Below are 144,179 nucleotides of genomic sequence, written 5' to 3' on the forward strand. Positions count from 1 at the left end.
AGTCCCAGCCTTCAGTAGAATGTTTGAATGAGCATCAACCTAGGAGGGGCGTTGCAGTCATCACAGAGTCATCTCCTACGTCTTCTTCCTTTGTCAGAAATAAAGTTAACTTCAGCTAGGAAAAGTGCCTTTAGTTATGCAGCTGCAAAAATATGGCTAAAGAGTTGGCGTTCCAGAAATACAGAAAAACTCAAGAAAAGGAACACATGGAGGAATACCGGATGAAAATGAAAGAAGCCAAGAGAGAGATACGACTGGCAAAAGCACAAGTGGAAGAACAAATGGCTAGAAATGTAAGGAGGGGTGACAAAAATTTCTTCAGGTATATTAGTGAAAGGAGAATGACTAAAAAGGGAATTGTGAGACTAAAAATATACTGCGAACCGCTATGTGGAAAATGATGAAGAAAAAGCAAATTTGCTAAATAGATACTTTTGTTCTGTTTTCACAGAGGAAAATCCTGGAGAAGGACCGCGATGGACTGGAAATAATACAATTGAGAATGAAGTGGACAGAGCACCGTTTACGGAAGAAAGTGTGTGTCAACAACTTGAAAAGCTAAAGGTGGACAAAGCCATGGGACCGGACGGGATCCACCCCAGGATATTGAGGGAGCTCAGAGAGGTTTTGGCGGGTCCTCTTAAAGATTTGTTTAATATATCCTTGCAGACGGGAAAGGTTCCAATGGATTGGAGAACGGCAGAGGTGGTCCCTCTTCACAAAAGTGGTGATAGGGAAGAAGCTGGAAACTACAGGCCGGTAAGCCTCACTTCGGTTATTGGAAAAGTAATGGAAGCGATGCTGAAGGAAAGGATAGTGAATTTCCTGGAAGCCAATAAGTTGCAAGATCCGAGACAACATGGTTTTACGAAAGGGAAATCGTGCCAAATGAATCTCATTGAGTTCTTTGATTGGGTGACAGGAGAATTGAATCAGGGACGAGCTATGGATGTAATCTACTTAGATTTCAGCAAAGCTTTTGACACGGTTCCCCACAGGAGGCTCTTAAATAAACTGAAGGGGCTGAAGATAGGACCTGAAGTGGTGAACTGGATTAGGAACTGGTTGACGGACAGATGCCAGAGGGTGGTAGTGAATGGAATTCGCTCGGAGGAGGGAAAGGTGAGTAGTGGAGTGCCTCAGGGATCGGTGCTGGGGCCGATTCTGTTCAATATATTTGTGAGTGACATTGCTGAAGGGTTAGAAGGTAAAGTTTGCCTATTTGCGGATGATACTAAGATCTGTAACAGAGTGGACTCCCGGGAGGGAGTGGAAAACATGAAAAAGGATCTGAGAAAGCTAGAAGAATGGTCTAAGGTTTGGCAATTAAAATTCAATGCGAAGAAATGCAAAGTGATGCACTTAGGGAGTAGAAATCCACGGGAGACGTATGTGTTAGGCAGTGAAAGTCTGATAGGTACGGACGGGGAGAGGGATCTTGGGGTGATAGTATCTGAGGATTTGAAGGCGACGAAACAGTGTGTCAAGGCGGTGGCCGTAGCTAGAAGGTTGTTAGGCTGTATAGAGAGAGGTGTGACCAGCAGAAGAAAGGGGGTGTTGATGCCCCTGTATAAGTCGTTGGTGAGGCCCCACCTGGAGTATTGTGTTCAGTTTTGGAGGCCATATCTTGTTAAGGATGTAAAAAGAATTGAAGCGGTGCAAAGAAAAGCTATGAGAATGGTATGGGATTTGCGTTACAACACGTATGAGGAGAGACTTGCTGAACTAAACATGTATACTCTGGAGGAAAGGAGAAACAGGGGTGATATGATACAGACGTTCAAATATTTGAAAGGTATTAATCCGGAAATAAACCTTTTCCGGAGATGGGAAGATGGTAGAACAAGAGGACATGAAATGAGATTGAAGGGGGGCAGACTCAAGAAAAATGTCAGGAAGTATTTTTTAACGGAGAGAGTAGTGGATGCTTGGAATGCCCTCCCGCGGGAGGTGGTGGAAATGAAAACGGTAACGGAATTTAAACATGCGTGGGATAAGCATAAAGAAATCCTGTGCCGAAGGAATGGATCCTCAGGAGCTTAGTCAAGTTCGGGAGGCGGGGCTGGTGGTTGGGAGGCAGGGATAGTGCTGGGCAGACTTATACGGTCTGTGCCAGAGCCGGTGGTTGGGAGGCAGGGCTGGTGGTTGGGAGGTGAGGATAGTGCTGGGCAGACTTATACGGTCTGTGCCCTGAAGAGCACAGGTACAAATCAAAGTAGGGTATACACAAAAAGCAGCAAATATGAGTTATCTTGTTGGGCAGACTGGATGGACCGTGCAGGTCTTTTTCTGCCGTCATCTACTATGTTACTATGTCTTTGGATATCTGTTTGTTATCTGAGAATTGGCTACAGTGATCTTCGTCCACATTCTTTGTAGAGTGTTCTGTAATAGTTCTTCATAAAAACTACTTAACAATTAAAGAAGTTGGTTTTATTTATTGCTTTTTCCTTAGGAATTCTGGGAAACTGTTTAACCATCATTTTAAGGAGATTATAAAAATGACAAGTCACAGATTTTTATTGATCAGCATTTATGAATTTGCTGTAGAGCTCCTTGAATCTTGTACGCTGTCCAGCTCTGGAAAACTTACTTAACCTACTTCAATCAGGAGCATGAATAATGCAGTCTCTCCTTTGCTTTATGTTTACCTTTTGTTCTGTAATCTTTAGTGAATATTACCCACATAATCCACTCTGCATAGACATTTCAAGAAATATGGTAACTTAATATCACACACTTTGGCAAGCAATGCTATTAACACTACAGCTTTAGGTCGTAACATCCTGTACTTTGCAATTAATTAGTCAGTTCTGACCATTTTTTGGATATGATCATGTTATGGCTGATTCACACTGACAAATCTGGCATGACGAATCACTGCAATCATAAGAACATGAGCATTGCCATACTGGGACAGACTGAAGGTCCATCAAGCCTAGTATCTTGTTTCCAACAGTGGCCAATCCAGGTCACAAGTACCTGGCAAGATTACAAAACAGTAAAACAGATTTTATGCTGCATATCTTAGAATATGCAGTAGATTTACCCGTCCATCTTTATAATTGCTAATGGACTTTTCTTTTAGGAAATTATCCAAACTTTTTTTAAACCCTGCTAAACTAACTACTTTTACCACTTTCTCTGGCAAATGAGTTCCAGAGTTTAATTACTCGTTGAGTGAAGAAATATTTTCTCTGATTCATTTAAAATTTACTAATTTGTAGCTTTTTTGCATGTTCCCTAGTCCTAGTATTTTTGGAAAGAGTAAAGAAGTGATTCCCCTCTACCCATTCCACTTCATTCAGTATTTTATAAACCTCTATGATATCTCCCCTCAGCTATGTCTTCTCCAAGCTGAAGAGCCCTAGCTACTTCAGCCTTTCCTCATAGGGAAGTCATCACATTCCCTTTATCATTTTTGTCGCCCATCTTTGAACCTTTTCTAATTCCATTATATCTTTTTTTAGATGCAGTGGCCAGAACTGCACACATTATTTGAGGTGTGGTTACACCATGGAATGATACAAAACCATTATAACATTCTCAGTTTTATTTTCCATTCCTTTCCTAATAATTCCTAACATTCTATTTGCTTTTCTTAGCTGCCTCTGCACATTGAGCAGAGGGTTTCAATGTATCATCAACGATGATCCTTTCCCTGGGTGGTGACTCCTAATATGGAATCTTGCATCACATAACTATGGTTTGGGTACCTCTTTCCCACATTACATCACTTTGCACTTACTCACATCTGCCATTTTGATGCCCAGGTCTTGAAAGGTCCTCTTGCAATTTTTCACAATCCTCTTATGCTTTAACAACTTTGAATTAACTTTGTCATCATCATCAGCATATTTAATTACCTCACTAGTTACTCCCATCTCTAAATCATTTATAAATATGCTAAAAAGCAGCAGTCCCAGCACAGACCCCTGGGGAACCCCACTATCTATCCTTCTCAAGTGAGAATACTGACCATTTAACTCTACTTTGTGTTTTCTATCTTTAAACCACTTTTTAATCCACAATAGGACATTGACTCCTATCCCATGACTTTCTAATTTCCTCAGGAGTCTTTCATGAGGTACTTTGTCAAATGCCTTTTGACAATTGAGATGCACAATATCGTCCAGCTCACCTTTATCCACGTGCTTATTCACCTCTTCAAAGAAATGTAGTAGATCGGTGAGGCATGATTTCCCTTAAATAAATCCATGTTGGCTTTGTCTCATTAATCTATGCTTATGTATATGCTGAGTAATTTTGTTCTTTATAATAGTCTGTACCATTTTGCCCAGGACCAACATCAGGCTCACTGGTCTATAATTTCCCGTATTACTTGTGGAACCCTTTTAAAAAATTGGCGTTATATTGGCCACCCTCCAATATTCCGGTACCATCAGAAACTGGAAAACATGTATGCGGGACTATTCCACTACTAAACAATGGCTTTAGATGGCACATCATGCTCATTGGGTTTTTGCTGTTAGAATCAGACGGGTTATATGATAACATACATTAAAAAAAAGTTGAATTGACAAGAGTTTTGAAATATGTAAAGCACTAGCAATCTTCAGCCAGAAGTCAAACCTTTAGGTGAGCTGCGGCTCACAAGTTTTACATGTTTGTGTATATAAACCATTTTGTTTATGTATGTGTTAAAAGAAACAGAAATGGTCACTCATTCTTGCTACTGTATTTGGCTGAATCAAATACAGCCTACTGTGCAGCTCTAAGTTGATCAATGACCCACAGAAGACAATGCATACTTTCCAAAACTCTGCCTTATGTCTAACATCATATCTGGATGTGGAATAAACTCACCTAATGCCTACAAATTTGGTGGTTGTTTTGATACTCTGGAAACAAGACTCCCCAGCGACTGATACATACTGCTCACACCGGCCCCAAAGCCTTCCCCTCTGATGCATTCCCGCCTATGCAGAAACAGGAAGCTGCATCAGTGGGAAGGATGTGGGTCCAACATGAATACTGTGTATTAGCTACTGCTTACTGCCAGTGAAAATCTGCTATTTAAAAGATGTGCAGGAGAGGGGGGATATTTGAGAGACCATATGGCATGCAGGCGAGAGAAGGAGAGACCAAATCACCTGTGGGATGGGGTGGGGTTCTTCTGCCCACCCATCTTGGGCCCAGGCCCATCCAAAATTGGGTGTCTGGTTACGCCCCTGCTCCCATTACAGTAACTGAGTAATCTCTTCCTTCCCTCAAAGCTCCCCTTGCATCACTTTCCCCCACCTCCAAAGAGGCCCCCCCAAAGCCCCCTGAACACACTCTATTGAAGGGTGCCCCTTCACCCTCACCAGACCTATCTTGCTCTGGCCTCTGCAGGCACTGGGTTCAAAACTGGTTCAAAAGACTGTTATATGTCTGGCAGCTTGACCTCTAGTGGAAGTACAATGAGATTATTACTAGGAGTCACTGGTGCTGGCAAGGGCAGGAATGACTGGGGATAATTCCTACACCAAATCTGCTAGACTCTAGGGACTTGAAAAGCCCAGGGGATGGGTGGGGAGGAGGCTTTGGATGAAGAGGCACCTTGAAGGATTATGATGCGGGGGGGGGGGGGGGGGGGACTCAAAATGTTTGTTCTATAGCTTACAAAGGATATAAAAAAACTAAAACATACATAAGATCAAATCCATACAGTTATCACAGTTCAGCATAATACAAACTTCTGGAATAGCCAAGTTTTTAACCATTTTTGAAAAATCATATAATCAAACTCATAATAGTATGTTGTTTGGCAAAACCTTAGCATAAGTTAGTAAATAGGCTCCTTAATATGTGTGCTAAAATGGCACTTAACAGGTATTCTAATATTTAGGATGAGTACACAAAAATAATTTTTACAGCATGAAACTGGTACTGTAAAAAGTAATACCAAAGTCTATACCAACTCAGAACTGAGGAGGTAATTCTATAAGGAATCACCTAGATTTGGGCAGCAAAAATGCATGCAAATGCCTCTATTCTAGTCATTTGCACATGTATGAGGACACACACATGCAAATCATGATTTACCAGATGTGAACGCAAATGAGCACCCAATTATTGATTTTTCTGATCTCGTTATTCAAATCATTTGTGCATGCATCTTGGGAATGAGACCAAATTTGGGCACTATATATAGAATCCAGAAGAATGGTACTTTTAGTGGCGAACCCCCAAATTCTATATAACGTGGCTTAATTTCCACATTACAACTGGAGCATATTCTATAACAATGCAAGTAACGTAATTAACTAGCTAATCAGTGCGGTTCATTGGATGTTAATAACCAATTATCAGCACTAATTGGCATTAATATTTATGCGCACATCTCGCTGAGCCTAAATACTAAGTTGCAAAGTTGAAAAAGGGGCATGGCCATGGGCGGGACATGGGCATTTCTAAAATCTATGTGCTTTATTGTAGATTACACCCACTCTGTGCCTAATTTAAGCATCAGAATTTACACCAAGTAAAGCGTGGCCTAAATGGACATGCCCAAATTTGGTTGAGTGGTGAGGCACTCGGCATATTCTATATACCATGCAGACATTTAAGTCTATTCTATAAAATTTAGGCATACTTTAGAGAATATGCCTAGGTGTGTTTTATTTCTGCGAGGATTTTTCAGGCGCCATAGATAGAATCTAGCCCATAGCACTTTTCACTGCATGCATGCGTGTAAGTGGTACGTAAACACAGATGCATAATTATAGAAGCACCCTTTAAACATTCTTCACTTAATATGTTGAATTTTTTGAAATATAACAAGAAACCCAGTAGTATTAAATAATGTCTTTCCTCCTGCACAGGTGGCATAAAACCCATCGCAATGCTAGAAGAACAGATGAATTTTTCTTTTTTTATAAGAATTCTGTGGTTTCAACGAATAGTTGTACCAAGAAACAGAATAGACGTTAGAAGAAATGTCTTCCTGGAGATAACTGCTGTGCACCTGTCAGAATGGGAAGCTATATGCTGCCTTTATTTCAAGCAACATCTTCGGTTTACAATTATTGTATGTTAAAGTTACAACAGAAGTATTAAAGATTTATACTGTTCATCTTGTAATTAAAGAGAGACAATGAAAAGCAATAATTTATATGACTCTCAATATGTGGTATCCATAAAGCTGATAAGCTATGTTTCTCAAATCTGATCTTAAATTCCTTGATAAATTATATCACAAAAAATATGCTTCAGCTCAGATGGAATATTCTCCACCATGCCAGTTCTAGGGGGTTGTTTACTAAAGCTTAGCTTGAGTTATCTGCAGCAGGGCCCATAAGAATAAAATGGCCCCTGCTGCAGATAACCCGAGCTAAGCTTTAGTAAACAGGGGGGCTAGTATCTTATACCATGATATAGTTATATAGGACTAAATTAAGTAAATGGCCCCCAAATTTGGGTGCAAAAAAATGTGCGCAGAGCAGTAGTCTATAAACAGTGCTTCAAGTTGGGTACCATTTATAAATTAGCGCATGGGTTCCACACCCAGCTTTTGGATATGAGGCTTTACACCAACTGAAACCTAGTGTAAATCCTCACACCTAAATTAGGAGTGGATCCCTCAAATTCTATAATACTGCATGCATCTTTAATGAACGCCCCTGACCCACCCATGCTTCTCCCATAGCCATGCCCCATTTTCAGTTGCACACTTAAAAATTTGCACACGGATCTTTATAGAACATAGCAAGATGCATGTGTAAATTCAAATTGTTAGCATCCAATTATTGGTGCTAATTGGCTTGATACTCAATTAAATTGCACATGCAATTTTGAGCACCATTTATAGAATTTGAGGGCTAATGTACACTCTTATTATGACTTAGATGGTAATATATTTCTAATAAAGAAAAACATCTCTCCAACTGGACTTGAGCTAGACAATTGTCTATTTGTACATGAATTATATGAAGTTTCACATTTCATTTTATTTCATATACCACTCAGGTTCAGCTAGCTAGGTGGTGTACAATTTAGAAGAATTAAAAAGGTAAAAAGAGGAATTATGAAATAGAAGTACAAATGTCATAGGATAGAAAAAAAGATAAAGTCATTCTGCTGTTGTGCCCACAGCATACCACACCCCTATTCCAACAAAGCATGAGGGTTCTAGAGTGTGGGGAAAAAACAGTTAACATCCATAGGCCTTGTGAAAAAAGTGTCTTCAATAAAACATTAAATTTCTAGATTGTGAGTCCACTAGAAACAGAGAAAGCATCTGCATATACCCCTGGATTCTATATATCATGCCGAGATTTCCACACAAAAATCGAAGCGTATTTCATAGCAATCCACATAACCTAATTGGTTAACAAGCCAATCAGTGCTGATAATTGCCAAACAAGCAATTATTGACACTAATTAATTAGAATTTACACACACAACTGTCTAAGTGTATTCTATAACATGCTGTGCGTGAATTCTAAGTTGCATAGTTGAAAAGGGGGCATGACCATGGGCATGGAAAGGGCAGGCTGTGGGTGTTTCTAAAATGTATGCATGTTACACCCAGCTTGCATCTAATTTAGGCATTGGCATTTACACCAGGTTTTACTTGGCATAACTGCTCACAACTAAATTTAGTCATATGGACTGGCGCTCGGTGCATATTCTACAAACCGCGTGAAAATTTAGGCTTATTCTATAAAGTGAGCCTAAATTAAGGCATACTTTATAGAATGCACTTAGGTGAATAGCTTAAGCTAACGTGTCTTCATGGTAGCCCACATTGATAACTGCACCCCTAAATTATATTCTAATAAAGACAACCAAGTGGTTATATTAAAAGCATCATTTGCCACTGTTGGTTTTATAACTTAATCCTTCACTCTTTTCAAAATTCACATTACTTATTCTCGAAATTATGAAGGCAACTGTTAGTTGAATAAGTTTTGTTAGCTGGTCCATTCCAATAAACTTAAGTTGCATAAAGGAGCACATGTTGATTAATTCAGAGATATCAAGGAAATGGCATAGAATGCAGTGTTAATCAAATGCATGTGTTCATTGTTGGTTTACAGAGGAGAGGAAGGGAAAAGGTTGACAAGGCTAAATTCTACTTTGTAACTTTCAGCAAGAATAATATTTTTTTACATCAAGTGTTTGAAATTTGATGCTGAATACTTGAACTCTATTCTGTTAAATATGCGATTTCTGTGGTTTTTGTTTATGTCTCCATGGGACATCCCTGACTCTGCTCCTGTGGACACTCCCAGTGTTTTCATTTCCAGTGCAAATGTTCTTCATCTTTGCTCTGATGGAATTATTAGGTGCTCTGGTGAAATCACAAGGTTTTGTCATCCAATCTTAGCTACCATGAGGCCCCTTTTACAAAGGTGCACTAGTGTTTTTAGCATTTTAACATTAGAGATGCCCCTATATTCCTATGGGTGTCTCTAGTGTTTAGCGTGTGCTAAAAATGCTAGTGTGCCTTTGTAAAAGATGTCCATAGAGAGGAATAGCTTACCTCCATTGCATTCAGTATACAGAAGATGGGTCACATGGATGAAACCAGAAGGTCACAGGTCAACATGCTCAGAAGGAGTATGAATAGTCACCCATAGGTTAGATCTCCCACTATAGAGCTTAACTGATGATACCACTGTAGGGTATCAATATGTTAAAGGGAATAAGCTCAAGATACTGCTCCATGATAGTAGCATTTTTAATTTTTGTAATTTATTTATTTTTATTGAGTTTCAAAGTAGAAATGCCAAAACAGCAGATTAATATATGTGAAGTCCAATATTGTATAGGTAATCTCTGTCAGAAAAAAAGATATCAAAGGTGAGATGTTCACAACTGCAGTGTATTTTACAAAAGGCTTATTGAATCAGGAGCCTTTTATAAAAAAAAATATATATACAAGCAACAAAACGCGTTTTGTGAAAAATGAAATGGGCCCTAGGAAGGCTCTCGTCTAAATTATTTCTCCTCTCTCCTCTCCCCTGCCCTCCCATCCATGTCCAGTGATTCTCCTCTCCCCTGCCCTCCCATCCCATCCAATCCATGTCCAGCAATTCTCCCCTCTCCTCTGTGTCCCGCAATCCTGGCCTCCCCTCCATGTCCAGCGATTCTCCTCTGCCCTGCCCTCCCATGCGTGTCCCACAATTCTCCCCTCGCCTCACATCCCATTGATGTCCAGCAATTCTCCTTTGCCGTGCCCTGCCCTCCCATCCCATCCATGTTCAGCGATTCTCCCCTCCCCTCCATAGCCAGTGACTCTGTCCTTCCTGCTGCCCTGCCTTTAAGCCGTTCATCTTACCTCAGGTCACAGCGGCGGCAGGCTCAGCTCGTGTTGCCTCCAGCCTTCCTTTGCCTTCCCTCTCAGTGTTCCGCCCTCCTCTGATGTAATTTCATCTTTCCGTGAGGGTGGGACACTGAGAGGGAAGGGAACGCTGGAGGTGAGCTGACATCAGCATGCTGTTACGAACCCAGCCAGCCAGCCATCCAGGGAAGCAGAGTGGCCAATTATTATATAGACAAAAGTTGATGGGAAAAACACATGTATTTTGTGGTATATACAGTAGGATCAAGTCAATTTACAAAACAGCATATGCAAAAAAGAAGGGCTTCACTCCGGGCTGTGCATATGTAAAGAAATAGACACAATTTTAAGATCCGTCCAAACTATGCCCAGAATATTCTCCTTTCAAAACTGTTTATGCTGGGTGTATACGAGTATAAAAGGTGCTTCTTCTAAAACTGCTACTTTATGTGCCAATTTACAACAGAAATAGGATTTTTTACATTTGTAAACCACTTAAAATTGCCTCCTCTGTTATTAATTATGACTCATTCTTGTTTATAAGACAAATATTAATACAAAACGTGGCTGTAAATCGCCTGGCTGTTAGTCTCTTTTTTTCTAATGGAGGAAAAGCCTCTGTATCCCCAATCCAGGAACTTTTACTTCTGGTTTTTTTTAATGGGGAGAAAATCATCATCGGCTCAAAAACCTCCTTAAGTGCAACTACACTCTGAATTTATCTATTGCATACTTTTATATAAGCTGTTTTGCACTAAAACACCTTATATAAAAGTATGCAATAGATAAATTCAGAGTGTAGTTGCACTTAAGGAGGTTTTTGAGCCGATGATGATTTTCTCCCCGTAAAAAAAACCCAGAAGTAAAAGTTCCTGGATTGGGGATACAGAGGCTTTTCCTCCATTAGAAAAAAAGAAAAAAAAAAAAGATAACAGCCACGCGATTCACAGCCATGTTTTGTATTGAAGTTATACTTATTTCTAATTCAGTGGTTGAGTCCTACTCATTATTATAAGACAAATATTATCCTTTGTAAATATATGAGTATCCAAATTAAGGGAGGGAGTTATCAACATGAAAGATGGATTATTTTACCACAACTTGTACTGTTTTACTACAGGTCCCATTTTATGTAGTGAGATCTAGTTACTAATAACTGGGGTTAATAATAAAATAACTCATCTTAATGGTAGCCCATGTTGATAACTTCTCCCCTTATGCCAAAGGAATTAACTAACCACCTTTTAACAAACAGACAAATAAATTTGACACACCAAATGCAAAATGAAAAGAAAAAATAACCATTTAATCAAGCAATAATATGAATGCCCTACTTCCTTGATAATGAATCCTTCTTGGAACTGAAGCTTTGCAAAAAGTGAAAGGCGCCAATATTCAAAGGCAGGTGACCAAGGCCATCCATGGATTTATGCTGCTGCTGCAAATGATTGAAGATGGTCTCTGCACTATTTGGATAGTGCAAGAATAGACCATGGTGGAGCCAGGAATTATCTGGAGTCTGGCGATACACAGTGTAGAGTCAAAACAGGGATACAAGCAGGTTGGATAAAATACAGGAGGTTAAACTGAAATAAATAAAACATAAGAACATAAGAATAGCCATACTGGATCAGACCAATGGTCCATCTAGCACAGTATCCTGCTTCCAACATTGGCCAATCCAGGACATAAGTACCTGGCAGAATCCCAATTGTAACAACATTCTATGGTACCAATCTCAGGGCAAGCAGTAGCTTCCCCATGTCCATCTCAATAACCTTTTAAAACCTAGATACACTAACTGCTGTTACCACATGTGATTTCATTGAGAGACCTTTGGTCTTTTTACTTGTTGAAAGAGTGAAAAATCAATTCACTTTTACCCGTTCTTCACCACTCAGGATTTTATAGATCTCAATCATATCCCCCCCCCCCCCTCAGCTATCTCTTTTACAAGCTGAAGAGCCCTAACCTCTTTAGCCTTTCCTCATATGGGAGGAATTCCATTCCTCTTATCATTTTTGGTCGCTCTTCTTTGAACCTTTATAAAGCATCTTCATCTGAGTGTTCCAAATAAGTTGTGATCTTTTTAAAGAGGTGTTTTTAAGCCAGCGTATAAAGAGTCACAATAACGAATATGATTCATAATTACAAATGGATAAGTAAAGATCCTTCATGGCAAGCAGGTGCCTGAGATCATGAATTTTACAAAGATAGGAAAGTGATACTAAACCACAGCAGAGATTTGAAGTTCAAGGACAAATTACAAGTAAAGATTAACTCCAAAGATGGTCACATTATCCTTTATAAAAACTGGGGTACTCAGGATGGATGGTGACAATGATGGATGGACCTTCTTCTGCTTTTGTTAGATTGAATTTTAGCAGGTGTGTATTGAATTACTGGAACACCATCAAAGCTCTCTACAGCCGATCCTAAACTGGATTGCTATATGTGGGACTCAGACTGTACAAGGCCAGTGCTGGGTTGGCTTTTACGGTCGAGTCCTGCATATAGCAATCCAGTTTAGGATGGGCTATAGAGATTTTTGACGGAAACTCCAGTAATTTGGAACATGAGGACAGTGCCAGGCAAACTTTTATTGTCTGTGTTGTGCAAATGACAAGATGGATGCGGATAGGCTGGAGTAGGCTTTGATGGCAACTTTAGTAGTTGGAACATAAGGACAGAACCAGGCGAACTTCTACGGTCTATGTCCCAGAAACAACAAAGAAAGACCATGATCAAGTATATAATATCATGTTCATTATTGAGTTAATCTTGAATTGAGAATGAATGTGACTGTTGAGCAGACTGGATGGACCATTCAGGTGTTTATCTCCCGTCACTTACTATGTTACTATCTAGGCATGAGTTCAATGTGCTAAGTTATAGAGGGTTTGGATGCAAACAATCCGCATAGAAAAAAGCAACTCAAACTATGCTCATGTTCAGTACCACAAGGGGAGAAAATATAAACTAAAATATTAGGACAAGTATTGAATCCTGAGGAATAGCACAAATTAGCTCAGCAGCTGACTTACGTTGCAATGATATGAATCCCCTTAGGACAATGCTACTTGCTCACATTAAACGTCATCTACCATTTGGATGCCCAGTCTCCCAGTCTTATAAAGTCGTCTTGCAGTTTTTTCACAATTCTCTTGTGATTTAACAGCATTGAATAACTTTATGTCATCAGCAAATTTAATTACCTCACTAGTTACTCCCATCTCTAGATCATTTATAAATATGTTAAAAAGTAGAAGTCCCAGCACAGACCCCTGGGGAACCCCACTATCTACCCTTCTCCATTGAGAATTCTGACCATTTAACTCTACTCTCTGTTTTCTATCTTTTAACCAGCTGTTAATCCACAATAGGACATTACCTCCTATGCTATGACTTTCTAACTGTCTTTGTATTTGCATATGAAAGAAATTAGACACACTGTTTATAGAATAGGGCATAAATCTCTTATGCATGCCACATCAAGGGGTCCTTTTACTAAGCTGCGGAAAAAAGGGTCCTGCACTAGCGGTGGTGGCCATTTTTGCTGTGCGCTGAGGCCCTTTTTACTGCAGTGGATAAAAAGACTGAAAAAAGACATGGCCATGTGATAGGATTGACCTTACCACGTGAGCAGGTTGGGGGGGGGGGGGGGGGAAGCCCTTACCATCACCCACTGAGGTGGTGGTAAGGGCGCCTGGATTAACCCAGCAGTAACCAGGCAATGCGAACACTGTCCGATTATGGCCAGGTAACCCCTGCAGAAATATTTTTCAAATTTTTCTGCTAGCACCAGAAATGCTGTGAACTGGGGGAGGAACTACCATTGGCGTCCATGTTGGGCCAGAAGTAGTTCTGGAATGGCGAGTGGTAAGCCTACGTTGGGCTTACCACCGCTTAGTAAAAGAGCCTCTGAATTAGCATCAATTAGTGCTTGTTAATGCCAGTTATTGATATTTATCACCAACTAAGTGCCAATTAATTATGTTACATGCTCAACTGGACCTATTTTATAACTGTGTACCCAACTGCGTGTCTAATTTTGGGCCCCATTTCTAGAATTAGGGGGAACATGTGTTAAAGTGTGTTAATGTGTGCTAATATAGTGACACCTTATATTAACTTGAGTCTCAGTGCCAGTGGTACATTTTGTGGATGCAGATTACTTCATTCCCTGGCAGGGAATTTGTAGAATCATTCTCCAGCAATTAACTTTACCCATAAAAAATGTTTTCCAAAAGAAGCTATGCAAAAATATTCAAAGAATGCTCACAGAAAGCTAAATATTCAGATAAGGAAATGGGCATTGTTTTAGTCTCCAAGAACACATTTCTGCCTGCCCATTAAATTTAGAGTAACTTACTATGACTAATAGCAATAAAATATTGATGCAGATTAATCTCCGACCATGAACAGCTGCAGTGAATCACAAGTGTCAAAGGTCCCTAACTCTAGAAACGGTTATTACCAGATGCAAAACATTACTCTTACAGCTCAAAATCCTGACAGTAGGTTTGAACAACAACAAAAAACAAATTGGCAGATGAATGGCCAATGTTTACTTGTTCTGGTGCATTTTAATTATTTTATCTTTATGACATTAAAGTTTGTCAGCTGTCTCTATGCTCAATAAGTTTCATGGTAAAATGAAGGACTTCTCCTAACGGTGACAAATCAGCACAAAGAGAACCATTTGCGAAGAGTTTGTGACGTGACTGGCCAATGATGGCTTAGCTGAGCGCTCTCCCAGATTACTGTGTTACTGGTTACAGCAGGAGATGGTTTTCTCATTACACAGACCTCAGTTCCTCTATGGCTTGGTAATGTTGCATTTTGGAATTTTCATTCTTCCAGCTTCCACAGTCTTACAATGACAGTATGTCATGACATTGGAGCCGACTCTGTGGGTGCTGTGGGTGCTTGAGCACCCCCAATATTGAGAAAATTCCTTTTATGTGTCCAGGGAGGGGTTATTTCCATTGGGCTTAGCACCCCCAATAATTTTGAAAAGTTGGCTCCTATGTGTCATGAAGTACTGAGTTGTGGAGCTTTTGCTGATCTGACATTTCAGGAGAGGTATCCTACTCAAAGCCTGAATTATGCTGCCCAGGCAGAAACTTAAAATGCATCAAGGGAGACTGACAAAGTTTGGCAAAGGGGACCTCACCGGGTGTTACTGATGGACAAGGATGGCGAGAAAAGAGTTATGAGCCAAGGTCTGAACAATTTGCAGGGACAGGAGAAAAGTGGGTAAGTTCATGCTTTTTAACTACACCCTCTCTCTGTCCTGCTCTTAACCATCTCTTTACAATTCTTTATCACTGCTGACTCACAGAGAGACCGTAAAATATTACAACTTACAGAAAAGGGAACTAACCACAGAAATAAAAGTGGATTTTGTTAAACTGATTCCAGTTGCTAGGCAGTGACTAACAGAACACTGGCAGTTACTCAGTTTTGTTTTTAGAAATTAAGGTTTACTTCTCGTGTTCAATGCTTTTTCTTAATGCAGTGCTAAGAAACATTTTGTCTGATAAAAATACAATTTCAAAATTAATCCTAAATAGAAAGGATGCTTTGTTTTCAGGGCAGGATTAACTCTTTAGTGGGACCCATTCCAACAAGGACATTGGTTCCACATTGTAAGACTGACACATTTTTAAACCTCTACAGATATGGCCCTGCAGAAGAAACCTGGTAGAGGAGGAAGATAATGAACAAGGGCTGGGGAGGATAGACCTCTGCTGACAGCTGTGACTATCCTCCTCCTCCACTCTATGCTCTGCCAAGAGCTGACCTATAAGGGACAAGAAGGGAAGGGGAAGTGACTTTGATATACAGCCTTTCTGTGGTTACAATCAAAGTGGTTTTACATATTACATACAGGTACTTATTTTGTATCTGGGACAATAGAGGGTTAAGGATAAAATAAATCTGCCTAGGGATAGGGTTACCCGGACATGTCCTTTTTTTTTAGGACATGGCCGGGCAACTGGGCAGGTTTTGCCAGCCTGCCCGTTTGTCCAGATTTACAGAGAAACGGGCAGGCTGGCGGGCGGGCCTAATGGTTTCCTATCCCCTCCCCTTACCTTACTCTACTGCCCTGGTGCTCTAGTGACCTCTTCGGGGCAGGAAAGAGCCCCCTCTTTCCTGCCTGGAGTGCTGCCCTGCATTCTCTTCCCCTTGCAATGCTGACAGTCCCGGCACTGATTCAAAATGGCCGCCGAGAGTTGAAGCAGCCTCGCGAGACTTCTGTGTCCTCTTTTTGGGAGGACCAAATATGGTAACCCTACCTAGGGAACCACTGAATTAGCACGTTGGAGAGGACCCCTCCTAAATGATTGGGCTGTAAGGACATACCTAGTTTTCCTATGCCTTAATCTGCCCTGTTTGTTATTCTTTTTAGGTATACCTCAGTTTGAAAAGGTGACACAAGTTTAGAGCTTAAAAGTAGACTCTGGCAGAAGGTTAGGAAAACACATCAGTACTGATTCTCACAGAGGTGGAAAATAACCTCTGCAAAACTGACAAAGAAATAAAGCATATTACAGAAAACATACCCTGTTCAGACAACGAACAACTTTGAACAGTCTAGAAAGTTCAAACAGTTCAACTTTCTCAGAGCTAAAAAATTAATTTGTCCAATGTAGTATATCATAAGTGTGCACAATGGTTAATTGAATATAGGAGCAATATAAATCAGCTTTTGGTTATATAAACCAGAATAACTCATAAAATTGGACAGTATGTAAAGGGGTTCATTTTCAAAACAGAAAAATGTCCAAAAAAAGGGCACAAAGCAGCAGATCTACTTTTTCTTTTTCTTTTTTTGCAAAAAGGTCCAAATTGCTTTTTTAAAACTCATTTTAAAGATGTTTTTCTATGCAGTTTGTTGAAATCTCAAGGGAGCAAGTGAGACTGGGTGTGAGTCTGTCTGTGAGAGAGAAACTGTGTGTGAGAATGAGAGTGTGTGCCAGGGGCCCTCCTCCTCCTCCTTCCCCTCTCCCTCCCAGTTTCAGGGTCCATCCCCCGTCCCTCCCTCCCAGTTTCAGGGTCCAGGTGCCCCCCTTTTGTCCGATGTGCACAGAGAGATAGAGTGTGATAGACAGACAGTGTGTCAGAAAGAGTGTATGTGAGAGACAGAGAGTGAGTGTGTGCCCCAACCCCCCTCTCTCAGTGCCCCCCTTCCCCCTCTCTCAGGGCCCTCCTTCCCCCCCCCCCCCCCCAGGGCCCCAACTTCTTTTTAATTGAGCACCTGACACGCTCCTCACCTGCTGCACGTCTTGCCCGCTCCTCACGTCCTGCCCACTCCTCAGCCCTACCTCCGTGAAGGGGAGCTTCGGCCATGCTAGCTGGGCCGACGCTCCAACACCACACTCCTCACCCTGATTGCTACACCGGCCATCATGGCGGCGCTGGTGTGGCACTCTTGCCACTGCTGCAGTTTGGAGCGCCAGCCATTTTGGCAGCGCCGGCGCTCCAAGGATAGCGCTTCTCTTCCGGGCGCGGGGCCCAGGAACTCTTGCCACACCTCCGATGCTCCGGTTTGGCCACTTGCATCCTGGCTCCACCTCCTCCGGCTGGCTGGCATATCTGTATCTCCCTTGCCTGCTGATTCCAGCCTGCCTTGGATTGTGTTGTCGTTGAAGCTCCGCCTCCGTCCCCGCCCCTGTGTTCTGCCCCTATTGCCCCTCCTCCTCCGGCTCTGACGTCAGTCTGATCTACGGAGCCTAGCAGACCAAGGAGCCACGGTCTCAGTCAGCAAGACGAATAGAACGTCGGAGGTGAGAATTATTATATAGGATGGAAGTAGATGTTCTGTTTCTTTTTACAGTGAGTATTAGTTTGCCGGATTGTTTCCGGCCTGGAGATGACATCAGACGTTGCCATCACGCATGCTTAGTCACTTCCGGCCACGAAAGCACATAAATAGGAACTTCTGATGATTCAGTTAAGTGTTTCATTTTCAAAATATTTTGGCGCAGTGCATATTTGTTTATAGAGAGCGGCAGTTTTGTTCCGGGTCCCTGACGAAGGTCGTCTCGAAACCCTGTAGCGTCGGACACAGACGGACTCCGCCAGCTACAGCTACAGCGTCAGAAACAGTGGCGAAGAAAACATTACAACGCCTGAGAAGTAGCAGCTGCCGAGTGTAGTGCACACACTCGGCAGCACTAAGATAAGTGCGCCTTTCTTTAAGAACATTTTCTTAATGAGCTCTTCTTCATACAATTTATATACTTCTACTACTATTTATCATTATATATGCTCCCTATTGAATCAGTAATGGATACACACAGAGATTAGCCCTGCATAGTTGTTAGTACTTAAGGTTTTAGGAGGTTATTGGCCTCTGGGCACAGGTATGACTGTATTGGAATGACCCTTTGGGGTGGCTAGAAACTTGGCCATCCACTTGTTAAGCTTCCTCCTAGTCTGGTCAACGGCCGCATGTGACCGCTCCCCTCGCCACACCGTGCGCGGTATAATATCAGACCAGACCAACCGCAATTGTGGGTATGAGGATGCCAATTGTAACATATCGTGTTGCATTTTTTTTTTAAAGTGCTAGATCATTGCCCCCTAGATGCACAATCAGGACTTGAGGGGGGGGGGGGGGGGGGGGGGTGAGAGTTCAATCTCCATACCAAGGTTGGCAGCAACTGTGCCTAAATAAGTAGATCAGTATATGAATGCCAGTAGATGAGTCAACAAACATTGTCAATGCAGGAACTATTGTTTTTTGAGACACATATGAGTTTAGCCTAACATCCTAAAATTACATTTTTCTTATGATCTTGTGTAAAATAAATGTGATTATACTATGATCTATGTACCACTGCCGTGACTATAAGAAGAAAAAATGAAAAAAATTGTTTAATGAGGGGCGAATGTTTATGTAAGTGTATAAGTGTAGGGGAGAGTTAATATCTCTTAATACTTTTAAAGATTAGGATAGGGATAGAGAGCGTTTGTTATCTTTATAGGTAATATATAATTGCCACGTCTTTGTTGTGGCCATCACTTTATTGGATCGGGAGCATGTGTTTGCTCACTGTTGTTCGTTTGAACACATGGGAGATTTTCAATGATAGAGAAACCCATCCACCCTCTAGGAATAGCCTTAAACTTTGAGTGGGCATTCTGCTTAGGTAAGCCTTATCTCTGAGAATTTCTCCTTTTGACACAAATATTTATATACACATACAGATATTTTTTGTTTATTAGAGATTGTACGAAGCTCTCTACCTATACCCTTTTGGTGTTTTTTAAGAAAGTTCTAAAAAAAACAAACCTGGTTTGTAACATGATTGATTGATTGTTTGTTACCAGTGGTATATTGGGGGATTATATATTTTAGTTATCAGTTGGGCACAAGCATTTACACCAACGTTTCGCAGGCATAAGTGCTTGCCCCCAAAGTTAGGGGGAAGAAGCATGCTATGATAGTATTCTGTAAAGGGCACTCTGAGGGGTGCCATTTACTGAACCTGGCCCTATGCCAGTTACAGGCACCCTTACAGAATCGTGCTTAGGTGCCTGTGAGGGAGTCTATAGGACATGGCCACTTCCCCTTAAGAATACTCCCTCACAGTGTCAGAACTACCTTAAGGTCCATAGCCCTGCTCAAGGGGGAAGTGACACAGGGAGGGTGGAGCCAGAAGAGCGGGAACTAAGAAGCATAAAAGCTAGGGGCACGGCCAGGTTAAGGAGGCCCAGAGGGAAGCAGTGACACCCAATCGCATTTGCCTCCACTACCTATGTGTGAATTGCAACCCTGACAGTCAGGTAGGCCCAGTTCCACTGAGGACCTTGAAGAACTATATGCTTGATCCAGCCAGGGGTTGGCTGGTGACTGTTGTTGACTAGAAACTCAAGTATTACGTAGAATGCAGGGACAGGACCACGGGAGGACCTTTTGCTTACACCTAAGGACTATTTTGTGTTATTTTCCCCTTGCCTGTGAAGTTAACAGGACTCCCATACCTAGCACCCTTAATAAAGTACTATCATTTTGATGACCTTTACTGCTGTGTGGCTCCAGTCTATCTTGGTTCCAGGGCCTGCCCGTGTTCATGTTACCACAGTGCCCTGCTGGCACTTTCATGTGTAAAATGCTAGTGTTCTGTACTTTAACATGCAAGGTGCCCAGTCACAGAATTGCCCTTCACATGCACATAATTATACATGTGTTTGTGGTGGCCAATCTTCAGAAACTCAATTTCCATCTATAAAACCTCATTTTATGTGTGGAAATAACTTTGAAATTGCCCACAGAGTTTGCAGCAATACAGTACTAATACAAAATCTTTCCTGACTAGTGATCCATAAATATATTCCTTAAGAAAGAGGCATAATATCTCCCCCCAGCCTCAATAGGCCACATTCCAGTTTTCTGTATTTGATCATGCTCTTGTCAATGAACTGCAGTGACATGAGTTGCAGAATATCATTGGCTAATCCTGCTTTTAGGGTGGGATATTTTGTAAACAGTCTCAGATGTACTTAACTTTCCAAAAGTTCTGGATTTTGTGAAAATGTACAAACTGTCTCTGTGAAACTCTTTCATTCCCCCCTTCCTCTCCCAAATTTTCTTGCACCATAACTGAACACAGATCTAAATTTTATCAGGAATATGCTGAATTGTAGTGAATTCTGAAACACCTTATTCATTCTTAGGGGTCCTTTTACTAAGCTGCAGTAAACGCTAACACATGATTACTGCAGGCTAAAGTCCACATACTGCGGGGTGTGCTCAGTTTTTGGATTGGCACACACTAAAAAATAGAATTTATTTTTTAGCGCTGGGGGCATTCCTGGGGGCAGAGAGTAGGCATGTTCTTTGTTAATTGGTTAGCATAGCTACATTGCCGCACGCTAACCGATTAGCACTTGGTTGGCGCGTAAGCCATTAATGCCTAGAAAATAGGTGTCAGTAAGGGCTGTCATGGTAATAGCCACATGCTAACGGTGAAATTTGTGTATTTTATTTATTTATTGCATTTTTATCCCACATTTTCCCACCTCTTTGCAGGCTCAATGTGGCTTACAATACTTCATGAATGGTGGAATTACATTAGAAGATAGCCATGAATATGAATATTGGAAAATGGGGCTGTTTTACCACTGCGCTAAAAGTGGCCTCAGTACAGCAAAAAGACTCATGCTGGGGATAATGTGGACCACTTTTTAATGCAGTTTAGTAAAAGGGCCTCTTACCCCCGTTTACTAAGATGCACTAGAGGCTGCCGTGTGCGAATGCTGACACAGCCCGATGCTGACACAGCCCGTTTACTTTGAATGGGCTGTGTCAGCATTGCTGTGCAGCTTAGTAAACAAAGGGGGGGGGGGGGTTAGTTTGTGCAATAATATTTTATTGCTTATGCTATCAATTATTCTTCACTCCTCACCAAAAATTCGTACTAATTCATAACATGGAAAAGAGAAACTCATTATAAAGAGGCCTTCCAAATGGTTTTGAATATCACTGTTTGTATTGATCTTGTGATGTCCAGGTGTTGTTTTATTGTTAATAAAATATTGTTAACATCTTTTCTTCTCATGTGCAACTTTCTTTAAATTTAGTCACCTTACTTTCTAACTCCTCTTACTCTCTTACCTATCTATATGTTCCATCTTTGCTTATAACCTTCACTGTCAATTAAAATGTACTATTGTCTATTGTGTTGGCATTGTGAGTAGTATACTACTACTTTCAGGCTTATTTTCGAAAAAGAAGGGCGCCCATCTTCCGACACAAATCGGGAGATGGGCGTCCTTCTCTCAGGGTCGCCCAAATCGGTACAATTGAAAGCCGATTTTGGGAGTCCTCAACTGCTTTCCGTCGCGGGGATGACCAAAGTTCACAGGGACGTGTCGGCACCGTAGCGAACGCGGGACTGGGGCGTGATTAAGAGATGGGCGACCTCGGCCGATAATGGAAAAAAGAAGAGCATCCCTGACGAGCACTTGGCCGACTTGGTCCCTTTTTGTTCATGACCAAGCCTCAAAAAGGTGCCCCAACTGACCAGATGACCACCGGAGGGAATCGGGGATCACCTCCTCTTACTACCCCAGTGGTCAGCAACCCCCTCCCACTCTAAAAAAAAACTTAAAATTTTTTTTGCCAGCCTCAACTGTCATACCCAGCTCCATGACAGCAGTATGCAGGTCCGTTGAGCAGTTTTAGTGGGTGCAGTGCACTTCAGGCAGGTGGACCCAGGCCCATCCCCCCTACCTGTTACACTTGTGGTGGTAAATGTGAGCCTTCCAAAACCCACCTGAAACCCACTGTACCCACATGTAGGTGCCCCCCCTTCACCCCTTAGGGCTATGGTAGTGGTGTATAGTTGTGTGGAGTGGGATTTGGAGGGGTTTGGGGGGGGGGCTCAGCACCCAAGGTAAGGGAGCTATGCACCTGGGAGCAATTTGTGAAGTCCACTGCAGTGCCTCCTAGGGTGCTCGGTTGGTGTCCTTGCATGTCAGGGGGACCAGTGCACTATGAATTCTGTCCTTGGTTTCCATTATGGCTGAAAACCGGGGACCACCATCTCTAAGGTCAATCATCTCAACATTTAGGTCGACCATCTCTAAGGTTGAGATTTGGGCGTCCCCGACCGTATTATCGAAACGAAAGATGGACGCTCATCTTGTTTCGATAATACGGGTTTCCCCTCCCCTTCGTGGGGCCGTCCTGCGAGGACGCCCTCATGAAGACTTGGGCGCCCCGTTCGATTATGCCCCTCCACGTATTGTTATTTGAATATTTTTACTGTTGTAATTGCCTATTGCTCATGTTTGATTTATTCTTACTGTACACCGCCTTGAATGAATACCTTCAAAAAGGTGGTAAATAAATCCTAATAAATAAATAAATACTAGGATTCAATGAGAGTCTATTTCAGGGTAGCTGCTGATATAGCAGAAATAGTAGCAGAAAGTTTCTATATGGATGTGGATTTTTTGACATAAATATTTGAAAACACATTCCTGCTGTTTGCTTGTTAAGCAATTCCTGAACATCTTTACAATGCTGTGACATTTTATAAGTCAGAGAGTACTGTGACCTGCTACTTGAGAATTGTTAGTACAGTGGCTGAATAAGAACATCTGGGTCAGAAGAGCCCTGACAGAGTTGATTTGGTTCAAAATTTGTGATCAGTGACTGTAAACTTTTATGTGGCAATCATGTGAAATTTTGCCAGTGCTAATTTGTTAGACAAAATTAATTCCTGGTAGAAAACGCACTGTCATAGGTAGACGGAAGTCAAAGATAATGCTACACACAGTCCCGTTTCCTGTGATACCACAGCTACAGAAATTGTGGTAAAATGTACTTTTACTACAATATCGCAAGACATTCTTTTTTCACCAATGCTTTCACTGATTCTGCAGCCACAGCTTTAACTTTCTGATCCATTCCCTGATTTTCTCCCCTCTTAATCCTTCCAACACTTCTCCTTCTCATCACTGGACCTCTTGACTCTCTCTCTGAATTTTTCTCGCACTGCTCTACTTGCTGTCCCAGTTCCATCTCTTTATTTTCTCTATTCCTGACCAACTGTCCTGTCACCCGTCACTAATGAGGTTCATTGTAAACAGAGACATATGTAGAAGAGTTGCATAATAAACTGGAATGGATAAAAGAAGGCATGAAAGGAAGGATAAGGGAAATTGGAAGGAGAAGAAAGGAGGAATAGGAAACTAGAAGGGAGGAATGAGAAAGGAGTGGAGTGAAAAGAATGCTGGAACGAAAATTATATATGTAAGAAAGGGAGGTGAGAAAAGTGAGGGCAAAAATGGAAAGAGGGCAGACTGGATGGAAAAGAAAAACCTGCAGAAGAGCCTAGGTAGATACAGGCCCGTGCCAAGGGTCTATGCCGCCCCCCCGCAGACGAACTGTTGGCGCCCCCCCCCCCCAGCAGAAGAACAGTTGGCGCGCGCGCGCCCCTCTCCCCCCCCCCATGAAGATGATCGCTGCGCGCCCTGGGGGCCTTTAAATCTTTTACTTGCAGTCACAGCAGCGTCTGTGAAAGCGGAGCGCTGCCGACGTCTCCCTTCCCTTTGCGCTCTTGGTTCCCTCAGTGTCCGCCTTCTTCTGACGTCAGAAGAAGGCGGGACACTGAGGGAACCAACGAGTGTAAGGGAAGGGAGACGTCGGCAGCGCTCCGTTTTCACCGACGCTGCTGCGACTGCAAGTAAAAGATTTAAAGGCCTCAGCGGCGCGGGGCGAGGGTAAGCACTGCGGCGGCGCCCTCCAGAGGTGGGCGCCCTCCTGCGGTGCTTACCCCGCTTACCGCATCGGCACGGCCCTGGTAGATAAGAGGAAATAGGGAATCTGTAGGAAAGGAAGAGACAGCAGGGGAAAGAAACAAAAATGAGAAAAAGAAAATGAAAAGTGAAGAATATAAGGTGAAAGACAATTAAATTAGACATGCAATAGATATATAAGAGCATTAGAACATAAGAATTGCCATACTGGGTCAGACCAATGGTCCATCTAGCCCAGTATCCTGCTTCCAACAGTAGCCAAACCAGGTCATAAGTACCTGGCAGAAACATAAATAGTAGCAGCATTCCATGCAACCAATCCCGGGGCAAGCAAGGAACCAAGGAACAACTTCTTTTGCTGCAATTTATATATGCTAAATTTAAATGCATAGGCCTTTAGACATGTTCTCATGTGTAAATAGCAGCTTTGACACTGTTGGTTGACATACATGTGTAAAAGCTATTTTAGAAAGGGGCTATTTACATGTTGTGATGCTCACTATGTACAAGTTGCTAGGAAATATGGTAAAGATGGGCAGATGGATTGGTTTTGGGGGGACTTAACACATCAATATGAATTCCCCATTTAAATAGGGGAATCCACGTTGACCCACAAACCAGTAGGTGTCGACATTTACACCTGCCCCCCAAGCATGAATAAATGCCTGCTCTAAAGATCAGGTGCTGATGCTGAGATCTGCCCCCCAATCACACCCCCTCCAGTGCCATCAGAACCCCACCAACCCCCTCATGCCCTTATTTGGCAGCCTCACCCCTTCCAGAAGTATCATAGGATTACCAAGTTTAAAGTTTAAGGGCCCTGTTTACTAAGGTGCGCTAGCGTTTTTAGTGTGCCCATTTCCCCACCTACAACCACTCCCCTGCTTGCCTGCATGCGTTAAAATTTAACTGCTGTGCAGTACAGAATGCACGTGGAGGGGCATAATCGAAAGTGGCGCCTAAGTTTTCCTAAGGATGTCATCGCAAGACGTCCCGGCAAAGGGGCGGGGAAACCCATATTATTGAAACAAGATGGGCGGCAATCTTTCGTTTCGATAATACGGTCAGGGACACCCAAATCACGAAATTTAGGTCGACCTTAGAGATGGTCGTCCTTAGACATGGTCGTCCCTGATTTTCGGCCACAATGGAAACCGAGGACGCCCATCTCAGAAACGACCAAATCCAAGCCCTTTGGTTGTGGGAGGAGCCAGCATTCATAGTGCACTGGTCCCCCTGACATGCCAGGACACCAACCGGGCACCCTAGGGGGCACTGCAGTGGACTTCAGAAATTGCTACAGGTGCATAGCTCCCTTACCTTGTGTGTTGAGCCCCCCAATCCCCACCAAAAACCCACTCCCCACAACTGTACACCAGTACCATAGCCCTTACGAGTGAAGGGGGGCACCTACATGTGGGTACAGTGGGTTTCTAGTGGGTTTTGAAGGGCTCACATTTACCACCACAAGTGTAACAGGTAGGGGGGATGGGCCTGGGTCCGCCTGCCTGAAGTGCACTGCACCCACTAAAACTGCTCCAGAGACCTGCGTACTGCTGTCATGGAGCTGGGTATGACATTTGAGGCTGGCAAAAAATATTAAAAAAGATGTTTTTTGAGGTTGGGAGGGGTTGGTGACCACTGGGGGAGTATGGGGAGGTCATCCTCGATTCCCTCCGGTGGTCATCTGGTTGGTTCGGGCACCTTTTTGAGGCTTGGTCGTAACAAAAAATGGACCAAGTAAAGTCGTCCAAGTGCTCGTCAGGGACGCCCTTCTTTTTTCCATTATCGGTCGAGGATACCCATGTGTTAGTCACACCCCAGTCCCACCTTTGCTACGCTTCCGATACGCCCCCGTGAACTTTGGTCATCCCCGCTACGGAAAGCAGTTGAGGACGCCTAAAATCGGCTTTCGATTATGCTGATTTGGGCGACCCTGAGAGAAGGACGCCCATCTTCCGATTTGTGTCGAAAGATAGGTGCCCTTCTCTTTCGAAAATAAGCCTGTTAGTGATTTGCATGTGTAAATTCTAATTATTGTCAATTAGTGCTCATTATTGCTTGTTAAGTGCTGTTAACAATGCCGATTGGCTTGTTAAGCCAATTAAATTACGTGCTATAATATGGGTGAAAATAAATATGAAGAAGAAAAGGAGAAAATCTTGGAGAATATCAATATCACCACTACAAACCAACATAGTAGTTGTTAAACTTGGAATAAAGCAACCAAATTGATGTTTGTGGTACAAATCTCAGTCATTGATATGATTCTCCCTTTCTTGTGCAAGTGCTCAGTGCTCCATGCAAACTCCAAGATGTTTCTGTCCCACATATGTTAGTACTCAAAATTAATAACATAACATTGAGTGTTCTTTTGGTTTGTCTCACAAATTTATTTTAATGACATTTTTTGTACAAATTGATTGAACATGCATGCAATCGAGTTTACACACACTAAAATGTTTGAGGAACACAAACAAATCAAATACACCCTACCAAATGCACATCCATAGTAGAAACACACCACATACAATATAAATCTGAATAACTATAAAACAAAGCAAATGCTGTTGTTCTTCACCAGTCATATTCTCAACTAGCGATCAAGCAAAAGACAGATTACCTGACCATAATCTGGCTGCAGTCATTATCCAGATGAAGTTAGTCTGATTTAGACTGACCCACAAGTAAAGATTCTATCCGAACATAGTAGACTTGCTTGGATTTGAATAGCTAAACACAAGTCAAAATTTTTAAGAGAGCTCCACTACCGGATTTTTAGCAGGGTCACAGAAAGACTGAACCGGGCCCGGGACAGGGTTGCCGCCCCCTCCCCAGATCATGCCCCCGCCCCGCCAATCGTCACTCCCCCCCCCAGATCGCTGCCCAATTGAAATACCTTGTTGACTGTTAGGGATCCTGAGGCCCCGCCAACAGAAGACGTCTACCTCCAACGCTGCTCTTCTGCTGATTGCCTGCCCCTGCGGCTGCTTTTCCTCTCAGGGCATGCTCAGTTTCAATACCGAGCATGTGCGCCTGAGAGGAAAAGCAGTCACTCAGCCTGGAGGTGCTACTCCGGGTACTCCCCAGCCTCCACGGTTGGCCCAGCAGCGACACTGGAGTTTTCTCTCTCCTGCTCCTGTCGGGATGTGATCACTTGAGTCCTGTCCGGAGCAGGAGAGAGAGAGAGAGAGAGACCCTGGCGCCGGGCCTGGGGAAGTTTGCCCCCCCCCCCTCAGCGGCCCTGATTTTTAGTGTGAGGCAGGTTTAACTTTGATACAAGTTGGGCTATATTTTGGCAAGAACTGGCTCCATAGAAGTTGAAGGAGACACTGTTGCTGGAGGATATTGTGAAAACTGTTAGCATAACTAAGGTTGATGGAGGAAAAGTCCATAGATCATTATTAAGGTTTTTGTAAATGCTGGTCATTGTGTGCTAATGTAGACTGGGATATTCAATGTCAGGGCATATTCAGAAATCAGCACTAAATATCCAGGTCATCAGCAGCCACCAAAAGCTATCCAGGTGTCACCAATATTCAGTGTCAGTACCCAGATAACTATCTGGGCAATTAGGAAAGCTATTTATACAGTCCAACCTGCAGGACCAGCCTTGCACTAGGCACATTAGGCATCTACCTAGGGCAGAAGAATTTGAGGGTCAGTGGCATGGGTCTTGTGCACAAGAGAACCTTCCCCCTCTTCCCTTGCCAGGCCTGCCAGCCGCTACCTCCTCCCAGGCTGGTTCAAAGCTTAATGAAGAGTAAGCACTGTGTGAGCCCTGTAAGCACCAGCCCATGCTTAAGCACTGCCATATTCTGCTCCCCTCCAAGGTAGATTTCCTGTCGAAGGGGGGCAGGCCTGAACTTACAGGGCCTGCCTAGCACTCACTCTTTTTTAAAATTTGGGCTGGCCCAGGAGGAGGTGGGGGCAGTGTCAGCAGCAGCCCAGAAGTGGAGAAGGAAGAAGAGGAGAAACTGGACAAGGGATGAATGTACGAAAGGGAAAGAAATGCTGGTCAACTTGGACAAGGGGTTAAAAGGGAAGGAATTATGCTGAACACCTTCTGGGGTTCTGGGGGAGGGGACAGTAGAGAAGGGAAGGAGAGATGCTGGCCACTTGGGGAGTTGCTCCTACTGAATATTAACCGGACAGAAAATGACAGCAGATAAAGACCATCTGGCCTATCTAGTCTGCCATCCACATCAGCTACTAAGCTCTACAAGCCTTTCCTCTTCCTCAGAGATCCTTGGGGAAACTCCACTGCTTACCCTGTGTTTGGAATGGAGGAATAGCCTAATGGTTAATTAAGAAGCCTGAGACCCAGAAGAACCAGAAGGTTTGATTCCTACTGCCACTCCGAGGCCCTGATGACCAAATCCACCCCCCTTCCTCCGCTGTTCTAAACAGCGTTGAAAATTAGCCCCGGAACCATGCGGGGGATTAAAATCCTCATGATCAAAACTAATAGCATACAAATGTATGCATGCTATTAGTTTTGATAATTGGGGAGCTTCTTTGATCATTGTGCCTTGGACTTGGGCATGCATCCAAGTTACAATCCTCCTGCAGAAGTTGTTTGACAGGTCTGGGCTGTCACAAAAAAAAGGCCCGGACTTGCCAAACAGGAGGTCCCTCTGCCCCCCTCACGCAAGGGGCTGGAGGTATGCTAAACCTCCAGCCCCAAACCCATCTGGATGTTTCCCTGGTGACCAAGTGACATTCTCCCCCCTACTCCCCCAGACACTGGACCTCCAGCCCCCTGACACCCCCTCAACACAAGGGCACCGGGGGGGCTAGAGATCCGGTGGACCTGTAGCCCTCTTAACCCCTCTAACACCAAAACAAGTCCCTGGTGGCCCACCCTTATATGGTATTGAAGCCCCACGCAGGGCAGTTTGCCACCATTCTGAAGGCAGTGCCCCAGGAGGAGGGAATGCTAATCCCTCCTCCCTTCTAAAGGTAAAGTGGAGTTTAGGGGGCACTAGAGCTCCAGGGTGGGTGGGGGTAGGGTTGCACACTGGGCCACAAGGGACTTTTTTTTTAGTGTTGGGGGGTTAGAGGGGCTACAGGTCAACCAGCCCTCCAGCCCTCCTGTTTCTTTGTGTCAGGGCAGGGGTTGTGGGGGGGGGGGGGGGGGGGTGGAGGGCTACTGGGCCTGCAGCCCCTTTTGTTCTTGTGTTGTGTTGGGTCAGAGGGCCTCACCCATTGGAGAGGGTGGGGTGGTGGGAGTCCACTGGACCCCCAGGACTGACAGTGGCAGCCTGAGCTGCTTAGCTTGGCTGGGGGGATGGGGAGGAAGAAAGGACCCTTAACCCTAATGCCAGATCCGAGCTGGTGTAGGGTTAAGGTGGTAGTCCACCCGTATGATCAGAGCTCATTTAAATATCAGTAGATAGGCTGGTTTAGATGTGCACCTGAATACTGGGCTGCCTAAATATGTGGTAGTATCTTATAAATTGTGTGGAAGGAGTTACACAGATTATAACAATACAAAAAAATGTGGCTCTGCCCCCTGCCTCCCCGGATGTATGCATGTCCTTACCAAATGTACACATGAAGAGAAGGTGCATTCCATAAGGGTAACAAAGAGACATAAGGGCTCATTTTCAAAGCACTTAGACTTACAAACTTCCATAGATTACTAGTAGCTCAAATTATATAGCCACAGCTTTCTGCTACTTCAGTGTTCTCTGACAATATATCTAGTCATTTCAAACAGCACTGAAACATTTCCTCTTCCCCAATCTACTCAAAAACTGTCATATAAACAACAGAAAAATGCCAGAAATATAAATATTGCACAAGAAGGAGCAGAATGGCCAGATCCAATCTTCCCTTTCTCTTTTGCTTAAGTATCACTCAGGTATTCTGACAAGATCCACCATGTAGACAGTGAATACATATGGATATCATTCGATCAAGACAGATAAGAGAATGTACCTTTAAGAAGACAGTCAGCAATGATTGGATAGGTGATCGAGGTGAAAGTTTAAATACCCCGCCCCCATTTTATTCGCTAGGAGTCCAGTGAAAGCACACAGCAGGACTCATATAAGGTAAGCTCCTTCAAACTGAAACCTGTTGATAAGCTAGCTCTCCGCGGTCCACTCTCTAACATGACATAATTGCACTTGGTTATAGGGCAGATGTGGCAGTTGAGGATGCGACTCCTGAGGAAGCGACTGAGAAACGGAGGCTCTCTGTGAAGCGCTACCGATATACTACTTCTACAGCCCAGATAAGTGTTGAATAATTATGAAGTGTATCATATAAGCATTGTGTACTAACAAAAGATTGTGCACAAGTAGAATAAACACTAGAGAAACGGGGGGGGGGGGGGGGGGGGGGGGGTTGGCTGATGACGATTCTACACCTGATCCCAATTACAGCAGATGAAGGATCTGCAGAGGAGAGGTAGCAATTGCAATTCGACTGATATCACTAAGAGCGTATGATATCATTAAGAGTGTATGCAAGAATCTGAAGCCTTTTCCTCCAATGAACATAGAGAGTATTACTTGTATATATATATATTCAGATGATTAGAAAAAGACGCTAGTAACAAGTACTCACTGAGTGATTAATAATAAAGTTATTGTTAGCAATACTGTGGACGGTCTGGGGGGTGAAGTCAATAACTTCACCCCCCAGACCGTCCACAGTATTGCTAACCGGATAAAGGACAGTTGGGCCACACAAACCCAGACATTCAATTCTGGTGCCCAGACATGGTCCGACATTGAATATCCAGGCATATAGCACTGGCGGTGGCTAAAAAAAAATGCTGACTGTTCCTGGCTGAATATTTACCTCATAACAGGGGCATAGCCAAACTTCGACAGGAGGGGGTTCCACAGCCCGAGGTGAGGGGGTACATTTTAGCCCCCCCCCCTCGGCGCTGCTGACTCCCCCGCCCGCCGGCACCGCCAACTTTCACCCCCTGCCGTCGTCACAACCCTCTCGACCCCCCTTCCCGCTGCAACCCTCTCGACCCCCCTCCCGCCACCAACCCTCTCCCACTGCGTACCTTTGCTGGCGGGGGACCCCCAACCCCGCCAGCTTAGGTCCTCTTCTCGGCTGCGCGGCGTTGCTGACCCCCCTGCCGCCGTCGCAACCCTCTTGACCCCCCTTTCCTGCCACCAGCCCTCTCCCGCCGCGTACCTTTGCTGGTGGGGGACCCCTACCCCTGCCAGCTGAAGTCCTCTTCTTGGCCATGCGGCGTTGCCGAATGATCTGATCAAGTTTGAATCTGTTTCTGTGTGTGTGCGTCTGACGTCCTGCATGTACAACGTGCAGGACGTCAGACGCACATAGAGAAACTTGATCAGATCATTCAGCAAGCAACGCCGCGCAGCCAAGGAGAGAACTTCTGCTGGTGGGGGTTAGGGTCCCCCGCCAGCAAAGGTATGCGATGGCGGCGGGGGAGGGTTGGCGGCGAGAAGAGGGGGTCGAGAAGGTGGCGGCAGGGGCCTCCAGGGCCAAATCTACGGGGGCCCCCCGTGGCCCCATAGTAGCTACGCCCCTGCCTCATAGTATCTTAACTTTGGCCCTGTAGAGTAACCATAGGCAGTGCAGTTTTTGCAAGAATGGTATTATGTGGTGATGCCACTTGCAGCTCTCTATCAGTTATGCTTCTGAATTGGTTGGAGAGAGTGCAAACTCTTTATTTATTTATTTTCTTATTGGGATTCATTAACTGTATGAGGAGATTCACTCAAGGCAGTAGATATGGTTTGATGCTATCATGGCATGGACTATTGTGAAGACTCATCTTTTTGATATATAGAGAGATAGATCTTGTAGATAGAATTATTATAGTTTTGTATAAAATTCTCTAGTAAAAATTCCCTATTAGTTTTGATACCCACTTATAAATAGAACAAACAGGCTAGCTCTATCCTACTTACTAATACCTGGTTTTTCTTCATATCATCTGAAGTTTGAAAAAAAAATAGAGAAAAGAGAAACTCCAAATACATTTTCAGTTTCATGGATTCTTTTTTTTTTTAATCCTCATTTATGTTTTAGAAGCCTCAGTGCATCTTCTATTTACATTATACTCACAGGAAGGCATGTTAAGACACAGTTGGCTGTATTCTCTGCTTTGGAAGGGGAAGGGGGAGTGGGAGAAGCGGAAAGTTGTTTTTCACATGATGACAGAAGATGTAATGTTCATAAAGGACTGTAGTAACACACACAAAAAAAGTGAACAAAGTTTCTCACATCCAGGCTTCCAGAATCCCCCTCATTATTTCGGCTGCGAGGAAACAAGAGTGCTTCAAGCACATTCATGCGGGCTGCCTCAGCCAGCTAATTGGAGAGGAAATGGGCTGCATTCATTGTGAAGCTGCATTTAAGCTTTTTTAATTCTAGCCTGTGAAGCTGTTTTCCCCTAGCAGCAATACTCAGAAGGAAAAACTCGATCAGTGCAGGCAGCTGTGAGACTAACAGAATGGTGAAGCAGAAGGGGAACGGGGTGGGATCAGGGAGAGCAATAATAGCGCCTCATCCAATGAAATGCATTTCCTATTCAGACCCCCAAGGGTTCCCCCTTGCTTCAGACATTAGGCCCATTCTTGCGTGCTGTTTCCTCTGAGGCATGCTGGCTGGCAGCTCTCAGCCCCTGGTTTTTCTCTAACAAAGGAAAGGCGATCACAGCTCTAAGCAGCAGTCGCTAAAGATTAGATGAACTGGCTAACGCAGCAGGACGCTTACATTTGGCTTCCGTCCCTTACAAAAAATGGATATATCGTTTGTGGACTTCATAAAACGAATGTACAAATGTTGTGTGAAACTGTTACACTGTCTCCTACCATAGGGATGATTTTTCCTCGGGGATATAGTAGGGTAAGTTTTTTTTGTTTGTTTGTTTTGATCCATTAAAATGCTGAGTTAAAAGTATGCGCTGTGTTATTGGCTTTAATAACGCATAGAACCTCCTACAAAATTCCATCTACCCTTCAACAGAAACCTGAAACTCTCAATAATACTTTTAATATGGTGACGGGATATGCGCTTTCTATTCTGTTATATAGCAGCGACATGGTTTGGTTGCACAGACGAGTGCAGTGTTCTTTGTTTCTAAAATTACTTTTTGGAACTGACATTACTGACTTGACTGTGTGCGTGTGTATTACACTGGAAATAGCAGTAGACTTTTTTTTTGGGTGGGGTGGAGCGGGGAAGGGGGTGCATTTACTTGTTTGGGTTTCAAAGTTTACCCAGTACTACTGGACTATTTGAGAAGGCTGGCGATTGTTCTCAATCCATTCCTATATTGGACGAATTTTGAATAACAATTGAAAATGCAGTTAGGCTTTCAGTATCCGGACCATAGTTTAGACACATACAAATCTTGAATTCGGATATTTTGTTCAAGAATAGGTAATTTTGCAAGTTGTATTATATACTTTTCTTCTTCTTCTTCTTCTTCTTCAGTAGAGTGATTGACAACGACCAGAAGAGAGGATAGTCCATGGTTCAAAGCCTGGGATAATGGTTAGTCCATAGTGTTCTGCCCATCTGACCAGTATTCCATACCAACCTAGGAAAGGTCTACTCAAGTGGGTTAAAATCATGGGGGGGGGGGGGGGCGTTAAGGAAAACAACTCATGTCATTGGAGCAGACTCTGTGGGTGCTTGAGCACCCCCAGTACTGAGAAAATTCATTGTATGTGTTCAGGGAGGGGTTATTTCCATTGAGCTTAGCACCCCCAATAATTTTGAAAAGTTGACTCCTATGACTCATGTCCCTGCAGCAAACATTTTAATCCATTCCTTAGGGACTGTAAACAATCCTCACTCTGGGAAGGATTAGAGAAATTGTCAAGCCCAGCAGCTTCAGATCAGAATCTGGGTCAGAAAAGATCACAGAAACAAAATAAACACAAGCAAGAAAATACCCTTAACAGCAGTGGCAGAATGTGGCCAGTTGGCCAGTTAAATTGGTTCATCACTTTGACAGAAATGAAACATTTTACATTATCAGCCTTTTATTCAGAAAGGCTGTGTCAGCCAGAAAAATGTCATGTTTGCTGTTTCTAAATGATTTTTAAAAAAAATGTTCATTGTGTTCAGGGTTTTTCTTCCACTTTCGTTGTTGTGGGATCACTGTCCTTAAGAGCGCTTTCTCTTTCGGAAAGAGTGCTCACTCTTTTTGGAAACAGTGCACACTGTTTGGAAAGGAATGGAAAACAAAAATGAGAATGTTATAATGCCTTGTATCGCTCCATGGTACAACCGCACCTTGAATACTGTGTGCAATTCTGGTCACTGCATCTCAAAAAAGATATAGTTGAATTAGAAAAGGTATAGAGACGGGTGATAAAAATAATAAAGGGGTTGGGATGAATCCCTGTGAGGAAAGGCTGCTAGGTCTCTTCAGCTTGGAGAAGAAACAACTGAGGGGAGAGAGGTCGATAAAATACTGAATGGAGTGGAACGGGTGGACATGTATGGGCACTTAAGGTATCATTTGTTTACTCTTTCCAAAAATACCAGTACTAGGGAGCAAGCAATGAAGCTACTATGTAGTAAATTTAAAACAAACTGGAAAAAATATTTCTTCACTCAGCATGTAATTAAACTCTGGAATTCATTGCCAGAGAATGTGTTCAAAGCAGTTAGCTTAACAGGGTTTAAAAAGGTTTGGATACTTTCCTAAATGAAAAGTCTATAGTCTTAGGGAGTAGAAATCCAAGGGAGACGTATGTGTTAGGCGGGGAGAGTCTGATAGGCACAGACGGGGAGAGGGATCTTGGGGTGATAGTATCTGAGGACCTGAAGGCGATGAAACAGTGCGACAAGGCGGTGGCCGTAGCTAGAAGATTGCTAGGCTGTATAGAGAGAGGAGTGACCAGCAGAAGAAAGGAGGTTTTAATGCCCCTGTATAAGACGTTGGTGAGGCCCCACCTGGAGTATTGTGTTCAGTTTTGGAGGCCGTATGTTGCGAAGGATGTTAATAAAATGGAAGCGGTGCAAAGAAAAGCTACGAGGATGGTATGGGATTTGCGTTCCAAGACATATGAAGAGAGACGTGCTGACCTGAACATGTATACCCTGGAGGAAAGGAGGACCAGGGGTGATATGATACAGACGTTCAAATATTTGAAAGGTATTAATCCGCAAACGAATCTTTTCCAGAGATGGGAAGGCGGTAGAACGAGAGGACATGAAATGAGATTGAAGGGGGGCAGACTCAGGAAAGATGTCAGGAAGTATTTTTTCACGGAGAGGGTGGTGGACGCTTGGAATGCCCTCCCGCGGGAGGTGGTGGAGATGAAAACGGTAACGGAGTTCAAACATGCGTGGGATATGCATAAAGGAATCCTGTGCATAAGGAATGGATCCTCAGAAGCTTAGCTGAAATTGGGTGGCGGAGCAGGTGGGGGGAAGAGGGGTTGGTGGTTGGGAGGCTAGGATAGGGGAGGGCAGACTTATACGGTCTGTACCAGAACCGATGATGGGAGGCGGGACTGGTGGTTGGGAGGCGGGAAATACTGCTGGGCAGACTTATACGGTCTGTGCCCTGAAAAGGACAGGTACAAATTCAAGGTAAGGTATACACATATGAGTTTGTCTTGGGCAGACTGGATGGACCATGCAGGTCTTTTTCTGCCGTCATCTACTATGTTACTATGTTACTATGTATTATTAAGATGGATTTGGGGAAAAACACTGCTTATTTCTAGGATAGTCAAAATGTAGCAAAAAAAATGGCAACACTCCACCTAATTTACCTTGAAACATACACAACAAACTGAAGATGTGTATTGAGCTTGAGTTGCTCCATCTTCAGTTTGTTGTGTATATTTCTAGGATAAGCAGCATAAAATGTATTGTACTGTTTTGGGATCTTGCCAGATACTTGTGACCTGGATTGGCCACTATTGGAAATAGGATACTGGGCTTGATAGACTTTGTCCCAGTATGGCAACACACATTTTTTTATGTTCACTATTCAGAAATGCACATTCTTAATATGCACATTTACCCCCTCATTCTCTAAATAGCACCCAAAGTTAGGTGTGCAGTTGGGCGCAGGGTTATAGAATAGGGTTCATAACTTATTTGGCTAATTGGTGCTAATTTCAAATAAATGGTAATTGGTGCTAATTTCAATAAATGACCTTAAGTGCTAATCGGAGCTAATTAGTATATATGTACATAACTGCTTTTATCTCCTGTTCTATAAACACTGCACCAAATAATTCTCACCTTCCATCAGATAAGATGCAACTCCAAGTGAGGGGCATGGGAGGTCAGGGGCATGCCAAGCGATTAGGCGTGGTGTTGTAGAATACTGTCATTTACATGCTTGAATGCCAATAATTGGACACAAACATTTATACCAGCCTTTGCTTGGCATAAATGGTCATTCTTAAAGTTAGGCACAAACATGTGGACTTAAGCAAATATTACAGAATTCATGCTCAGTGCCCATCATTTTGGTGCCTAATTTTAAGTTCCATTTATTGAATCAACCCCTTAGTGGTATCTGCTAATTTATTTTATTTGTTACATTTGTATCTCACATTTTCCCACCTATTTGCAGGCTCAATGTGGCCTACATAGTACCGTAAAGGCGTTCGCCAATTCCGGTATGAACAAATACAGTAATGTTGTGGTAGAATAATGTTCGTGTGTACAGACACAGGGAATCGTAGAGAGGAAGAGTTATTATATGTCCATTACGAGCTTTGGTTTCGTTGTGTTGCAGGGTACAGGCATTTAAGTTGGGTCGGTAGGGTATGCCTTTTAACAGGTTAGTTTTTAATGATTTCCGGAAGTTTAGGTGATCATACGTTGTTTTCACGGCTTTTGGTAGTGCGTTCCATAGTTGTGTGCTTATGTAAGAAAAGCTGGATGCATAGGTTGATTTGTATTTGAGTCCTTTGCAGCTTGGGTAGTGGAGATTTAGGTATGTTCGTGTTGATCCTGTTGTGTTTCTGGTTGGTATGTCTTTGAGGTCTGTCATGTGTCCCGGGGTTTCGCCATAGATAATTTTATGAACCAGGGTGCAGGTTTTGAAAGCAATACGTTCTTTGATTGGGAGCCAGTGCAGTTTTTCTCGGAGGGGTTTGGCGCTTTCGAATCGTGCTTTTCCAAATATAAGCCTGGCTGCAGTGTTTTGAGCGGTCTGAAGTTTGTTTATAATTTGTTCTTTGCATCCCGCATAAATTCCGTTGCAGCAGTCTACATGGCTTAGTACCATTGATTGTATCAAGTTGCGAAATGTTTCCCTCGCGAAAAATGGTTTCATCAACATTATGGGCTAACATTCATCAACATTATGGGCTTAATTCTATACAGTGGTGGAAATAAGTATTTGATCCCTTGCTGATTTTGTAAGTTTGCCCACTGACAAAGACATGAGCAGCCCATAATTGAAGGGTAGGTTATTGGTAACAGTGAGAGATAGCACATCACAAATTAAATCCGGAAAATCACATTGTGGAAAGTATATGAATTTATTTGCATTCTGCAGAGGGAAATAAGTATTTGATCCCTCTGGCAAACAAGACCTAATACTTGGTGGCAAAACCCTTGTTGGCAAGCACAGCGGTCAGACGTCTTCTGTAGTTGATGATGAGGTTTGCACACATGTCAGGAGGAATTTTGGTCCACTCCTCTTTGCAGATCATCTCTAAATCATTAAGAGTTCTGGGCTGTCGCTTGGCAACTCGCAGCTTCAGCTCCCTCCATAAGTTTTCAATGGGATTAAGGTCTGGTGACTGGCTAGGCCACTCCATGACCCTAATGTGCTTCTTCCTGAGCCACTCCTTTGTTGCCTTGGCTGTATGTTTTGGGTCATTGTCGTGCTGGAAGACCCAGCCACAACCCATTTTTAAGGCCCTGGCGGAGGGAAGGAGGTTGTCACTCAGAATTGTACGGTACATGGCCCCATCCATTCTCCCATTGATGCGGTGAAGTAGTCCTGTGCCCTTAGCAGAGAAACACCCCCAAAACATAACATTTCCACCTCCATGCTTGACAGTGGGGACGGTGTTCTTTGGGTCATAGGCAGCATTTCTCTTCCTCCAAACACGGCGAGTTGAGTTCATGCCAAAGAGCTCAATTTTTGTCTCATCTGACCACAGCACCTTCTCCCAATCACTCTCGGCATCATCCAGGTGTTCACTGGCAAACTTCAGACGGGCCGTCACATGTGCCGTCCGGAGCAGGGGGACCTTGCGGGCACTGCAGGATTGCAATCCGTTATGTCGTAATGTGTTACCAATGGTTTTCGTGGTGACAGTGGTCCCAGCTGCCTTGAGATCATTGACAAGTTCCCCCCTTGTAGTTGTAGGCTGATTTCTAACCTTCCTCATGATCAAGGATACCCCACGAGGTGAGATTTGCGTGGAGCCCCAGATCTTTGTCGATTGACAGTCATTTTGTACTTCTTCCATTTTCTTACTATGGCACCAACAGTTGTCTCCTTCTCGCCCAGCGTCTTACTGATGGTTTTGTAGCCCATTCCAGCCTTGTGCAGGTGTATGATCTTGTCCCTGACATCCTTAGACAGCTCCTTGCTCTTGGCCATTTTGTAGAGGTTAGAGTCTGACTGATTCACTGAGTCTGTGGACAGGTGTCTTTCATACAGGTGACCATTGCCGACAGCTGTCTGTCATGCAGGTAACGAGTTGATTTGGAGCATCTACCTGGTCTGTAGGGGCCAGATCTCTTACTGGTTGGTGGGGGATCAAATACTTATTTCCCTCTGCAGAATGCAAATAAATTCATATACTTTCCACAATGTGATTTTCCGGATTTAATTTGTGATGTGCTATCTCTCACTGTTACCAATAACCTACCCTTCAATTATGGGCTGCTCATGTCTTTGTCAGTGGGCAAACTTACAAAATCAGCAAGGGATCAAATACTTATTTCCACCACTGTATATGTTGCCAAAAAAATTGGAACTGGAAAAAAAAAAACACGCTTAGTGCTATTCTAAAGTTAGGCACAGTTTATAGAATATTCAGTGCCACATCTAACGTAGGCATGGATGGAGCATATTCTATAACGGTGCGCATAATTTTTAGGAACGCCCACAACTCACCCATGCCCCTCCCATGGCCACACCCCCTTTTGAGATCCATGCATTTGAATTTACGAGCACCACTTTACAGAATATTCTTAGAAAGTTGTGCACATACTACTACTACTACTTATCATTTCTAAAGCGCTACTAGACGTACACAGTGCTGTACACTTGAACATGAAGAGACAGTCCCTGCTTGACAGAGCTTACAATCTAATTAGGACAGACAAACAAGAGATAAGGGAATATTAAAGTGAGAATGATAAAATAAGTGTTCTGAACAAGTGAAGAAGGGTTAGGAGTTAAAAGCAGCATCAAAAAGGTGGGCTTTTAGCTTAGATTTGAAGACGGCCAGAGATGGAGCTTGATGTACCGGCTCAGGAAGTCTATTCCAAGCATATGGTGCAGCAAGATAAAAGGAACGGAGTCTGGAGTTAGCAGTGGAGGAGAAGGGTGCAGATAAGAGAGATTTACCCAGTGAACAGAGTTAGATAAGTACATAAGTAATGCTACACTGGGAAAAGACCAAGGGTCCATCGAGCCCAGCATCCTGTCCACGACAGCGGCCAATCCAGGCCAAGGGCACCTGGCAAGCTTCCCAAACGTACAAACATTCTCTCTGCCATGGCTCTAGAAAATCTCATTGAAATCATTGCTTGGATGTCTGCACTACAAATTATTTGGCTTTCCACATGCAACTAACTGCTTTGAACAAGGGTCTTATAACTGCTGCAACCAAGGAGAGCAGTTATAAGAACCTTGTCTCGGGGAGGAATGTAGGGAGAGATGAGAGTGGAGAGGTACTGAGGAGCTGCAGAGTGAATGCACTTATTGGTCAATAAGAGGAGTTTGAACTGTATGCGGAAATGGATAGGAAGCCAGTGAAGTGACTTGAGGAGAGGGCTAATATGAGCATAACGACACTGGCGGAATATTAGTCGTGCAGCAGAATTTTGAACAGATTGAAGAGGAGACAGATGGCTAAGTGGGAGACCTGTGAGAAGCAAGTTGCAATAGTCTAAGCGAGAGGTGATTAAAGTGTGGATGAGAGTTGTGGTAGTGTGCTCAGAAAGGAAAGGGCGAATTTTGCTGATATTATAGAGAAAGAAACGACAGGTTTTAGCAGTTTGCTGAATATGTGCAGAGAAGGAGAGGGAGGAGTCGAAGATGACCCCAAGGTTAGGAGCTGATGAGACAGGAAGGATGAGAGTGTTATCCACAGAAATAGAGAATGGGGGAGGAGGAGAGGTTGATTTAGGGGGAAAGATGAGAAGCTCAGTCTTGGTCACGTTTAGTTTCAGATGGTGCTGAGACATCCAGGCAGCAATGTCAGACAGGCAGGCTGATACTTTGGCCTGGATTTCAGCTGAGATTTCTGGTGTGGAGAGGTAGATCTGGGAGTAATCAGCGTAAAGATGATACTGAAAACAATGGGATGAGGTCAGAGTACCAAGGGAAGAAGTATAGATGGAGAAAAGAAGAGGTCCCAGGACGGATTCCTGAGGTACACCAACTGACAGTGGGATAGAAGTAGAGGAGGATCCACTAGAGTATACACTAAAGGTACGCTGGGAGAGATAAGAAGAAACCCAGGAAAGAACAGAGCCCTGAAATCCAAGTGAGGACAGCGTATCAAGGAGTAGGCTGTGATCAACAGTGTCCGATAAATTGCACGTGCAATTTAGTCGCACTGCCAAATTTGTGTGCACAACTTTAGGTGTCATGAATAGAATCTGGGGGTAATACACATACTGCTGCTGAAAATACATACTGGCTTAGCGCCATCCAGTTAATGCTGAGCAGTTGGAGGGCATTCTGCCTAACCCTACAGATAACCTGGCAATATTCAGCTACTATCCATATAGCTGTGTGGTTTAAATGTAGACCAACAAAAAGGCTGTACTAAATGAAACCGCTTAACTATATGAATCCTGGCTGAATATCACTGCTGTTTGTATGGATGGCTGCTGTCAGTGGTCATATGATTATTCAGCACCACCGCTTCTACAGAGACGAGCACTAAAGGGGAACATTATCGATATGAGTTATTGTTAAAACGGGTTATTTTTACTGTGGACTTTGTTATTAGTAACCAGGTCTCAATGCATAAAATGGAACCTTGCATTTTGTAAAATGCACAGAATTCAAAAATCTACATATTTTATAAAAGAGCTGCCTCGCTCAGGACTTTAGATATGTACATATTGGTAATGTGTAAGTGCCGATTTTGCAACATATACATGTGTTTATTGGCACTTATACATGAAAATGCTAAGGAACCAAATGAAATAGCTTCTTCTCCCCCCCCCCCCCCCCCCCCCATGGTGATGCTAAACACCACTGAGGTAAGCATGATTGCTCTCAATCACTGGTGGAGATCCCAGATTCAAACAAACAGGTAGATGACATTTACATCTTCCTCAGAGCAGGTGTAAATGTTGATGAGGAAATTTAAAAAATGTAAAAAGGGAGATACAGGGGAGGGGGGGGAGAGAGAGAGAGAATTTGGAGCCATAGAGTACTGCATCTAGGAATCAGGGAAGACCCTCTGTTAGATACAGTGCATTTGAGAATGTACCAGCAAGTAGCATGGAAGAGTGATGTCAGCGACCCTGTTCTCCTTGTACTCAAAAGGAAGATGTGCTATAGCATGCAGCCATTGGAGTGTGCCTGAAGAGGCATCATCAAAGGGGCATTTCAGGTGTCTTTGGTGTCCCTTGAATGCAACTTTGGAGGAAATTGGAGTTAATTTGAGGAGTTTGAAGATCTGTGTGGCTTCACTCTCATTCCCATGTGAATCTTTCCATGCTGAGTAACATGGGAAGGGAAATGGGACTTGATATACCGCCTTTCTGAGGTTTTTGCAACTACATTCAAAGCGGTTTACATATATTCAGGTACTTATTTTGTACCAGGGGCAATGGAGGGGTAAGTGACTTGCCCAGAGTCACAAGGAGCTGCAGTGGGAATTTAACTCAGTTCCCCAGGATCAAAGTCCACTGCACTAACCACTAGCCTACTCTTCCACTAGCAGCATTCCATGTAGAAGCCTGCCCTTGCAGATCAGCAACGCAGCCACGCAGGCTTCTGTGAGAAACAGAAGCCTGCGCGGCTGCGTTGCTGATCTGTGAGGGCAGGCTTCTACATGGAATGTTGCTAGTGGAATAGCAACATTCCATGTAGAATCTCAAATAGTAGCAACAGAATCTCAATAGTAGTAACATTCCGTCTAGAATCTCCAATAGTAGCAACATTCCATGTAGAATCTCAAATAGTGAAAGGGAAATGGGACTTGATATACCGCCTTTCTGAGGTTTTTGCAACTACATTCAAAGCAGTTTACATATATACAGGTACTTATTATTTTGTACCTGGAGCAATGGAGGGTTAAGTGACTTGCCCAGAGTCACAAGGAGCTGCAGTGGGAATTTAACTCAGTTCCCCAGGATCAAAGTCCACTGCACTAACCACTAAGCTACTCCTCCGTGGTATCAGCAGACTCTATGCCAGTGCTTTATGGTCCAGTGGATACAATCTAATACATGCTAGAGGGAGGTTGTGTTTCTCCTGTTAACTTGGAAGGGGTTACAATAAGCTCTGGTGATAGGAGCCTACCCTGTACACCTTCTGCCTCAACAGGAGATGGGCAGCCCTTAGCTAAGGAGCCTTTTGTGTGTGACTCACCTGATCAGCTGGTGAAGTCAGTCATTTTCCCTGTATATTTGGTGGTTCCCTCAACTGTTTTCCAGGAAGATGTGACTTAAGCTATGATGGGCAGGCAGGTTTACTTGCTGGATTTCTGAAGAGTGATGTCAAGAGCAGAAGGGATGCTCAGAGGAATAGTTACTCAATTGATCTTTTTTACAGAGAATGTTGTCTCCAGATTTCAGGACTTGGAAATTAAGATGTTGAGAAGCGTTTGAAAGTAATAGAGCCTCAAGTTCAGTCTTTGCAGACAGTAAGGTGGAGCCTATTCTTCATACCTCAATAAACTCTTTTACCAACATACATCTTCCAGTCTTTGGTATCCTTGGTCGCCCTCCCACTCTTATTCTTGGCCTATTCTATAAAGGCACCTAATTCCTTTATAGAATACCAGTGTAACCAAGGCGTTATTTCAGCTGGCAAGCACTGGCACTGTTTTTCCTGCCATCTAAAAATGTACTATCTACCCTATTACATTTCTCACTCAAAATCTGCCAGCTTGTTTTCCTCTTCCCTCCCCCCCCCCCCCCCAAAAAAAAAACCTCATTGGTCCACCAGCCAGCCTCAAATCTGTGACCCTTAAATTCAGACGCAGCTATCTTCCATGTAGAGCTATTCTGGATTACATTGCCACAGCCCCCCCGTACAGGCTGGAAAAAAAGCCCTGGTTACAGCACCACCACCACCACCGTCTAAGGTTGACATTGTATGAGTGCTGGCACCTTTTTTCCTAGAAAATAAGCACCGAGTGTAACAAAGTATTAATGCATCCAACATTTAGGCATTCACACGTGCGCCATCCATAGAGCTGGTTTAAGTGCTAGTGCCTAAATAAAGCGGGTATACCCTCTAATACGACACCAACTCTTTTCGGAGGTCCTCGATTACATCCGCAATTTTTAGCCTCTAATACATGATAAATAAACCATAGACCTCAGAGGTGCACCTCACTGGCAACTATTTTATCCCAGTGAGACTTACGCACCCACCTCCTCATTGGTACATGGTACAAAATTTTTAGCGCTTTCACCTTTTTAAAAAACATTTTTTTTGACAAAATTTTATATAAATTTAATCTTATCAATCACTTTTGAATATAAATATAGTGTAATTTAAAACACCAATACTTGTCAAAGATGTTATCTTAATTAGCCGGTGTTTAAATCAGACGTAGGCTATGTTTCGCTTTTTAGCTGTATCCAGGTATACCCCCTAAAAATAACAAAGGTTTAGGCTAAAGTTAAAAACCACACCCATGTCATAGAAAACGTAGCCAGGTTGAGGCATTGGGGGGAGCGGACTGCTGACAGTGCAGGCGCAGTTGGAAGTCTGTTTGAGGGAGCGGTTGCGCCACCTAGCTACGCCTCTGGCACCGCTGAGGTCCGTGGCTTATTTATCATATATTGGAGACTGAAGATTGTGGAGTTAAATGAAGTGAGTATGCATGTAACTTACAGTATTCTATAAGTTATGCGTGTAAATGGGAGCTCTACCTATATCCCACCCATGCTCTGCCACTTTGTATACCTCCTTACAAATGCACACTATCCCCCAAATTCTATATATGGTGCTCAAAATTGTGTGTGCAAATTTGGGCATGTACCCAGTTTGCTCCTGCAATTTAATTGGATAAGGAGTCAATTAGCACCAATAATTGGGAGCTAACAATCAATTATTGGCACTAATTGGCTATAATTTGAATTTACATGTGCATCTTCCTAGTCAGTATTCTACAAAGGTATGCATATAAATTCTTACTCATAGACCCGAAAAGAAGACGTGGTCATGGGTGGGTCAGGGACGTTCCTAGAATTTCTGCTGCGTTATAGAATACTGCATTTAATTTAGGCATGAGGATTTACACCAGGTTTCAGCTGGTATAGACTTTGCGCCCAAAATTGGGTGCAAATCCCAGCATTAAGTGCTATTCTATAAATGGCGCCCAACTCGGAGCACTATTTGTAGAATAGCGCTTACCCCCGGATTCTATATAGCACGCCTAGAGATTCTCGCCACAATCTAGGTGTATTTTATAACAATGTGCCTAACCTAATTGGCTTAACAAGCTAATCAACATTGATAACAGCACTTAACAAGGAATAATGAGCACTAATTGGCAAAAATTATAATTCTGCACAACTCTCTAAGCATTTTGTGCAATGAACTGCACCTAAATTCTAATGCGTGCAGTTCAAAAGGGGCGTGGCTATAAGTGGGGAAATGGGTGCTTCATGGGTGTTCCAAAATTTACGCACGCATTAATAGAATATGGACCAGTGAATGTAAATCTGTGTGCAGGGATTTAGGCCACATTTTCATTGGCCAACATGGATGCGCGTTGTTTGAGGAGCTAGGATTTCCGCCTAAGCATATTTTATATACAGTGCCTAAACCTAGGCACCTCTTATAGAATACACTTAGGTGGAAATCTTTACCGCGTGGATTTTTAAAGTGCCATATGTAGAATGTGGCTCTTAGTGTTTATTATTTTCAGTACCATTTATAGAATCAAGTCCTATATATGTTACGTATTTGCGAATAGCACTTAGGTGCCAAGTATCTAGGTTCATTTATTTATTCACATATTTAGCCCATTCTCTCAATAATGCCTAGAATGGGTTACATAATTATGTACATAATAAATGAATATACAAGTGATACAAATACCAATAAATAATACAAATAAGATAATACAAAACCTGCTTAACATATGTGTGTAAATGCCAGCGTTCTAAACATTTATGTATGCATATAGCACACATGTAAATACGAGCGTCCAGCCATTTCCAACCCAGTCCTCAGGGCACACCTAGTCCCATCAGGATTTCAGGATATCCACAATGAATATTCATGAGTTAGATTTGCATACAGTTGAGCAGTGCATGCAAATTTCTCATTCCTTCTGGCAAGTTCAGGATAATTTGTTACCCGCATGATTATTTGTTACATTTGTATTCCACATTTTCCCACTATTGCAGGCTCAATGTGGCTTACAATGATACCGTAAAGGCATTCGCAAAGTCCGGTAGAGAAACAAATACAAGGTGATGTGGTTGAATAAGGTTCATGAGTTTCGGTGCAGTGGGGATAGAAGCGAGGAAGGGTAATGGGTGTCCATTACGAGCTGTGGTTTTACTGTGTTGTAGAGTTCAGGCATTTATGTCGGGTCGGTGGAATATGTGTGGTGCATCTATCTGCAATTGTTACAGGTTATGTAAGTCTATTTTATTTATTTGTTTCACAAAGTTCTGTGCAGGTTACAAAAGAACATTTATAATGGGGAAAAATAACAAAACAAAAAACAATGCAATATCTTTCATAAAATTAAAAAACAAAATCACATATCTACATGATATAGCATATGAGAAAAAATAAAACTAATTTACATGCATCACATAACATAAATCTAATTTCCATACGCTTCATGAACACCATGAGTTCTTTCTTGAATTGGGCAAAAGAAGCTGAATGACGAAGGGTAATAGGGAGCTCATTCCAGAGTTCTGGTCCTACGATTCAAAACGTGGATCTTAAATTTAACAAGATGAAAAGAAGGGCCTATCCCCTGGATTCTACTTATTTATTTATTTCAAAACACTTGATATAACGCAAATTAAGCCTATACAAGCAACTAAGCAGTTTACAATTCTTAACTGCTAGTGGGGGAAGGAAAGAGTAGTGAATCAGAAGAAGGAGAAAATCTATGAAACACATGTAACAAGCAATAATGAGCACTAATTGGCAATAATTAGAATTTATGTGCGTAACTCACTAAGGGGTCCTTTTACAAAGGTGTGATGAAAAATGGCTTGCGATTGTGTAGGTGCAGGTTTGGGGCACGCACCGATCCATTTTTCAGCGCGCCTGTGAAACAGGTACATTCAGGGATTCTACTACTACTATTACTACTATTTAGCATTTCTATAGAGCTACAAGGCGTACGCAGCGCTGCACAAACATAGAAGAAAGACAGTCCCTGCTCAAAGAGCTTACAATCTAATAGACAAAAAAAAGGTAAGCAAATCAATTAATGTGTACAGGAAGGTGGAGAGGAGGGTAGATGGAGGCGAGTGGTTACGAGTCAAAAGCAATGTTAAAGAGGTGGGCTTTCAGTCTAGATTTAAAGGTGGCCAAGGATGGGGCAAGACGTAGGGGCTCAGGAAGTTTATTCCAGGCGTAGGGTGCAGCGAGACAGAAGGTGCGAAGTCTGGAGTTGGCAGTAGTGGAGAAGGGAACAGATAAGAAGGATTTATCCATTGAGCGGAGTGCACGGGAAGGGGTGTAGGGAAGGACGAGTGTGGAGAGATACTGGGGAGCAGCAGAGTGAGTTCATTTATAGGTTAGTAGAAGAAGTTTGAACAGGATGGGAAAACGGATAGGGAGCCAGTGAAGCGACTTGAGGAGAAGGGGTAGTATGAGTAAAGCGACCCTGGCGGAAGACAAGACGGGCAGCAGAGTTTTGAACCGATTGGAGAGGAGAGAGGTGACTAAGTGGGAGGCCAGCAAGAAGCAGATTGCAGTAGTCTAAACGAGAGGTGACAGGGATTCAAGACATTTATTTGTGGGCAGGGAGTTGTTTCGAGAATTTCAAAAAATAAGAACTTAGTAGTACAATTTTCATTCATACATGGTCAGATTTACAGTATGTGAGGAATATTTGTGAAATCCCCAAAATATATAGCAGTGCATAAATGACAAATATTTTAACCAGGGGCAGTATACTAAATTGCACCAATGCTGGTACAGAGGAGTAACCTAGTTGTTAGAGCAGAGGTCTGAGAAACTGTGAAACAAGTGTTCAAATATCACTTCTCCCATTCACACTCTTGTGACTATGTGCAAATTACTTTACTGTCCGTTGTCTCAGGTAAATAAGCCTCCTGAGGGAAAAATACTTCCTGCGCCTGAATGTGATTTACTTTCACCTTGAATTTTGAAAGGCATGTAAGTAATTAAATCTAAAATCCAAACATGTATAAATGTGATTTTTTTTTTTTAAATCATGTATTAGTGGTCAGTGCTAATGAGATGGAAAGGGGGCATATGTTAACGATTTATTTACCGCCTTTTTGAAGGAATTCACTCAAGGCGGTGTACAGTAAGAATAGATCAAACATGAGCAACTTTAGGCAGCAAAGTGTAAGTAATACCATACATGTGAAAGTAGTACAGAAAGTACTATTCCAAGGTGTAGGTTAAGTTTTGTATATTAATGTATCTGTGTTTTTGCATATTTTTTCTGTGCTAGTATCTAATAACATATTGTTCATACTTTTCATCTCATTGGCAAAAATTTTACTTAAGAATTACAAACTAGTTAATGTGCACTTACTGCATTGTTAACACTCGTTAGCCACTTACGATCAATATTCTTGCAGTACCATTAAAAGCTTTTAAATATAAGTGACTGAATAAATGATATAGAGATACGGTGAATGCGGTACCATCAGGGCACTTTGATTCATTGGCTCGTGATTGCTATTTGTCTTGTGTCTTGTGTGTGTATCTGTAAACCTATGCAAAGCATTTTTTTCTGGCATAACCTGGTCAAAACTTGACCAGTTTCAATAAATTTTGGGATATATCATCCTGAATAAATTTGCAATAAGCCTTACTTGCCAGTGTGAGTCTAGGCGTATTGCAAATTTATTCAGAATGATATAGCCCAAATTTTATTGATATTTGGTGACATTTTGACAGTTATGCAGGAAACAAGCTTTGTATAGGGTTTTTTGAAACACAGTGTATATATGCTTGTGTCTGTTTCTGAATGTGTTGTATAAATATATATGTTTGCACGTATGTGTTCATCTCAAGCATGTAGCCAGACCTAAGATTTTGGGAAGGCCTAAGCCCACCTCTGCACCCGCATCCACATACTTGAGCTGACGGGAGTCCCCAAGCCTCACTAGTGGAAGCACTCCTCCTCGCAAAGCCAGGCAGTTAGCAGCGCTTTTCTTGGGCTGCCGTGCTAGCTGACCCTCCCTCCACCCCTGTGCTCATGCTTAGTTTTTGATGAAATTGTGTATGTGTAAGGGAGTCCTTCCCCCTAAACATGCGTAAAAAACGAGCATACGCAAGGGGCGGACCTCCCTCTTGCATACTCAGTTTCAGAAAAAAACAATCATGCACCGGGGGGGGGGGGGGGGGGGGTAGCGTGGTGGAAGCCCAGAAAAAATGCCACCACCTACCCGGCCTCAGTAGGAGGAGAGTTTCTGTTGGCGCCATTCCTGTGGAAGGCTTCGTTCTGTTTCTGACGTCCTACACCTTGTAAGTGCAGGACGTCAGACTCACTGAAACAGAACGAAGCCTTGATCTGCAAGGCTTTGTTCTGTTTCTGTGAGTCTGATGTCCTGCACGTACAACATGTAGGACATCAGAAACAGAACGAAGCCTTCCACAGGAAGCAAGAGAACCTCAGCTGGCGGGGGTTGGGGTCCCCCGCCAGCAAAGGTAGCCCACGGTGACGGCGGAGTCGAGAGGGTCGTCGTCAGGGGGGTCCAGGACCAAATTTATGGGGGCCCAGGCCCCCGTGGCCCCTGGTGGTAATAGTGTTCTCTGTTTTGATTGTTTTATTTTGTGTTAATTTTTATGCATTTTACTGATTATCGGGTCCTTTTACTAAGGTGCACTAATGGATTTAGTGTGTGCTAACAATTATTCTGCACTAATGCGTCGATGCTCAGAAGAAAATGCGGGTACTAGAGGCCATTAGCATCAGACTAGTGCCCACATTTGCTAGTGCAGAATGCACAATAGTTTCTAGCATGGGGAACAATGAGCATGCCAAAGGATAGCACAAGTAGCATTAAAGTGAGATTAAAATGAGGCCTTTTTCTATTCCCTGCAATGCTCCGAGAACAGTGCCCTTAAGAAGGGCTCCCTTTGAACACACTGCTTTCAAGAATTCACTCCTTTCGAGAGTTCACGGCCGATTCAGGACTAGAATAATGATAAGCAAGGAAGCAGCCAATGAAAAGAAAACGAGAGCTGTGATTAATGCACAACTCTTGAGCACATATGCCAGGCACCATCCTTCCCCTAATTTCCAAACAACTTCTAATGCTAAGAACATGCCTATATTTGCATCTCATTAGCCTTAAGCATTAGGGAGTTGCTCTGTTGCGATTTATGGGTGTTGTTTCTCCAGTGCTGTTCAGTACAGCACTGGAGTTTTGAGCATCTGGTCCTAAATGCTAAGAACCAGTGGCGTGGTTACGGGGGGGGGGGGGGGGCATGGGGGCCTGGGCCCCCTCAAAATTGGATCTGTGCCCCTGAAGCTGAAGCACCGCCGCACATGCCTTGGCTGGTGGGGGGGGGGTCCCCTACTCCCGCCAGCTGAAACATTTTTCCAGCACTGGTCTCTGGCGCCGCCGCATTTCCTGCCTTGCTCTCTCTTCCCCTCAGATCTGGCAGGCACATTTTAATGAAACTGAGCATGACATAAGGGGAAGAGAGAGCAGGGCAGGAAATGCGGCGGAAAACGTTCTTCAGCTGGCGGGGGTTGGGGACCCCTGCCAGCCAAGGCATGTACGGTGGCTGCGGCAGTGCTCCAGCTGGCGGGGGGTTGGGAATCCCCTCCAGCCAAGGTATGTGTAGCAGCAGAGGGCGGCGGTGGGTGGGGGGCAGCAAGGCGGTGATGGGGGATGGTGGGGAGGGGGAACAAAATGTGCCCCCTCACTTTGGGCTCTGGCCCCTTCCCACCTCAAAGTCTGGCTACGCCCGTGCTAAGAACCCATAGGTATAAAATGGGTTTCTTAGCTTTTAGCATGCTCTAATCGTTAATGCATGCTAAATCCATTAGTGCACTTAGCAAAAGGAACCTCTATGTATGTATTTTTGTACTCCGCTTAAGAATAGGCAGAATAGAAATAAACTAAACTAGAAAGCTAATTTAAAAAAAAAACCCTGAACTGAGATGGCAAGCGAACGGCTAGTGCTCTGTAGTTCATATTCCAAGTGCCTTTCATTCCCAATATTTTCAAACTCTTGCCTCATTGTCCTTCTGGTGATGCACTTAGCATGTATTTACCTTACTGTTCGTTCTTTCTTATTTGTGCAATATATTATTTCTTATGATCCTGTATAGTTGTCAATGTGGCTCCAGGGCTGAGTCAGGCTGGAAAGTGATGACCTGTAGATGCCAAAAATGAAAAATTTGCTAAGAAAAATAAATCTGGGAATGCAAAATATAGAAACATCAGACAAATTTAAGGAACATTCATGACTGCAGAACTTGCAGTTTGGTATCTTCCCTAGAATTCATTTAATGGAATTTAAGACGACAGTAAATGAATTCAAAAGCAAATTGGACTTAAATTTTGTTTATAAAGGAAATAAGGATAAATATGGTGATATAAAACTCTTTCGGACCCTTTTACTGAAGTGTGCTTAGCAGCATATGAATTACTCCACTCACTCTTCCATGGGCATGGCTGACTCACTGATTTTCATTATTATGCTGCAATTAAACATCCTGATTCATACTAGACAAAAACAAAACCGTAGCCCAAAATGACTGAGAGTTTGGCTGTCTCAGTTCTTTCTGTACCAATGCTTGGCCAAGCTAAACAAAAGCGTGTTACTATGTCATATTTGCATGCACTAGAGTCTTATACCATTAGCACAACTGGCTGTTGTGAAAGTTGCCAGAACTTTTGAACCTGTGGTTTAAAAAAATTCCCTCTTCTGGTCATTAGCACACAGACAAGGAAGACCTGGCTGGGGATAGTATAGGGAAATCCTGCGTGAATAATGTCCTTTAAATATTTAAACTCAAAGGATGAGTACTAATTATATCTATATCATGAAGTGTTAGAAGGAAAGCGCAGGCCAGTTTCCTGATTTATTTCTGCTCTTACTTGCTTAGGTTAGAACAATGGCTGGAAACTAGGGAAGCCAGGGTTCAAATGGACCCTGGAATTTGCCTCACCCCTCCATCCTGACCAGGGACTTTTTCTCTCACCATCTCCTACTCTTTAGCAGTAGAGGAGTGGCCTAGTGGTTAGGGTGGTGGACTTTGGTCCTGGGGAACTGAGGAACTGAGTTCAATTCCTACTTCAAGCACAGGCAGCTCCTTGTGACTCTGGGCAAGTCACTTAACCCTCCATTACCCCAGGTACAAATAAGTACCTGTATACAATATGTAAGCTGCATTGAGCCTGCCATGAGTGGGAAAGCGCGGGGTACAAATGTAACAAAAATAAAATTGACCAGACACTCTCTCTCCCCCTCCCCCTTTCAGAGCCTGTTTTAGACCTTCTGGGGCTCAGGGCAGAAATTAAGGAGGGGGGGACCCCTCTGATTCCCTCTCCTCCCTGCCCTCCCCTGATTAGTTATAGGGAGGCTGCATGGTAGGGAGAGGGATGGATGGGTGAAACTATCCAGGACAGTAAATGACCATTGGTTTACTGCATGCTTTTGTTTTTTTATTAAAAAGAATTTATATGATTCCAAAACAGAAAAAAAAACCCATTCTGCTTACCCCAAAGGCACCAATTTGCAACTAGCCTCTGCGCATAGGCAAACTGGCACTGAGTTGGCCTGGCACAGGACTTCCTTGGCCTTTAGGCTTCAATGCTGCTAACCACTTGGTGACTCCGTTCTCCTCAACTGGATATTTCTCTGTTGTGGCTGGTCAGGTGCTGGCTGCAGCTGCTTTGGTCTGCATGCTGTGTGGTGGGAAGCCAGCCCAGGAAACAATCCAAGCAGGCTGCAGCACAGCACTTGCATTCCAAAATCACCTCATCATTCTTTTGAACATCCTGCTGGGCCTGCTTTGAAACTGAAAGTACTCATTTCCCCACCCCCTCCACAGGCACATTGTAGAATTTGTAGTTCTATGCCTGGGGGAGTGGACGAGGGAGGCAGGAGAACTTTCAATTTCATAAGCGGCCAGCAGGCCCAGCAAGAAGTAAGTTCAAAGGGTGTGGGGGTGGTTAGTGCTTTGCATGCGCTGTACTTCAGCCAATCATGGCCCCCCCCCCCCCCCTCTCTCCTCCTCGAAGTAACAACGTGATCAGCGCTGACAACACTTCCAAATTGATTTGTGCTGCCTGCGGCGCAACTGATGATATGACTGCTGCCATCAAACCTTCTTGGCCTGCTGCCTACTGATGCAACACCGCCCCTGCGGATTTTGTGCTACATCTGTGCGCTACTGCTGCTCTGATTGTTGCCACCACCAGCAGCTTGTACTGTGCCTGCATGCCGCTGCTGATTGCAATGCTGCCACATACTGAAGGAAACACAGGGTGGGGCCCCTTGAAGCTGTGGGACCCAGGGCTGCTGCCCTGTTCCGCCCCCCCTCCCCGCCAATGCCGGCCCTTCCCCGTTCCCCTTCTCTCTAACATTCTCTCTTCTCAGCCCCTCATACATTCTCTCCCTTTTTCTATCCTCCACTCTCTTTCTTTCTCTCTCTCTCTTGTCTGTCTATCTATCTATCTACATACATATTTCATTTTCCTCATTCTCCTTCTGGCACTCTCTCTTCTTTCCTTTCCCCCCAGGCATTCTCTTACTCAGTCCCTCCTTCCCTTCCTATCGCCCCAAGGCACCTCCATTAAGTACTCTTCCTCTCTTATCACCCTTTCACTCAGCATTGTCCCTTGCTCCTTCCCTCTTCACCCCTAACCCCCTCAGCACTATTTATTTATACCCTAGTCCTTCTACAGGCACTCACCCTCCCTTGCATTCCTTTCAAGATCACTGTCCTCAACTTCCACGGTCCATGTGGTGCCTTCAGCACCCTTCCTTCAGTGTTAGTCTTTGGCTTTGGATGTCCAAACCACCTATCTGGTCACGACTGAAGGGTTGTGCATGTATACCTTGCAATTCAGCAACAGAGAGATAACTCTTCAAGCTCCAAAACACATTATATATAGACATTTTATATTATTTAGAGGTGTAGTTATCAATGATAAGAGGAATTATTTTACCACTAATGTGTACTGTTTTAGTAGCACTCCCTATCTGCCCTTCCAACTATCGCCCCATCTCCCTCCTCCCTTTCCTATCCAGGATACTTGAATGTGCTGTGCACTGCTGTTGTCTTGACTTTTTCATCTCAAGCTATTCTTGAATCCACTTCAGTCTGGCTTTCGCCCTCTACATTCAACTGAAACAGCCCTTGCTAAAGTCTCCGATGACCTGTTCTTGGTCAGATCCAACGGTCTCTCTATTCTATCCTCATCCTTCTCGATCTGTCTGATGCTTTTGTCACTGTTGTTCATCACCTACTCCTTGATACGCTGTTCTCACTTGGATTTCAGGGCTCTTTTTTTTTCTTGGTTTTCTTCTTATTTCTGCCATCACACTTTTAGTGTATGCTGTGATGAATCCTCCTGCACTTCTGTCCCACTATCAGTTGGTGTACCTCAGGGCTCTGTCTTGAGATGTCTTCTCCATCTATACTTCTTCCCTTGATGCTCTGATTTCTTCCCATGATTTTCAGTATCACCTTTATGCTGATGACTCCCAGATCTACCTCTCCACACCAGAAATTTCAGCAGAATTCCAGATCCAAGTCTCAGCCTGGTTGTCTGACATTGCTGCCTGGATGTCTCACCGCCATCTGAAACTAAACATGGCCAAGACTGAACTTCTTTTCCCCCTAAACCCACCTCTCCTCTTCCTCCATTCTCTATCTCTTTGGATTACACTCTCTTCCTCCCTGTCTCATTAGCTTGTAACCTTGGGGTCATCTTTGATGCCTCTCTCTCTTTCTCTGCACATATCCAACAGACTGCTAAAACCTGTCATTCCTCTCTCTATAACATCACTAAAATTTGTCTCTTCCTTTCTGAGCACACTACCAAAGCCCTTATCCACACTCTTATCACCTCTTGCTTAGAGTACTGCAACTTGCTTCTCACAGGCCTCCCACTCAGCTATCTTTCTCCCCTTCAATCTGTTCAAAACTCTGCTGCACGACTTATATTCTACCAGTGTCTCTATGCTCATATTAGCCCTCTCCGCAAGTCACTTCATTGGTTCCCTATCTGTTTCTGCATACAATTCAAACTCCTCTTATTGACTTACAAGTGCATTCACTCTGCTTCTCCTCTTTTATCTCTGCCTACACTCTTCCCTGGGAACTCCATTCTTTGGGTAAATTTCTTTTATCTGTACCCTTCTTCTCCACTGTGAACTCCAGACTCCGTTCCTTTTATCTTGCTGCACCATACGCCTGGAATAGACTTCCTGAATTAGTACATCAAGCTCCTGCTCTCGTCATCTTCAAATCTAGGCTAAAAGGCAACCTTTTTGAAGCTGCTATTAACTCCTAACTCCTATTCACTTGTTCAGTACCCATGTCTGTTTTATAATTCCCACCTTGAGTAATTCCCTTATACCTTATTTGTCCTGTCTGTCTTCCTTGATTAGATTATAAGCTCTGTCAAGCTTGGACTGTCTCTTACATGTTCAATGTACAGCTCTGCATACGTCTAGTAGCGCTATAGAAATGATAAGTAGTAGTAGTAGCAATAAGATCTAGGGGTCCTTTTACTAAGCTGCAGTAAAAAAGTGCCCTTAGCACGTCCATAAAAACACAATAGCCTTTAGAAATGATAATAACATCTGCTGTTACTAAAGACAGTTCGGCTGTTCATCTTCATTTGGAAAGTACTTCTAGAGCATGAATCTAAATTTATTAAATTTTCCTGTGATCCATTTTTTGACTCCTCTAGAACTTTTCCAAATGTATTTAAGAGCTATCTTATAACTGTTTATCAATTCTGTCAATGTTAGTAATTTGTATTATCTTCCCCTATGGTGATAAAATTCCAAGTCAAGAAGGAGCTTTTGACTCAGTTAATTCCCCCAATCGTTTGGCTTTGTCAAATTTTTTGGAATCCTCTCAGGATGTTATTTTAAAAAGAGCAACTTTGCTAATATCTTACTAATCCGAGGTTCAAAAGATGTTTGTTCTAAAAGCATATTTTCCTACTAAGAATGTGTTGTCCTGTGGTCAGGCTATAACAATGTTTCCTGATGTCTCCAGACCTACACAATTAAAGCGAAAGGCTTTTCTACAGCTTAACCCAAAAGTCGGCTGTGGGAGCCACATTTTTCCTTAAGTGTCCTTGTAAATGTCTGGTGACATATAGAGGAAATTCTTATGTTTTTTTGTTTTATTTTTTTTTTTTTAATTCCATGCATTTGAAGAATTTTCTTCTGGATAATTCTAATATAAAAAATAATTAAGTTTTATATTGAGGTATTGGACGTGATTAGAGTTTAGATTTATGATCTTCAGGTCAGCTATTTCTTTGAATTGTTTTATTTAAGTTTACCGTTCTTCAATTGTTTAGAAAAGATTCCCCTTGAAGTGGACTGGAATGTAGTAATGTGGATATATTTTATTTGCAATATATATATATTTTTCTTTAGTGTTTATTTTTAACATGTTTTGGGCCCTGTTTACTAAGCTGTACTGTAGACATGCAAACTTTTTAGCATGCAGTAAAAATTAGCACGCACTAACATTAGAGACACCCATAGGAATATAATGGGTGTCTCTATCAGCGCGCACTGATTTTTAGCGCATGCTAAAATGTTAGCATGCCTATACCGCGGCTTAGTAAACAGGGCCTTTTGAAAATAATACTAATAATTTAAAAAAAATAGCCATACTGGGTCAGACCAATGGTCAATCTAGCCCAGTATCCTGCTTCCAACAGTGACCAATTCAGGTCACAATCACCTGATATAATCGCAGATAGTAGTAAGATTCATACTGCTGATTCCAGGGAAAAGCAGTGGCTTTCCCTATGTCTATCTCAATAGCAGGCTATGAACTTTTCCTCCAGGAACTTGTCCAAACCTTTTTTAGATCCAGATATACTAACTACTGATATCCCATCCTCTGGCAACGAGTTCCAGAGCTTAACTATTCATCGAGTGAAAAAATATTTCCTCCTGTTCATTTTTAAAGTAATACCATGTAACTTTCTTGAGTGTTCTCTAGTCTTTGTACTTTTTGAAAAAGTAAAAAATTGATTTATGTTTACCCATTCTACACCACACAGTATTTTGTAGACCGCTATCATATCTCCCCTCAGCCATCTCTTTTCCAAGTTGAAGAGCCCTAACCTCTTAAGCCTTTCCTCATATGAGAGGGGTTCCATCCACTTAATCATTTTGGTTGTCCTTCTTTGAACCTTTTCTAAAATTCTGCTGTATCTTATTTAAGATACAACACCCAGAATTGCACATAATACTCAAGGTATGGAAACACCATGGAGCGATACAGATGCATTATAATATTCTTGGTCTTATTTTCTATCCATTTATAATAATTCCTAACATTCTGTTTGCTTTATTGACTGCCACCACACAATGGGCAGAAAATTTCATGTATTGTCCATGATGACACCTAGATCTTTTTCTTGGGTGCTGACTCCTAGGGTGGAACCTAGCATCAATTAACTATGATTTGGATTATTCTTCCCAAAAGTGGATCTGAAGAATATAAATACATTATATTATATTCCTGCATAATTAGGCATGCAAGGGCAGATAAGTTCAGCTATATAGGCTCAAGGAGAGTATTGGATTAGACCCTCAGTGGAGTCAGCTGGTGATCGAGGTAGACAGTTTGTTTGCTGCACAAGTTGTGTTCATTGGATCAGAGCCTCCTTCAGCTTGATAGTCAAAATATTTATATGGGTTTTTTCCAACTAGTTTCTAGGGATTTTGTATCACTCTGGAAGCAGCTAGTAACCACAGACTTTTTTTTTCAATTTCATTTTGCTAATGTTTTCAAGGGCAAATATATAAGGCACCCCTAATTTATGGTGCCAATTGCATGCCAATGCTTGCTAGCACTTATGCACAGGATTGGCGCCCTTAACTGGCAAATATATATATAAGTGCAAGGCGCTATTCTGTAAACATAGCATGCATGTAGCTTGGCACGTAAATGCAAGTAGGCTGTTCTGCCTACAACGCACGCAACTTATAGAATACTGTGAGTCGTGTATGCTGCAAGGCGCTTCTAAGTAGTCATTTATTAATTGATTTTTTTTTGGCCCTGGATAATGGCAGCCACTATCCCGATAGATGCCCTGGGTGGCTCTATCCTGCTGCAGTTAAAGTTGTTTACAGATGTTTCAGGCATGATTTCTTTTTAGGGGATTATCTAAATATAATTTAAGTAGAGCTTTGCTTATGACAACGTAAGACATGTTTTATGGTCTTTTATGTGTTTTGCTGTCTATGTTGGTTATACCCCACTTAGATTTGTATAGCAAGATAGAAATCCTTTCTAAATAGATAAACACATTTCTGTACGTGATCTGTAGCCATCGGTGGGAGTACCTTACAATTAATAACTGTAGCTCTCACATGGATCTCCAGCAAATGTTTCACATGATGCAAATTGATGATAAGCTTACAATGCTAACTGTTACAGGGGCCCATTTACCAAGCTGTGATAAAGGCATTAGCATCATTGTTTCATTAGGATTCCCACCAGTGTTAAAGAAGATTTGCGTGTTTGGCTCTCTTTTTTGTGGGACTTTAATGAGGTTCGAATTTGGCCTGCATCTGGGTTTCTAATTGGGATTTAGAATTATTTTCGGATGCTTCTGGTGGGAAGAGTTTTGGAGTTTATTTTACAGGGGAATGGTGTACTGAACAGTGGCCTCAGAGTTGGATTGATCAGGGTTGGTGTGCTAATATCGTATTTTTGGAATTATTCTCTGTGTTGGTTGCCTTGGTGCTGTGTGTGTGTGTGGGGGGGGGGGGGGGATTGTCTGGTTAATCTGTGTGGAGATCAGATAATATAGCAGTGGCAGAAGCACTCAATAGACAACATCCTGTCTGTTGTTATCAGAATTATTGAGAGTCATGCAGACTCGTTTTCAAAAGAGATGGACGTCCAAATAGGGGCATAAATCAACACTTGGACGTCCATCTCACAGAAACATCCAAATCAGTATAATCGAAACCGCATTTTGGATGTCTTTCTCTGAAGTCCGTCGCAAGGGCGTCCAAATCTCAAGGGGGTGTATCAGAGGCGTGTTCAAGGCAGGTCTTGGGTGTTCCTAAGACTTGGATGTCTTTGAGCCATAATGGAACAAAGCAAAAACGTCCAGCACTAAAACTTGGATGTTTTGAGCTAGATCTGTTTTTCTTATGAATAAGGCACAAAATGTTGCCCCAAATGACAGGCTGACCACTGGAGGGAATCAGGGATGACCTCCCCTTACTCCCCCAGTGATCACTAACCCCCTCCCACCCTCAAAAAGTGTGATGAAGAACATTACTTGCCAGCCTCAGATGTCATATTCAGGTCCATGACAGCAGTATGCAGGTCCCTGGAGTAGTTTAGTGCACTTCAGACAGGTGGACCCAGGCCCATCCCCCCCACTACCTGTTCACTTGTGCAGGAAACTGTGATCCCACCAGAAACCCACTGTACCCACATATAGGTGCTCCCTTCACCCGTAATGGCTATGGTAATGGTGTACAGTTGGGGGTAGTGGGTTTTGGGGGGCTCAGCACACAAGGTAAGGGAGCTGTGTACCTAGGAGCATTTTATGAAGTCCACTGCAGTGCCCCCTAGGGTGCCCGATTGCTGTCCTGGCATATCAGGGGGACCAGTCTACTAAAAATGCTGGCTCCTCCCATGTCCAAATGGCTTGACTTTGGATGTTTTAAACTTGGACGTCTTTGTTTCGAAAATGGCCGAAAATCAAAGACGTCCAAATCCAAGGACGTCCATGGTAGTTTCAAACACAAAAGATGGATGTCCATCTTTTTCGAAAATGACCTCCTTCCCGCCTCGGAATTTGGACGTCTTTGTAAAACGCCCAAATTCTGACTTAGATGTTTCTTTTGAAAATGCCCCTCATTGTCTAACATTCACTGTTGTTGAAGTTAACACTGACTGCTAAGCATATCCCCCAGGGTCACTAATAAAATCACTGATTCTCTTTCTCAATTTTAGTGGCTTTGGTTTCTTGCTTTGTGAGTGATTGGCCTTAGCAGATGCCTCTGGAATTGTGGGATGTTATTCAGCTGTCTTGAAGAGTTTACTTCATTCTTCTCTGGCTCAGAGCACCTAGAAGCCATATGAGAAGGGTTGGAAGCATTTTTATGAATTTTTGAATGTGGCTAGTATTCTGTGATTCCTCCCTAGTTACGGGTAGTCCTTGATTTTTTGGGTTTTGCTTTTTAATCCGGTTGGTCTGGGATGGTGGTGATGGCTGCTTTGTCAGGGATCCGTTTCTTATGTAAATTACAAGGTATCAAGGATCTCTCTGCATCTTGTATAGTGCGGAAATTGCTGAAAGGTTTTATGTGAGTGAACTCTTTGTCAGTTCCTTCACCTGTCAGATTGCCTATTATGCACAAGCTTTTGTTACACCCCTTTGCAGTTTTGATATTTTTCATTTATTATTATTTATAAACCGCTCTTATCCAGAGCAAGATACAAAAAGCCACATGCACAATATAAAAAAAACACAATACAATAAACTTAACAAACATAGCAATCAAAATAATACAAACAGGCTCATCACTGCACAGTGTCCATACTGTAATGAAAGCAGATTGCAGCTTATTTCAAGAAATACTCCTTCAGTAGTAGTTTTTTTTTTTTTTTTTTAAGAGTCCAAAGTTCTTCTGATTCCTAGGAAAAACAGGGAGTTTGTTGTATTCTGTAGGGCCTGCTACAGAAAAAATAGTTTTCCTAGTACATTCCAGATGAAAAAGTCAAAAGTTAGGCACCTCTAAAGTACAAGAACAGTCAGAATGAAGTGCCCGCTTTGGATGATACCAACAAAGACAGTCCATCAAATACTGAGATGATTCTTGGTACACACATTGATGGACCAACAACAAAAGTCGATATTTTTATCCTGTCCTGCACAGATAACCAGCACAAACTTTGAAGAAAAGGGGTAATATGGCCATATTTAGATAAACCAAATATCAAACGAATAGTAGAGTTCATCACAACTTACAAGGCATGTACATACACAGCATAACAAATGCTACAATAGTCCAACCCTGACAAGATTAAACTCTGCAGAGCTTGTTGAAAATCACATAGAAGGATAAAGGGATATAGCTTCCTAAGCAAATGCAACTTGAAAAAGAGATGCCCTTACCACAACTCAAATCTGAGCTGAAAAAGATAAATCAATGTTAAAGAGGACCCCAAAATGTTTTACCACAGAGGAAATCTTAATAATGGTACTAGATGCTTCCACCTCGGAAAGAAAATGGAGAGGAGAATCATTGGATACTAACAAAATCTCAGTTTTAGACATATTACTATTACTACTACTACTACTACTACTACTACTACTATTAAACATTTCTATAGCTCTTCTAGACTTACGCAGCGCTGTACAAATTAACATGAAAAGACAGTCCCTGCTCAACAGAGCTTACAATCTAAATTGGACAGACGAACAGACAGGGGTGGGGAAATTGCAGACATATTGATCTGTTCAGGCTGTTCAAAATTCTGCTGCATGGCTTATATTCTGCCAGTGTCGCTATGCTCATATTAGCCCTCTCCTCAAGTCACTTCATTGGCTCCATATCCATTTCCACATAGAGTTCAAACTCCTGTTATTGACTTACAAGTGCATTCACTCTGCAGCTCCTCAGTACCTCTCCACTCTTATATTTCCTTACACTCCTCTCTGAAAACTCTGTTCATTGGCTAAATCTCTCTTATCTGTACCCTTCTCCTGCACTGCTAACTCCAGACTAGAGGGTTGCATGGGGACAGAAGGAGGGGTGGGGAGCAGAGGGATGGACCAGGAGATGGATGGGATTGGGAGAGGTCAGGCACAGCAGAGGGAAGGAGCAGAAGATGGATGGGACGGAGGGATGGTGGAGCAGAGGGAAGGAACAGAAGATGGATGGGACTGGGAGGGTGGGGAGCAGAGGGAAGCCTACTGGAAAGAAGACACTGCATAAAACAGAAGACACTGGGACCAAAGCGAATAGAAAAACTAAATGATCAGACAACAAAGGTAGATAAAAGTATTTTATTCATAATTTATTAATTGAAATGTGTCAGCTTTTTGAAATGTGCATCTGTGATATTTTGCCTGTAAATTTCAATTCCTTCCTCCATATTAGCATATGCATTTGCATATGTATATATGGGCGGAGCATATTAACATATCATTTGCATATGTATATATGCAAATGATATGCTAATATGCTCAGCCCATTCTTTGCCCCCCCCAAATGAAACAGTCAAACTACGCCTATGGGGCTCTCCCAACAACCAACAGTGTGTTTGTTGCCAAAACAGCTTACCAGAGATTTTGACTGCTATAGCAAATGCATATGAGTATTTAGCCATCACACTATGATAAATCTTCCTAGGGTACTATAATATGATGCCGTACTTGGTCTAGCTTGTATATTTTTCTCTTCTCGTGTAGCAGACCACTGGACTATTGTGTTCCATATTGTTCCATTGTAGCAATGTATTGCCCCAGAACACAGCCTTCAGACTAATTGACCTTGGCTTGGTTAGTCTGACATGCTGTTTTTAGAGGCAACAGTTATAGAAATCCAACTTTATTTCTCTCGCTCATATTATTATCTTGCCTTCATTGATTGCAATTTGATGCAAATTATGTACCTGTAGCTCATGATGGGGACGAGTAAGAGTTTATTTCATTAATCGCTTTCAGTTTTCCCTACTTACATAGTAACATAGTAAATGATGGCAGATAAAGACCTGTACAGTCCATCCAGTCTGCCCAACAAGATAAACTCATTTTACATGGTATGTGATACTTTATACCCGAGTTTGACTTGTCCTTGCCATTCTCAGGGCACAGACCGTAGAAGTCTGCCTAGCACTGTTCTTGTACTAAGTTCTGAAGCTAACGTTGAAACCCCTTAAAATTTACACTCCAGCCCATCCATATCTATTCAGTCACGATCAGGACCAGCACCGGTTTCGCTTCCCAATTACTGGCGTCGCCAACTAATCTCTGCTAAGATTCCGTGGATCCATTCCTTCTAAACAGGATTCCTTTGTGTTTATCCCACGCATGTTTGAATTCCATTACCGTTTTTGTCTCCATAACCTCCTGTGGGAGGGCATTCCACATATTCACCACCCTCTCTCTGAAAAAATACTTCCTGACATTACTCCCGAGTCTGCTCCCCTTCAACCTCAATTCATGTCCTCTAGTTCTACTGCCTTCCCGTCTCTGGATAAGGTTCGTTTGCAGATTAACACCTTTCAAATATTTGAACATCTGTATCATGTCACCCCTGTTTCTCCTTTCCTCCAAGGTATACATGTTCAGGTCAGCAAGTCTCTCCTCATACGGTTTGCAACGCAAATCCCATACCATTTTTGTAGCTTTTCTTTGAACCGCTTCCAGTCTTTTTGTACCTTTAGCAAGATACAGCCTCGAAAACTGAACACAGTACTCCAAGTGGGGTCTCGCCAATGACTTGTAGAGGGACATCAACACCTCCTTTCTTCTGCTGGTTATACCCCTCTCTATGCAGCCTAGCATCCTTCTGTCCACGGCCGTCGCCTTGTCACATTGTTTCTTCACCTTTAGATCCTCACACACCTTCTTCAGGGAAACAGGCTCCCAGTGAAAGTGCTGGAGATGACTTAACATTGACATTCGCACTTCAGGCAGCCTCTAACACACTCTTATAATTTACAAATAACTCCAACAACATTTTCTTTTTGGAATAAAATTTTGGCTGCAGCTTTATTTTCAATTATTAATAAAATTCATTTCACTTAACATTAACTTAGTAACATATCACTCTCCTTCACCATTTTAACTTCACAAAGCGGTTAATAATTTTAAGCCATTCGGTAACGAACTGGCTCACTTTCTTCCCACTTCACAGAACGTTAATAATGTTAAGCCATTCGGTAACGAACTGGCTCACTTTCTTCCCACCTTACCCCCCTCCACCCATGTGACTTACGGTACCGTCAAGCCACCTCTTACTCATGGCGGTTCCGCCCACGAGTTCATTTCTATTTCATATATATTTCATAATATTCATTTAACCGCTTCTGGTGCCTCTTAAACCCCTCATCCAGGCCACAAGCGGTGACAGATTCCATCTTGTCACCGCTCCCCCATAACAAAAGCTGCAGCCAAATCCTTTTTTAAACAATCTTCCAACAAGTCTTGAAGTGTACTCAAAAAGATATCCGTCCCAATCCCAGACAGATGAACTCCATCCTGCCTATACAAACCTGCACAATCCACAGAGATCAGATCATGGGCTAACACCAAACCCCCCATTCTCCCCATAAATTTTGACAATTCCCAATTCACCCTACGTCTCAAACGCTCAATACCCTTTGGATTAATGGCCCCCTTCCACACCCGTCGAGGAATAATATGCGACCATACAATCAACGCTTCTGGAAAATAACCCATCACCTCCAATAATTCAGTTTTCATTAAACGAATTAACTCAACACCTTTTACCACACACAAATCATTACCCCCCAGATGAATACAAATTAACACTGGTGATGAAAATCGCCGAGCTTGCAGTAATGTTGGCAACAGCTGCTTCCAAGTCATTCCTCGGATGGCCAGCCAGCGGATTCGAATACCAAATTCCACTAATCCCAGATTAGATCCCCATTTTGATTCCAGAGCATGCTTGTGTGCCCAAAAGACATATGAATGTCCACAGATCCATACACATATGTCAGGAGGCAATACATCTGCAAAAGAAACTAACACAATTAGCATGACATATTCAAATTCTCTTCCCGAATATACCCTTTATATCTAGTAGACCGCCATCTCCCCACCCTCTTAATTAAATCCACCGAACCCCCGTTCTGGGCTGGAAGCAGCACCAATTCGAAAGGAATGTGTCCCATACTCCTTAGGCTCCAAACCCATATATCTCAAACCTTTCTTCAAAACAGCTGCAAATTGATACCTGGTCAAAGGCATACCATTGTCATGCACCAACCAGGCTTCCCCCCCCCACCGGCCGTACTTTATTGTAATCCACTGCACATTGCACCGGACAAAATTCCAAACTCTTAGCTGCTCGCAGATTAACCCATATACCTTTTCCTTCCTGGGCCGTTTTTGACTTGCGTAAATATAAACGCAACAACCCCTTCTCCACAACCACATCCCTTCTTTGCAAACCTTCTTCACCTATCGCTCGCTTTGAGGAAACTACCAATTCCCCAACTCTACAAGCTGCAAAGAAGGCAACCACAAAAGCCACCTGAAATAGCAGTGTTTCATATTTTGAAAAACAAATATTTGTTAATACTTTACATAACTGCACCACCTGTGCGTAAAATAGTGGCCTCCTCACCGTCTCCCTCCGTGATTCTCCCTCTTTCCTGGAAAAACCACGTAATAACTTACGAATCAAATATGTCCCTGCTGGATCTGCCCAACCCAGCAATTTAGACACAAATGCTATTGCAGCCATCGTCTGGGACACCATCCCAAATGACCATTTCCTATCTACTGCAAAAGCAATAAGTCGAACCACCCTCTCTTCACCAATTGGAAATACTAGATCCCAATCTCTGTCCTCTAAGAATCCTAGGAATCGCCGCCATCCAACTCCATATGCCTTCCAAGTATTCTGAGCTAATGCTCTCATCAACAGCGCCTCACAACCTCCTGAAAATTGTGCCACAAATCTTCGGACATCCTTGTAGGCTCCCAATCCGCTGATGGAGCCAAAGCTCTGAACCGATGCAACTGTAAACGAGATAAAGCATCAGCAATCTCATTACAAACCCCAGGCACATGTCGAGCTGTTAACCATAGATTCAACTGCAAACATTTTAACACAATCAATCTCAATAGCTCTACCAACAGTGGACAGCGCGAATACTGCTTATTGATTGCCCATACCACTGCCATGTTATCAGAATACAAGGCAATCCTCCTGTTACACAACCTCCGCTCCCATAAACACAAAGCCACCCAAATTGGAAATAATTCCAATAAAGCTATATTTCTACACAAACCCATCTCTCTCCACCATTGAGGCCACCCTTCTGCACACCAAGCCCCTCCGAAATAAATCCCAAATCCAATTTCCCCTGAAGCATCAGTGAATAATTGCAAATCCACATTGGAGACCAATACATCTTGCCACACACATATACCATTAAACACTGACAAAAATTGTCTCCAGATTTGCAAATCTGCTCGTACTGCCTGTGTTAAACGCACTCTAAAATGCGTCTTCCGCAAACCCACTGATAACAATGCCAATCGCCTTGAAAAAACTCGTCCCATAGGAATCACCCTTGTTGCAAAATTAAAATGCCCCAACAAAGACTGAATCTCCCTCAACGTCACCTTTTTCCTGGTGCAGACCCTATCAATCTCATTATACAGAGCCGCAATCTTTTCTCTAGGCAGCCGAGACTCCATTCTCAACGAATCTAACTCTATCCCCAAAAACACCAATTTAGTCACCGGACCTTCACTTTTTTCCACAGCCAAAGGAACACCCAACTCCTTTGCTACAGTTCTAAATGCTGACATCAATGAAGCACACTGCAGTGAATTTTCTGGACCCCCAAACAAAAAATCTTCCAAATAATGAACAATAGAATTCCAACCACTAACCTGTTCCACTACCCAATGTAAAAATGTAGCAAATGCTTCAAAATAATTACAAGAAATCGAACACCCCATCGGCATACATTTATCAAAATAATATTTTTCTTCAAATTTAAATCCAAGCAACCTAAAAGCTGAAGGGTGCACCGGCAATAAACGGAAAGCTGCCTCAATGTCCGCCTTTCCCATCAATGCACCTCTTCCTAAATTCCTCAACAAATCCACTGCCTGCTCAAAACTTGCATATTGCACTGTACACAACTCTGGGTCAATAAAACTATTCACACCATAACCTACTGGATATGATAAATTATGAATTAATCTGTAAGTACCTGGCTCTTTCTTTGGTATCACACCCAATGGAGATACAACCAAATTTTGTATGGGTGGGTCGGCAAATGGTCCAGCTATTCGCCCAAGACTCACTTCCTTCTTCAACTTTTTCCGAACTACCTCCGCATGCTGAATCACAGATAAAGCGTTCTTACACTTATGATCCAACACCGGTCCGTCAAACGGAATTGGAAAACCTTCTGAAAAACCTACCCACAATAAATATGCATCCCCACCACGCGGATACCGCACCAACCAATTCTGTAAAGCCAATACTTTAATGGGAGAAGGGGCCTTGCCAGCCCACTCCTGGGCCGCCCGGAGCTCCACCTCACCCCGCCCTTCCCCTACTCCCCAACCCTCCTCTTGGACATTTAAACACTGGGTGAAATCCTTGACAAACACTGCAACAGTGCCTGAATCTGCAGGCAGGCCTATTACATCGTCCTGCATTAAATTGGAAACAAGCATTACTGGGGCCACTTCCCCTACCCCCAAATCCGCTTGTCCCAACACTTCCTCCGCCTGCCATTCCAAAACTCCCTGATCGCACACTGCCCACTCCCCCGGTATTTCCCACTGAGCCACTACCATACCCGGGAAATCCAGCAGAGGCTCCCGAACGAAAGGGAGGATTAACCGCAGGGGTAAAATTAGCAATCCACAAATCAACACCACGCATTCCCCAATTCTCAGATTTGTCCTTTGCCAAACTCCGTCTAAACTGTTCATCATAATTTACCCAGGCCCAGCCGCCATACATTTTATAGGCTCTCAAAATTAAATCACAATAACACCATAAACCTGGATAAAGAGCCGATTTCTGAGCCCCAAGAACACTCGCAAAAACATGAAAACCTAATAACCAATTCATAATAGTCTTAGGCACTCTACCTCGTTTTTTCTTTCCTTCTTCTTTTCCCCCATCCTTCCCTGCATTACCATCCCTGTCATGCGCCAACAAGGCAAATAAATCTATATATTTACCCCTTAAAATTCTCTGCTGCCACTTTAGCGTTATATAACAATCTAAAGGTGCAATATTACATAGCGTGTGACCCATCCTCGAACCCACCAACATACCTGCCCGCTGAGTATCTCCCGAACCCCTTACCCCATTCCCCCCATCACCTTCCCCATCTTCTGAAGAAGATGAAGACGATTCAGAGGAATTCCAAGAATCTGAAGATTCCCACACCTGCATCGGGTCTCCTGTTCCACCCCTCCTCTGCCTTTTCTCACTATCCAGCCTCTTCACAACATGACACAAATTACGCAAGAATTTTTTATTCCGCAACTTTTTCCTCAAACCCTTTCCCATCACCCTTTTTTCTCTATTACTCCTATCTCTAGCACCGTCCCGCCCTTCCCCTCCCTCCCACCCCTTACTATATCTAGATGCGCACAAGTCCTCCAACTCACCAATGGCTCTCCCAGAAGAAGGTCCCTCCAAAGGATCATCCTCCATCGTATTTTGCACCGGGACACCACCTCGCATCTGCATACCACCAGCCATATCACGAATTGCAGTACTAGTGTCCAACCTATGACCCCTCTCCTGTTCCATATGCAAAGCCACTTGACACCCCATGTCAACCTGGTGTCCTTCACTCACCCCTTCTCTACCATCAACAGCCATCTCCCTGCTCACCATACTACCTCTAGCACTCCCTCCATCAGACACCGTCCTACTATGTTTCTTTTTCCCACCTGCTTTACCCCCACCTTTAACCATCTTTTTTGGACCTATTAACCACTCACTTAATTCTTAATCCAGTACCCCAGTTCCCACACTCCCCAAAAACTCAGCCCAACCACAAATCCCCCAAAACAAACCCCCTTTATGAATATAATGCCCCACACTTCCCTTTACCATCAAATACCACCACCAACATACAAACTCCCCCCCCACCCCACTTATAACTTCCCTGCAACACCCTTCTCACAATTCAAACTGCCTTACAATATAACCCGTTTTTTTTTTTTTTTTTTAATAATATACCTTTAAAACCCCAAGAATCTCACCCCGTTCCAACCAAACTGAAAACCCACTCCTAACACTGTAAAACACCTCACTGCACCCCTCAGCCCACTAATCCGTCAAGCACAACGCTCCCACACACTGCACACTTATCCGCCCCTGTAACCTCAAAACGCACCCGTCACCCCTCCTTTACACCACCCCACACCTACACCAATTCACTCCGATAATATCCCCGCAATTGTCCGAAACCGGAAGTGCCTGCAAAATCCCGCGTTTTACTCACCCGCCCTCCCCCACATAACACACACTTCAAAACCCCGATTTTCCGCCCTTTAACATAAAACCATCAACCCCATCCCCCATTATTCATGCACTTCGTTCACCAACCCCCTCACCTCCGCGAAACCGGAAGTGCCTGTGAAACCCTCGCTTCCCTCACCCGCACCCCTCCCAGAACACACACACCTCAAACCCCGATTTTCCGCCCTTCCATCAGCAAACCATCCACCAAATCCACCATTATACATGCGCTCCTTGTCCCAACCCTCTCACCTTCGCGAAACCGGAAGAGCCGTTTTTTAACGCAAAGTTCACAGACCAAACCTCCCCCAACACAGGTAAGTAACTTTTCAATATTTCCTGAGAAAAATTGCTTCAAATAATCCTCCTTCAGCTCCCTATTATCAACCTTAACCCACTCCTACCTAACTAAACTAATTTAGTGCTAAATCATCACCTTATTTTAACGCCTCCCTTCCCACCAATCCTAACCCTTTTCCTTTACCCAATCCCCTTCCTCCTTCCCTGTTGCTAACCTAACTTCTACCTAATTCTAATCTTACTCCCTCCCCCCCCCCCCCCCTCCCTTTCTTTTCCCTTCTTGGCTGCCTTGGCTTCAGCCAATGTTAACTCCCTCACAACTTAACTGTGAGGGCTTCCATATTTGAAAGCAAGCAAGCTTGGGACATATACTTAGGATTTCTTTCTAATGGAGAGGAAGGGATAGTAAATGACATGGATGGGAAGATTGGATAGATCATACGGTCTTTATTTGTTTTCATTTTTCTCTGTTTCTATGATACAAGTGGGCTAAATTGTGCAATTACACCATGAAAAAACCCATTCTTACATAATCTTCAGCACAAAACCTTTTCTTCAGTTGCTAATCTTATTTTTAATTGTAATTAATCAATCATTGGTGAAAACCCCCTTTATTTCATGTCATTACAAATTTCTCTTCCAAACAATGAAATCTTTAAACAATTGCTAGATTAAAATTTTGCACTTAGCTTCAAAGAAAAGCAGATCATAGCTATGAAAGTACTTATTATACTATCCCTGTTGGCCAGTGTTTCATGGCAAGCTGCCTCAGGGGTTTTGTAGAAACAAAATTAAATATAATTAATTGCCACATAGTAACAGCAACATATAAAATGGAATGTAGTACTTGCAGCATTTCAGCCTAGCTGGTTTTCAAGCTAAGGATATTGTAATTCAAAATGGCAGCATTTTAAATAGGATTCCAAAACTGGTGGCATAACTTTAGTCCATCAATGGCAATCCATAATAATATTTTCAAAATTTGTTATAAAATCACTTGAAACAGCTCAAAAATCAAATAAAATGTTTCTGTTGAATATTAATGATGAGACCATGCAGCGTGACAGTATTTTTTATTTATTTTTTGTTACATTTGTACCCCGTGCTTTCCCACTCATGGCAGGCTCAATGCGGCTTACATGGGGCAATGGAGGGTTAGCTGAAAAATCCATCTTATAGTGAGATTATGACAATAAATTGCATAACAGTTTAAAGAATCAAAATTCTCTTTTATGGAATACATTACCAGAAAAGTTACGTGTGTTGGCTACGATTATAGCAAGTTTTTTCTGTACGATGGTTGTCCTTGGTGATATATGGTTTTATATAATCACTTTATATTTATTATGACATATCTTAATTCATTTTTATATATGTTTTGTCCTAGATACCTTTTTAGTGAGTCATTTGTTTTACCATTGTTTTGCACCAAAGGTCTATAGGTACGTTCCTTTTAGTATGTGTCAATCATTATATATATTTTAATGATTTTATATTGTTCTGATTATTATTTAGTGTTTATTCGTTCAGTATGTATTCAAATATTTTTATTATTTTTTATGATATGTTTGATTGTTTATGTTTATATTTTTTATGATATGTGTGGGTTTGATTGTTTATGTTTCTATTTATAGACCCCTGAGGCAGGCCCTTGTGGCCGAAACATGACTCATGTCGGGTCATTTTATTGATTCTAATAAAGACCTTGTTTGGGAAACACTGCTTGTGAGAGGACCTTTGTTTGGATCCACTGTTGTACATTTGACTTTCTGTTTCTCCTGTGGAGAGATCACCTTCTGTGGGTGTTGGCAGAGTTATCCACATTTAAGAGTCCTTTTACCAAGCTGCGTTAAAAAGAGCCCTGTGGTAACGACAGCGGACGTTTTTGTCGCAGGCTGAGGCCCTTTTTACTGCAGCGGGTAAAAAAACAAAATACATGGCTTGCGTGGCCATGGGGGGGGGGGGGGGACACTAACCCAGCAGTAACCGGGTAGTGCGCGCAGTGCCTGATTATCACCGGGTAACCACTGTGCACAAAATTGAGCTCCATTTTCCCCAGTGTGGGAAATGGCATGCACTGCGGCTGGAACTACTGCTGCTGCCCCCGTTGGGCCTGCGGTAGCTCCAAATTTGTACATGGTAAGCCCATGGTGGGCTTACTGCTACTTTGTAAAAGGGCCTCTTAGGGGTCCTTTTACTAAACCGCGGTAAGTGTGCTTATCACAACTTAAAAAGGCTTCCCATGGGAGGTCCTGCTAGAAGTCTGAGATTATCATCAAATTTCTATTTGATTTTCTAATATCTGTTGCCCTTAAACTCATTGTTAATCATTGGAAGGATAACTCACCTCTTTCTTTCCAAATGTGGTGGAATTGGGTTATATTGGACTCAAATACAAATCAACTTACTCATCCAGTTTCTCCTACATAAGCACACAACTGTGGAACGCATTACCAAAAGCCTTGAAAACTACGTACGACCACCTAAACATCCGGGAAAAAAACTAAAAACTGACCTGTTTAAAAAGGCATACCCTACCAATCCAACATAAATGCCTGATCTCTGCAACACAACAAAACTAAAGCATGTAATGGACATAACACAACTCTTCTGTTGTACGATTCCCTAATGTGGCTGTGCCACATGAACTTTATCTTACCGCAATATCACTTTGTATTTGTTTACATCGAAGTCTGCAAACACCTCTCCGGTACTGTGTAAGCTACATTGAGCCTACAAATAGGTGGGAAAATGTGGGAAATAAATAAAATCATGCGCTATAAATATTTTCATTTTTATGGCAGAGGGGGTGTTTCTGGGGCAGAGAGTGGATGTGCCAGTACTGATGAGTTAGCGCACTGCGCACTAATTAGCACTGGATTATTCTGTGAGCTCTTACCAACTACAAAATATTTGTCTTTAAGTACTCACACGCTAATTTGTTGTAATGGCCACACACTATTAACTCGTGGCAATTAATTAAAAAAACGGGAAATCGGCCGTTCTCAGCACAGGACAAAGGCACACTAAAGCCACTTTTTCCCACACCTTTATGAAAGGACCCCTTAGAAACAATTGAAAACATAATTTTTCTTTCAGACATTTCCACTTTAAGTGGCAGAAATCAAGGGGGCCCTTTTACAGAGTTGTGGTAAGCCCAACGTGGGCTTACCGCTCAGTCTTTCAGGACTACTGCTGGCCCAATGCGGCTGCTGGCGGTACTCCCGCCCCGAGCGCATTCCATTTCCGGGGGAAAAAAGAAAACCCCCAGAAATGGCTTGCACGGCGATAACCCGGTATGGCCATGTAGTAAGAATTCTCTTACCACACGGCCATGTGTGCCTGGGGTCTTTTTACCCGCTGTGGTAAAAAGGGCCCTGGTGCGTGGGGACGGCCCCCATTGCCAGTGCAGGGCCCTTTTTACCGCAGCTTGGTAAAAGGGAGCCTAATGTTTAATTTGAGGCCGTGGAACAATTTGTGGTGTTTGTGATATGTGATTTTTTAAAAAAATGTTTTATTGTTACCTGGCAGGCTAGAAATAAGAGAAATAAATACAATTATGTTTAAATTTCATACAGTATGATATGACCAGTGCTTCTTTGTTTGCTTGTTTAAGGGCACACATCCTATATAATAATTCTCACCTCCAACGTTCTGACTTGCCTGGGACCGTGGCTCATTCTGAGTTGGTCTGCTAGACTCCGTAGATCAGGCTGACATCACCGTAGCCATTATGATGTTAACTTCAGTACCCGGGAGGAAAAAAAAAACATGCCTCACAGCTGATCCATGTCCAGAGAAGGGTCGCTGGACATGGGTGGCTGGAGGGGGGGCAGGGGAGAGAGGAGGGTCGCTGGACATGGGTGGCTGCAGGGGAGCCAAGGAAAACCTTGCTAGCGCCCGTTTCATTTGTGTCAGAAACAGGCCTTTTTTTACTAGTGAATCTATAATGTTTGTGAAGTTTTCCCCACATACATAAGTTGGCAAGGGTATTTAGGGGTATAGTTATCAGCTTGGGCTATGAATAAGATGTATATTTTACCACTAAGGGGCTTAGTTTTGAACATGGACTACCGTTAAGACATGTTATTTTACTACTAACTCATGCTATTTTAGCACAGGTCCCACTTTATGCAATGAAACCTAATTACTGATAACTGGGATTAACATTGAAATAACACTTCTTAATGGTAGCCCACATTGATAACTATAGCCCCAATCACATAAAAAATAATTACAATTTGAAAAATATTTCATTTCCTACTGTATATTTATTTATTTATTGCATTTGTATCCCACATTATCCCACCTCTTTGCAGGCTCAATGTGGCTTACAATTCGTCGTGGATACTGGAAATAGAAGAGAATATACATTTGGTTTTACAGATGGTTTTGGGTTACATGGTGGTGAAGTACATGGTTGTATTAAAGCAAAAGACATTATAAGACATTCCTATATATATTAAAGATTGTGCAGTTACACGTGTTGATCTTTGTGATATATCTTGTCGAAGAGATAAGTTTTCAGTAGTTTACGGAAATTGGTCAATTCATGGACCGTTTTCAGGTTGCATGGTAGTGCGTTCCATAGCTGCGTGCTCATATAGGAAAAGGTAGATGCGTGCATTAATTTGTATTTCAGACCTTTACAATTGGGAGGATGAAGATTGAGGAATGTGCGAGAAGATTTTATTGCGTTCCTGGGTGGTAGTTCTATTAGGTCTGACATGTAGGCTGGGGCGTCTCCATGGATGATTTTATGGACTAGGGTACAAAGTTTGAACGTGATGCGTTCTTTACGTGGGAGCCGGTGTAGTTTTTCTCGTAGGGGTGTCGCGCATTCATATTTTGATTTGCCGAATATTAATCTGGCTGCCGTGTTCTGGGCTGTCTGGAGTTTTTTTTAAGTATTTGTTCTTTGCAGCCAGCGTATAGTGAGTTACAGTAATCCAGATGACTGAGTACTAGTGATTGTACCAGATTGCGGACGACAGACCTTGGAAAAAATGGTTTAATTCTTTTTAGTTTCCACATTGAGTGAAACATCTTTTTAGTTATGTTTGTCGCATGATTCTCAAGTGTTAGGTGTCGATCAATGGTGACTCCAAGAATTTTTAGGGTGTCCGAAACTGGTAGGTTTAGTTTAGGTGTGTTGATGGTGGTGAATTTATTCTTATTGTATTGCGAAGTGAGTACTAGGCATTGGGTTTTTTCTGGATTAAGTTTCAGCTGAAATGCATCTGCCCAGGAGTTCATGATGTGTAGGCTTTGTTTGATTTCGTTGGAGATTTCCCGTAGATCTTGTTTGAATGGGATGAAGATCGTTACATCATCAGCGTATATATATATGGGTTTAAGTTCTGATTCGATAGTAGTAGTTTGGCCAAGGGTGTCATCATTAGGTTGAATATGGTCGGTGAGAGAGGGGATCCCTGTGGAACACCGCATTCAGGTGTCCATGTAGCTGATGTAGCCGAATTTGATGTCACTTGATAAGAGCGTGTAGTTAGGAACCCCTTAAACCAGTTGAGAACGTTGCCTCTGATGCCAAAGTATTCGAGGATGTGTAATAATATTCCATGGTCAACCATGTCAAATGCGCTTGACATGTCGAATTGTAACAGTAGTATGTTATTCCCGTTTGCTATCAATTGTTTGAATTTTGTCATGAGCGTAACTAGTACGGTTTCAGTGCTGTGATTAGCGCGGAATCCTGACTGGGAATCGTGTAATATTGAGAATTTGTTTAGATATTCTTTAAGTTGTTTGGTCACCATACCTTCTGTTATTTTGGTAATTAAGGGAATGGATGCTACTGGTCTGTAGTTCGTTAGTTCATTAGCGTTTTTCTTTGCATCCTTGGGTATGGGGGTGAGTAAAATGTTACTTTTCTCCATTGGGAAGAGTCCATTTTGTAGCATAAAGTTCACGTGGTTTCTTAGGTCCATTATAAATTGTTGAGGGGCTGACTTCATGAGGTTGTTTGGGCATATATCTAATTTGCAATGAGATTTGGCGAATCTTTTAAGCGTTTGTGAGATAAGGTCTTCCGGTAGTATTATGAATTCAGTCCATATCCTGTCTGCTGGGTAAACTCCAGGGTCTGGGTCTAGGCATTCTAGGAGTGCAGTGTAATTGATGGGTCTGACAGGTATTTTGAGTCGTAGTTATATGATTTTCTCCTTGAAGTACTTCGCCAAGTCATCAGCTCCTGGTGTGTCTTTGCTGTTGTTAGTGACTGGAGTAGTATCTAATAGTTTATTCACGAGTTGGAAGAATTTGTGTGCGTCTTTGTAATTTGGGCCAATTTATCATTTATCATTGCACAGATAACTTTCCTCCTTATTTATCAATGTGGGCTACAGTTAAGATGACTTAGGGCTTCTTTTTATTTTAATATTTATTCATTTATCCATTTTATTACAAGAAACATCTTGCTTAAGAAAGTATGCAAACATAAGGCAGTTATATAACTACTAAGGAAAATTAAGAAAATATATATAAAAAAAACAATATACATTTTCAAGGTAACCCATACTCAAGTCCATAAATTCGAAATCCAAGATTAGGAAGTCTAAGGGAGTATAACAAAAGGAAATATATGACTGATAGTGCAAACCTTGCTAAGTGGAGTTATCTTATAATTTAATGCTTATCCACTTTTACCGAGGCAATAAGTGCTGACACGTGAGCTGGTTCTGTGAAAACATATTTCTTCTCCCTAAGCCTTATTATGCACTTGCAGGGGTACCTTAAAAAAAAGGTTCCCCCCAAGTGCAAAACTTCAGGCCTAAGGAGCAAGAATTGTTTCCTCCGTCTTCTAGTCTCTTTAGAGACATCAGGAAATAATAATATTTTAAAGCCCAAAAAAGGCTTATCTTTATTTCGGAAAAATAAACCAAAGATCCAGTTCTTATCCGGTAATAATGCAACTGTCGCCACTAACGTGGCGGCAGTTGCTAATTCAGAGTCAGAAGTCTGAAGCAAAAGAGAGACATCAATCGGATTGTCAAATTGGTTCAAATCTTTCCCAGGAATATAATATGCCATAGTTAATAGTGGTAAATTCGACTCAGGTATCATCAAAATTTCACGCATATAGCGTTTCAGCATCTCAAGGGGAGCAACATTCTGTAGTCTAGGAAAATTAACAAATCTCAGATTATAACTTTTAGTATAATTGTCAAAAATTTCAGTTTTCAGTCTGAGGTTTGTCAAATCTTTCGTCATAGTAGGTTGTATTGTTTCAATCTTCACAATTCTTTGATCCATTTTATCCACTTTATCATTTAACTCTTTAAGCTGCTCATCTTTTTTTTGTAAGTCAATTTCCAAGGATTTTACTTTTGGCAATACTTCATTAGTCTGTTTTAGGAAGGTTTGTCCCAAATTAGAAACTAAGTCCCATAATGCATCTAATGTGACTTCTTTCGGTTTAGTTACTAACTCTTTAGGTAATTCAAACCTTTCAGAAAACCGCTCACAAGTCTCACCCAGTCCCTCAGGTCCTCCTCCCTCGATCCTCGGCGATTCCATGGGCAAACTGCCCTCCGTTCCAACCTGAGATGTAAATGAAGCTTCCAATCGGCGTTCCTCTGGGCCCCTACCACCTTCCGGCGTGGACCCCGTCGATTCAATAAGGAAAGAACTCGCGCCGATCGGCTGGGGAGGGGGGGTGGGCGCAGCGGGGCTCAAGGTGACTTCATAGCCAGGAGAAGCCAAAATCTCCAAATTGCCCGCGTTCCCTACTGGCTGCATTCCGCCGTCTGAAGTAGCTCCCTGTGGCCTCAAAAAACGATCCATCGGACCAGGTAAGGAGGGGGGTAACGGGGAAGCTCTGCTCGTTGTTCTCCCTCTTCGTTTAGGCATTTTAGTAGAGCACGGAAAACGAGGCTCACAGCAACTTAGCTAGGTGCAGCCATCTTGGATTCCCACCATTCAGACTTAGGGCTTCTTTTACAAAGCTGCGCTAGTGATTCCTGCACGTCAAATGTGAGGAAGTCCATAGGAATTGAATGGGCTTCCTCTCATTTGCCACACCAGGAATCGGTATTGCAGCTTTGTAAAAGAGGCCCTTATTTTACTACAAGTCAAGCTATTTTTGTACAGGGTCTTCCCCACTGAATGACTTTAAATTTAGTTATTTTAACATGTTAAGCAGCTGTCCCATTTATGGAGTCCCACTGCTTTTAACACCAGTTATATCCATAACCTTTGAAAACATTAATATGGATTGCCATTGGAGGAAAAAAGTCATGTGACCAGTCTTGGAATTCTATTTAAAGAGCTACCATCTTGACATATACCCCCTGATTCTGTAAAGGTTGCCAAAAATTGTACGCAAATTTAGACACATTCCTAATTTGCGCGCTCAATTTAATTGAATAACAAGCCAATTAGTGCCAATAATTGGCTTTTTAACAAGCAATTATTAGCACTAATTAATTTAATTGGGACCAACGCATGTAAAGTTAGGCACAGGATCTGCGCCTAAAATTTACACATGCTCAAAAAAGAGGGGGGCACAGAAATGGGAGGGTCATGGGTGTTTTGGGGTGGAACAGGGTGTGGCTTTAAGTTAACATGCATCCCAAAAAAGAGGATATGGAAATGGGAAGATCATGGGCATTTAGGTACAGGTTGTGGCTTGGCTTTGAGTTGTACGCATAATTATAGGATGTGGGGGCTCTGTGCATAAATATAGGTGAGCACTCAAATTAAACAAACCTTGTCTTTCTAGTGTGGGGATTAATTTACTCCAAATTGCTAACTATATCCCAAACACTGTTTAATTTCATATAATCATAGATAGCATCGATCACAACAAACAGTCATTGCTATATATAACTCCACATTATTTCTTGAATGGGGATCATCAGATTTTTTGACCACCTCCACCATCTGCGGACGAAGCCCCAGTATTACAGTGGTGATGCCCACTTCTTCATTGATCAGCCCGTGTAAGATCTTAATTCTTATTTTCTGTACTTTTTTTCTTTTTATATCCAAAAGTTCTTATGTAATCCAATTATATATTCTTCTAACATGGTCAGGTTTCGATAATCTTCGTCAGGGAAGAGGCATGCATCACTAAACTCACTCTGGCTCAATTTCACTAAAAGGAGCGTGCAGGGCATGAGGGGGAAGAAAGGGCAGGCAACGCAGCAGCGCCGGAGACCGGTGCTGGAAAAAGCTTCAGCTGACGGGGATTGGGGACCTCTGCCAGCAAAATCAGGGGCCCAGAGGAAATTTGAGGGGGCTCAGGCCCCCATGGCCCCACGTAGCTACGCCACTGTCTTGGAGCATGACAAATCCATGTGCCGATGCTACAGCAGGGCTCCTTTTACAACAGCTCCGTAAAAGTGGCCCTAAATATTGTCAGTGCTTGTACATCTTCTGTCTCTGCCACAACTCAGTCCCCTCCTTGCCGTAGCACTGCCAGGACTGTGTCAAGGTGGCCAGAGCCATTATTCTGTAACACTAGCCAGTTAAGTGTCATGTCCCCTACCTCAATGCAGGCGGCGTCCTCGGGCTGCGTGGGGTCCTGTCGACACGCACACTTGACTGGCACCTTCCTGAGCCATGTGTGTGTATCCTCTCTGGGTTTGTTCAGAGAGCTGTGGTTGCAGGCTCCTTAATTACTTTGTTTCCATGCACCTGTTTCTGCTCTCTCTCTCTGCCTGGCTTCCAGGCTCCTTGATTGCTTTGCTTCCACCCACCTGGGTCTGCTCTTCCTCTGCTTGGCTTCCTCTCCTATTGGTCTTCTGGTTCCTCCTTCCCCTGCTCTTGTACTATGGCTGTGCCCCTTCTCCCTGCTGATGTCAGACGCCAGCACTTTATCAGCTGAGCTCTCCCTGGACTCCATGCTTTGGCTTCTACTTTGGTAGGTGTTTCTAACTCTGTATCTGCTGCTTATCTACTGGTCCCTCGTTGCTGACTTTGCCTGTACTTGGATTACCCTTCTGCCTGCCTACTGACTTTCGCCTGTACCTGGATTACTCTCATGCCTGCCTACTGACTTTCGCCTGTACTTGGTTTACTCGCTTGCCTTCCGCCTGCCTACTGACTTTCGCCTGTACCTGGATTACTCTCTTGCCTGCCGCCTGCCTACTGACTTGCCTGTACCTGGATTACTCTCTTGACCTGCTGCCTTCCTGGCCGATACATTCATCACCCCGCTTCCAGCTCCGTGCCGTAAGTCCTGCAGGCCGCCCGCACCTAGGGACTCAACCTCTGTGGAACGGCGGTCAGTGCAGGTGAAACCCGGGGTTGTCCAGCCGCCAAGCAGAACCTGGTCCGAGTACCGGGCTCAGCAATTGGTACAAGAACTCATAAGTCTGACATTAAGCACCACTAAATATCAGTAGGCAGCCCGTTCAGCATGGTTTAAGCTGGGATGCGCTTCTACTGCCCACTAAAATCACGCCTAACCACCTCTCTTTTTTTTTTTTTTTTTTAGCTGGGCTTCTAAAAATTTGGACTAACGCCCATGTTTTTCAAAAGGTTTCCATCCTCTTGCACCAAAGCACAATCCTCCCGCCAAATTCCCTATTGCTCAACACTATGAACACGCCTATATTTGCATCTCATTAGCATTGAGCATTAGGGCATTGTTCTTCTGCGCTGTTCCGGTGGTATTTTTATGGTGCTATTCAGAACAGCGCTGGAGTTTTGAGCATGGGGCCTCAGCTCCCTCAGATTATAGGTGAACTGCAGTTCAAAGGCAGGAAGAGGGGGTGGGGAGTGGAGAGGGAAGTTGTCAGGGCACATGAAAAGCAAGTCAGGGTCATCGAATGCTCTTTGGACAGAAATTCAAATGAAATAGAGTGAATAGTGCAGGACACAGGAGACCTTCTTTGGATGGTGGGAGTGTCAACAACAACAAAAGGTAACGAATAGTCCCAAATCAAGAAGGGGTGGTGTAGATTTATTTACTTATTTATGACCTTTCTAACCCACATTTTCCCGTACAATTCTTTATTAGATTCTTTATTAGTTGGTAAAATAAGACTGCCACTGGCTGGGCTGCCTGGCTGGGTGGCTGGGTTCACATCAGGTTCTGCAACTTAGATTAAATAATATACTGTTTGCTTATTTACAACACAAACCTTTACTGACTTCTGCTCAGTCTGTGTTGAGGCACCAGTCCTAAATTTTACTTTGAACTTCTTTCATTTATTTTGGCTGGAGAAAGGAAACTTTTATCTTCCCTTCATATTACAAATAGCTCTCCTCATGCCCTGTGATTCGGAGCTGGATCTATATTTACATCTAACCCTTCTCCTGGACAACAAAGAAAAGGCCTACAGCAACCTGCATCCAAGGGTATCAGAACCAGAAACTATAAAGTTCATACCTACAATCCGTGAGTTGGTTTTATTTTAACTACATAACTATTTCTCTTTACCTTGACTTCCTGTTGATATCTTTTTGAAAAATATTTAAACTAAAAAACAAAAAGATAATAATAGTACTTACAGAATTAAAATCCAGCAAGCAGCAATCACTCCGAGCTAGACAGCACTAATCTCCTGGCTGCAGTGCTGCTTGTAAGGTTCCCATCTTGGCCCCTTCCAGTGAGTATGGCTGTGCAGATTGAAGTAGTGCAGGTGTAGAGGGCAGGACTAGGGTTTCCAAGTGATGTCAGATGCTAGCTTGCATCTGATTGAGCCCAAACATCCGTTCTCAGCTCAACTGTTTTTGGGACTGGACGTTCAGGCCCAATCAGATGCAGGCCACATCTGACATCACTTGGAAAGCCTGTAGAGGAAGAGATGCAGAGGTCATTGCTCGATCTGCCCTTTCTTATGAAATCTTGTGAAGCTTTGGCCTTGGGAATTTGATACATCAGTTAGCAATGATTCCATTACCCAAATAACGTGCAACTACTTTGCCTAGTCCATTTATCCTTTTTTTTTTCTCTCTTCAAACTAATTTGGAAATATTTATGAATTTTAAAGTATCTTTAATGTAATCCAGTTGGTTTGCAATTAGTTTGTAATGCCTATGACAATTTGCTATGTAATTTCATCTTTGTTGCTACAGCAGCTCTTCTTGATATAGTTCCAAGCCCTACCCAGGACTTTGTTTTGTTCTTCCAGAAAACCCTGTGGGTTTTCATGTTTTTTGCCAGGTCTGACATCAGAGCACCACAAGAAATATGAGCCCAAAGCCCTTGTTATTAGGTTCTGCACTGTGTGTTCTGAATTCCAAGAAAGCTTTATTTCAGTCGCACTTTGGTCTATAATTTCCTCTCAGCTACACTGACATACATGTAACCATTAAATTGCTTCCAGAAAATGCATGATTTAATCTTATGACCCTTATGTACATTTAAAATCAGCTTAGTGATATCTCAAATCCTCTTAGCATCCCAAACATGCCAACTAGTAAGACTGCTGATCCACAGGGTGGATTGCAGTGCTACCCAGTGAAATTTGCCTAACTAGCTTCTGACAGAAAGAATGTGCCTTGGTTCGGTGGTGTGTGTGGGAGAGGAAACTAAAATCCCCATCAACCAAAGAGAAGGCAAAAGTGCAAGAGGTCAAAGACCTATATAACAGTACTTAAAAGTTCATCTCATTGCCATACTACAGCTACCCTCAGCACTCCCAGACCACCCTTGGGAACTATAGGATGTGTAAATGCCAGGTCAGCTGCAAATAAATCTTCAGTGATCCATGATGTCATACATGAACAATATCTTGACATCCTAAGAATAATTGAAACGGCGAGATAAAAGTGGGGGTTTACCACTGGCTGAACTATGCCCAACAGGTTTCAATATCCAACATCAACCAAGACTAGAAGGGCGGGGTGAAGGGTTAGCAGTCTTGATTCAGGATACAATCAATCTGTGCAGAATCTCTATCTTTCAACTAAATGAATCAGAATCTCTTTTAATCCAGCTTGAAGAGGAGAAACCAATCTGGCTACTCATGGTATACCGAGCACCTCATAACAACACATTATCTGTGCAAGAATTCCTAGACATGATTACTCAAGTACCCTGAATTACCCTAGGATGGCGATCATGGGAGATTTCAAACTATACATCGAATCCCCAGATACCACCACAGCTGCCTTTCTGGACACGATGACAGCACTAGGTTTCACACAAATGATCAATTCTCCAACCCATGAAAAGGGTCACATTCTAGATTTGTTATTCTACAAAGGGGTTGACATCCCAGAATTCTGGGATAGCAGTATTGAAATAACACCCCTATCATGGTCAGACCATTTTCTAATTACATTTTCCCTAAGTGACCATCTGAAACAAATGGCACCTCTCAGAGTTTGGAAGGAGATCAGAGACAAAAAAAAGCTGACCGTTGAGAATTTCCTAGAGGCAACTACAGTGTCAGAACAGGTTAACATTTGGAATACACACTTAGCCAAGACCTTAGAGAAAATGGCACCACTAAAAAAGGTCTTATGCTCCACTTATACATTTTCCTCTTGGTTTTCTGCAGAAGTTTGGATCCTTAAACAGAAAGGACAGAAACTGGAAAGGAGATGGTGGAAATCTCGCCTGGATGAAGACAGGCTAAACTGTAGGAAGCACACAACAAAGTATCACCAAGTCTTAACAGCAACCAAAAAACAATATTTCTCTCAATGCATTGCACAGGTTGCCAATTCAACCAAGCAGCTGTTTAGTATAGTAAACAGCCTACTGCAATTCCCACAACAGAACTAGCCTTCCCATTCAAAACTCAACTGCAGTGATTTTGCTGAATATTTTGCCAACAAAATTAAAAGTCTCCACCAGGATTTACAGGCAATCCCACCCAGCCTCCAATCAGTTAATCAGGAGTGCATAAACTTGCCCCCTCCCCCAACAGAGACATATGGTACACTCCTAACTGAATAACAGAGAAGAGCCTTGACAAAATCATAAGAGACCTTCGACCAACTATCTGCTCCCTCGACCTCTGCCCATCAAAGATAGTGCAGCAGGCAAGTATGGGCCTCATAAAAGGTGCCATAAAATTGTGACCGCCTCTCTTTCTAATGGGCAATTACCAACAGCATTGAAAAGAGCAAAACAGCCTTGACCATGACAAACTATAAAATTACCGGCCAGTATCCAACATCCCATTTCTAGGGAAACTCATAGAACAGACAGTCTGTGTTCAACTCAGTGATTGGCTAAAAGAGAGAAACTGGCTAGATCTATGCCAATCTGGATTCAGACCCGGTTATGGAACAGAAACGGTCCTCATATCCCTACTAGATGATCTTCACAGAAACAGAGATGGGGGATTTGCCTCGATGTTAGTACTGCTAGATTTCTCAGCAACTTTTGACACTGTGGATCATGATATCATGCAAGCATGACTGGCAGAAACAGGTATCAATGAAACAAGTACTTGCATGGTTCAGATCCTATCTTCAGACAGGCAACAATCCATAATATTTGGCAGCACCTCATCGCCACCATGGGCACTGGCCTGTGGGGTACCATAAGCATTGATACTATCACCTATTCTTTACAATATCTATCTGAAGCCACTAGCCGAACTGATTAGGTCTATGGACACTCAATTCTACATCTATGCAGATGATGTGCAGCTACTCATACCCACTGAACCTGATTTACCTACAGACCTGAATAAATTGATTACCTGTCTAACATCAATTCAAGAATGAGCTAAACACAACAAACTTTGCCTGAACCCAAATAAAACCAAGCTTCTCTGGGTCCCAAACACAAGTGGATACGTACCTGACATCAAAATGTATTTTGGGAAGTACAAGGTCCCCCTCAAATCACAAGTCAGGAACCTTGGAATACAGTTAGATTCAACACTTACTCTGATTCCCCAAGTCCAAGCAACCTTCAACAGCTGATTCTACTATTTACGACAACTACTCTGCTTTTCTTCTTATATCAAGAAGGAAAATCTTATCCCAGTTGTGCATGCCATGATAACATCAAGACTGGATTACTGCAATGCACTCTACAATGGTCTGACTGCAAAGGGTCTGCACCAGCTCCAATTGATTCAGAATGCTGCAGCAAGACTCACAGAAGGTTGCAAGCGATGTGATCACATCACACCATTTTTGCAAAAACTTCACTGGCTACCAGTACAATACAGGGCTACATTTAAAACTCTATGTCTGATCTTCAAGGCCCTTAAAGGAAATGGCCCAGGACAACCCTCTACACACTTCCATGGACAGTAAGGGCCTCCCAAGGGGTCCTAACACACCCTCTCCAAAAGACATTAAATGATGTCTTCTCCGGAGTAGCACACACGCTCTGGAATGCACTCCCTGGAAGGCTTCGCTTAACACTAGACTATCTCTATTTCAGGATGCAGATGAAAGGTTGGCTGTTCAACCGGACCTTTAATTCAATTAGCTAACTTCTTAGTCTTGCACACACACAAGGAGTGACGCAGGCTGCCCACACTGCAGCAGGACATGTTTATCCACTCCTACCCTAGCTGAGATAACATTTCATCATCTCTCTGACCTCATGTGCAACTGTCTTTAAATTAGTCACCTTATTTTCTAACTCCTCTTACTCTGTTACCTATCTATGAGTCCCTTTTACAAAGCGGCGGTAAGCGGGCTTAGTAGTTCCCACCCCCAGCGTACCATCAGATCTGGCGCTACAAAAATATTTTTACTTTGTAGCACCGGTGCGTACCCGTCAGTAGCACTGCTCGGATACCACCGGGTTAGGTGGTGGTAAGGGCTCCCCACCCCACCCCCATAAATAGCCGCATGGCAAGTGCTTCACTTGCCGCATGTCCATTTCCTTAAGAAAAGAGAGACCTACCTTTTACCCGCTGTAGTAAAAGGGGACCTTGGCGCATGTCAAAAACACGCATCAACACCAGCGCAGGTCCCCTTTTGCCACAGCTTGATAAAAGGGGCCCTATATGTTCCATCTTTGCTTATACCCTTCACTGTCTATTAAAATGTTCTATAACGTATTGTGTTGACATTGTAAGTAGTATACTATGCCATACTTTGTGCTGTTATTGGAATATTTTTACTGCTGTAATTGTCGGTTGCTTATGTTTGATTTAGTCTTACTGTATACCGCCTTGAGAGAATTCTTTTGAAAAGGTGGTAAATAAATCCAAATAAATAAATAAAGATGCATCTAAGAGAAGTAATCATTTAGAAGTAAGGGATTTACATTAGTACATACAAAATAGTTTTTAATGTCTTTTTCTTTTGATTTTTATACATACAAATCAAAATAAGCAAAAATATTAAAGTTTACATAAAAGTGGTTTGTATGATGAACACACCAGATGCATCTCTGTTACAAGGATCAAATCTCTGGTGTTTCTTACAAAGAATATGGGAAGCAAGCAAAATGAGCCTTTTCCACCTTCGGGAAAGTCATTTTACTATTGCACATCGGTCAGATGGCATGAGTTGAGTCAAGAAAAAATCTGATTTTTGTTTAAATTATTTTATCTGGGATCCCCTCAACTTAAATATGTGCCGTATGATTCAGTCCCACATTTGGAACATCAACAAACATGCAGCAAAGTGATACTTTTCAGCCTAGTTAAAAAAATGTTCAAATTCTATTCAAACAATAAAAATAAATAATCTCAAAGGCCTTGCTTCTCTGAAATTCACACAAAACCCTGCTAATCAGATAATTAGACTGATCTTTACCTGATATGCATAGTGCAATAGCAGATTCATTATAATGTGCCTGAGGTTTATTATTCCACATTGGTCGTACATTGAGTAGGCAGGGAGAACAATATCCCTCCAAACTGATGGCAAAGGTAGTAGTGGAGGTAAGATGGTCCTGGTGGTGACTGATGAAGGGACAGTTTCCTCAACTCACAAGGACAGTGTTGTAGGTTTTTATCTCAACGTGAACACAGAAGAACAAAATCTTAGCAGCAAGTACAAACGCACAAAGAGCACAGCGAAGATGACTCGAAGAAAGGGTCTTAAGACGATGTATCAACAGTCCAATTTATTGATGTCCAAATCAATGAAATAACTCAAAGAGACTCAACACAGAGACTTGCTCTTGTTAACAGTTAGAGTTTACATACTTCCTTTATATCCATTTTTATGTGCGTTTTGAATATTCATTTTTATATTTGTTTATTTTAAGGATTTTGAATGTTAGGATGGGACTATCAACATAGATAACTATTTTTTAATACCAATTGCTAGTTATTTTTGTGCCCAAGTAATATTATGCAGATTTATATTATGCATTGTCTTTCTATGTATTTTATATCATGCTGCATTTTTTATCCTTGCATCTTGTATTTTTAATTTTATATATATTTTTTTGTGTACATACATTATTTGGTTGTGTCTTTTTTAGTTTTCCTTGACTGTATATGTATAAACCATGTTTTATATGTTTTTATTTAGAATATAAATACTCCTGAGGTAGGCCAATTGGCTGAAACATGGCCGTGTCAAGTCTCTTTGAGTTATTTCATTGATTTAGACTTATAATTGGACTGTTCATACACCACCTTAAGACCCTTTCTTCGAGTCATCTTCACTGTGCTCTTTGTAGGTTTTTTGCTGCCAGATATTTTTCCTTGCTGCTGTAATGTTTGCATGCTCATATAAACGTGAGGACATTGTATGACTGTTATGTCATTTTGTTCATTCACTCAGCATCACTTTGCCATCTTCCACATTGCTGCTTTGGTGTGTTACATATATAAGTACATAAGTAATGCCACACTGGGAAAAGACCAAGGGTCCATCGAGCCCAGCATCCTGTCCATGACAGCGGCCAATCCAGGCCAAGGGCACCTGGCAAGCTTCCCAAACGTACAAACATTCTATACATGTTATTCTTGGAATTATTCCTCACCATATGGCTGTATATGGTAAGGAGCAGTTCTGATGGTCATTCAACTTTATGAATTCTCTTGTGTTTTTCCTTAGAATACTCATTTCTTTCCCACTTTCCCAGGACTTCCAAAAGCTGGCCCAGTTGTGTTGTCATTTCATGTATAACCAGTTATATGGTGAGCTCTGTTTGGCATAAAGGATATGACTGATGAGATGCTATTGTGTTTTTGATATAAAAGAAGACTGTGGGTGATATATATGTGTAATTAGATGGCATGGTTGAGACTTTAGAACCTACTACTTTACCATCTGGTGTTGTAAATAATCATTATGCCTGAATCTACTTGCTGTTGTTCATGTTCCTGAAGCCAAGTACTATATTGGTCTTTCACATTCAATCCAGCAGACTCACTGACCCATATGTGTGTGTTCTTTGTTTGTGAAATGCGGTAAGTCCTCCAGCATTGGCTCAGCCATCTGTATTAAGAACTACTTACTCCCAACCTACCTACCTACCTATCTATCTTAACTGGTTTCCAGACCGTAACAATCCTTCTTAAGATTAAGATGAAACAATCAAATCAGATATCAGTTAGCATTTTTTTAACAGTCCAATTCTACAGCTTTGCCACTTAGTAATAAAGTCTTTTCACAGTTCCATAGACTTAGCCTCAACAGGAAAACTTCCCTTCTATGTTGGGAGATTTTTCATTCATATGCAAATGAACTAGAAAGGATTTTCTTGGTTTCTATCTTTTATGCACTAATCTGCAAGTCCTCCAACACCTCCACTTCTTCTTCTTTCAAGGGTTCTCGGTAACTTTCACTAATTTCTAACTCCATGGGTTCAGGTTCCCTCTCATCATCACCAGTCAGCATCACCTTAGAGTGTATTGGTCAAACATACCCCTGGCCTCTCTGAATGGATAGGAGCAAGGTAGCAAACTGGTATAGCTTCAAGGGAATGGGTACTGGTATGATTCATTCTCATGGGTACGTAGTTCCCTTTTATATAATGAAAGCGTTCTAATCATCTCAGGATCTGCTTGTGCAGATGGGCCTTCAATACTATTCCATCCCTGGGTTTTTGGTAGGATCTCTTTTCTGCAGGGAATTTTCTTTTTAGGTAGATACTTCTTTACGCCTACCTAGGTTTCCTCACCACAGTATATAAGACTAAATGTGAAAGGGGATGTATACACGGAATATATAGATGGGCATTTTCAATATGACATCTAAATCTGACTTTAGACATTTTGCTGAAAACATCCAAAAATCAAGTAGTGAAAGTCACTACTTTCAAACCAGAAAAATGTCTGTCTATCTTCTTTGAAAATAACCATTTCCTAGATGATGATGTGCTTAGTACATCTAGCTTTTTGAACCGTAAAAAAAAAAATCCAAGTAAAAAGCACATAAACTCCAGCCATTGGGATGTAGGAGGAGCCAGCTTTCCTATTAGACTGGGCACATAAGCATCCCAGCAGTACATTGCCCAAGGGGGCACTGAAGTGGACTTCACTCAAAAGGTCCTAGGTATATATCTCACCATTACCCCTTTATATTGTATAGTGAGCCCTTCAAAACCCAAGAAAAACCTACTGTACCCAACTATACACCACAACAACAACCCTTTTACAGATACGCCGCAAGGGGCAAGAACGAGGAGGCTGCAGACCTACCCCCAATGACCCTGCTGGACCACCAGGGATGTAGGTAAGCCTGGGGGCTTACATTCACAATTGGGGGGGGGGTCAGGGTGTCTTGCAGGGGAGTGGTGTCTTAATGTGGACTGGGGGGGGAGGGAAGGAAGGGGACATTGGCAGGGAGGGCAAGATAGGGCTCAAGACCTTTTTTTTTTTTTTTAAGAAATACAAAAAAAGAAAACTTTACGCAGCCCCGGCCTGATATTCACCCAGGGCCACATAATTCTTATGCAGCCCTGGCTGAATATTAGCCAGACCTGCATAGGCTCTAGCAGCCTGCGCAGCCCAAATTATTCTCCAATATTCAATGCTAGTGCCTGGACATGGCCAGCACTAAATATCATGAGATAATTTAGCCAGCGATGATCAACATTTAAAAAAAAAAAACCCACTGACTTCTGCCAGCTCAATACTGGAAGAATTGCCTCTAACAAAAGAACTCAGAAACAGTTCAGCATTTGGCATAATTCCAGTAGTCCTTTGTGCTGGACCTCCTCACTCTCAGGGTGACTTTTCCAAATACCCTTGTTCAAGCATTCATTCCTCCTAGCACCCACTTTCCTTAGACAAAACACTGGCTTTGGTACTTCTAAAGCATTCAGGCTCTTCCCATGTAATAGAACATACTTGGTTTAGAGGGGTTGTGGCAATATGCAAATTAGGCTGTCTTCATGGCCTAGCTTTATACAAATCAGCCCTGTACTTAGCCTCCTCCAATTCACTCTGTGGGAGTAATTCTCCTTTAATATGATTCTCTTCCATATTGCAACATTGAACTGAGCTCTTTCTCTGAAGTACTAGAAATTCAGTTAAACAGCCTCCACCCCTTGCACAGGATAGTACTCCACCATAACCTTATATTCCTGTCTTTCACCTCTGGCTGTTAATCTTAGTTCCAAAAACAAAAAATTCTTCCCTCCAAAGAGAATTGTAACACTCTCACTCAAAAGCCCATTAAGGTAATCCCCTCTTCCTTACTCAGGTGTTCATGCCCTGGGATGGTCAGCCTGTTCAATCCATCTATCTGTAGTTGTAAGTAGGACTCCTTCCTTCTCTTCCAGTTCCCCTTCTAGGTGCTTCACCCTAGAGAGTGCTTTTAAAGTTCTCAAGGCTCTAAACCTCTCCCCCTACTTAACTCCACACCTATAAGGATGCTTGGCCTCCACCCCTTTAAAAAAAAAAAAATCAATAACCCTCTCTTTCCCTCACAGGTCCCATATCTGAGAATTCTTAAAGGGAGAATGTCATTCTTTTTATCTGTTCTAGGCTTGGCATGGAGCAAAAGGATGCAGAGCCCCCTTCTGTGTCCACTCTGAGAGAGGACATCATTGGTGCCTTTCACAGTATACAGTAGAGTGTGTGTGTAAGACAGAAAATCTGTATGCCCTCCCTTTTCATCCCTTTTTTTCCATTTCCAGTGCTTCATTCATTTCCCTCCATCTCAAATCCTTCCCCCATTCTTCTTTCTCCACCCCATTTGTGAGATCCGTTCTCCTTCTCCTTATTCATTTCTTCCCTGTAGCCAATATTGTAATCCCATGCTAATTAATCATCCTCTCCCCTTATTCTTGATCCCCCTCCTCCTTTCCACAAACTAATCATTAAAGGCCTCTTTTTTACCAAATCACACTAGCGATTCCCAGCGCAGCAATGTCGGAAAAGCATATTCGTAGGAATTGCCACACAGAAATCGCTAGTGTACATGGTAAGGAGGGCCTAATCTTCTAGCCCAAAGCTAGAAAATTATAAAAAAGATTATACAATTTATATTTTTATAAAATAAAAGTAGCTTTATTTAAAATCTTTTTTTTTTAATTTGAGAATTTTTTATTTTTATTTATTTATTACATTTGTACCCCTCGCTTTCCCACACATGGCAGGCTCAATGCGGCTTACATAGTAACAATATAAAGAATTACAAAGTTGTAAGAAGAATATACGATTTGTAGTAAACGCAAAATTAATGGGGTTAGCGGATAAGTAAATTGAACATAGGAGGGGTTGGGTGCAGAAGGAGTTGAGCGTTGAGAGGTAGGCGTAGGATGATGGAAGGAATAGATATGGGGTAGCAAAAAGGATAAAGGGAAACATGGTCAGAATCATGTGGGCAAGTTTTGGTTAGGTTGAATCGTTAGGGTAGGCTATCTTGAAGAGATGGGTCTTCAGTGCTTTTCTGAAGGGCAAAAGGCCGTTAATGGTACGGGTAGGTCTAGGTAGAGCATTCCAAAGCTGGCTACCTGAAAAGGAAAAATTGGATGCGTAGAAAGATTTGTACTTAACAATTAATGCACAAATATCAGCCAGCATACACAAATGTTGTCTTTGAAATTCTGTACATCTTTGACTGTCGCACATCATTTAACCCTGAATTGTACCAAAATGCTTTTTACAAAAGCACGCAAATTTGTGCAAACATGCCATGGAATTTTCTTCTTCTTGCCATGGAATCTAGCCCTGAGGTCTGGCAGCAAACTGGGATATGTGAATATATTTAGATGAACATTTACAGTATTGAATCCCTTCAATTAACTTCACTAGGGCTTCAATCACCACTCTCATCTATGTACATATTTTGTTTCATCAAATTTAATTATTTCAACCACCCTAATTAATTTGTTTTACTCACCACAAAGATGACAGTTTAAGTGTGTATCGTATTCACAAAGAGGCTTATATAGTAAAACTTCACACTACAATTGTTTGTGTGAGAATACTAAAACGTTTACTGCGTGTTCTAAAACATCATTTAATCTGCAAGGCAGTAATTGTTAGCCGAGGCCATTTAAAGACAGATTTTAGAAATGATTTAAAATCAGAATTGAAACATCCAGGTGGCGTCGAGTCAATTTAGTCAGTATTTCAGAAAAGGATCTGCTAATGTAGAGGCTTTTCTAAAATATGTGCAAGAATGGACATGTATGTGCTTAGTACATCAGCAATTATCAATGCCTAAAATATTAATGGGGAGCAAGCGCAACAGAGGGAATGGGCAACACAGACCAGAGGTCACAGAAAGTACAGTGCAGTGGGCCAGCTATGGGACAAGAATAAGTGAAGGCTCTTAGCAGAGGAGCAGAGCCTCCATCTTTTTTTTTGTCCTGTTGGTGGAACATTGCACTCTACTTTCTGCTAAAGTATCAATGGAGTCAACATGGCAACACACAGGGGTCATCTATCTCCCCAGTTTTATTTAACATCACTATGGCTTCACTGGGAAGAAAGTAGGCGTCTCTTGATTAACATCCTTTCATATATGCTGATGATGTTACTATCTATATTCCATTTCAAAATTCCATTGAGATTCTAACAAATGTGCAGTTTAGATATACTAGAATCATAGGCTGCATTGTTCAAACTTAAATTGAATAACTATAAGACAAACTTTTTGGTAGTCAGCAGTCCATTTTGACCTGTTACATAAGCTAGTTTTTCTTTGGATAATGTGACCTACAAACTGAAGAATACTTTGAAAAGTTTGGCTGTTGTGCTGGATAACTGACATTTGAAATACAGGTGTCCATGGTGGTAACCAAAGCTTTTAGAATGCTATGGAAGCTGTGACGGGTGAGAAATCATTTTTCTTCAGAATCCTATTGTCTACTTTTGTGCTTATCGACTTAGATTATTGTAATATTGTATATATTGGCTGTAAAAAATCATTGCTGACTTAAACTTCAGACAGTGCAGAACATTGCCGCCCGCCTGATTTGTAGAATACAGAAGTTCAAAAGGGCATCTTCGTTACTGGTGAGGTTGCATTGGCTACCTGTTGAGGCTTGATAATTTTTTAAGCTGTGTGTATTAATCTTTCAACATTATTTATTTATTCTTTACATTCAGCCAGCTTTCCTTATTTGGCTTCATAATGATGGAATCCGCTACCGCTAGAAATCAGGTCTTTGGGATCTTGCGGTCTGCTTCAAAAAGTGTTAAAATCTCCTTTTTTCTTATTCCAGAAATGGTTGTATTAACAATGTGACACTGTGTTTTTTTTTTTTTTTACTTTCTTTACACTTTCTTGTGTTTCACCTAGTTCCAATTTATAGTTTTAAGCCACATCGAACTTTACGACTAATTTGGGATAGAAATGGGAAATAATGTAATGTAATAATGTATCAGGTATATGTTCTGACACATATCTGTGTATGTGAGCTATTTTGGGATTGCCAAGAGTGCTTACTGGGGTGAACAAAAAAAATGAGGGATTAAAGGAGCAACCTCTCCTACTGAATAAATTGAGAACTCTTATAGAACATAGATGACCCTGGGAGCAAGTGCAAGTCCCCATGTTGAACTTAGGGCACATAAATATGCATTCCCCTTTTGAAATGGAGAATGCATGTGCATCCTTTCACCCCATCCTAGACCCACCCAGAACATTCCCAAACCACTCCTTCCAGACTTCAGAGTGTATATCCCAGCTTTCTAAGCTCTGGATTTGGACATGTATGTGATATTCACATCTAAATGTCAGTTTATTCATATCCAGTTCACGAATAGGGCTTCTAAAGTAATCATCTTAGTGTACTCTCAAACGAAAAAGTATAGGGAAGAAAGGGAGGTGGACCTCAAATGATTCTCAAAAGACTGTGCTCATGAGGGGTTAGCTAAACAAAAGTAGACAAAGCAACTGGATCAAATGGGATATATCTGAAGGCACTATGGGAACTCAATTCCACTTATCTGATGTTTTTAATACCTCAGAGTCAGGGTAGTAAACGCTATTCTATAAGGGCATGCATAATTGCTATAGATCGTAAATGCAGTGAAGCATACATGGAAGTGGAGCATGGGTGGACATGGGTGTATCTCCCAGTTGCATGTGCAGCTTATAGAATATTATAAGTAATTGTGCCCTTGCTGCATTTAGGTGCACTCACTCACTCACTTCAGCTCTAAGGCTGATGTAACCGTGGATGCATAAATGTAAGGCATGAAAATGGGCACTTATGCTAATATTCTATAATGAACTTTGGGCATTATAGAATGTGCACTTCCCACATGACATGAGGGTGCCTATGATGAGGCACCCACTTTAGAACTGCCATCTAAGTTTGTACCTGAGGCAATAGAAGGTTAAGTGACTTGCCCAAGATCACAAGGAACAGCAATGGGATTTGAACTGGGCTTCCCTGGTTGTCAGCCCAACCCAGACCTCTATACACACGCACCCATTAGTGTTACTGAAGATTTGTTTAGTGTGCAGGCTAAGGCCTTATTGAAGTCTCTCTCTCACGCACATACACACAAACATACCCCGACCTTGCCTTTTACTTTCCCTATACTGTCATATTTGTTTCTTTGGATTCCCCCTTCCTTGTGCACATTCTTTTCTCATTCTGGTGCTTTCCTAACTCCCCTCCCCCTTCTCTTCCTGTTTCCTGCCCTCCTTGTGCTCTACTCATCTCCTCCAGTGGATTGAATGGATAATAAAAGGGAGCCAAACACACCCATTCCTGCCAGGCAGTCAGAAAGGAGGAAGAAGAGGACTGCTTTGAGCTTCCCTTCAAAACTTATGGGCATCCCTCTAGAGGAGTCATATTCTCTAGCATATGAATCACTGGTTAAGGTCATGCTGGTGCTGCACAACTAATGAATACCCTTTTTATGATATCTGTGATTCAGTAAGCCCCAAGCATTTCTTGCTATTTTGTTACAGGGCCAAAATGAATTGGGTTGCATTAGGATGTCAGTGCTTAAGAGGAAAAAGTTTCCTGTTTACTCATTTCCCAACTTTCACAGGTCAGCACGAATGCAGCATACAATTTTACATCTGTACTGCACTTTTTAAATTCCAAAGTTATATAGTGGAGCAACAAAATGTTAAAAAGAAAGAAAGAGGGGTAGCTTTTTGGTGATAACAATACGTACCATGTGTATCCCTTCTGTATTGACCTGCGGTAGAAGACTGGATTTTCTAGAGAGAAGTTAAGGGCTGCTGTGACATGCTAAATGATTGTAAACGTTTTGCAGAACTTACTGTATTTGTTTTGTTTTTCCTTAGGATAAAGGCTCATCTCTTAGTGCATTTGGAGATGCAACAACGGCATTCTTCAATCTTTTATGACTGGAGCATCTTTCTTGTCAAAGCCAGCGTGTTCACTCTGTTACTTTATGGATGCTGCTGAGCTCAACTTTGCAGGATTCCACCCCAAGACTGGCACAGATCTGGCATGGAAAACCACAGCGAAAACGTGAGCTGCCTCATCGATGACTCCTTTAAGTACAACCTGTACGGCATAGTTTACAGTGTGGTCTTTATCCTGGGTCTGATTACAAACTGTGCATCCCTATTTGTCTTCTGCTTCAGGATGAAAATGAGAAACGAAACAGCCATTTTCATGACAAATCTTGCCGTCTCTGACCTACTTTTTGTGTTTACTCTGCCCTTCAAAATTTTTTATAACTTCAACAGGCACTGGCCTTTTGGAGACCCTCTCTGCAAGATTTCTGGTACGGCGTTTCTGACAAACATATATGGGAGCATGTTGTTCCTTACATGCATCAGCGTTGACCGGTTTCTTGCTATTGTCTATCCATTTAGATCTCGAACCATAAGGACACGAAGAAATTCTGCTGTGGTGTGCATAGGAGTCTGGATCTTAGTGCTGAGTGGAGGAATTTTAGCATCTTTGTTTTCTACCACCAACATCTCTAACACGAGTACGACGTGTTTTGAGGGTTTCTCCAAAACCACTTGGAAAACATATTTGTCAAAGATCACTATATTCATTGAAGTGGTTGGATTTTTGATTCCATTATTACTTAACCTTACTTGTTCCTCCATGGTTCTGAGAACACTCCGGAAGCCTGAAACCCTGTGCCAGATTGGAACAAACAAAGAAAAAGTACTGAAGATGATTGTTGTTCATGTTCTTATTTTCATAGTTTGCTTTGTGCCATACAATTCCATTCTCTTCTTGTATGCTCTAGTGCGATCCCAGGCCATAGCAAATTGTTCTGTGGAGTGGTTTGCTAGGACTTTGTATCCCATCACTCTGTGCATTGCAACACTGAACTGCTGTTTAGACCCTTTTGTCTATTACTTTACCTCAGAATCTTTTCAGAAGTCTTTTAACATAAATGCCCACCTCAAAATGGATTCCCTTTTCAAAATGGATGCACCATTAACAGTGAAGAATACCCTGCCCACAATACAGGATGAGCTAAGTGAGCAGACGGTTACAAATGGCAGAGATCTTATGTCTGAATCCCACTTTTAGTGCAGCCAGTAACCCTCACTTAGCACTCATGTATTGTTTCCCAAAATAAAGATGATAAATTGGGTTTGATGCATCTAGAACAGAAATGCATAACTAGGCCATGAAGTTATAAATCTAACTGATGCATCAGAAAATATTGCAACATTGGGTGATTTTTATTTATTTATTTTTTTATTAAATTGCTGGACCAGAAATTTGTAGACAATCTAGTTTAATATCTCTAGAAAAACTGATAGAGGCTGTGAAAGATTTCCCATCTTCGGACAGTCCAAATGTAATAAAGGGTTCATAATGCCATAATTTTTTTTCTGTAGTTTAGTGTATATCTTCCAAACTGGATGAAATATAATTAAGTCTGAGAATGGATCCATATATTACCTAAACACAGGAAGGATTTGTTTACTGTTAAAAGAGGGAAATAGTGAATAGTGAGCTGAAAAGCTGTTGAGATATGTCTATGACATTGATTAGGTTCAAGTAAACTCCTTTCACACTTGCAACACTACAGTGACAGTAGAAGGCAGATGAAAGTGCCTGAACACACTGCAGTTGTACAGAGTGCTGAATGCACAGACTGAGCAATGTTTTTAGAGCAGATCTCGTCCACATGCACCAGACCACTAGAGTTTGGCTTGTAAGGAAGTCTAGAAAAACAAGACCCTGTCAACTATATTGTTCGATGATTTTGTTTCTTAAGGAAGTTGCAATTAAAGTAGAAGGCAGTTAAAGATAATAACCTCTATCTGAGATGCACTAGCTTGAGTTACCTCTCTATGGTAACTGATTTTTACTGTAGCTTTAGATTTCTGTAAAGACAGAGGAACAATCCCTACAATTAATGGCTTAAATTTTTCCTTTTTACCTTGTTGTATCAAGGTACAATATTATCACAGTATGACAGAGACGAGGACATTTGAATCAGTCAAATAGGTGTCTAAGAATGAAGGCAGACATTTTGTTATGCTTTCTATTTTTTTTTCAAAATCATTCCACACGTATAATTAATGAGAGGAGTTTTTTTCCATTCCCTTGGTTTCGTAGCATAAAGTATTCTGTTCAAAGTGTTAAGAATATTATTTTCATGCTTCTGTCATTTTTTTAAGATGGGTAGAGTAATTTTCCAAGGCATCTCTTCACTAAAACAAGGTTTGATGTGCGGAAGTGTGCTTCTGCAGGTATAATTATGCACAAACCCCCCAATGCCTTAACTTGTGCGCACTAATTTGCCGATAATTGGTACTTAACCAATTAGCAGCACTAATTGGCTTTAAGTAGAATGCACATTCACAACGTTCTAGGCATATTCTATAACATGATGCGTGTAAATTCTAATGTGCGCAGTTGAAAAGGGGCATGGCCATGGGCATGGAATGAGCGGGTTGTGGACATTTAAAAAAAAACTATGCGCACTATTATGGAATACACCTGGTCTGTGCCTAACTTAGGCACAGGTATTTAGGCCTGGTTTTAGTTGCAAGAATGGCTCATGAGCATATTATATAAACTACGTCTAACTTTAGGTGTAGTTTATAGAATCATGCTAACCATGTGACTTTTTGCACTGATTTTTAAGGCATCATTTATAGAATTTGGCCCAAAACCATTATGAACATAACTATACCCATGTATTGGGGAAGTGTTCCTGAGGGCAGGGTTGGGATGCAGAACTCACTTACGTGCATACTTCTTGATTTCCAAAACTTTTTGCTTAAGCTTTCAGGAAAAAAAGTACCTGTGAAAATAGCAAGTATAGATTTGTGTGTACACTTCCTGGCTTTATTTTCAGAGGGAAATGTTTCCCTTTGAAAATCAGTGCAAGCACATTCTTTGAAAGCTGCATCCACGAGGAATGACCCGAGCCACATTGTAAATAATATTTGTGCTATTTTCCTGGCTTTATGTTTAGAGGGAAATGTTTCCCTTTGAAAATCAATTCAAGCACATTCTTTGAAAGTTGCATCCACGAGGAATGACCCGAGCCACATTGTAAATAATATTTGTGCTATTTTCCTGGCTTTATGTTTAGAGGGAAATGTTTCCCTTTGAAAATCAATTCAAGCACATTCTTTGAAAGTTGCATCCATGAGGAACAACCTGACAGGAGCCACATTGTAAATAATATTTGTGTTATTTGCCTACTTGTTTGTTATCTATCACTTTTTTCTCATCACACTGTATCATCATGTATGGAAAAATCTGACACTGGAAGGGGGAAGAGAAGTACAGCAGAGCATAGAGCCACAAGGTACCAGTGGCTGGACTTGCACTCTTCTGCTATCAGAGACAGAACTGGAGTTAGCGTCTCACTTTTTTCTCTAAGTTTCAAAATTCTGCTTTCCTGTTTGGCAATTTATAACTGGGCGCCCTCATTTATGCGCCTTTTGCGTGTGTTAATCTACAGAATACTAATACTTACGCACGTGAATGTACACTTACCTGTGAAAGTGTTAACACGGCACCTAAACACTACTCTGTAACTGTTAATGTAAGTAGTATAACGTGTAAGTTCAAGGGGGTGTACACATGGATGGGCAGGGCTGCCACTTATTTACATAACTTACAGAATGCTGTAAGTTACGCGTGTCCCTGCTGCTTTTAGGTGCTGTCCATTATGCCTCTTGTATGGCTGGAATAACTGCAGGCACATACTTGTAAAGCACATCGATACTGGGTTACACTAGTTTTCTATAATGGAATCTGGGCACCCAGATGTCATTATAGAATAGGCACTGATCACGCATTCTCATGGTGCCTTAATGGAGGCTCCCAGTTACTGACTTGCCTCATCAATGTACAGTTGGCATTTCTATTAGAGGTACATATATTAATAGATAAGGTTATCTACACATTCACATATATATATCTATATCTACTCTATATGTGAGTGTATGTATGTATATATATATATATAGTATCAAAAATACGCTGGAAACTCACTCGCAAACTATAGCCACAATCCAAAAAAAAAACAAAATGAGAAAAGGTGTTCTCTGTGGCAACCACTTATTTTTGTATTATATAAAAATGTTGGGGGGAAAGACCTCTGACACCTGTGACACTTCCTGCGCTGCTGTGTTAATCAGTTACAGCATCTTAATCACAGTGGCTGGCCGTCGACATAGAGTTGAACTGGCAATATCACGGAAGCAAGGCAGCATTGAGTCCCCTGAGGAAGCCACAAGGTGAAACGGGTCCCCATAGGGATGTTTTCCAACTACCTCCCACTGCCGCATATAAGCTAAGTTTGACTGTCATTTCATTGTCACAGTTTTGAAAACGTTTTTGCACGCATAAAAATAAACTGGGGTTTTTTATGACCTATGATTGAAACCAGCGCTGTGATTAAGACGCTGTTACTGATTAACAGAGCAACGCAGGAAGTGTCACAGGTGTCTGAGGTCTTTTCCCCCAACTTTTTTATATAATACAAAAATAAGTGGTTGCCACAGAGAACACCTTTTCTCACTTTGGGTTTTTTGGGATTGTTTGTATATATATGTACATATGCACTTTATTTGCAGTGGTGCATTTACCATCGACGGTGATAATTCATTAGGTGTCAAACACTTCAACATGTTATAGGGAGTGTTAACTAAGTTAACATTAAAAAGTAAATAAATTATTAATGTGAGATTAATGAAGAAATTTCTCTTTCTTTTTTTATGCCTTATGTAAGTGTACATTTGTGAACTAGCCTTTTATATAACCAGTTGCACAATATGCCTAGAATAATATACTGAAGGGCTCGTTTTCAAAACAGAAAAATGTCCAAAGAGTGGCAGATGGACTTTTTTTTTTTGGGGGGGGGGGGGGGGGGGGACAAATTTTATATATTTATTTATTGGGATTTATTAACCGCCTTTATGAAGAGATTCACCCCAAATGTCCCAATCGCTATTTTTGAAGCACATTGTTATGATGGTTTTCTCTGCAGTTCGTACACAGTGCATCCAAATCAGAAGGGTACGGGATTTGGGCATGCCCAAAACTTGAACGTTTTTCTGCCATAATAGAACAAACCAAAAACATCCAGGGCTAAAAGTTAGATGTTTTGTTCTAGACCTGTTTTACTCATGACTAAGTCACAAAAAGATTCCCTAAATGACCAGATGACCACTGGAGGGATTAAGGCATGGCCCCTGTTACTTCCCCAGTGTTCACTGATCCTCTCCCATCCCCCAAAGATGATGTGAAAGAAACATTACATATCAACCTCTATGATAGCTTCAGATGTTATGGCCAGTCCTATTACAGCAGCAAGCAGGTCCCTGGAGTAGCCTAGTGATCGGTTTAGTGCATTGTAGAAAAGGGGAGCCATGCCCATATCCCACTCTAACTGGTACACTTGTAGTAGAAAACATGAGCCCTTCAAAATCCACCCAAAAAACTACTGTATCCACATATAAGTGAAATCTGCAGACATAAAGGCTATTGTGGTGTACAGTTAGGTACAATAGGTTTTTGGTGGGTTTTTGAGGCCTTACCATACAATATAAAGGGGTAACGGTGAGATGTGTACCTAGGACCTTTTATGTGAAGTCCAGTGTAGAGCCTCACTGCTCTGCTGGGATGTCTGTGTGGCCAGTCTATTAAGAGTACTAGCCTCCCCCCCCCCCCCCCCCCCCCCATACACATACACACACATCCTAATGGCTTGTATTTGTGTGATTTTCCCTTGGATGTTTTTGGTTTTGTTTTGGTTTTTTTTTTTTTTTTTTTTTTTTCAAAAAATGGACCTAAAAGATAGACACACTGACTACAAAAACGTCTAGCAAATGGCCATTTTTGAAATGGTTTCTGGTTTGAAAATGGCCATGATTGCTACTAGATTTTTGACGTCTTCTGCGAAACATCCCAAATCGGATTTAGACATCATATTGAAAATGCCCCTCTCATGAATGTGTTTTTGTTCTGTTGGTTTAAATTTGCCTTTTCATTAAAATTTCTTTAGAAGACCAGAACAATCCCTTTGACATCTGGCTCATCAAACTGATAGGGGCCCGAGGAAGTAATTTTTAATGTGGCTACCCAGTAAACAGCTGCTCAATCAGAGCACCTTTCTGTTACCTGGACAAGCCAAGTACCATTCAGCATTTTGAACACAAATGTCCCTTCCCCTTCTGAAATCAAAGTTGGATATCCATATTTTGGCCCCTCCCTAGTCCTACCCAAAACATGCCCGGACCATGCCCCCTTGCCATAAGGGTGTACTATAGTTTTAGACATCCATAGCCTGTCTCTATAAAATCGGGATTTGGACATTCATGCAGTATGGTCATCTAAATGCTGGTTTTCAGACATCCAAAACAGGAACGGAGCTTCTAAAATAAGGGACAAAGGCATCTGTGTGTCTTAATACTAGCACAAATCCTGCAGAAACTGGTCTAGATTAAAGTTACAGACATTACACCTTCTTGAGTACAGTTGTATATGTTTGCACGTACAATATATGCTAACTCTCATATTTTATAAAATAACTGCCAGATTCTATATATTGTGCCTAGAGTTCCATGCCGAAATCCAAGCGTATTTTATAACAATGCATGTAACTTAATTGGCTTAGCAAGCCAATCAGCGTTTTTAACAGCACTTGAGCACTAAGTGGCAATAATTAGAATTTACACGCATAGCTCATTAAGTATATTCTGTAACGCACAGAGCCTAAATTCTAATGCATGGAGCCAAAAAGTGTGTGGTTATGGGCATGGAAATGGGTGTTTCGTGGACATTCCAAAATTTACATGTACTGTTCTAGAAAATGTCCCTCTGCACTGGTATTTATGCCATGTTTCCCTTGGTGTGAATCGATATGCGTAGTTCTAAGCGCTGGGATATCAACTAAGCATATTCTGTATACCGCGCCTAAATCTAGGCACCGCTTATAGAATACGCTTAAGTGGAAATTTATTCCATGCTTATTTTTCAGGCACCATGTATAGAATCTAGCCCTAAATGCCTAAATTGTGACTCCACCCAAATACCCCCTTAAGCATTCCTCCTTTACAAATATACGCCAGCTTCTACCACACATGCTATTAAATGCGACCTTATTCTATAAGAGCCCATGTATGTGCCCAAATCTGTGATTTAAGCATAAAAATGGTTTACATGCATATTTTATAAAATGCGTATATCACAGCTCCAACCAAGTTACACCCACAGAATTGCCTACACACAGTTTGAATATTTCTACAATGTTATAAACATCTTATTTCAGGCATAAAATAGGCTTTACATGTGGAAACAGCTTTATAAAATTACCCCCTTAACAGGCACGTTCTCTTTGAAATTCAGCTACCATAAAATATGTGCTTCAAAAAGGGCATATGTGCTTTTCCACCTGCTATTGGTGTGGGCAACTAAGCTAGCACACGAACATTTGAAAATTGAAGGTGTATGCACTAATTTTCTTCCTAACCTGAAGACACCCCCAAGAGTTCCTTTTCTTAACCCAGCTAAATGTAGACATTGTGGACGTTCATAAATGCTATTAGACACGGAAACAATGACAATTTTCAAACAGCCTAATTTCCCTGGCTTTTCAAATTGCCCACTAACCCACTCATTCTATCATTTTCTCACTTACTCGCTAATTCTATATATAGTGCTTAAAATTATGTGTGCAGATTTGGCCGTGTGCACAAATTGTGTGTGCAATTTAATTGATTGAGCCAATTAGTACCAATAATTGGGTGCTACCAATCAATTATCAGGGCTAATTGGCAATAATTGGAATTTGTGTGTCCATCTTTATAGTCACTATTCTATAAAGGTGTGCACGTACATTTTTCCATGTGAATCCAAAAGGTTCGTGGCCATGGTAGGGGCATGGGCAGGCCAAGGGCATTTCTAGAATTTGCTCATTATAGAATTTGGGGATCCATGCCCAATTTAGGTGTGGAGATTTACAGCAGGGTTCAGCTGGTATAAATTATTCCCAAAATCGGGCATAGATCCTGGCATTGAGCACTAGTCTATAAACAGCGTTCAACTTTCAGCACCCTTTATAGAATAGTGCTTAGCATGCATTTTTTGGGGGTGCCCAAATTTGGGCACTATTTACAGAATTGAGTCGTAGTGTGCAAAATTATATGCACAGGCTATATAATACTGGCAGTTACATGCGTAATTTAATTGGCACTAATTTCTAGTTTAACTGTACAAAGGGGTCCTTTTACCAAGCTGCGGTAAAAAGAGCCCTGCAGTAGCAGTGGGGGCTGGTTTTGACACATGCCAGGGCCCTTTTTTCCCACAGCGGGTAAAGGGCCCCTAAAAATTATATGGCCTTACGATAAGATTATTCTTACTTCATGGCCATGCAGGGTGCTTCCAGCTGCCTTTCTGTCTCCAGGTGGTGGAGCAAAGTGAAAGTAATGAGAGTAATCAAGATGGGTGATAACCAGACTTCAACTCTCGGTGGCCATTTTGAATCAGCGCCGAGGATCACCAACAGGAAGGATGCATGCAGGGCAGCACTCCGGGCAGGAAAGAGGGGGCTCTTTCCTGCCCCGAAGAGGTCACTAGACCACCAGGGCAGTAGTAAGGTAAGGGGAGGGGGTGACGGGGAGGGGGATGACGGGGTATGTGACGGGGGAGGGGTAAATGTGACGGGGCAGAGCGAGGGTGTGAAAGGGGTGGGGGTGGTCGGGGCGGGGCATATGTCCTCCTTTTTGGGGAACAAAATATGGTAACCCTAAGAATAAATGATGTTCAGAAAGCCATGTAGAGACTTTTTGAAGACAACAGTTTAATTCAGTAAGATCTAAGCAAGAGATGGGAACACGGTAGAGAATTTGAATATCGTCTGCGTAGCAAAATGGAAGACAATTATTGGATTGAATCACAGTGAGGAGACAAGAAAGCATTGAAGAGGGTGAGTGCTAAAATGGAGCCTTGTGGTATTCCAGAGACAATCAGAGAAATAGGTGAGCGGGATTTCTTGTGAACATCGCTAAATTTACAACATTTTACTCTGAAATTTCAACCTTCAGGTGTTTTCCCCTCCCCCACAGATACATCACCCATATTCACATCATATGATATGTGATATAAAATGCACATACTTGACCCTGACCTGTCTTCACTATTTTTGAGACAGACCATAGAAGTCTCCTAACAGCAACCTTATTTCCCAACTATCTACCTACTGAAGTTGCCATCGATGCCCACTCTTGCCCATTCTGATCTTTCTTTGCCATTTTCAGGACACAGACTATAGAAACCTCACGATCTGTGATCTCCCTTTGCCACTAATGTCTTTTTCTGTCTATTTCATGAACCTGAAACGTTTTTTTTGCATAATTCTTACTTGAAACCACAATGATTTCCAGCAGTCTTAAAACATTTCATGCAGTTTATTTTAAAACAGGATAGTTGAGATTAGTTTGCAAGTAGTATAAAATAGTTTTGTTTAACCCTTCTCAATAAAATTTAAGAGCAAAATCTTAATTTAGATTTAAACAAAAGTTAATATAGGTTTAATCTGAGTAGAGTTGCATCTTTGATTTATTAATGGTTGATCATTTCCCTACTTTTATACAAGGATAGCAAACATTACAAATAGATTCAGAAATTCAGATGATAGGAAACATTAGTTTTTTTTTCTCAATTTATGATTTTTTCTGAGGGGCCCTTTTACTAAGCCGCTTAGGCACCTATGTGTGCCCAACGCGCATCAGTTTGGACTTACCGCCCAGCTACCACGTGGCCCTTGTAATAAATTCATTTTTGACATGCATCCGCTACGTGCACTGGAAAATAATTTTTATTTTCTGGCGCGTGGCATAAACTGGGTTGTAATCGCCATTCTGTGCGTGTAGATGATTACTGCATTGTTACCGCTAAGTCAATGGCTGGCAGTAAGGTCTCAGACCCAAAATGGATGTGCACCAATTTTTATTTTGCCACATGTCCATTTTTGGCAAAAATTTAAAAAAGTATTTTTTTTTTTTTACAGGCACACTGAAAATGGATCTGCGAGCGCCCAAAACTCACACCTACACTACTGCAGCCCTTAGTAAAAGGGCCCCTAAATCTGTGAGTTTTGCATTCAGGAAACACATAAAAAAGGTTCTAGACCCTAGCTGGGTGTTTGATTGCTCTTCTCTGTGTAATACACAGCAAGCAACATGAAAATCAACACAGAAATATATCTTGTTAACAGTGAACCTAAAAGATCTCATTCTGCCGAAAAGACCATGTGCCAGACTATTTGCATTATACACGATGACTTTTGCCATTGGAACCGCTTCTGGCCTCCTCAAAAGACCTGCTCAAAAGAAAAAATGTCAGGGAAATAGAATTTGTGTGACTGAATGACATGCAAGCGATGTGGACACAGCCTAAGTGTGATGGGAATATAAGGGCTCTATTTTTCTAAGTTCAGTCCCTGCCAATGTGCACAACTCTCTATTTGCATTCAGAGTGATCAGGAGATCTGTGGTCAATATTCTCACATAAAACTGAAAAGCGATCATCATATGCCTGGATACTGACTGAAAGGATCCATTATCTTATAATTCAATAAGCTTTTAAATTCCCCAGAGATCATGCGCTGACTGACTTACACACATCTAGTAATGCAGGTTTTATTTTTCTGGGTGTTTTTTTCAAGGCTATGTATGCTGAGTAGATGCATTTATGGTCTGTGTATATATAAATAGCCTAACTCTGAATTCAGAAACAGGCATTTCCTTGTAGACTGGAAAATGAAGGGAAAAGACAGCAAAAAAAAAAAAAAAAAAAATGAACATACACGTAAAGATGTAAAAACAACATTTGGGAACTGGGAAAAATGGGAATTTAGATGTATGTGGGAGCAATTGCATACCTGTATGCCAAATGTTCGGAGCCCTGATGGGGGGGGGGGGGGAGTGCGCTGAGCACCAATATTATAATGGTAACTGTGCGCACAAAGGTGATTATAGAATACAGGAGTGCACCCACATTTGTGTGCACAAAGGGACCCTTTTACAAAGTGGTGGTATGGCATGTAGCCTGCGCCAATTGACATTACCATCCAGTTAGCGCACCCACCTGGCTGTAATTTCATAATTGGCATGTGCTGTTTCCTGCAGTAGAAAATATTTTTCTATTTTCTACTGCGGGGTGCGTTCCTGGTGGTAATCGGCAGGGTGGTCATGTTGGCACACACTGCATGAGTACTACTACAAATCATTTCTATAGCGCTACCATTACCATGCATATGGCACGTGAGCCCTTACTGCTAGGTCAATGGGTGGCAGAAGCACCCGCCGCCACCCCTTGTTTGCTTGCTTAGGCTTCCCCACCCCCTATCTTCCTGCATCAGTGCGTCTGCTCCATCCCGGCCTCCAAGGGTGGGCCGGCACTGGGGTCTGTCTCTCTCTTGCTCCTGTGTGCTGGCAATGGGTTATTGCATTAATGTAATCATCTGGGTCCTGACAGGAGCAGGAGAGAGACAGAACCCGGTGCAAGGTCCCCCTTGGAGGCTGGGCCTGGGGAATTCCTTCCCCCCCACACACACCCCCCTCTCTCTCAGTGGCCCTGGCTTAATTTAGGTATGAACACTTAAACCAGCTCAATGTCTGGCATAAATCTCATGGCTAACTGTAGGACAAGCAAGTACAATGCTAGTGCTCTATAAATTGTGCATATAACTGCCTACCACACCCATGCCCTTCCCAGGTCCATGCCGATGCGCACCCCCCTGGTGCATCACCCCCCCCCCCCCTCCAGTGCATCACCCCCTCGGTGCATCACCTCCAACCCCCAGTGCATCAACTCCAGGTGGCTCTACCCCACCAACGCATCATTTCCTGGGGGTGCAGGGAGCAGCCCTGCAGCTGTCAGTTCTGCCGGTTCCCTGCCCCGGAACAGGAAGTAACTTCAGAGGGCGCAGCAAACCAGTGGAGCTGACAGCCATGTGGCTACTCCCTGCACCCCCTTGCAGCGTGCACCCAGGAAGGACCGCCCCCCATCACCCCGCCCTTGGTACGCAACTGATGCCCTCCTTGAAGTTGCATACTCTGGAATTTGATCTGATTTATTATAGAGTAGATATTTAAAAGGATTTAATTGGGTAGGAAGGCCCCTAACAAGAGGTTCCCTGCTATAGTGCCGCACACAACCATAAACTGCTCCAGAACTATCTGGTTAGTGCCAGGGCAGACTGACGGAGAAGTCCGGGTGGAGCCAGGACATAACTGGTTAGTGGCAATATTCTGTCTGCTACCAGGACATGTGCCCAGATAAAGTTTGGACAGCAATAAGGCTGTCCTAACATTATCTGGGAATTACCTGGACACCAGTCTAGCCCATATATGTATAAGTAGTGCCAATTAACCAGCAAAGCTGTAAAAGCTTTTTATTTTAACTTTTCAAAACAAATATAGAAAACAAAGTGAAAAATGACTCATGTTATCCCTCAGTTAGTGGGTCTTTTATAAGTTGCGGTAGCATTTTTAGCACGTGGTAGAAATCAGCTGGTGGTGAATGCCGAGATGCCTATAGAAATATAATGGATGTTTTGGGGTGATACTGGATAAAGGGGGGAGAGACAGAGGCTAAGAGATTGACAGAGAGAGATGGGGCAATACTGGATAATAGGGGGGAGAGACAGAGGCTATGGGCTTGGGGAGAGAGAAATTGGAGGGACAGAGAAACGAGGCAAGACTAGATGGGAGGGGAGGGAGGGAGAGCGAGAGAGAGAGAGGAAAGGAGGGAGAGAGAGAGAATGACAGAGAAATGGGATGATACTGGATAAAGGGGGATGGGGAAAGAAAGAGGCTATGGGCTTGGGGAGAGAGAAATTGGAGGGAGAGAGAAATGAGGCAAGACTAGATGGGAGGGAAGAAGTGAGAGAGAGAGAGAGAGAGAGAGGAAAGGCGGGAGCGAGAGAGAGTGACAGAGAGAGAGTGGTGATGATACTGGATAAAGGGGAATGGGGAAAGAAAGAGGCTATGGGCTGGGGAGATTGAGAGAAATTGTGCAAGACTGGATAGGTGGGGACACAGGAGTCAACTTTTCAAAATGATTGGGGATGATAAACCCAATAGAAATTACCCCTCCCTGTACACTAAGGGTTTGCTCAATATTGGGGATGCTCAAGCACACACAGAGCTGGAACAGATCATTGGAGTTGGTTAAAGTGGAAGGGGCAAAGCAGACAGAAGAAGAGAAAAAAAAATGACACATGGAAAAGGAGATAGGAGAAGCAATAAACAGGAAGTCCCTCTACGACCATCCACAGGAAACACCAAAATAGTAGAGGATGACACACAACCTTCAGGCAGGGAGTATGGTTAAAACATCAACATAAGAGACCCGACACACACAGGTCTGTGTTTCGACAGACGTGCCACCTGCTTTAAGGGTCTTGTATAAACACTCTAACAGTATGTGGTGTATTTGTACTGGTGCAACACGCTGTATGGCCAACAGGGAGATATGTCCAAAGACAGCAGGAACTGCAATGCTTCAAAAAGAAATGCTGCCGTAATCTGGCATAAAGAGGGTCTCTTATGATGGTGCCATAAACCCTGCCTGAAGGCCGTGTCTCATCCTTTACTACGTGGACAGGAGACTCTGAAAGAGAGTTAAAAGAAGTTAGAAAAGCAGTAACCAGAGACTGGGAACAACACAATTAGAAGAATTCAATGGCCAGACTGCAAAGGTAGAAAAAATAAATTTATTTTTAATTTAGGATGAAGTAATGTGGTAGCTGTGGTAGTGCACTTTAAAAGTTAATAAGTATAAATAGAAAAAAAGGCAAAAAATAAGGTGACTCATTTATATTGGACTATATACATTTTTTTACTAACTTTCGGAGACCAAAACCTACTTCTGCAGGTTGGGACAGTGTACTGCTATAATAGGATGGCTGCCCTGATTTAAGGAAGTTAGTTTTTGCCTCCAAAAACTAGTGAAAAAATGTAATGTTAGTTCAAAAAAAAAGTATTACTTATTTTCTTTTCCTTTTTATTTGTTAATTTTTAAGGCAGCAATTGGAATATGTAAGTTTTTGAAATTTACATTTGCTCTCTTTATATTTTGCATGGTACAAAGGGATGTGTCACTGTCTTTTTCTTCAGTTTTCCACTATGCAGGGGTTCAGTTTACTTTTTGTCTATATATTTCTATTTTTAGGGCCTGTTTACTAAGGTGCACTAGTGTTTTTAGCGTGTGCTAAAAATTAGCGAGCTAACATTAGAGACACCCGTATATTCCTATGGGTGTCTCTAACAGCGCGTGCTAATTTTTAGCATGCACTAAAAACGCTAGCATGTCTATAGTGCAGCTTAGTAAATAGGGCCCTTAGTTTGTAATTACTTATTCTCTACTTCATGAAGAACTACCTCTGTTCATGTGTGGAAAAGGTTGGATTCTGTTAAGCACTGAGGCCCAGATGATCAAAAGCAAACGCCGGCGCTAATGGCTGCTAGCACCGGCGTTTGCTACCGCCCCATGATTAGAGCCCTCGAGCACCTGAAACAACACGCTCAAGAGCTCTTTGCGCAAGTAGCATGCAAATGCATGCTAAACAGGGCATTAGGTATTCCTCCCCAATGATCAGCGGCCAGCGCGCCCAAATTTGGGTCGCTGGCCGTGGCAAACCCTAACGCCAGCTCCGAGCTGGCGTTAGGGTTTGCCGATCATTGGGGAGGAATGGTGAACCCTGTCCAGCATGCAGTTGCATACTGGCAGGCCCCCGTTCCCTCCCAAATCAAACCTGTCACCTGCCAACAGGGGGCTGGAGGTCTGGTGGACCTCCGGTCCCCAACCCCCCCCCCCCCCCACGATCCCACCCCCCCCCCCCAGGTTCAGGGAGGGCTGGAGATCCGGTGGGTCTCCAGCCCCCCCCAAACCCCCAGAAAATGTCAAGTGGCCGCCGGCCAAACCCTCTCCCACCCTCCCACCCAGCGAGCGAAGGGGGCTTACCCCAACTCCCCCCCCCCCCAGCATTGTCCGACTGATCCCTGGTGGTCCAGCGTGAGGATAAGTAGTAGTAGTAGTAAGGACAACCCCCCTCCCGGCCCCCCTACCTTTAGTTGGAGGAGGGACGCAGCCTGCCTCCCTCCTCTTCCTTCTGTTGACGCCGCTGCAAAATGGTGGTGCCCAGCCCTGCCCATTGCATCCTGGGATGCGCTGGGCGGGGCTACAGACCATGTAAGGGAATCGCTCCCTTACATGGTCTGTAGCCCCGCCCACTTGACATTTTCTGGGGGTTTAGGGGGGGCTGGAGATCCACCGGATCTCTAGGCCTCCCTGAACCTGGGGGGTGGGATCGTCGGGGGGACCGGAGGTCTGCTGGACCTCCAGCCCCCATTGCTCGGGGCAGGGGTAGATAGGGCCTGGTGGTCCCATGGACCTCTAGCCCTGTTGATCATGAGGGTTTGACAGGTTTGGGCTTTTGACAGCCCCGACCTGTCAAACAAGTGCGGGAGGATTGTGCTGAGCGCATGGTCAGCACAATTTGCACGCACTTCTACCCCATGATCAGAGATAATTGCGCTGCTTAAATTTGCATGCATTATCTCTGATCATCGGTGCAGTAAAGCCCCGCGCTGTTCCAGCGCTATTTTTAGAGTGCTGTTTGGAACAGCGCGGGGCTTTTGATCATGAGAGTGCAAGTGTCTGTGTAGGACTAATCTGTACGAATCCAGTTTGTTTTGTTTTCCAGTAGGTTATTAATGTTCTTCTGCCCACTGCAATGCTCAGGAAGGACCTTGTGTGACCTTCTGGAAGCTTGCTTGTAAACATACTAGATTCAGTGGTCCAACTTGTTAAGAATACTTTTTATTCTGTAGTTAAAAAAAGTAGTTTTAAGAGCTATACTTTATTACTTTTACTTGAGTATTTTGGGGATTAAGACTTTCTACTTTTACTTCACTACTTTTGAAGACAGACTTTTACTTTTTACTTAAGTACTTTTAAAAAGCAATGACCCCATCTCTGCCTAACTTTGGTCTCAATTCAGAAATATATCAGCAGGGTATTAAACACTGACAAAACCAATGAAAAAAAAACTACATATAATGTTTACTTAGAGTTAACTACTACTGACCCCTGCACCACTATATATAACAGGATTTAAGAAAAAAGAAACTTCAAAGCTCCAGGATGTAAGTAGAAATCACATTTACTTCCTTTGTGGAGTCCCAGTATTATCACAGGTTTTCATCCTGAAGAAAAGGAACACTGGAAAAAACTCCCTGGCTTTTAACATTGCACTTCAAGAGAGAAAACTCATTGTTCCAGAGCCAGACAGAATCTAAAAATATTCCCCAAAACAATTTAAAGAAACTGTGCACAGCAAATCAGAAAACTTTATCTCAGTCCTGAAATCACTCCAGCGTTGTAGCAGAGCATGTCATATTATCAGAAGCAGTCCAGTAAACCATGAGTTAATGAACATAGCTCTCCAGCATAGAAAACCTTGATAGGGACTTCTTGTTTCACCTTCATAAAGAGGCAGAACTTTACACTCTCAGAAAAGAACCAAGATGGCATGAGAGATAGATAAATGCTGATATATCTGGAGGGGCATTTTTGATAGACGTTTAAGTCCAACTTTGGAGATTTTGCAAAAAACGTCCAAAATACAAGTGGCAAATATAGCCATTTTCAAAACAGAAAAATGTCTGTTTGCTAGGTGTATTTGTGCGCTTTTTGATCCATTTTCAAAACAACAACAAAAAAAATTCCAAGTGAAAAATGCACAAAATCAAGCCATTGGGATGTAGGAGGAGCCAGCATTCTTAGTAGACTGGCCACACAGGAGAGCAATGGGTCACCCTGGGGGGCACTGCTGTGGACTTCAAATAAATGCTCCCAGGTACACATCTCAACGTTGCTCCCTTATCTTTTCTGCTGAGCCCCACAAAGCCTACTACCCCCAACTGTACACCACTACAATAGCCCTTATGAGTGAAGGGTGCACCTATATGTAGGTACTGTGGGTTTCTGTTGAGTTTTGGAGGGCTCACAGTTTCCATCACAAGTGTAACAGGTATGGGAAGGTATGTGCATGGGTCCACTTGTCTGCAGTGCACTACGTCCACCATTAGACTACTTCAGGGCATGGGCGTAGCCAGACACCCAATTTTGGGTGGGCCTGGACCCAAGGTGGGTGGGCAGAACTCCGCCTTGTCCTACAAGTGATTTGGTTTCTCCCTCTCTCGCCTGCATGCCATATGGTCTTTCAAACATCCCCTCTCCCCCATATACCTTTTAAATAGCAGATTTTCACCGGCAGCAAACAGTTGTTGGGAGTTTTTGGCTGGTGGGGCTTGGGGTCCCTGCCAGCCACATTATAGGTGTGCTGCTACTTGGTGGGCCTGAACCTAAAGTGGGTGGGCCTGGGCCCACCCTTGGCTAAGCCACTGCTTCAGGGACCTGCGTGTTGCCGTGATGGACCTAAGTATAACATCTGAGGCTGGCATAGAGGCTGGTAAGTAATGTTTTTAATCACATTTTTGTGGGGTGGGGTGGGAGGAGAGCAGTGACCACTGTGGGATTAAGGGGAGGTCATCCCTGATTCCCTCCAGTGGTCATCTGGTCATTTAGGTCATTTTTTGTGGCTTATTCATTAAAAAAACAGATCCAACTTATAGCCATGGATTTTTGTTTTGTTCCATTGTGGCAGAAAAACGTCCACGTGTTAGGAACACCCAGATCCCACCCTTAACCCACCCCCTCATGATTTAAATGCACTTCTGACAGACTTCATAGAAAAACATCAAAAAATTGGTTTTGAAAATACCAATTTGGATGTTTTTATGAGAAAAATGTCCAAATATAGATTTGTACCAGTTTTTGGATGTTTTTCTCTTTTTAAAAATGAGCTCCGTGTTGGTGCTGGGGTCACTAGGAGTTAGTGCTAAGTAAACATTATCCCCCTGATTCTATAAAAGTCACCCAAAATTATGTGTGCAAATTTGGGTACGTGCCCAATTTTATAGTGAAACTTAATAGAATAACAAGCCAATTAGTGCCAATAATTGACCTTTTAACAAGCAATTAGATTTAATTGGAATTTACATGCATGAATTTAGGCACAGGATCTGCATCTAAGATTTATGTGTGGCCCATAAAGGGAAGGATTATGGGCATGACAGGGTAGATTGGGGGCATGGTTTTGAGTTACATGCATAATTATAGACTACGGGGGCTCCGCACAAAAATGTAGGCACAGGCATTTGCAACGTGTTTTCAGTTCTGTGTTCACAGATGACAGGCCGGGGGTAGGACTGCAGAAAACCAATGATAATGGGAATGGATGTGTGTTAGACCAGGACCGATTCTCAAAAGACTGTGTTCATGAGAAGCTAGCTAAACTAAAAATAGACAAAGCATTGAGGCCTGATGGGATACATCTGAGGGTACTTCAGGAACTTGGAGAACTTCTGGCAGCTCCATTATCTGACCTTTTCAATGCTTTCTTAGAATTTGGAGTGGTCTCGGAGGCCTGAAGAAGGGAAGATGTGGTCCCTCTGCAGAAGAGCAGAAATAAAGAGGGGATTGGGAATTACAGGCCTGTTAGTCTCTGACCTCAGTGGTGAGTAAACTAATAGAAACACTTCTAAAGCAGAGTATTTTTTTAACATTATGGGTCGAGGACACCCATGTGTTATGCACGCCCAAGTCCCGTCTTTGCTACACCTCCGACACGCCCCTGGGAACTGTGGTCATCCCCGCGACGGAATGCAGTTGGGGACGCCCAAAATCGGCATTCCATTATACCGATTTGGGTGAACCTGGGAGAAGGATGCCCATCTAGCGATTTGTGTCAAAAGATGGGTGTCCTTCTCTTTTGAAAATAAGCGTGATAGAATCTAACTGCAAATGGGGTATACAGGTGAGCAGAGGTCCTTGTCTGATGGTGGCTTCCTAGTTTTGCAGCTACCTCTGACTAAGAGCTTGTTCTAGTCTGCACATCAGTTGTAATTGGGTTTGATTATGGGTTGTTGCAATACAGTCTACTGCATAGAAAACAGAAGCAACTACAGAGCTCTTGGGAACAGGATTGGAGAGTGGCTTGGTTGGCCCCTTCCAATCATGAGGCACCGGATTTCAAAGGAATCCAAGTCTTACCTCTGTACAACTCCACAGAATTTGCCTGATCAGTCTAGCCTTGTTAGCTGTCAATTGTTTCATCAGTTTGCTAAGGCTAGCGTATCAGTTGTAGATAGACCTCTGGTGGTCACTGCTGTAGTAATATCATGCTCCTCATTTTTTGTAGGTACTGTTGTTGGGGTAATAGCAACTGCAGGTGGAGGTTCATTGCTAATTCATAAATTGATGATTCAGGAGACACCTCTCTCTGTACCTCCTATCAACAAGAAAGTCAAATCTTTGTATAGAGTTTAATAGTTTCCAGATTTGAAAAGTAGCAGCTTCCTCATTATTTCATTGTGGTCAATAGAGCAGGGGCGTAGCCAGACAACAGATTTTGGGTGGGCCTAGGGAAGAAGTGGGTGGGCACCAAGTGTTCTCCCCCCCCCCCCCCCCCCCCCACCACCAAAAAAATTTCTCAGCTAGTGGGAAAACGCTTCTTTCCACCTTGGCAGTCTACAGCAGGCATGCACTGAAAACTGAGCATGTGCAGGTGCTAGTTTCGTGGAGAGTAGCATTTTCATTAACATCAGGGGAAACTCTTCAGCTGGTGGAGCTTGGGATCCCCACCAGCTACTGCTAAACGTGTGCTACTGTTGGGTGTGCCTGAGCCCTAAGAGTGTGGGCCCCAGCTCACCCAGGCCCACCTGTGGCTACGCCACTGCAATAGAGGCCAACTGAAACTGCTTTTTTCAGCTTTGAACTAAACTGAAACTGCTACCAAAACTGTCTAAACACTTTCGTCCGAAACCCAAACTTTAGTCAAAACGTATCGCCTAGTTTTGGCCAAAACCAAAAGCTAAAGTTTGGCTGTGTGAATGTGAACCAATGAGGCCCACTGGGGATTGTCAGAGCTTGCAGTAGGCAACCCTTTGCTAAACCTTACAGGAGATTATTACCCTCCAGTCCCAGGAATTACAAGCACAGACAACTGGGAGATCCATTTTAACAAGAACTTTTCAAAAGTCTGGCATGTTTAGGTTCCCAAGTTAATGCAGATGTAGTTAAATATCCTCTAAGACAGGAACTTTGTGAGAACGTGTTAAAAAAAAAATCCCAATTACCAGCTTTTTATGCTTACCTAAACTGTGCACAAGTAACATGAGAAAGTAACATTGAGATGTTTCCCATTTTGTATTTAGTTATAAAACTGATTAAGGACTAGCATGACATAGACTCTTACTAAAATAGGGTAATGGAGTCCAAGTTCTGGTCTACACTGTGAACATTATACCAGCCTGTTGCACAATCCAGAATAAAAAAAAGCACATTGATGTCTCTAAATATGAGGACTATATGTTCTGAACAATTACAATCAAGAGTAATGCATTTCTCAAATTATTTCCTAATATAAAAATCATTTATCTGTAATATCATTTCCCTACTAACACTATAAGCTGACTAGTACTTATACTTGGAAACAATCACTGCAGGGTTCCTTTCTCATAGAATCTAACTTCTGCTGGCCACAAGTTTGATTAAAATGCTACATCTTCATCATACCCAACAGAGCCTATAAATTCTTTAGAATCACCCAAAAAAGTATCCAAGCTAGAACATATATAATAATTTAAATAATGAAAAAAACATATTTTACCTAAGCAACATAGCCTCCATACACATGGACCTCAGATAATGAAAACTGAAACTAAAGACTTTGTGTCACATTTGACATGACAGCTGATGTCATATTTCCACAGGGAGACTAATTTCTAAGAAGATTATCATCCCAAATTTAGCTTAAATTTCTGCTAAACTTTTGTATCAAAAGAATTTATTTGGAACACTCTATTTACCGTATAAACTATTATACAAAATCATAACTGCATTATTTGCAATTGCATGTTACACACACACAAAAGCAATTGCATTACACACACACATACATACACACACACACAAGAATGCAAAGAGTAGCCCCCCCCCCCCCCAGACCACCTTACAATCCCTAGTGGTCTAATGGTGTAGTCAGGATAGGAGTGATACCCAGTCGCTCATTCTCATGTCAGTTCTACTCTCAAAATGGCTGCTGTGAACTCTTGTGGCAGTCTCATGAGGCTTCTACTAGAGGTCACGGCAACCATTTTGAGAGCAGAGACAGCATGTGCAGGAGTGACTAGGGATCACTCCTGCACCGACTATACCCTTAGTCCACCAGGATTGTTAGATAGGCTTAAAGGGGGGCACTTACAGGTGAGCAGGGGGTGGGAGAGGCAACTCCTGTTTGGAAGGGAGAGGGAAGGAGGGATAGAAACAGGACAAAGAACAAATTTTCAGCTTCCACCAAAAACACACAGTCAGTTGTGACTGAAACCGAAACCACGGCCATAGTCTTTTGACCAGGCAGAAAAAATAATTTGGGGCCATTTTCTGCACTATAACCGAAACTGAAATTTGGTCGGCCTCTAGTGGTCAAATTCACACTCAATAGTCAAAAGTTCCAATATGCACTCTTTGTTCTCCCCCCGGGAAAGCTACTTGAAGTCTTTTGGGAGAGTTTCAAATGCTATGTTCGCATCGTGCACAGCTTCTTACCAGCTCTTTATGGGCATACATTTGTAAAAAAAAATTGTGCACAGTATTGGAGAGTTTGCAGACACTCTACCTCAGGCAAAGGGAAGGAGCATAGAAAATACATGACTCAAGCTAAATATGATATTTTGATACTGAGAGATTCAACTATGGCTATTCGCACTCAGACAATTGCATGACTGTAAGCCTCACAGCTGAGATTGGATGTGCAGATGAGATTTGTTGTCATGTTGTGCTGAAGAGAAAATCTCTTTTGAAATAATGTTAAGGAAGCTGCTATCCTTATCAACTGATACCCTTAAAATCCTCTCCAGGCCCACTTCTGACCTGGCCTCCATTTCACGGAGGTATCAGAGTGGAGGGCAAGGATGGTCCTATTACTCTCAAAGATGTAGGTATCCTCTTCCATTCAGTTTTTTTCCCAACCAAGACAGGGGTCTGGTTCTCATCCTACACAGCAGAGAGTTTAAAAGTCCTAACCAACTCTAGAGCCCCCTACCAGGGGTAAGGGTTTCACTTCCTCTGTGAGACCATAACCAGTGTTCCAGTATCCATGCCAGACAACCTTCTGGTATTAGGGAAGTGATGTTTTTTTGCAGCCTGCTGGTCCTTATGATCTCTAATCAGTAGGAAATAAAAGTAGTCCAGCTAGAATACTGGCTAAATCTATTAGAAATATCACCAAATTGATTACCGAGAGCATTGTGATCAAAATCTCAGCATCAGGAAATGCTTATCAAGGAGCCTACTTCCTTCTTACAGGCCAATGCGGCCAAATCTGTTCCACTAAGGGAAAAAGGGGAGGAATTTTACTACAAGTAGTTCCTGTTATAAAAAAAATATGGGTAGATTCTATCCTATCGTAGAGCTAGGGACCTTGAACAAGTTTCTAGTAAGAGAAAGGTTCAGGATGGTTTCCCTGAACATCCTAGTCCCCTTTCTCCAAAAGGGAGACTAGGTATGTTCTCTGCACTTAAAGAGCACCTACACTCACATAGATATACATTCCAGTCACAGGATGCATCTCGGATTCATCATAGGAAAACACCATTGCATACTGTCTTTCGGCCTCACAGCTGCTCCTCAAGTGTTCACAAAATACCTTGCAGCCATAGTACCATATCTTTGCAGACTGTATGTGTTTTCCTATCTGGATTATTGGCTAGATAAGAGCACATCTCAGGAAAAAGCTACAACTATTTGAGTGCTGGAGTGACTAGCATTCATTATAAACTATTCTTAAGCCAATCAACATAATTGTAATCCATAGGAGCTCTGCTAGACATAACTCAGGTGAACATCTTTCTACAGCAGCAAAGTATTACCAATCTAGTGTCCATAGTGATATAAATCCAAATGAGTCAGACATCAGCATGTAACATGCTGAGGTTGTTGGGCCACATGGTCTCAACAGTGCATGTAACACCCCTGACACATCAAAATGAGGCAAACTCAATGGACCTGGAGCACACAGTGGAAACAGGCCACTCACAGGCTGTGTTACCACATATGTCACCAAACCCTTCTGGGATTCTCTGAACTGGTGGACAGTTACATCTAATCTAGTAAAAGGCATCTATTTCCAAATTCCATCAATTCACACAATACAGATGTCAGATGCACCCAATCTGGGCTGGGGAACTTGTGTAGATGGGTATCACACTTAAGAATCATAGCCCTCCCAAAGGAAACCATCAAATAAATTTCTTGCAATTGGGAGCAGTCTGGAATACTCTAAAGCAGGGGTTCTCAACCCAGTCCTTGGGACACACACAGCCAGTCAGGTTTTCAGACTATCCACAATGAATATTCATGAGATAAATTGGCATGCACTACTAATTCCACTGTATGCAAATCATTCTCATGCACATGTATTAGGTGTATTCTGAAAATCTGACTGGCTAGGTATATCCCAAGCACTGGGCTTTAATAGATGGGTTAACCAAGAAAATTATGTTGACAAAATCATCAGATAGCAAATCAATAAGCATTAAGGAAAAGGATCATACTTCCTGTGTTGGAAGACTGTCAGACTATGGAACTGGACTATTTCTCATGGACTGACTCTCAGGAATATGTACCTGGCAGACATGGACAACTCCCTGGCATACAGTTTGAGTCATGCACTACAGCCATACAAATGGTCCCTGGATGAAGAAATAGCTCAAAGGATATGTTGAGAGTGGAGCTCTCCCCCAATTATCTATTCATCTCTCCTTAAACCAAAAAAGGGTTGTCAGTTCTGTTCCAGTATTGGGACACACAGCAAACTAGTCATAGATGCTTCCCTCCTTGATTGGGAATAGGTTTCTTCTGAAACAGATAGGACCAGGAAGCCATGATTCTCATAGCCCTGTTGTAGCTTTACATAAAAAAGCCTATAAGACTGGGGAGCTTCCCAACTTTGATCATGCAAGCTCAGGGATCTCTGTTGCATTCCAACAATGAATCCCTTGCCCTCACAACTGGAATGTTGACAGTAGCTTCCCTGAATTTGCCTGACAGTGTTTTGCAGGTGATACTTGCTTCCAGTAGATATTCCCCTAGAATGTCTTATAGTTTTAAGTGGAGAACAATTGCCATCTGGAATGGCTGAAAGGCCTTAGATGCCTTTTCCAAACCCACACAAAAACTACTTAAATACCTTCTACATCTGTCTGGATAAGGTTTTAAAACCAGCTCCATTGGGGTACACCTTAATGCAGTTGGCACTTATTGCCATCATGTAGAATGTAAACCCATATCTGTACAGCCTTTAGTTTTTTATTTTATGTGGCACTTCTATTGAAACCTTCCATCAAGCTTCCTACGGTGTCATGTGACCTTAAAATATTATTATTATTATTATTATTATTTGCTACATTTGTATCCCACATTTTCCCACCTTTTGCAGGCTCAATGTGGCTTACATATAACCGTTAACAGTGTTAACCGATTACAGTTTGAACAAATACATAGTATGAATGAATACAAAGTGATATTGTGGTATAATGAGGTATATCTATGGCAGGAAACAGTTGGGGGGAACTTAGAGAGGGAAAGGGGAAGAAGAGTCAGGTAATGTCCGTTGCAGTCTTTGGTTATGTTGTGTCGCAAGCGACCGGTATTTTTATGTTGGGTCAGTGGGGTATGCTTTTCTGAACAGGTCTGTCTTTAGTGCTTTCCGAAAATTTAGCTGGTCGAGCGTAGTTTTTACTGCTTTTGGCAATGCGTTCCATAGTTGTACGCTTAGGTAGGAAAAGCTGGTTGCATAGGTGGATTTGTGAGTCCTTTGCTGCTTGGGTAGTGGAGATTTAGATATGATCATGCAGATTTTGTGGTGTTTCTGCTTGGCAGGTCGATGAGGTCTGTCATGTATCCCGGTGCCTCGCCGTAAATAATTTTATGAACAGTGGTGCAGATTTTGAAAGTGATGCGTTCTTTGATTGGTAGCCAGTGCAATTTTTCTCTGAGTGGTTTGGCGCTGTCAAAACGTGTTTTTCCAAATGTAAGCCTGGCTGCTGTATTTTGGGCGGTCTGAAGTTTCTTTATGATTTGATCCTTGCATCCCGCATAGATTCCATTACAGTAATCTGCGTGGCTTAATTCCATGGACTGTACCAGGTTACGAAATATTTCCCTCGGGAAGAATGGTTTTACACGTTTGAGTTTCCATATTGAGAAAAACATTTTCTTTATGGTGGATTTCGCTTGGGTCTCTAGTGATAGGTTACGGTCGATTGTTACTCCGAGAATTTTCAGGCTGTCTGAGATAGGGAGGGTGTATCCTGGGGTGTTAATGTTTGTGGGTTTGTATGTATTGTATTGGGATGAGATGATGAGACAGTGTGTTTTTTCTGTATTGAGTTTTAGTTGGAATGCATTTGCCCATGAGTTCATGATGTTTAAGCTTAGTTTGATTTTGTTGGTGATTTCCACCAGATCATGTTTGTATGGGATGTATAATGTAACATCATCAGCGTAGATAAATGGGTTGAGGCCTTGGGTGGATAGGGTCTTGGCTAGTGGAGTCATCATGAGGTTGAAGAGGATCGGTGATAGTGGTGATCCTTGCGGTACTCCACAGCCTGGTTTCCACGTTGACGATATGTTTGTTTTTGATTTCACTGATGAAAGATCCCTTCAAAAGACTTGATAACTGTGACCTGAAGTACCTGATCTAGAAGGTCCTATTTTTGGTGCTTGTAACTTCAGTGTACAGAGTGAGAAAGCTCCAGGCTTTAATAACCAACTGATCCACCTTAAACTAAGTTCTACAACAACATGGTGATTCTGTGTACTTATCCAAAGTTCCTTACTAAGGTGGTGTTGGAATTCCCTTTTAATTAGTCCATTATCTTGTCAACATTTTATCCCAGGCCACATGTCTACAAAGGTGAAAATGCACTGCTTACTCTGGATTGCAACATTGCCTTGGCCTTCTATTTGGACCAAATAAAAGCTCTTAGAAACCTTTTGCTTCTTTTGACCCTAACAGGACAGGGCTGCTGTCAACAAACACACTATCCAACTGGCAGGTGGACTGCTTTCTCCTTAATTATGCCCAGATAGGCTTGACTCCTGAGGGTCATGTCCTAGCTTATAGTATGGGGGTAAGTCCATAAAATAAATACATAAATGATTCAAATAATGGCATATATGTGCATATGTGTGCACATCTCTCTATATAAAACACACCGCCAACGTTCTAATGAAGCCTTCACAAGTCCCAAGTTCTAAATCCAAGGTGGTGTAGATCAAAATTTGCCCATGAGTGTTTGCCCCACCCTCGTGTCAAACGTGATGACGTCGAGGGCGGAGCAATGGCACTCAACCAATCACATCGCTACGCCCTCAACATCATCACGTTTGACGCGAGGGCGGGGCAGACATCGATCTACACCACTACACAAACGTTGGAACTTTCGGAGACTTCAAAAGAATGCTGGAGGTGCGTTTTAAATAGATAGAAGAGAGATGAGGAAAACCGATAGGTGGCTGAAGGGGGGGACAGGGGAAAGAGCAGAATCGTTGGGTGGATGCAGAGGAGGAAGATGGGGGGGCTGGGGCACAGCACAATTACTGGGTGGCTGCAAGGGGGGCAGGGAAGAGAGCAGATTCGCTGGGTGGCTGCAAGGGGGGCAGGGGAGACAGCAGAATCGCTGGGGGGGGGGGGGGCAGGGGACAGACCAGAATCGCTGGGTAGCTGAAGGGGGGGCAAGGGAAACAGCAGATTCGCTGGGTGACTGGGGGGGGGCAGGAGAAAGAGCAGAAACGCTGGGTGACTGCAGGGGGGCAGGGGGAGACAGCAGAATCACACACACTCTCTGCCTCACACACACACTATCTGTCTCACAGACACACTCTCTCTCTCTCTGTCACACACACACACTCGCACGGTGCTGCAAACCACACAGAGGGGGAGAGAGGCAGGGAGACCTGAAACCACAGGGGGGGAAGGGGGAGGGGGTCCTCAGACCTCAGAGGGGGGAGGGGGTCCAGAGACCACAGAGGGAGAGGGAGGTATCTCTGTCACACACACTCTCTCTCTGTCACACACACTCTCTCACAGTCATTGTCTTTCTCTCTCTCACACAGTCTCTCACACTGAATCACATTCACTCTCTATGTGTCACACAGTCGGTCTCACACACACTCTCGGTCTCACACACTTGCTCAAATACACTCTCTTGGACTCACAGAGAGTCTGTGTATTGCACACATACTCTCGCACACTCTCTCTCACACACACTCTCTCTCACACACAGTGTATCTGTGTGCAACACTCTCTCATAGTCACTGTGTCTCACATACACACTCGCAAACACTCGCTGCCTCACACACACACTCTCTGTCTCACAGACACACTCTCTCTCTGTCATACACACACACACACTCGCACATTCACTCTCTCGCTCACTCACACAGTCACTCTCACACACACTCTCTCAAGCAAACACACTCCCAGGAAAACCTTGCTAGCGCCCGTTTCATTTGTCTCTGAAACGGGCCTTATTTACTAGTATGTATATAAATGCCAAAATTCTGCATAAGTGCTATTCTGTAAATATGCACATTTCTTACATAGCACATATTTGACAGGTGGGTAGAGTCTGGGCAGAATGAAGGCAGGCCTAGCACTTAATTACAGAAATTAAATGTGTATCTCCAGCAATTTGGCATAAGCACTTACACCAATTCTATGGCTAGTGTAACTATATACATGTGTATATACCCGACAAGGTTAATATTCTCTAAAAGAAAGTAGGTGCCTACATTCTTGTATGAAATAGATGCTACATAGGTGACCTATTACAGAATTGTCCTCGTAATGTCAGAGCTATGACAGCATCAGCAACAGCCAACTTTCAATCAGCCTCCATGGCAGAAACTTACAGGGCTGAAGCCTCTACTTCTGTTTATATATTTACATCTAACTACAGGAGAAGGACTCCTGATGTGACAGTAGGTTTGGTCAGCTGGTCCTCTAGAATTTCTACAGGGATTAGAATCCAAGTCCATCTAACTTGGGTCAATTCTTTTCAGTTCCAGGCTGCCTTCCAAAAACAAAACCCCAACCAACCAAACATAAAATGGAGAGAAATCTCCTTGCCACCAAAAATATATTGGTGCCTGCCTGTTGCTACACCTTGTTGTTATAATCGTACCCCTTTTTCTGTTAAAGGCAGTCTGTAACTAGTGAGTCCTAAACTATGAGGGGCGTAAATTACTATCCTGCTCATCCTTGCAGAAAACCAAGTTACTGTGTACAGCGGCATACAAGTCTTCCCTGAGGAGTTGAATCCTTCTAAAAGTTGTATTAAGGAACTGAGGAAGCAGAACAAATTGGAGTAGCTTCCTGTGTGAGCTGGGTCAGTGATGTCACTCATGCTGAGAAGATTTGTATGCTGTTCACAGGGAACACCTGCTACAGCTAAGAAACTTGGTTTTCCATATGCAGATTTCCTCCAAGAAGTCACAGAAATATTCAAAACTGCTGTTGATCAATTAACATGGAGATGTAATTGAGGAAATGAGCAGAAATAACCATTAATAAATAACAACACAAAAATTCAGGACAGATGGGGGGTTTTAGCTACTGAAAGCTTGCCAGGAAATGTATTAAGCAAGCCAACTTTTTTTTTTTTTTTTTTTTGCTTTTATTGACTAATGCATTTCAGTGGATTAACAAGGCAACCGCACAATTTATCCATGAGGAAATGAGAAAATTCCTATAGAGAAAACCAAAATAAAATAAAATCAGGAAAAAAAAAAACCAACCCACAAAGTAAAGATGGTGCACATGTTGTTCCTGGCAAAGAGCTGTGAATAAACCTTTTCTATTTGTGTTTGCCTTTTCTGTCTTGTCTTTTCTTTTCTTCCTCTCTCTCTCTCTCTCTCTCTCTCTTCCTTCCCATTCCAAAATACATTTGTAAAAAAAATCACTGAGGTCACAGTGAAGTCATGCAAGTATAAAGACCATGAGAAAGAAGTGGAATGAATCACACAGTCTGAAATTGTAAGGCTGTTACAAGCTGCTAATTACTTTCTAAGGTCCTATAGTTGACATGCCAGAGAGATATTAATCCCCCACCTCTCTCCGCTCCCCCACACATACACCCAGGACAGCAGGTTTCCACCTTTTCACTGCTAACATTTGATTCCAGTGGTTTCCTTCCAAGTAGTTGTGTGGTCACTTAAAAAGGGGAAAACACTGCAGGAAGATAGAGATGAGATGGGATTAAAATGTTAACATATAGGAGTTGGAGTGGTATATTAAATTATAATACATAACTAAATACATAAATAAAAGGGCACACTTACAGTGTGGCACAACAGCGCTTCTCCCTTTTTTCCTTTCATAGACTTGGGCCTATTACTGTAGGGGGCTTGGTATAACAACCATGGTCAAGTATGTCTCAAAAGAGTAGCAGAGAATTGTGGGAATTTGTGTAGGTGAATGAGAAGAGCAGGTATGGGATGTGAGACGTGGCTGATAGTGTATGTGAGATGTGTGCTTGTGTGTGTGTATGTGCAGTGGTATGGTAAGTATATTTACCTTGGTGGGGGGGAGGGGCAATTTCTCCAAGTGGGTTAGTTTTGTGCATGAGTGAACCTCACTCTGTAGGGAGAGTTTAGCTATTTATCAGTGGGAATGTGTGGTGGGATATAGGAGGTGGGGGATTGGAGGATATATCTGTATGTTTAGAGGATGCATTAGTATTAAGGGCTGTGTACATGCATATGTGTGCATTCATGTTTATGTATGCGTGTGTTGGGGGCAGTGTGTCTGTGGATCAGGAGATGTAGGCTTTGCTCCCCCTTGCACTCCTCATTGTCCACTTGCACTCATCTCCTGTTCCTCTCACTCTTCCTGAATTCTTCCCCTCTCATCCTTGTTACCCTCACTCTTCCATTCTCTCCCACTTCCTTCCCTGACATTTCCTTGTACTTTCTTCTTCCTTCCCCCTTGTACTCTCCTCCTCCTTTCCCTATCACCTTCTCTTTCTCCTCTCCCTCTTGCTTTCCCTATTCCACTCTTCCTTCTTGCACTCTGATCCCTCTTTTCCATTCCATCTCCCTCGCATTCTCTCCTCCCCATCCTTCTTCTCACACCTTCCTATCACCTTGGCTCCTCTTCTTGCTATCTTTGTCATCGATGTAGCTCTCAACTTTTTCCTGTTCAGCACACTGCTGATTTTCTTCACTGATGGACCAGACTTCCTTGCACAAATGATATTTGTACCTCAGGACTCTGCCATAGTCACTCCCTTCTTCAGGCTATTGACTTGTAATCCCTCCTTCACGCTAATCTCTCCTTTCATCCATTATGTTATCAGACTCTCTTGATGAGGCAGTCTTTTCTTATAACACTATACTCTTCTCCACCTTGGATCCTCTTATCTCTTCCCTTCTCCATCTTAGGATGTAGTACTTTTTGATGCGGACCCTGCTGTGATGGCACACAGTGTGCAGGCTTGATTTCAAAAGGTCTGTCAAAGTGTAATTGAAGCAGATTCATAAGAAGATTGATGCCTGAGCCTTCACTACCTTCCAGTATACGGAGAACAGGAACATTAGTTTGCCTCTGGTGGTTGTTTGCATCCTCCAAAGCTGACAGTAATTCCTTCACCATATTGAAAGTAGATTGACACAAGTCATGATCATCTTCCAGCATACCAGTGCAGTTTTCAGCTGTCTCCAGCCAGTTTTCAATTTACAGAAGTCTGCTAATTTATTTGCATAACTTCAGATTTTATTTTCTGTAAGTAGTAAAGTGATTTTTGTTAACTGCTCTGATATGTCCAATGAGTTTGTGGCGCCATCTTTACTTGCAGCGGGTTTATTTGGCGATGCAGGTTCAAATTTTTGATGTTTTACTCCCATGCTGATATTGAAGGTGGCGTCTGTTTTGCTTTGCCTTTGGAAGAACAGAGTCTAAAATTGATATTTAGCAATTTTGCAAATAAGTGTTCACCCAGATGATAGTAGAGTTTTAACACGTGTGCCTGCAGAGCCTTTCCTATGCTACAATCCTAGTTCAGCGCTTGAATGCCCCCCCCCCCCCCCAATTCAGGTAACTTTTAAAACTTTATGTATAAGCCAATTATGCATTTTCCAGCTGCATATAGTAACATAGTAACATAGTAGATGACAGCAGAAAAAGACCTGCACGGTCCATCCAGTCTGCCCAACAAGATAAATTCATATGTGATACTTTTTGTGTATACCCTACCTTGATTTGTACCTGCCCTTTTCAGGGCACAGACCGTATAAGTCTGCCCAGCACTATCCCCGCCTCCAAACCACCAGTCCCGCCTCCCACCACCGGCTCTGGCACAGACCGTATAAGTCTGCCCAGCACTATCCCCGCCTCCCAACCACCAGCCCTGCCTCTCACCACCGGCTCTGCCACCCAATCTCGGCTAAGCTCCTGAGGATCCATTCCTTCTGCACAGGATTCCTTTATGTTTAACCCACACATGTTTGAATTCCGTTACCGTTTTCATTTCCACCACCTCCCGCGGGAGGGCATTCCAAGCATCCACTACTCTCGCCGTGAAAAAATACTTCCTGACATTTTTCTTGAACACATGATTGGATTTGAGTATCAGCATTACAGGCCTTTAGCCAAATTGAGAGACGACTATTTTCAGACAATCAATTCTCAGCATGTATCACTATTTTTCCACATGAATGACTTTGAAAATTGCCTTCACAAAGATAGGATTAACATCTGAGAACTGTGTTCCTTTCATTTGTCCTGTGAAAATGAGCTAAGGATGATGTTGAATGCACTAGGACGGGTAGATTAAACCAGCAGTGTTTGTTATAAAAGCAGCAAAGAGCTGTGAAAGAGTTGATGGGAGGGAGGGAGAACCTAGGAGTGGCCTAGCGGTTAGGGTGGTGGACTTTGGTCCTGGGGAACTGAGGAACTGAGTTTGATTCCCACTTCAGGCACAGGCAGCTCCTTGTGACTCTGGGCAAGTCACTTAACCCTCCATTGCCCCATGTAAGCCGCATTGAGCCTGCCATGAGTGGGAAAGCGCAGGGTACAAATGTAACAAAAATAAAATAGATACTATTGGAGATTCTACATGGAATGTTGCTATTCCACTAGCAACATTCCATGTAGAAGGCTGCACAGGCTTCTGTTTCTGTGAGTCTGACGTCCTGCAAGGGCTGACTTCTAGTGGAATAGCAAAATTCCATGTAGAATCTCAAATAGTAGCAACAGTGGAGGAGTGGCCTAGTGGTTAGGGTGGTGGACTTTGGTCCTGAGGAACTGAGTTTGATTCCCACTTCAGACACAGGCAGCTCCTTGTGATTCTGGGCAAGTCACTTAACCCTCCATTGCCCCATGTAAGCCGCATTGAGCCTGCTATGAGTGGGAAAGTGCGGGGTAGAAATGTAACAACAACAAAAAAAAAAAACTAAAATGGACTTGACTGTGAGTGTCCTTCAGGTCTGTACATTTATTTTTGACTTGTTTATTTAAATGTGTAAAGAATTTAGAGTGTTTTTTTTTATAAAGCTTTAAAAATAAAGTGGAAAGTCTGAGCTTTATATGCTACAAATGTAAACCACTTATACCTCTGTTGTTTGTTTGAAGCAGACATAACATTCAGGAGAAAAACACTACAATAAATATTTCATTTCCTCCTCCCGCCTACCCACCTGCAGAGTAACAAATTAGTGTGATGGCTTGTTTTGTTTTTTTTTTTCATTTCTGAGGCCACAAGTGAAAGTACAGAAAAGCAGATGCCCTTGGTGCAGTTATAAAAGATTGAGTACAGCCTGTGAATTTGAAAATGTTCTAGCTGCAAGGAAATGCAAATATCTGTTACAGGCTTCGGAAGGGTTAGGGCTGCTGATTGGTTCCAGTTTTTCTCACTTTCCTCTGTAATCAGGTCATTGAAACATCTCAGGGCACATTTCAATCTCTGAAAAAAAAAAAAAGAGGTCCTTTCAAGGACAGGAAAGTGTTTCAGAATTTACAGTAAATATTTTTTGTTAAATACATCGGGTACTGGGAACACACTTACGTCTGAGCTGGTCCTTGTGACTCTGGGCAAGTCACTTAACCCTCCATTGCCCCATGTAAGCCGCATTGAGCCTGCCATGAGTGGGAAAGCGCGGGGTACAAATGTAACAAAAATAAATAAATAAAAAATAAAATAAATAAAATGTGCAGGTCTCTTGGAAAGTCATCGCTAATACTATATGGTGGAGGCATGTTTAAACGCCATACATCCGGTGAAATAAACAAGAGTGGAGGTTTTTTTTTGTGAAGACTAGTGATTGAAGAGGAGTTCTCTAAAGCTTGAAAGGTTTTTCCTTTAAAGAGTTATCTCCATGGTTTCTGAAGTCTTTTTTTCTCCACATATTTTCATGAATAGAAGTGACTTTACACCTCCAATACATGGTTTCATTGAGTAGAATTTTGCTGTGAGAATAGTTGATTTATATTCGACTAATTCCTTAACGTATATCAGTGATTTCAATTACCCCAATATTGACTGGATAAATGTTACATCAGGGAGCACCAGGGAGATAAAATTTCTAGATGTAATAAACGAATGCTTCTTGGAGCAATTGGTCCCCAGGAACTGACAAGGGGGGGGGGGGGGGGCATTTTAGATCTAGTCCTTGGTGGCATGCAGGACATAATAAGAGAGGTAATGGTGTTGAGTCCCCTGAGAAACAGTGTTCATAACCTGATCAAGTTTGAGCTACTATCTGGAATGAAGCCACAAAGGAAATGTACTGTAGCGGCATTTAATTTCGAAAGGGCAACTATAATAAAATGAGGAAAATGGTTTTTATGTTTAAATCTTATTTATTGATTGACATGTATAATGAATATGTGTTTGTCAATAAAAGTACATTACAATGAATATCGTCCAGTGGTATACATTCAACATAATCACTTACAAAATTGCTTTTATTTTTCTCCCCCCAAGATCCCCACCCTCCCTCCCTCCCTCCTTCTGGTATCCTGTAAGTTCTTCTCGGCCAAAATCATTGTACCTTGACATCAAAACCACATGTGCAAAATGTTTAGCCCGTGCTACCTGTGTGGTACTTTCTCTTCTTTCCAATAACTGATCAATCCCTCCCTCCACCCTTGTCTTTGTGCTCCCTGAAATTCAACAATAAATAAGGCTTGGGTCTCTCACCTATTTCAAGTAAAAGTGAAGCAGGCCACGACATCTTATCTGCCCAAATTGTCCATATGTGTGACAAAGGCTGTACCATGGTTCTACTCATCAAGGAATTCTCCTTTTCTAGCAATCTCGTCTCCAGTTACCCTGCTTGGCGCAAGACAGGAGATGGGGTCGGGCAGAAATCAGAAAGTAAGCAACAAGCTTCTCGCTCTAGGCGGAAGGGTGACCCACAGTGCTTCCCATTGTGCCTTAAACCTGATGCCCGCTGCACTATCCAAATCTGTTACTCCACACCTATCAATTCTCATTTGTTTCACTAACTGTGAGCGCCACACCTGTAGCGGTGGCGCTTCTTCCGCTCTCCAAAATTGTAATATGGATGTTATCCCAAAGTATATTGCTATCTTTGCAAACGCCCTGAAGCCTTCTGGGGGGTCTGAAGTATAACTAAAGATATTAAATAGAATTTTGGGTTCCCATATAAGAGTACAGTGCCACATTTGTGCTATCCCCCCTATAATTTGTCTCCAGAACCGGCTAATATAGGGGCACCTCCAAAACATATGTCCAAGAGAGGCCGCACTCTGATTACATTTAGGGCATGCCCCTGTTGTGTCGAACCCCGCTTTTTGCGCCCGGTGAGGGGAGATATGGGTTCTAAGTAACCATCTATACAGCCGCTCCCTTTGTGGAATAGAGAGCCGCTGCCTATATATAGATTTCAAATATGAGCTATATGTTTCCTCAGTGATTGTACACCCTAAGTCTTTTGACCATTCTTGCGCTAGTCGCCTAAAGTCTATCTCTTCTGTGGTATCTTTAAGTTGTTGGTGGTGGAATTTTAGAGGTACCTTGAGCTGTGCTCCCAGGGTAAACTCTTCCGAAAGAACCTCCACTACATCTTCCGTGAGGTCTGTCCACTCTAGGGAAGTTACATAGAGGGGCAAAATGGAAAGATCGTCCAAGTACGAATTAGGGCGTTCTTACGATAACGTCCAAAAATAGACCTGTATAATGGAAAAATAGTGTGGGCGTTTTTCGACAATCGATTATCCCTGTAAGAAAACAATCAAATGACGAGCGCATAAGCGTGACTAAATTGGGCGCCCTAACACGGTCGACTATTGCAGGTGCAAACAACCAAATCACGTGGTGTGTAAAATAATGTACATAGGTGTATCGCAAGTACAGTACATGTTGTTCAGGCCATCCAGGTACGGAAATATATGACGAACGCATATATGTGTCAACTACAGACATATCATGCTGCTCCACCCATACATTCATCATATGTGCCCATCTGAATGTGCGGATCTGCATGCACTGTACACCTACTGAACATGCAGTAAATGTATATTGTGTATATGTGAAAAGGGTCGGGTGGGGTGCGTCATACACATCTATAGAAGGCACGTTTCACACTCCTGCAGGCATGTGCACGTCAAAGACGTCTATGCTTACGAGGGCGTCCACGTGCTGATAGGGGCCATATATGGAATGGTCATCCATATATGGAGCTGTGCATGAAACGACGTCCCTCACGCAAGGTCGTCTATATAAGGCACTTCTTTTCCAACACGTGGAAAAATGGCACAACGGCGAGAGCCCAATTTTGGCCAGGAGGAGAGCTTGATGCTCGTCCGGCTGTGCCTAAGGCACCGACATCGCCTATTTATCCAGCACCACCATCTGCCCCCCAGGCTGCAGGCCATGCGAGCCTGGTCCCGCATCCGGGAACGGTTAGAGAGGTAAGGTTATGGCCCAACCCCCCTCCCCTCCTGTACCTACACATATAACAGCTCCGTCATCAATGTTACCAGCAGTAACTGGAGTGTCCATGCAAGGATCATGAGTAATATAGGAACATGCACAATCACCAATAATTTGTATGTTATTGAAACGACCACCATTCCCACATCCCTACAAGAATGTATTTCGTTAGGTTAGGTATGTGACTATTATATTAGTGTTATGTGACAATTTCGTTAGTTATGTGAAGGCCACATTTTCCAACCCCTCTTTGGAGCCTCCGAATAGTGGAAGCATGAGACCAATGAAACCTATACCATACTTTATAACATGGTCATGATAACACATATAAAGTAGTTTAACAAGCATACATTATAATGTATACAAACGGTACTGTCTGGCCTCATGGCCACCTCTCTGGCATCATCTGCATAGGAACCAACTCGGTGGCTGCTGTGGGTGCTTCACCACCCCACCCCCAATATCAAATATGTATGGAGGGAGGGGTCATCTCCACTGGGGGTTCCACCCCCCAAAATGGAAAAAAGGTGGCTCCTATGATTCACTACCAATGGAGGTGCCCCCCCCCCCCCCAACACTGTAGACCCTCTCTCTCTGGTATGTGAATAGCAAATGAATGTGTGCAGAGGACAAAAAGGACCAACACCCCTGACCCCTGCTCTCCAAACTTATATCTTACAGACGCTTTGGAGTCCACCGGGACCTGGAGTCCCTGCGGAGGCGGTTCCGCAGGGTGAGGCGGGAGAGGCCCGACCTCATCCGGGCGGTGCGAAGGCACCTCAGGGCTCGCCGTAAGTATTCAAAAACAGGACACCTGTACAGATTACTACATACATTTCATGAATAAAGCAAATGTGTTGTACAATATCACTTCCCATGTGCCTAATAGCCACCTAGTAATACCATATCTGTCCCAGATCAAGGATGCAGGTTGCAGGGGTTCTCCCATGAGCGTGCTTGCAACGTCCCACCATCCCCCCGAGATGAATGAGATGATATGCCACACTTTACTATTCCCCTTACTGTGGTGGCTGATTAGTGTGTCCTGGTACAGTTGCCTGAGGCCCTACTTTTACTGCATGTTATGGCCTAACTCACATAAAAGAATTGTGCTCAACACCCTTCCCACTGCCCCCCCCCCCCCCAATAACTCCTACAACAACTGCCCATCAACCCCTCGTTGCATCTCACAATGCAAACATGCTGGTCAGCAATGAATTTGGTATGGCAACATGTCCTGCGTGGTGTGTATCAGAGGAGGGTCCAGGGTTCTGTGTCATGTCATCTGATGCAGCTCATTCCCCATGGGCATAGGCTACGCCTTACCACACCCTGCCCCATCCCCTGCCTCACGCCACCCAGCTACTGCACTATGCAAGCCATGTTGTATGCACTGATCTCAATCACACTCCTTTTACATACACAGGGCTCCACCAGCAGGAAGCCGAGCGCCAAGATGAGGAGGGCCACCACCTCCAGGAGGAGGAGGAGGAGGAGGAGCAGGAGCAGGAGGAGGAGGAACAGCAAGAGGAGGGGCACCTGGATGAGGAGGAGGAGGAGCAGCCAGGCCAGGAGGCGGGCCACCAGGAGGAGGAGGAGGAGGAGGACTCGGAGGAGGGGGTCCTCATCATTGATGAGGATGAGGACATACATCAGGACCCCTCCCCACCTGCACCTCCATATGAGGCATCTCCCTCCCCTCAGCCATCTCCATCCCCTGAGGCACCTCCATCGCCTCAGCCAGCGCCATCGCCTGGCCCACCTCCATCTCCTGGGCCATCATCTTCAATGTCCCCTGGCCCACCTCCATCCCCTGGGCCATCGTCCGTGTCCCCTGGGCCACCTCCAGCCTTTGGGCCGGTGACTGTAGTGCGCCTCCTGCAGCAGCTGGTAGATGGCCAGCAGCAGATTATAGTTGGCCAGCACCAGCTGCTGCAGGAGGTGAGAGCCCTACGGCAGGGCAATGAGCAGCTCCAGGGCCCACTAAGGGTACTGCTGGGGCTGCTCATTGCCCTGCTACAGAGGGCCTTACTAAGAGGGCGTGGCCACCCTTAATTTAAATAGGGGGGCCTGTTGGTGATGTGTGTGTGGGGGGAGGGAGGGAGGGAGGGAAATGTTGGGGTTGTGTGTGGGGGGAGGGAAATGTTGGGGTTGTGTGTGTGGGGGGAGGGAAATGTTGGGGGTTCTGTGGGGGGTGGGGGAGGGAATTGTTGGGGTGTGTGGGGAGTTGTGGGGGGGGAGGAGGGCATTGTTGGGGTTATTTTGTAGGGGTGGGGGGTGGGGGTGGGGGTGGGGGGCAAATAAATGTTTGTTATAATATAACTATCAGGGTGTGTGTGTGTGTGTTTGTCTCCCTTGTGCATTACATATCACCAAATGGTGCTGTTGAGTTGAGAGGAAGGAGGCAGCAATATGCATAGCATTAAATGTGCTGTGTGAATGAGAAGGTGATGTATGTCTGAGAATGTTGGCCAGACAGAACGCCACCTGTTCATTCCAACCTGCATGGCTATATATGTGCAGGGGGGTTGGGCCGGGGAGGCTGGCTGGATATTTGTGTTCATGAATAAAAATGGCCAGCCAGCATCTCTCTCTCCCTTCCTCCCTCCCCTCCACCATACTGACCCACAATACAGAGTGCCATCAATAAGAGATGAATATTGTACCACGTGTGATCTGCCAGGTACACCCTTCCACATAACTCCAGGTACCACATACACAGTGTTTGCTGTCTGATGGACACATATCTTTACCCACAAGCCACATTGGTGGGGTGGGGGGGGGGCCCAAGAAGGACCTACAAACAGCTGGCTCATATTTTCACATTGAATACATCAGCTATGGTATATAATGCTGAGGAGCAAAAGGGAAACAATGGGAAACCCAATAGATGGATGGTTACTTCATCACAGTTGCAATGTAATACTTGTGTTAGGGAAGGGCACAAATAACAATGGTGCTCATTATTTGCAGGTGTGATCACACTTTCTCCAGTAGTGAACCAAGGTGTGTTACATTCAAGTATTCTGGGTTTGTGTCCAACTTTGTCTCTGAAGTGACTTGCCTTAGGTGGGATTTGAACCAGCAACCTTATGATTATAAGGCTGGTGCTCTAACCACTAGGCCACAGCAGCCACCAGGCTTTATCCACCACCAGTTACTTTGGGTTGGTACCTGTACACACCCCCCTTTCCCTCACCACCACGTCATAGGCCTCAGTGGCACTACCTGTAGCCACCTCGATCATTTTGTCCAGGCTACCGATTAAAAACAATGTAATGTGCATGTTCCCTACCCTACTACCTATGGAGCAATTTAGGAAGGTGTTGCATAAAGTGCTATACACATCCATTGCATTAATCATTCTCCCCTCCCCCGCCTATGGACCTTGAGAATGGGTGGCCACTTCATAAATGGGGACTGGGGTACACCACATAAACAAGGAAGATGGAAGCTACCGGGAACCAATACAGCACCTCCAACAGCTGGCCCACACCACTGAGGACCTGCCAACCCCACAGTACAGTGCACAGGAACCTGGTGAAAACAGAGCTACCTAACATCTGACTCCAGACTACATACATACAGTGAATGCACACTCCTTGACTATGAGCACAAAGAGAAGAGGTGGCAGACAAACGAGAGCTTACCATGAACGTCTGTTTCAAGACTGTGTAGTGCGCCTTTTATCTTCTGGAACATTAGCTGCACATCTCCCTGATTGAAATGACCCTTACCGAGGGGTGCTTGATTTGGGGTGAGTGTAGCAAATTCGTGGCCCCCACACACTGCCTGCTACAACCAGGCAGAGAGAATGGGAGAAAGGAAGGGAGCATCAGGCGATGTGGAAGACAGGAAACGGAAGGCGTGGTGGCTGAGGGCCAACAATTATTTCCCCCCCACCCCCTAAATACACAGGTGTACCCAAGCATGCTAAGTGAGGGTAAAACCCTGTAAATGATTATTACGAACAACCGGCAAGGTCTCAGTGCAGGAAATGGCAGGTAAAATGGCAATGAAGAAAGGGAAGGCAGGTGGAGACGCCCATACTTATCTACTCATAATCAAAACCATGTGTTCCTAATCGCTATCTGAGCTGGGCACGCTTAGGAATTATGTGTATAATTGAAAAAGTAGCGCCCAAATCAGAAACGCCTATTCCCCCGTCTCAATGGGCGTTCTTGGCGCCTATATAAACGCCCACTCCGTATTTTCGAAAACACCATTGGTACAATGCCACCACGCATGCCGCCGACCCGGAAGGGTAATTTTCTCGAGGCAGAGGTGGAGCTCCTGGTACAAGAAATTGTACAGCGGCACCGGAGTCTGTTTGCTCCCACAGGGCAGAGGCTGGCAGCAACAGTAAAGCAGCGGGAATGGGAGGCAGTACGGGACAGCCTGAATGCTGTCTTCCATGCTGGGAGAGACGTGGAGGACTGCAAGAGGAAGTGGCGGAAGCTGAGGAGGGATGTTCGGAGGAAGGCAGGGGCCAATCCCCCAGGCAATGACACTGCCAACCTTACACCAATGGAGCTGATGGTGTACTCCCTCCTACCCCAGGAGGGCATCCACGGGATTGGCTCCATGGACACCTCGGGCCAGGCTGAGGACTCAGGTAGGTGTTTCATTATGCAGTTGGGGTATCTGTTGTGCTGCAGTACACTTGTGTTATAGAAGTTGGGGTCAGGGGGAGGGAGGTGAGGAGTGGGGGGCAGGAGGAGGGAGGTGGGTGTGGGTGTGGGTGGGGGTGGGGGGGGAGTATCTCTGGCTGTCTTTCTGTATATTAACAGGCCACCTTTATGATGCTGTTGTGACCTGGTAACCCCTACTCACTAGCTCTCTACCCTTACTCCCTATCCCTACCGTTGTCATTGGGTTTCCTCTTACTTGTCTTGTGTGCCCATATTTATAGAATTAATTGTAAGCTCTATTTGAGTAGTGGTAGTGGTCATGTGTGTTATAGGAGCAAGCAGACAGGGTGGGTGCTGTGTGTGTGTGAGAGCACCCCCAATATTGAGGAAAGATCATGTAGCTGTGCAGGGAGGAGTGTTGGTCACTGGGCTTAGCACCCCCAATACTACTTTCCAGTTGGCTCCTATGGGTGTGTGTAGGTTACTACTGTGGCAGAACTCTGGGGGCCGTCCTTCCCTACTACTCCCTCCTATTTTCCCATTACCAAACTGTGCCTAGTTCCTCCTGTGACCTCTGTGCTCTACTGAGTGTGGGCCACATGCATTCAACTGAAGGAGCCTGTAATGGGGGTCATAAAGCAGTTCTATGCAGTTTAGCAAGTCAGTAGTAACACAACACATGCTGCAATGTTGTTCAATTTAACAATTATACAACTAACAGCTTGTGCACAACGTTGTGAGTGGTGTCCTTCTCTTGGCTGCTCATCCACCACCTCTACCCAGCTGCCTGCGGGCCTCTCTCTTTCGTACCCGTGTCAATTCCATTTCTCCTCACCATCTCTTTGCTGGGTCATCAGGTTGGGGGACATACCAATGTATATGAATGCTGAAAGACAAAAGTGGGTTATTTGCACCAACACTATTCCTCACTCTTGTGCTATACAGGTGAAGACTCAGAGGAGGCTGGCCCTAGTGGCCTGCAAGGCCAACACCCTACACCATCTGTCCAGCCTCAACCTCCACAGCCTGCAGCACCAGCAGTCCAGCCGCCACCACCTGCACCAGCTGTGCATCCTCCGCGTCCACCACCACCTGCACCAGCTGTCCAGCCTCTACCACCACCAGCTGTCCAGCCTCTGCCAGCACCACCACCACCACCTGCACCGGCTGTCCAGCCTCTGCCAGCACCACCACCACCACCTGCACCGGCTGTCCAGCCTCTGCCACCACCACCACCACCTGCACCAGCTGTCCAGGCTCTGCCACCACCACCACCACCTGCACCAGCAGAGGCCGCACCTCCAGCACCGGAGGACTTTGGTGAGGAGGAGGAGGGCCCAGCTCCCCGCCAGAGGCCATCCGCCCAAAGGAGGCAACTCCTGCGGCTGGCCACGGAACTACTCCGCCACAACGTGCGCTTGGAGGAGTACCGGCAGCAGAAACTGGAGCTGCAGCGCCAAGCACTGGAGGCACAGCAGCGAGCACACCAAGAACTCCTCCAGGCGCAACGTGAAGGCCACCAGGAGGTGCTCCAGCAACTGAGACGGCTGGAGCAGAGCATCCAACACCTGCACCCTCAGGGCACCGCGCCTACTCCAGCCCCCGTGCTGCTGGAGCAGCCCCTGCCATCAACCTCCTCCTCCACTGACCACCAGCAACCACCACCAGCTAAGAGGTGGGCATTGCGCTCCTCAGCCTCTGCACCCACTCCTGCTGCTCCCATTCTGGGTCCTGTGGCCAGACCACTACAACCAAGAAGGTGGCCCGATTTCCACGGTGCAGCCGAAGCCGCAGGCTGCCGTGGGGATAGGGAGGAGGACACTGGGAGCAGCAGCTCCGAAGAGGGGGAAGAGACTTCCCGTGCAGCACCAGCTGCAAAGGAAGGGCGTGGGAGGGGTAGGAGGGGACGGGGGAAGGGAAGGGGAAAATGATGGGACATGCTGTAGGGTGAGGGTTGGTGGGAGGGGGGTGGGTGTGGGAGGGAGGGGGGTGGTGGTGGTGGTGGTGGGGTTGACCAAACACATATGCACTGTATGTAAATAATAAATGCTCACTTACATTCACGTAAAACTTGTTTCAATGAGTCTTTGTCTTGCTCTTACACCAAGCTGGTAGGCATTGAGCTCTGCTCTGTGGGCTGGGGGTGGAGGGGGCTCCTCTTCCAGCTCATCTGGGGCCTCTTCTGGTGGTGGCTGTGGCTCCTCTGGGAGAGGCTGTCCTCTGCGCTGGGCCAAATTGTGTAACATACAGCACGCCACAAAGATCTTGGCCACCTTTTCTGGACTGTAGAGCAGCTCTCCTCCAGACCGGTCCAGACAGCGGAAGCGGTTTTTCAATAAACCAAAGGTGCGCTCAATGATCCCCCGGGTGCTGCGATGTTTCCTGTTGTAGGTTTCTTCTGGCCCTGGTTGTGGGTGGATCAGGGGGGTCATAAGCCATGTCCTCTGCGGGTAGCCTCGGTCACCTTTGCAGAAAAGCAGAATGAGATAGATGAGTGTGTATCGCTTGGAGCAGGTACAGGGGGGGCGGGGGGATTTGGATAGTGGGTTGTGGTGGAGGAAGCCAGGGCGGAGGGTTGCCCAGTGGAGGAGGTCTAGTATGGGTGGTACATGCATGTTGCACTTACCTAGTAGCCATCCACCAGTGAACTCCCCTTGCTCGAACCTGCGGAAGATGCCCGAGTGCTGTAGGATGTAGGCATCGTGGCTGGAGCCGGGGTACCTGGCACACACGTCTAATATCTCCCCCTGGGCATCACATACAACTTGCATGTTCATAGAATGAAATGCCTTCCTATTTCTGTAGGTGGCTTCGTGTGCCCGGGGGGGTCTGAGGGCTACGTGTGTGCAGTCTATCACACCGATGACCGAGGGGAATCTAGCAACAGCATAGAAGGCGGCCATGTTGTTGTGCAGAGCCTGGGGGGTGGTGGGGAAAGTGATGTAGTGTGAGGTGTGAGTTATGAAGGCATCCAGGAACTGGGTGAGACAGTGTGAAATAGAAGCCTGGGTGAGGCCTGTGTTAGCAGCTAATACGGATTGAAAACTGCCAGTGGCCAGGACAGAGAGAGCGGAAGTGATTTTGAGGTGGGCAGGGATGGGGTTATTCCTACGTGTCTGGGGCTGAAGGAGGGGTTTCAGCTGCTCACACAGCTGACGAATGGTGGCCCTATCAAACCTGAACCTTGTTAGACACTGCTGGTCAGTGAGTTGTAGGAAGGTGGTGCGGGGCCTAAACACTCGGGGCCGTGAATACCTCCTGCGGTGGGTGGCCTCTTCGTGTAGCATGAATGCCACAAGTGCATTAAGTGCATCCATATCCCCACCACCAGTGCAAGTATTAGGATTAGTAGTCAAACAGCAACACACACAGATCTGTCACTTCCAGCCACCACGCCCTCTGGCCACTCACTCGCCAAACAGTACAGGCACACAGAGACAAACGGAGGTCAGGGAATAGAGTACACACGTGGGAAGAGTGAATGGGGAAGGATAGGGGAGGGGGAAGGGGGCGATGGAGCAAAGGAGTAGGAGTAAGGAACGGTGAAAGGGTAAGACACAAAAAGAGGCAGGGCACACAGACGACCGTCACAGGTACTCAACACGCTCGGCTTTCTCTCTGCAACCACCACTTCAGCTCTTCCACCAACAATATCGCCACTCTCCAACTACACACAATCGCTAATGAGTCTAAAGACGCTTTCCCCCTTGCTCTGGTCGCTTTTATTTCGGGTCCATCAGATTACGCCCATCTTCCCGCTCAACCAGAGCCATTTCGCTATTCGTTATACGTTGTACCCGTCCACGTCGTATCACCGCCCCTAACACGCCCCCGACACGCCTCTTATTTGGGCGTTTTTACGTCCACGTACGAGCGACACGGACGCACTGAAACATTGCTTTCGATTATATGGATTTACTCGGTTTTGTGAGAAGAACGCCCATCTCCCGATTTAGGTCGGAACTTGGGCGTTATTCTCGTTCGATTATAAGCAGGATAGTGATACAGTTGGTAATATGCAAATTGATGTGTGGAAGGAATTCTGTATCGAGACTGGAGCTCCTGGTATGTGAGTATGTGCCCCTCTTCCGTAACAACATGCGCCAGGTATATGATCCCTTGTCTTGCCCACCTGCTAAATATACTGGCCTCCTGACCTGGGGGGAAAGCTGGGTTATCACATATTGACATCCAGGGGGTTGTTCGGGGGGAGAAACGGTGACGCCTACACACCCACCTCCAAGTTTCCCTAAGGGATTTCAGTAATGGATGCCTCTGAAATGCTGCAGTAGGCAACGGTGTTCCAGAGTGGAGTAGGTGACTAAAGTGAGTTCCTTTAAACATCGAGGTCTCCACTGGGGTGACGGAGAAATCCGATGTCCCCTGATACCAATCGTTTATGTGCCTCATTGAACTCGCCACTGCCAACAATTTTATATTTAAAAGTCCCATACCGCCCCCCTCTCTCGGGGTTGCTATCTGTTTATATGGTATTCTAGGTTTCTTCCCCTGCCACAAATATGTTTGTATTAAACGCTGCAATTGTTTTTCATCTCTATGTTTCAGGAAAAGGGGTAATTGCTGGAAAATATAAAGCCATCTGGGAGCTATCATCATATTGAATAATGCTATTCTGCCCCAAACAGAGAGTGGCAGTTCTCTCCAAATCAACAGCTTGCTCTTAGTCATCTCCATCAATGGGGCAATGTTCTCTCTATACAAGGAGGTTCCTGTATTGGTAATATACACCCCCAAATACTTCATTTTTGTTACCTCCCATCTAAGAGGAGTTTCCCCCTCCCATTGCTGATCGGCTTCAGTGCCCATAGACATCGCACAGGACTTAGAGAGATTAAGGCTAAACCCAGACAACTTCCCATATTCCTTTATCAGTGTCAGGGCTGCTTGGAGGGACTCCTTTGGCCTGGTCAGCACTAGAAGGACGTCATCTGCGTAAGCCAGTGCACGGGTCTCCTGTTCTCCCACTTGCACTCCTCTGATTCTGGGGTCATAATTTAAAAGACGTAACAATGGTTCTAGGGTGATATCGAACAGGAGTGGTGATAAGGGGCAGCCCTGTCTCGTTCCCCTACCTATCTGGAATCTTGACGAGAGCCCCCCGTTAGCTGTTATATGTGCTTCCATTCCAGTGTATAAAGCCCCTATTGCCTGTTTTACCCCAGAGGGGATCCCAATCCACTCTAACACCTGAAATAGAAAGTCCCACCCTACCCTGTCAAAAGCCTTGGTAGCATCTAGACTTATCAATACTCCGGGGATCTTCTCTGTTCGACATTTTGCCATTGCAAGCAAAACTCTCCTGATATGTAACACTGAGTGCCTATTGGGAAGAAATCCCACCTGTGCTGGCCCGATCACACTGGGTATACACTTGTTAAGTCGTGTGGCCAAAATCTTCGCTAGGAGTTTGATATCTACGTTAATTAATGATATAGGCCTTTAAGACTCTGGCTCTTCAGCAGCCTTTCCAGGTTTCAACAGTAATGATATGCAAGCAGTATTTTCATGTAATGGGAACCTCCCTTCTTGGATTATCGCTTGGTGGTATTCAAAAAGTGGCCGTATCAATTGGGGTTGCAGTATTTTATAAAATTCCCCGGAATATCCATCCATCCCTGGTGCCGAATATGACTTTAACCCTTTTATAGCTACAGATAGCTCTTTGGGCAGGATGGGAGCCCCTAAACATGCTATATCGGAATCTTCAAATTTTGGCATTTGGGCTTTTCTAAGAAATTCTTTTATATGTGTTTCCCTTATTGTCTGCTCAGCGGTGTATAGTTGTGCAAAATGCTCCTGAAATATTTGAAGGATCTTATCTGGGCTATTGGTGAGGTTACCTCTCTTGTCTTTCAGAACCGATATAGTTCTTCCTCCCCCCCTTTTCCGGACCACCCGGGCCAACATGCTCCCCACTCTGTTTCCAAATCTATGGAACCTGTATTTCATGAAAGTCCTGTTTTTTACTGCTCTTTCATGTAACAGTGAATTTACGGCTGCCTGAATGGACTGATATGCTTCCCTGTTCACTGTGTTTTGCCTCTCCGTGTATCGACGTCTGGCCTTCTGTAGTTGCCTATTCAGATGTAGAAGTCTTATTGCATTCTTTTTCCGTTTATTCGCTACATAGGCAATTAGATCCCCTCGGAGTACCGCCTTACCAGTACACCAGAACAGTTGTGGATTGGATTTATGTTCACTGTTAAATAACTCATATTCTTCCCACTTTTTAACCAGGTATTTTTGGAAAGATTTATCTTTTATTAAATGATTGGGGAATCTCCATTGCTTGTGTAATTGAAAATTTTTTGGTGCCCCCAATTCCAGCCAGACTGGGCTATGGTCAGAAATCAATATCTCTTCTATCTTTGCTTCTCGGACACACTGAAATAGAGCTGGTGAGATAAACATATAATCTAGTCGGCCCCATGTCCCATGCGCTCTAGACTGATGTGTATATTCTCTTGAATCGGGGTGCAAATTTCGCCATGCATCTATCACAGAGAGAGAGTTACTGAATTCTTTCAATACTCGTGTCCCTTTTCTGCCCTCCACACCCTTGTGTCCCTCCCCCGAGTGATCAATTGTAGGATCCATTAGCATATTCATGTCGCCTGCAACTATCAAGTGTTTATTTTCATATGGAAGCAGGCGCCTTACCAATTCAGGGAAGAAGGAACTCTCGGGTGGTGTGGGCGCATAGATATTTAACAAATATAATTCTCTCCCCTGTACCCACATTTTCACCAAGATAAATCTTCCATTGGGATCTTGTAAAACTGTCTCTACTGTGCAGGCGAGCTGCCGGTGAATGCAGATTGCCACTCCTCCCTTCCGCCCATCCGGTGACGCATAGATTACCTGGCCTACCCATCCCTGCTTGAGTTTTTCATGCTCTACATCTGTTAGTTTCGTTTCTTGCAAGCAAGCAATGTCTACATTGAGACGCTTTAAGTGTGCTAGAATCTTTTTCCTCTTAATAGGAGATGATATGCCCCCTACATTCCAGGTGACTAACTTACAATGTGTTATCTCTTAAGTATGCTAACTCTACAACAGCATGCCTTAAAATTCCAGCCCCTGGGTCCCAGCCCCTGCCCAGTAGCTGTATGTATTGTATCTTCTTTTTAGTACCATTATTTTGACTTAGACATCTTGCCCATATTTTTTCCATTTGTGTGGCCTGTGAGAGAGTCCTGTTCTTTGTAATCCCCCAACCCTCCCTCCCTATGTGTTGTATCCCACTGATACCCCAGTTCCCCCCATCCATTAACCTTCTCATATTGAGAATCCCTTCCCTCTATCTTAAGTTCTCTACTTCCTACGTTGTAAGCCCGCTATGTCTCTCGTCCCCTTCAACCCTCCCTCCCCCCCATCTCAGCTAGGATTCCCCCCCCCCCTGACGATATAATTGTACCTATCTTGCTATTTCAACTGAGGAACCTCCTAAACAGCCAACAATACAATTGTAATTTTTTAACATAACAACTCTTGCTCTACAACTTTTTTGTCAAAGACAACTTAACTTGCATGATTGCATCTTCGTCATAGTGAGGAAGCTGCAAGCAGAGCACCATCTTCTGCTCCTCTCTGCATTCTTATGGTTGTTGGATCATGGTGGTGCTTCAATTGGTGCATTTAGTTCAGAATCTACAAACTGCTGAGCCTCTGTGACAGAGTGGAATGAGCGCCATCGATTTCCATGTTGGATCTTCAGAACAGCCGGGTAGATCAGCATGAATCTTGCTTTCCTGCTGACCAACGATGTACAAAGAGGGTGGAACCGGCGTCTTTGTTCCTGTACCCCAGCAGAGAAATCTTGAAAAATTTTTATCGGGGCGTCTTCATATCTCAAAGTTTCTCTTTTCAGTCTAAAGCCCCTCATGATTTCCTC

General features: G+C 43.2%; 1 protein-coding gene across 4 annotated transcripts; it reads left to right on the forward strand.

The window, feature by feature from the left end:
* The first annotated feature begins 15,349 nt into the window (after window positions 1–15,349).
* Window positions 15,350–97,951, forward strand: LPAR4 (lysophosphatidic acid receptor 4). 4 transcript variants are annotated; one of them, XM_030210156.1, is made up of 2 exons: window positions 15,350–15,550; window positions 95,373–97,951. In XM_030210156.1, exon 2 carries the CDS (start codon window positions 95,542–95,544, stop codon window positions 96,589–96,591), a length of 1,050 nt encoding a protein of 349 aa, XP_030066016.1. In that variant the 5' UTR covers window positions 15,350–15,550; window positions 95,373–95,541; the 3' UTR covers window positions 96,592–97,951. The 4 variants fall into 4 exon arrangements, with proteins under 4 accessions (XP_030066016.1, XP_030066014.1, XP_030066017.1 ...); XM_030210154.1 differs by lacking the exon at window positions 15,350–15,550 and adding an exon at window positions 33,120–33,421; XM_030210157.1 differs by lacking the exon at window positions 15,350–15,550 and adding an exon at window positions 34,013–34,072.
* The last annotated feature ends 46,228 nt before the right edge of the window (window positions 97,952–144,179 follow it).

Source organism: Microcaecilia unicolor, chromosome 7 (genome assembly GCF_901765095.1).
Source record: "Microcaecilia unicolor chromosome 7, aMicUni1.1, whole genome shotgun sequence".
NCBI classification, from domain to species: domain Eukaryota; kingdom Metazoa; phylum Chordata; class Amphibia; order Gymnophiona; family Siphonopidae; genus Microcaecilia; species Microcaecilia unicolor.

Bases quoted from the DNA above. Each gene is read 5' to 3' on its own strand.
- LPAR4 (XM_030210156.1), top strand. From the start codon at position 95,542: ATGGAAAACCACAGCGAAAACGTGAGCTGCCTCATCGATGACTCCTTT.